Source organism: Mastomys coucha, unplaced genomic scaffold (assembly GCF_008632895.1).
Source record: "Mastomys coucha isolate ucsf_1 unplaced genomic scaffold, UCSF_Mcou_1 pScaffold23, whole genome shotgun sequence".
NCBI lineage: Eukaryota > Metazoa > Chordata > Mammalia > Rodentia > Muridae > Mastomys > Mastomys coucha.
The window spans coordinates 90,465,558-90,585,086 of NW_022196906.1; the positions used below are offsets into that span (position 1 = coordinate 90,465,558).

At 47.7% G+C, this 119,529-nt stretch overlaps 1 protein-coding gene across 3 annotated transcripts; it reads right to left on the reverse strand.

Moving 5' to 3' along the window:
* Nucleotides 1–40,861: 40,861 nt before the first annotated feature.
* Spsb4 (splA/ryanodine receptor domain and SOCS box containing 4) lies at nt 40,862–115,265 on the reverse strand. Of its 3 annotated transcripts, XM_031344712.1 has the most exons (4): nt 115,223–115,265; nt 114,391–114,744; nt 91,878–92,724; nt 40,862–42,092 (listed from the first exon to the last, which is right to left on the reverse strand). In XM_031344712.1, exons 3-4 carry the CDS (start codon nt 92,569–92,571, stop codon nt 41,965–41,967), a joined length of 822 nt encoding a protein of 273 aa, XP_031200572.1. In that variant the 5' UTR covers nt 92,572–92,724; nt 114,391–114,744; nt 115,223–115,265; the 3' UTR covers nt 40,862–41,964. The 3 variants fall into 3 exon arrangements, with proteins under 3 accessions (XP_031200572.1, XP_031200571.1, XP_031200573.1); XM_031344711.1 differs by lacking the exon at nt 115,223–115,265 and having other exon boundaries at nt 114,391–115,203; XM_031344713.1 differs by lacking the exons at nt 114,391–114,744; nt 115,223–115,265 and having other exon boundaries at nt 91,878–92,775.
* Between the last annotated feature and the right edge of the window lie 4,264 nt (nt 115,266–119,529).

The window sequence follows — 119,529 nt, forward strand, 5'->3', positions numbered from 1 at the left end:
AAAAAAAAAAAAAAAAAAAAAAAAAAAAGAAAGAAAGAAAAGAAAAAGAAAGAAAGAAAGAAAGAAAGAAAGAAAGAAAGAAAAACAAACAAACGAAAAGAATGAAGATGTGGGCTGGCGAGATGGCTCAGCAGTTAAGAGCACCGACTGCTCTTCCTGAGGTCCTGAGTTCAAATCCCAGCAACCACATGGTGGTTCACAATCATCCATAATGAGATCTGACGCCCTCTTCTGGTATGTCTGAAGACAGCTACAGTGTACTCACATATAATAAATAAATCTTAAAAAAAAAAAAAAAAAAAAGAATGAAGATGTACCGGGTGGTGGTGGCACAGGCTTTTAGTCCCAGTACTCCGGACACAAGGCAGGCAGATCTCTGAGTTCGAGGCCAGCCTGGTCTACAGAGTTCCAGGACAGCCAGGGCCACACAGAGAAACTCTAACAAACAAACAAACACAACAAAAAAGATGCTTTGATTCAGCCATTTAGCAGGTAAAAAGAGTGTTTTAAGTGATCATCCTTATATACGTATTAGTTTTGATGACAGTTCGAGTAACTCAGGACAGTTCGAGTAACTCAGGACCCTGACTCAAACTAGCAACAAGAAATTATTAATAAGAGCATCCTTAGTAGCGAATTTATCAAAGAAAACTGTGTAAAAACCTACACAATGAAAATCATAAAGTGTGGGAGGAGCTGAAGCAACAGAAGAGTGACTCCACAGGCCAGAGAACCAATATTGTTAGAACATGTAGATTCAAAAACTGCCCAGGAAGTCCTCGAAACCTCACACATTCTTAGGAAGAAAATGTTAGGAACTTAGAAGCTAATTCTAAAAATTCATATGGAAGTGAAAGCATAAAACCCAAAGCCTAGAACAATTGAAATCACTCTAAATAAAGATGAAATTGGAATATTCATGCTGCCCAATCAAGATAGCTGCTGGCCTTGGTCTTGGTAGAACATACCTATAATCCCAGCAGAAGGCTGAGGTAGGAGAATTACCAGTTTAATTAAGTCCAGCACTGGCAACAAGAGAGATTGTTTCTTTTGAAAAGAGGGAAGTTAATTACTTTTTTTTTTTTAAACAAAGGAGAGCCATCAAGCTGCTCAGCAGCTGGATGAGGCCCTTGGTCCAAGCAGCCCTGCATCTCCTGCTCACACAGACTTGCTGAGAAGAGGAGGAAGAACAAGAGAAACAGACATCCACCACAGACTGCAACAACAAGAACCGCTAACGCTGCTGCTGTTCAACCAAATTTGTTTAGACTTATTGCTGCTAATATGAATTTTTCCTGTGTCTCTTATCTATATGCTATATTGTTTGAAAGTTAGGTTAGCTACTAAGTGTCCTAGATCATTCCAAAGAACTAAGGCCCATTTGCAGGGAGTATGGAAAGATACAGATATTTCTCACGATATGCAACAACTGAAGGCAGAAATTTCAAAAATTAGCAAAAGTCATTTAGATACTTGGAACATTGATGAGTTGGCCAGTGAATTAAAAAATAATTTAAGCACATTAAACCCTTTGGATTGGGTTCAGTACATAATCTTGCTTGCTGTTATTACTGGCATTGTCTTAATAGTAATTATTGTGCTTCCATTTGCCTTTAGAGTTCTTCTGAGATCTCTAGCCACGATGAGGCGAGACATTGTGGAGCTCCGTCTGAAAAATAATAAAAAAGGGAGAATTGCCATGCACACTTTGCGTGAAGGCGGTATTTGAGGCGTGAACTTCAAGGAAAGTCAGTCTCCTGCCTCCGCATTGTCACCTGGCACCCCAAACTCAGAGGTGGCCCAGATATATCCTCGTACTAGTGTGCTAGGAACTCACCAAGATATCATTTTCTTACAGCTAGCAAGAGAAAATTCGGACATTGCTTTCTGACCTTCTCCAATGTTCCAACGTCCTAGCCAAACCCTGGCTTGGAATGTTAAGCCATTCAAACTAATAGCCTCCAGCATTGTAGGGCATTAAAGCTTACAGAATGAGAGAACTATCCCAGGACAAGATCAGGTGAAATCCTCATTCTTAGTCAACATAGGCAGGCTATATTAGATTTGCAGCTGAAAGTGTTAGGTCCAGATTCCCCTCTGCCTGCCTCCAGCAAGAACCAGAGAATTAGCATAAGAATACCTCAACACGGAGGGCTCCACCCCTCTTCCTCCTGTTTCACACCTAGCTACCAGACCCTGCGGACCTGGGTGTGGGGGTCGTTTTGCCTACATGACTTCAGTCTAACAGAAGGACTGGGAGAAGAAAGACTTGGACTCACGTGCAGGACTAACACTAGAACTTAGATGGGCTAGGACTCAGATTCATGTATCTCTCGCTGTCCCCCGGGCCCAGAGCACTTGGGCCCAGGGGATGCAGCACCAGTTCAGAGGAGATAGCTGCTGCTTTAGACCCAGTATGTTTCAGATAGCCTTAGATGTACCTCAACTGTTGAGCTGCCAGATTTTTCATTTCTCTTTTACAATGATTGTAAAAGCCTCGTGTCATTTTTAAAGAAATACACTCAGATCTTACACCACTTGTGTGTAGTCTGTTTGTCAAAGCCGAATCTCGTGCCCACCTGGCCAGAACCCCTAGTCCCGTGGAACAAGGGACCCCCGTAAGAAATCCCGGTCCGTGGCACTCCCAAGGCTTAATGGCAAACTGATGTATAGCCAACAATGTTTACATATAATTGATTCTACGACAATTGAAAACAAAATACAAAAGTGGATCTCCACCCTTATCTTATACCTTAAACATAAATTAACTTGAATTTAGACCTAGGGGGTCCACGCAGAATAAGTTGTAATTAACATTATACAACTCCTGGAAAAGGTTAGCACAAGATTTTAGTGGCACATGGCTTAGTAAACATTTCTTCAATGAGCAAAAAATCAAGGACCATAGATACAAAGAATAAGGAAGAGTACGTCATCAAAACTTAAATTTTTTTTCTTTAAAGCACATTAGTGTAAATTAAGATAGAAGCCTCAAGCTTGAAGAATATGTTTTATATCTGACTGACATGGATAAAGATGGAGAAGAAATAAGAACCACTCACATCTCATTAGCATAGCAAATAGTCCAATGAAATTGAAGGCACACTTGAACAGATACCTCATCAAGGAAGATAAACAGATGGCAAAGAAGCACATGAAAAGACACTCCGCTTATTAAGCATTGATGAAATGCAAATTAGAACAATAATGAGATTCTGCCATCTACCTACCAGAATGGCTAAAATTAAAAATGCCAATCATACCAGTGCCAGTGAGAATATAAATAAGAGGAATTCCCACCCATTGATAATGGAATCATAAAGTGGGATAAGCAGTCTGGAAAGAGTCAGTTTCTTAAAAAGATAAATACATTCCTATGGTGACTGTTAATCTGCATTGTCAACCTGACTCAAGCCTAGGAGATGTCATCACCTAGGAGATGTCGACAATGTCACTGCTTAGGGACCGGTCTTCAACATATATGCTTTGTCACATCCTTTCAGGGATCCAGGAATGGACCTTCCTAGGTAATCAAGGGAATTAAGAAAAGATAAACAGACACAGAGAGACACTGAAATCCTGAGATCAGGAGGTCTGTGCTCTCAGACAGGGAAAGCACAGCATCCTGGAACTTCTGTGTGTCTCTCGTATGGGGTTGGTTGAACAGAGAGGTGAGATTACTGCATACAGTGGAACAGGGAATATAGAGGGTAATATAGAGCTATTACCGAGCTATACACAAGGAAGCAGGGTTTATGGTAGACAGCTGGGTCAGGACACAGGTTTAGCTAATCTCCATTGGCGCCATCACCTTGGGAGGGGGTGGGTGGGAAGTCTTTAGGCCCTTGAGCAAGTCTTTTCATCACCGTGACAAACACCCACAGGATGTAATTTTCTATTCTTTACTTATTGGTTTTATGAGCATAGGGCATCACTAAAGTGGACTCTGAGTTTAAAGAAATCTATAAAATCATAAAAGAAGGCTCTGAAGCTGGGAAGCAGCCCTGATGAGTAGTGGCTACAATCAAGATACATTGTAGACATGTATGAAAATTTCAAAGAATAAAGAAATTTAAAAAACAAACAAAAACTCCCTTGGGATTCCCGATGGCTTCTCAAAAAAGCAAACAGCAGATGCCAGAGGGGACATGAAGACAGAACCCTTCCACCCTGTGGGAACGACCCTGTAAATCACTCCAGCCGCTATGGCAATCCATGTGGAAGCTTCCCCAAACTGTAAAAACAGAACTCCTATTTGATCCAGCTATGCTGTAAATACCCAAAGGATTCTAAACCACCATATCACAGAGACCCTTACAAATCTCGTTTGTTATAGCAATATCCTAATTCGCTTTCTGTTGCTGTGACTTTAAAAAAAAAAAAAACCCGACTAAAAGCAATTTGGGCAGGAAAGGGTTTACTTCAGTGACAGTCATGAAGATAAGTCTGGACAGGAACTCAAGGCAGGAACAGAGGCAGAAACCATCAAAGAATCCGGCTTACTGACTAGCTTTTCAAGGTTTGCTCTGCTTTTTACTACTACTTAGAACTACCTGAGGGTCTCATTGCCCACAGTGGGGTGAACCCTCTCATAGCAATCACCAATCCAAAAAAAAAAAAAAATGGTCACTAACAGGACAATCTGATGGCGGCCTTAGCTCAATTGGGGTTCCCCCTTTCCAGATGATTCTAGATTGTGCCAAGTTGACAAAAAACAAGCCAACCCTAGCCGGCACAATAGTTAAATTATGAAATCAGCCTAGATGCCCGACAACAGATGAGAGACAAAGACAGATACATGCAGAGTTTTATTAACCCGTAAAGAAGAATGAAATTATGTCATTTTCAGGAATGGAACTGGAGATCATCAGATTAAATGAATTAAGCTGGATCAGAAAGATAAATATCACATGTGCTCTCAAATATGCAGAGTCCAGATTTAAAAAAAAAAGAAAATGAAAGTAGAAATGGAACTATCTGGGAAGAAGAAGTAGGCGGGGTGGGGCAGCAAGAGGGGCGGGGCAGCACGAGGGACGGGGAGAAAGATGGGGTGATGGGGATGTGAATATGGGCAAAACACATAAATGCTAAAGTATATACTAATTTAAAAGAGAAAGCCAAACGAATATAAAAATGACCGCAGAGAGTTTCCTTGCTTCTTCTGTCATGGAAGAACACAGGGAGAGGACACATGTGAGACATAAGTATAGAGGCCCTGGGGGGGCGGGTCAAGAGAACCCGTTATACACTGTGGGGATATGAATTAGCAGCTCGGTGAATCTGCTAGCCCCTTGATCCTGGACTTCAAGGCATATATTTGCTATTCTTAATGTTCTTTATACCCTTATGCAGATCTGCACTTCCACCTTGTATCATTTCTTCTGCCTAAAGGACTCTTTTGAATATTTCTCCCATTGATTGGTTAAAAGCCTGATAGTATGAGGTCCCTCAATGCTAAGCCTTTCCTAGCCCTTGATTCTCCTTTCTCTTCTCCTCTCTCCTGTCTCCCGCTTAGACCCCATCAGCACAGGACAGTGAGTCATAAGCTCTGCTCCTGTGCTAACCAGGCTATCTCCCACCTCAGAGCACTGGCTGAAATACACATTTCACAACTATACAGAGATTAGCTTTCAGGAGCTAGGCTGGGACACAGGTAGGGCAAGAGAGGAGTTTGGGGTGGAGGTGGGGGGCACAAATAACTTTACTTTCTTAGACACAGAGCCTGAGACTAGGTGACTCCTTGTTTAGGGGAGCATGTACCTTGGTTATTTCAATCTGGTGAGAGGCTGACCCTATTCAAGGTGTATAAGGATGGTTCCATTTGTAATGTAGGTTTAAAAACCATTGCTCCCCAACATAGTGAATGCTCAATGCCAGGAACATACAGTAGATGCTAGCAGAGGTGCCTTGTTCTCAATATGGCAGAAGGAGGTGTTGGGTCATTTGGCTGGGTAGAAAGCTGTAGGAAGCTGGGGAAGAAATGGAGGTGGAGCAGGAATCTGGGACAGAAGGAGAGATAGGGAGCGTGACAGAAGGAAATGAAGAAGAGGAAGCCACAGGCCTGTCCCTGTCAGTATATCTCAATTCCCCATCCTACATCAAGCAATCTTTCTTTGCTTTTAGGTATAAGCAGGAGGTTCAGGGCAATGGAGTGCCCACATGATTGACAGGCTGATGGATGGCTCACAGAACAGCTGTTGTGAGTTTATGTAAGATAACGGATACGGGAGCAGGTCTGGAGCACTGTGGGAAACTTCTCCTGCTCAGCTGGCTTCTCTCCTAAATTCCTTTCCGGAGTTCCTCCAGGCTGGGAAGTCCCTTCAGCTTCCTCCTTCTGCCCAGCACAAGGGAACTCACCTCCAGGACCACTTTCCTTGGTATTGAAAAGGGCCCTATTCTCCCCTCAACTCACAGCTTCATTTTCTGGTTAGGTGTTCTGCAGCACATACCTCCAAATTGAAGCATCAGGTTCTCCAGGGAAACTTCTTAAGGAGGAAGTTAAAGGACTCAAAACAACTTCAGGAAGTCCCTGAAACTGACCTTGTTCCCTGGGCTCCTCCCTTCCAAGAGCAAACAAGAAACAAGAAAGACCTCTGAGTGTGTCTCTCTCTGAAAGAATGTGCGGCAGAGACTGAGAGGAACCCAGCTACCTGGGAGAAGAAGCAGAGACCAGCACAGCTGCCTGGAAGAGGTTCAGACCAACTGAGCTGCTTGGAAAGAAAGCTCTCCAAGCCCTTGAGCTGTCTCAGGCTGTGCAGTGAGCTCCAGGTTCCCAGATTTTGTGAGCTGTCACCCATGCTGGGGTGGTGTCAGGTGATGCAGCTGTCTTTGCATCATTTCCATTCCCATAAATAATCCCTCACTCATATTCCTGCAAGTAACCCCAATAAAATTCATTGCTTCACCAAGTTGGATGTGTTATTCCCTGTTCTTTGGGCTGTTGTGTGCTCTCTCTGGGGTGAGTAGACCTGTTGTTGCTCCCACCCAGGCAAAGTCTTGTCACACAACAAGGAGGGAAACCTCCATGTCATTTCATATAGGGATAACAGTAAAGGCTAAAAAAGTTAAGTGGCATGCCCAAGGTGACCCAGCAATTTGTCGAATGTATGTAAAATTAAAGCCAACTGTGGTTTCTCGATCCTGCTGGAGTGGCTTGTTGGTACAGAATCATGAAGTCTATGCATTATAGGTCACAATTCTTTTACCTAAGACCTTCGTGCAGGCCCTGGGTCCTCTGTGCAGGCTGACTACGTGACTCTTTCTGCTCAGAGCGGCTATGACTTGTGGTAGAGGCTCATCAGTTTCCCAGACTGTGGTGCCCAAGTTCCCAGAGTGCCTCATACATGCAGGGTCAGCTCATGTCTGCGAATCGAGTTTCTGTTAATGAATGGCTACATCGTCATCATAAATATTGATGGATTAAGACTCCAGCTCAGTCTGGACATGAAGCCAGGACTTTTGCCAAGGAAGACAAAGAAGAATAATTTGAACCCCTATGTAGACAAATTTGTGATTGACTCAGGGCATGGGGTACCTCTCTGTTGTCATGGTGACTCTTAGGGGGCAGGGAGAAAAAAAGGTTCTTTAACAGCATTCCAGACATCAGGGCTCTGAAGTAACAGGCCTTTTAAAATTGAATCATATTAATAAGCTCTAGCCAAATGCACAAGCCTCTTTTTTTTCTTTAGATGCATTATTAACTTGGCTACCAATAAGACCTCACAAATGCAAAGTGCCTGTCCAGTAAGAATACCACTTCCAGTGTGGGATAATAAAGATACATGCCACTCACCAACCTGGCAGTCCTGGTGCATACAGAGAAACCAAGGAAAGTAGATATGCATTAATCCTTTCCTCTTCTTCTTCTTTCTCCTCTTCCTCCTCCTCCCCCTCCTCTTCCTATCCCTCCCCACTCTTTTATGTGAATCTTTGAAGTTTTGGTGAGGTCTCACCTCTCCCTGAGATGCTGTGGTGTAATTCTCAGTGAGCACTGCTCAGACATGGGTTTAAACCAATGGGAAGTCACCATACTGGGTGATCAGGATCCCAATGTGGCCCCAGGACTTTCTCAGGGTGAGCTTTTAAGCACAAAGAACATATTCTGGGTTAACATACTTAAGTTAACAAGAACAGTTAGCCAGAAGTGGAACTACAGAAGCCAAAAAGCAAGGTTCATACATTTTTTAGACTTTCTCAGAACTGTGGACTTTGATGGACTAGGCCTTTGTTAGTTTTGGCAGGTGGTTCTGTCTACATGCTGAGTTTTACAGCCTGAACAGTACTTCCATCATGGAGTCAGTTGTGCTAAGGTCTGGGGCCCTGTTGCTGAGGGGCTATCAGCAGCTAATGGTCCCCTGAGGGAAGGGTTATCATTCTCTTCTGTAGTGTAGCCACCTGAGGGAAGGGTTATCATTCTCTTCTGTAGTGTGGCCACTGATAAGAAGCTCGTGTCCTAGTCAATAACTTCCCAGCATGCTCATGCAAGCAGGCCTAACTAAACTCACACACACACACACACACACACACACACACACTCACACACTCACACACACACACAGTGATGAGGGAATGGAAGACGACGGGAAAAAGAGAAGTTTCATCAAGAAAAGGAAGAGGGGATGAGAGGGTAGTGGGATTTGACATGATGATGACTAAAATTCATTGTATGTGTATAAAATTGTCTTCAAACAAAACATACAAATACAGCCTCTGTCTTCATATAGTCTAGCCTTTGTTCTTTACACAAAGTTTGGTTCCTGTAGTAGTCAGTGTTCTCTAGAGAAACAGAACTTATAGAATGAATATATATACATATATACACATATAAACATATACATATATATACACACATATGTATATATACATACACACACACACACAGTTTTTTAGAATGGCTTACAGGCTTTGGTCCAGCTAGTCCAACAAAAGCTGTCTATCAATGGAAGGTTCAAGAGTCCAGGAGTTGTTCTGTTCACAAGGCTGATGTGTCAGTTGGTCTTTAGTATACATCACAAACCCAAAGAAGCAGGCTCTAAGGCCAGTGAAAGAATGGTCATGCCAGCGAGAGCAAGAGCAAGCAAGCGAAGAGAGCCAGCTTTCTTTCATGTCCTTTATAGGTTGCCAGTAGAAAGTGTGGCCAAGATTAAAGGTGGATCTTCTCCCTTCAAAAGGTCCAGATTAAAAAGCTGGTCTTCCTGTTTAGAATGATTTAATTAAGAAAAAAAAAAATCCTTCAGAGGTATACCTAGCTGCTTGGGCTTTAGTTAACTCCAGATGTGGTCACGTTGGGGACCAGGAGTAGCCTTCACAGTCTGTTTAAAAAACCACCTCCCTCACTTCTCATGAGCCTGGTTAAGACAGCTCCACACTTGCAGAGTGCTTGCTCTGTATTCTTAAGTAGAATCCCAAAGGCTTCCTCAAAGCTCAAAGCTCCCCTCTTTTACATGGCTGGCCTTTGCATCTCTGAGATGGACAGCAAATTGGAGCTGATTAGCCGAAATCTCCGTATCTGATCTAAAGTCTCCCCACAGCTGAACGGCCTTTCTACCACTTATACCACAGGAAACTCTCTGAGGTACAGTGATCATAACCCAAAGGCTTCTGGTCAAATCTCAAATGTGCTGAATAATGACTACATACACGCTAGAGGGATTCATGAGTGTGTTACTTTCAGAACCATGTGGCTGGGTCTGGGGAGATGGATCGGCTGGTAAAGTACTTAACACGAGGAGCCGAGTTTGATCCCTAGAGTCCAATCAAAAAGGCGAGTATGATGGCATGTGCTCGAAATCTGAGCGCTGGGGAGGCAGAGGCAAGCAAATCCCTGGAACCCATCGGTTAATCTAACCTACTGGATGAACTCCAGGCCAGTGAGAATCCATGGTTCAAAATTTAAAAAGAAAAAGAAAAAAAATATGGACGGCACCTGAGGACCAACACCCAAGGTTGTCTGCTGGACTCTACATAAACATTCACATACATACACCTGAACGCTCATGCGCGCGACACACACACACACACACACACGCACACGCACACGCACACGCACGCGCACGCGCACGCGCACGCGCACGCGCACACGCACACGCACACGCACACGCACACGCACACACACGTACTCTTTCTAGATCTTGTTCCTCTACTTCTGCCCGCAAATTGTGATGTGCCTATAAGGATGACTCTTTACCCCCAGAGTGTATCTATTTTGCCACCAAATTAGAATCCCGATCCAACTGGATCTCCTCAGAGCTTCATCTTCGCTTTTGTTCTCCTGACGGACTTTAATGTCCCAAAGCGGGTTTGTGTAGACTGAGCACCTGTATCCCTCCAAATACATACGCGGAAGCCGACCCTTGAGAACTGAACAGCCAATGAGGATAGAGCTTACATGAATGCATTAGGATCCTGATTGGAGCTAAAGAGATCAAGCAAAGATACAAGAGAAGGTTGGACCAAGAAGCAGGCTTTCATCATACTTCAAAATATACTGAAGCACCTTGGTTCTGGACTTCCCAATTCCGGAACTGTGAAAAACAGACTTAGTCCTTGTTGTCTGTAAGCCAGGGAGTATACAGAAGTGTGTCATAGCAGCTCCAGACTAAGATCACGAAAAGAAACTCAGTTTTATCTGAAGTCAAACTCTTACGGCAACAACAAGAGCAAGGTCCCCAGAACTCCGTGTTCTGATAGATGAGCCTCACAAAAGATGACTCCTGGTGTGACTGGGGCTATGTGAAGATGGTACAAATTCAGAGACATGAACCCAGACCAAGAAGCACGCAGAGAAGGATAAATGGTCAGTGGAGAGTACTTGGACTTCAGACAGATGTTCGAGGAAGAATGGGCCTGGTCTGAGGGGGGGGTGTCTTTCCACGGCAGAGGTATTTCTGCTATGGGTGGGAAGTCATTTGAGGACTACCTGGTTCTAGGCCTGACTTCCTGAGGGGCTGAACAAACGACAAAGGCTTCTCCTTCTTATGTATTGTCACTCTGGTAGGGGTTATTTGAGAAGGCCAAGAAGGCTTTCTGGTTGTGAGTCAGGACCCTAAGGATGTGCATGGATCTCCTGTGACAGTAGGTAGCATTAGCTACCTACTGAGAGCATCATTCTGAGGGAGCAGAGCTGCCTAACCCTGCTTAGACACTGGCGACTCTGAAAGGCATTGTCCATTTAAAAAAAAAGATATTTTTTTATTTATATGTATGTATGCCTGTTTGAGCATGTACCATATGAGTACAGTTGTTTAAGAAGACCAGAAGAGGGAGCTGGATCCCCTGGAGTTATAGGCTGCTATAAAATCCCCAACATTGGTGCTGGAATTGAACTCATGTCCTCTGTAAGGGCAGCAAGTGCTCTTAACCCCTGAGCCATCCCTCCAATCCCTGGGGGCTGTCCATTTTAGGTAGCTTTAATCGCATCCACTTGGTCTGTATTAACACTAGGTTGGCCAAATCAGTTTCCCTCTGCAGTTTCTGGGTGTGAGTTCTGGCCATTCCCTCACACATTCAGCAATACAAGAAAGTTCACGCCTAAGAGATGTCACTCCCGTAGTGCCGCTAAGGTTCTTAAGCATTATTTACAATTGAATATATATATATATTTTAAAACTGTCAGTACTTATGGAAGTCAAACCGTGCAATTCAGAGATTCCACTTCTAGGTATATAATCAAGAGAAACAAGTATATACATCTGGTAAAAGACTGGTTTGTGATTTCATCAAGATCTTTCCACTGTAGCCCCAAACTGACAGCAACCCAATGTCCAGCATGAACTGATCTTACAGAAATATAATCAGCAAAAAAGGTCAGACTCAAACGTTTGTGTGTGTGTGTGTGTGTGTAAACATACGTGATATGTTTATATATGTAAATATGATACTGTTACCTCCCCTCTTCAGCTCAGCCTTCGGACTCTGGCAGTCTCTGCCTGGAGACTACCACCTGGGGAGCCAAGACAAATGCTCTCTGCAGACTGTGGTTCTTCCTTGGAGCAGCTGCCTGGAAATTCACACTGAGAAACGGACACGCTTACTGCCTGGAGACCTTCCAAATTGCTGGAGACCCTTCTGAGTTGCTGGGGACCTTGGCGCCTGACTTCTTCTGCAGTGTTTATGTTATGCAAATATCATGTTTTCATGTACCTATATATATGCTGAATACCCTAAGTAAAGTCACAAAGCCTTGATTGGGGTGCAGCTTGGTTTTGTGTTTTCTCTTGTACCTCCAACTCTATATTTCAGGTCCTTTGGACCTTCTTCTGCGAGAACCCAAGTTCGTGAAACTGTGGGACAGTTTCAGACATGATACGTACACATAATAATTTACGTATAATACATGTACATATATGTAAACATAACACACATATACACATCATCCCACCCATATGAAGACCAGGCAAAAATATAGCAGGGGCACAGGTCAGATTGCATGTGACTTGACAGTGAATGTGAACTGGGAAGGGGCATTCAGGAAACATCCTGAGGCTGCAGGCAGCCTGTGCCACAATCTGGACAGTCACTCCATAAAGATGGCCATGTGACCGGTAGCTTGTTAGTCCAGTGTTGGGGACTGAATCTATAGCCTTGTACTTGGCGGAAGGTGTCTACCTGTGAGCCCCATCCAAAGGTTCCCATTTAACGCTAATGCACTTTTATTTGTTGTGAGTTACTTACTTACAAGTTATTTGCTGCAAGTTACACCTTTTCAGCATCGAAAGAGAAATTAAATTAGGAAAGAATTTAAAAATGCATCTAACCCTGACCAGGAAATTACTCTAATCCAGGCGATCAAGCATATTTAATTTTTCATATTTAATTTTTCATAGTCTCACTCAGATGGGCCGAATATGAAAGAGCATTCCCCAGTGAAGCCTGCTGAGAAGCACGGATGCCAGGAGATGCTGTGCTTGCCTGCTCAGTACTGATTTCCTGGACCGCAGCCTGAAGTTCTTTGTGCATCTGACCAACCTGAGTTGGTTTCTGGCCCATCTGACTGTACACAGAAGCCATATTAGCTTCTGCACACGGTGTCTGCTCCACATCAGCCTCTACTCAAGGGCTCCCACGGGCTCCTTCCCTTGTAGGCAAAGACCCCGATCCCACCTTTGGTCCAGTTCAGCAGTTCTCAACCTGTGTATTGTGACCCCTTGGGGGGAGGGGGGTGTTGAACAACCCTTTCACAGGGGTTGCATATAAAATGTCCTTCATATCAAATAGTTACACCTTGATTCATAACAGGAGCAAAGTTACAATTATGAAGTAGCAAGAAAAACAATTTTATAGTTAAGCGGTCACCACAACATGAGAAGCCCTTATTAAAGGGTCCCAGCTTAGCATTAGGAAGGTTGAGAAGCAGTACTTCAGCTGGTCTCCAGCAAAGTCCTTCTTCATCCTTCAGATCCCAACCCACTTTAATTAATCCCTCTTCTATGTATGGCGTTCTGATTAGAACTTCCAACCCACAGTCCTGTCTGGTACTGCTAGAACATTTGCCACTATCCATCTACCTGTCCACCCCCCCCACTTACCCACCCACTCACCCACCTACTCATTGATCTATCCAATCATCCACCTAGTTACCTTTTCATTCATAAAACCTACTGATTTGCCCGTCCATCTACCCAACCATTCAGCTACCTGTTCATTAGTCCACCCACGTACCCACTCACCTGCTCATTTAGCCCCTCACCCACCCACTTGGCCCACTTATCCACTCTCCCGTTTATTTCATTCATACCTCCTCCGTCCCAGCAGTCCACCCACTTCTCGGCATACCCATCTCCAGTCCGCTGAGTCCTAACCACAGAAGCAGAAGTCACCCCTGCAGGTCAAGATCAGTTGTAGAATGTTGTCTTAACTCTTCACTGCACTGGGAATAGTTTAAACAATCCCTCTGACTACTCTTCATGCGCTGTGCCCTATTCTACCAAAACCTTTTGTTTTCTCTGAAACTCAGAAATCCAGTTTTGACAACTTAATCGTGGTCTGTTTAATTTTTATCCCGTGAGAAGGAGAGCATCCACTCTTCGAGGTGTTTTAGCTTCGTTATCGTATCTATCATAAAACTTCTTTGAGATGTATATACACCCATTTGCCCAGGAGAAAACTAGCATTTAAAGAAGTAATATGCCCATGGTCATTCAGCTAGTGAATGCTGGAGTGAGGAGTGAGGTCCAGCCATGGCAGTTTCAGTCATTTTCCCAATCCTTTTCTGCTCTGCAAAATGCTAGTAGACGTCACTAGATGGCATCGTGGAGTAACCATGAGCCTGCGGGGATGCAGGTGGAATACAGAGGCTACAATTTCCACATTCATCACCAGGGGGCAGGCGTGGGAAACGAACGGCTCAGTGCCATCAAAGACTGAGAAAGCCTCACTCTGAGCTGAGGAAGATTCTAAACACTACAGACTCCAGAACGGTTGCTGAACTCTTCATTGCATATACTGAAATACCGAACCCCAACCGTAACTTTGGATCTTTCCTTTGATTTTAATTAAAAATATCAGCACGTTTGGTAGAAAACACAGAATTCAGTTTCTACAACTTCCTAGTTTGGGCAACAAAGAGCTCCATCACTTCCCATTGGCCAGGTATTTTTAGCCATTGTCTGATTTCACCCTTAGGTTCTTAAGAGAATCAGACTGTGTAGTAACTCATGCACACTTATGGGCAGATCTATGAATTTAGTCCAATCTGCCTGACTTCAAACTTACATATGACTCTCTGCACTTCAGTAGCCTCTATTGTCAAATGGGCTTAGTCAAGCTCATGGTGGAGGAAGGGATGCTAGCTCCCAGAGGTCTGTCACAGTGAAATGCAATGTGGGTCCCTGAGCAGTGTCCCTTTTGCAGCACCGACAGCATCCTCAGTTCTGGTGGCATGGGTTTTCATGTCTATTTTCCACAGGGAAACATAAAGATCCATAAAGGGCAAAGGATTGGGTTGAGTTCTAAAATCTGCCTAATTCCTGAACTAAACTAACACATTAACTGGTCTGTGACTAGGCACTGTAACACAGGTGGCTAGTATGGTCACTACCTTTAGGTGTGTGCCAATTAGGCAAAGGCTAGTACCTTCGCTTACCAGTGTCATCCCACCCACTCATTAATTCACCCATGAATCCATCTCTCCATCCATCTATCCATCTACCCATCCACCCACCCACCCACATTTGTTTACCTATCTATCTATCCATTCATCCATCCATCCACTCTTCCACCTACCCACCTTCATGTCCATCACCAAGTTGTTCAGGCATCTCCTTCCTGCAGGGTGGTCCTTTCTTGGATTCTCTGTAGGAGGTCTTTTCCCTTGTCACTGTCCTCGTACATTGCTATGCCACATTGCTCATCACTCTTGTCATAGTGGTCAGTCCTGTTTTCTATATCCCCCTCTCAAAAGAGAGCTCCTGTCATGTGACAAGACTTTTCCTGGGGAGATACAACACACACACATACTCACGCTAGACAGGGAAGCCATGACAGATCAAAGTATTGATACTACTGGAATCCAACTTGGTGAACCAATTAGTTTTATTGGGGTTACTTACAGAAGTATGGGTGAAGGGTTACTTACAGGAGCAGAAATGATTCAAAGACAGCTTCATGATCAAGGCCCATCCCAGCATGGCCCACAACTCACAAAACCTAAATATTCGGAGTTTACTGCCCAGCCTAACAGGTTAGGGAGAGTCTCCTTTCCAAGAGACTCAGTTGGTCTAAACCTCTTCCAGAAACTGTGCTGGTTTCTGGTTCCTCAAGGCAGGTGGTCTGGTCTGAGAATTCTCTGCAGCTTTTCTCCTCTGTGAGTCTTCTTCTCAGCTCAGCTTCCTTCAGCCTGAGGGAGACTCTCGGATTTCATTCTTTACTCTGGTAGGGAGGGGCCTGGTGAATCTGGTCAGTTTCAGGAACTTCCTGAAGTTATTTTGAGGTGTTTACCTTCTTGCTTTAAGGAGCTGTCCTTCAGGTTGGCATGTTTAAATTTCTGAGGAAACTGTTACAACAGGTCCCAGAGGAGACCAGTGCATAGGATACACTTAGTAAATGCTTGCTAGATGAAGTATTGGTCCCCACAGTGGGTGCTGGGTGCTTCGGCACTCTCTAAAACAAGTCACCAGGATGCCGGAGAACAATTTGAGAGCTTTCTTTGCACTTAATTTTTAATTCCATAACAAGCACATAATTATCCTATCCTGCTATTTAATATCCAGAATGATAATGATAGTTTATTGTAAATCCTGCATTAGCCTGGCCCCCAAGGGACCCTGAGTAAAGGGTGGAACTCCAGAGTGGATGGACTAACTCCCCCCCACCCCCATTCTTGTCTGTTGACTTCCAGCATCAACTGCAGAATGTCGCTGATGTTAATTTTACAAAAATAAGATTTTCAAGCATCAGGGTTTTTGTGTAACCTTGTTATCAGATACCCAGTGATAAAAGTTGTTACTTAATTGGTGGTGACATATGTTTAGTAATATCATCCTCTGAAATGAATATCACATGGCACAACTGAGTGTGCTATTTAGCAAAACAGGAGGGGTAAAACACCGAGGAAAACAAGGGACTTCAGATACGGGGTACCAGCTGTCTTGAAGGCCAGGAGGCTGCTGGGCATCAGGCCCAGAGGCAGCAACATCAGATGGGCTGATGGAGAGAGGGCTGGGGGAGGGGTGAGGAATGACTTGTAAGCAGGCCTGACATTAGTCAGAATTCATTATTAGTTGAAGTACCTCAGCATTGGCTGGTATGGTGATCTGAACAAGAATGACCCCAAAGGTTCTGCTATTTAATACTTGGTATTAATACTTGGGGAGAGCATCCTTTCCAAGAGACTTGGTTGGTCTAAACCTCTTCCAGGAAGCTGCCCTGGTTTCCGTTGTCTTAAGGCAGCTGGTCTGGTCTGAGTCTTCCCTGCAGCTCAGCTTCCTTCAGTCTGAGGGGAACTCTCAGCTTTTATTCCTTACTCTGCCAGGGAGGGGCCTAGTGAATTTGGCCAGTTTCAGAGATTTCCCTGAAACTGCTTGAATAGCTGAATTCAATAACTTGAATACTTGATCCCCAATTAGTGGAACTGTTTGGGAAGGATTAGGAGGTGTGGCCTCATTGGGTGAAGTCTGTTGCGGGGGGGTGGGGGGTGAGGTTCCAAAAGTCCATGCCATTCCTAGTTAGCTTTCTTTCTCTGCCTTTTAGGATTAGGATGTAAGATCTCAGCTATTGCTGCAGCACCATGCCTGCCTGCCTGCCTGCCTGTTGTCATGCTTCCTGACATGATAGTCATGGACTCACCCTCTGAAATGGTAAGCTCCCAGTAACTCTTTCTTCTATAGCTTGCCTTGGTCATGGTGTCTTGGGCACAGATATAGAAAAGTAATTAAGACAGTTGTTAAATAGCGGCAAATATGGGTCTCCCTTTTTTTGGACCTTGCTCTGATCCAGATTTTGACAAGTCAATGGCTGGTGCAATAGAAGACTTTGGGCATGGCAGTGCTTAGCTGAAGCTAATTGTCATCTACTGTAAATCAGTTTCATATACTGACTCAAGTTAGCTTGGTTGGTGAGTGTTTTTAGTCTTATTGTCTGCTGTTGAGGAGCTATTTCTTCCAGATAGAAACATTTCCTTCTGTAGGAAGATGTGATGCTCACAAGACTCAGGAAGCTCACGAAGTTCGCAAGACTTATGAGTTCCCTCCCTGAAGTTAGATGATCAGCAAACAACTGCTGGAGGAGACTCTTGGGCAGAACTGCCTGCAAGTTGTACAGACAACTCCAGCTATGCAGCACTCATAAGTAATCAGTCACCCATGCTAAGGCAGGCTTCTCATTAATGCTGCCTAAATCATCTACACTCCCGTGAGTAACCCAGATAAGCTCATTGGTCACCAAGTTAGACTTGGGGTAGGATAATTCCTTTGGCCCACTGTCATGAGTTCACTATCTGACGTGTATCTGCTCACATCTTCGCAGGCAAAGTAAGGAATACCTGTTTGGTTCAACTGTTTGATATTATAGAGAGTTAGAAAATGAAAAGATGGTGTGACGTAAGTAAATAGGGTGGGGGTGGCAAATAGAAACTTTTGAAGAAATAAGAAGCTTGCAAGAGAGGCAACTTTATTGTGCCCACAGCATAATAATAAAGTAAGTTGCCATTAATCTCTGCCCAGCCAGAACCACAGCACGCTGTTTCTTGACTATTAGTTTTTTGTTTTTAATTTAGTTCATATATTAATTAATTAATTATGTATACAGTGCTCTGCCTGCATGTATGCTTGCATGCCAGAAGAGGACACGGGATCTCATTATAGAGTGTCATGAGCTACCATGTGGTTGCTGGGATTTGAACTCAGAACCTCTGGAAGAGCAGCCAGTGCTCTTTTCCTCTGAGCCATCTTTCTACCCAGACTTTTAATTTTTATGCCCAGCCTATAAACAAGAAGCAGAACCTGATACTGTGGTAGAGTCATTATTTTGAAAACGTACAGTAAAGCTAACTGGCATTTAGAAGAAGGGAGAGATATAGTATATTTTGACTAAAGAAGTCAAGAGGTGCCATGGAAGGATGGCAGGCCTGAGAGTAGAGCTGACATTGTCATAATGTATGTGATTGTCTGAATTCAGGCTAGGGAGGAAACTGACAGGTAAAAATCATTATGTCTAAGATGTGTTAATGCTTGTTGTTTGGAGCAATGACCGGAGGAACAGAGGGGATGGATCCTGGGTGGTCCTACTGTGGGGAGGGGGTAGCCAGGCGTCTTTCCCATCAGCAGTTCTTCACCCCGACTTTCTAGTCAGCCTTGGGCATGTGCTAAAACCCCCAAAGCAACCATGGCCTACTGGTGATTACAGTGAAGAAGATGGAGAGCCAGGGCAGCATTCCACCTGCAGGCTACTCCTGGGATCTGGTTTAAGACTCGAACACAGATCTCTCTACACTCAGAACCCAAAGGGCAGGGATGGAGACAGATACAGAGGAGGATGAACCACCCAGTGTGCTCCTGCAAGACAGGGCTGGAAGACCAGGGCAGAGTGGGATGGATTCGTCTGTGGGGGAGAAATGCTTGCCTAGAGAGGTGTTGCCTAACCTGAGCGCTGAAGAGGTCAGGCTGGTAGGGAAGGCTGTCCACAATGAAGCGAACAGCATGGGACAGAGGCAGGGAGAGAAGGAAGGGGATTTGCACACCACTAACATGTACAGAGGCTGCAGGAGTAAGGAGAGGTTACTTTCTGCAACACAGAGCGGCCAGGGAAGGGCAGGGCATTGACTGGAGGGCGAATGGGAAGTTTTCCTGCTCCCACTGGGCAGCCTCCTCTTGGCTTTGCCCCGGAATCTCTTGTCTCTCGGGGCTTTCGGGCTTCTGCTCTTCTTAGACACCCCATCCCTCCCCCACTGCTGGGTTCAGAGACCCAGTTTGAATGTTGATGTCTCAGACCTCCATGGTTCTACTTCCTAGCTTTCTTTCTATATCTGACTCTGAGCTTGGGAACAGGGATGGCTCTGAGCCCATGATCTGGGTCAGTGCTTTCTCTCTGGGCAGACAGCATCTGCTGGAATTTGGATAAGTGAGTGCTGGCTGGTCTCCTTCGTTGTGGCCTTTGGGCAGCACTCGGTCTGCACAGTCAGTCATGGTGGCCCTGACGATTTGCTCAGAATGGAGGGTCCTTCAGAGCAAGGAGGCCACCATACTCATCCATAACTGGGTCAGGCTCTCAGTGGGATGGATGGGTCCTTTTCACTCATGACATTTATTCCAACTGAGGAAGAAGACGTAGGAGCTACAAACTTGGCTTACCCTACTGTGCCAGGGACTCAGGCTGTTTCAGACCTGCGTATTCCCCAACAATGGCTCCAGCCACACTGATCTCTCTATCTCTACCCTCAGGAGAGACACAGAATGGTTAAGTCTCTGAGGGATATAGAGGGAGTAGGGCTGTCAGATCCTTCTAGTCAAAGGAAGATTGAGGTGTGTGTGTGTGCGTGTGTGTGTGTGTGTGTGTGTGTGTGTGTTGGGGGTTGTTAATTGGGATTAGACTTACGGAAACAAAAATGAATAATTAAAACTTCAGGGCCACAGTTGAGCTTCCCAAATCCACCATGACTATGCCCACCAAGCTTCTACTGAGGCCCCTGGGAGTCCCGAGGAGCCCCCAGATGCCTGCTTCAAGCTCGAGGGTTCTTTGAAATTACCTACTTCAACTTAAACATTCATGAGGGCTCTGCACTGTACTTCTGGACTCATTTCAACGTAGCATTGATGTGTTAAATTACTTTCTGCTGAGACGCCCCACCCCCGGGGTTGCCTGGCTTCTGCATCCTGCTGGCGGAGGTGAGGGGAGGAGATTTCTACTCTATTCTTTTTCCCTGCCCTACCTCCATACCTTTTCTGGTTCCTGGCCTCAGTTTCCCCTAGGGGAACCAGCTTTCTCCACTCTATCCTCACCGACACTTTAGGTTCTTCTCCTCCAAGCACAGTGGCACCTCTGGGAATGAGCTCATGGTCCAGGCAGAGACCATGAGCATCAGCTGGGATATCTACTGCTCCCGAAACAGAAAAACCTATTCAGCTCAGATGCAGGGAACTGCAAGGCCTTCTGGGAGGGAAAAGCTGCCTGATAATGAACCGACCGGAGAAAGCTGAACTGGGAGACAGAAAGAAAGAGGCAAAACCTCTGGGAACATGGCCTCCGGCTTAGAGCACACACTTAGTGGGAGGGGTTTGGGTTTTGTCCTGGGAGTCGGCAGGCTAGATTGGGGTGTTAGCTTGTTCCGCTAGATGTTCCACATCTCACTGTGTGGTTTTAGGGGTTGGATTAGGTGATCTTCAGGGTCCCTTTCAGCTTTAAGACTCTCTGCCTGAAGTTTTAATAGAGATGTAAGGAAAGTAAAGTTTCCTGTTATTGGAGAGCGAGATTCCGAGCTGCCAGTCCGAAGAGTCCCTGTAGGGCAGGGATGGGAATCTGTATTTTGAACACAGCAGCTTGATGACTTTGATCGACGGCCAGGTTTGGGTGTGCGTTTTCTTCAGTTGTCCTTCCTATATCGGCCACTCAAGGAGCCATGACAGGCATTTACTGAACACCTACTATGAGTCAGTGCCACCTTTGACAAAGACCTCCTTGTAGGGTAGAGAGAGTGACCTCCAGCCCATGCCAGACTTCCTGTCAAGTCCCAACTGCCAGCTCTGAGGAAAAACACACATTCCTGCAACTTCCTCTTACCATTCGATGGCCCCATAAGCGGCATTTCAAACTTTTATTGATGAATAAGCTATTCAGCGTCCAGTTGGTTCCCTTATAAACAGCACGTAGATGAACGCCAGCCTTTATGTGGCGGCTGCTGTTGATGTCTCATTTAAAACCTTAACAAGGCCATGCCATGGCAACCGTAACTCACACATTGCTTGAATTCAAATGGCTTATTATCAAGATAAACATTTATGATATTAAGGTATGCAATATTAGTGTCATATTTTATACGTGCTTACTTGTAGCATAGTTCAGCTCGAGGCCAACACCATATTGAATTATTTAAAGCCATCTCTCCCAGGCTTATTAAAAAGTTCAGTAAAATATATATTAGTATATAAAAGTTTAATACAGGGTTCACATTGCAGTGTTTGCAAGCTCTTGGCCTTTGGAAGGGAAAGCCAGGGCTGCATAGCTCCAAACAGACAATGTCTTGAAGAAGCGAGGTGGGTGGGGAAGATACCCAGCATCCTTTCTCTGGGCCTCAGCAGTGACTTGACCCATTCTATTTGTTAAAGTATACGGAGAAGACTGGTGGGTCCCTCAGCCCAATAATGAGACTGCCGAGCCCAGGGATGGAGTGGCACAATTGCCTCTGCTCTCTAAAATCCTATGTGGATTACTATATTAGTTACTGTTCTCATCCCATCGACAGAAATACTAACAGGAAAAACGTGAGGGAGAAAAGGCTTCTTTTAGTTTAGGAATTCAGAAACTACAGCCCGCCATGGAGGGGGCACGCTTCCACCATTAAAGACGAAGAGTGTCCGAGGCCGTGTGAAAGATGGAGTCCCAGAAGGCAGCACGAAGAGTGTTGAGGAGGCGCCCCCATCATGGCGGGCCAGGGGTCAGAGAGCCCCAGCTAGAATCAAGAGGGGTCTAACCTTCCAAGTCCTAATGCCTACTTCCACAAGCCAGGCCCTGCCTCCTAAGAGCTCCACAGCCTCCTTCCTTCGCACCAATGACTTGGGTGAAATCCTTAAATACATCGGTCCTCTCCGATGTGGGCCAGCTATAGCCAAGTAGCCTCTCTGGTCCCCAGAGCTTCCGCAGTAGGGCAGTAGACCTTGCTGGCTGGTGATTGGTCACACAGAAGTTGGACGGCGTGACCTTAATCTGGAACAAGTTGCGATATTCCTATTTCTCCACCAAGTACCCAAGGCTGTGAATAAGACGTGTGACCCCAACTAGGTTCCCCAGGGACTCATTCCTACGCCCCGAATGCTGACTTCATTTCCTAGGACTTGGATCGACAGCAGTCCCACCCCACCCCACCCCCGGCTTCAACCCTTCCAAGGTTGGGATCAGGCTGGACTTAGAAAAAGTACAGATGCAAAGATGTCTCATGATGCTTATTTTTCTTCTCCTTGTGAGGAGACTCTGGGAAGGAGAAAAGGGCATTTTTTTTTCTGGGTCTGGATTCCTTGGCCTTGAGATATTGATAGTTTGGGAGGTCTCAGCATTGGGGAACGGATGCCTCAGCATTGGGGAATCCTGCTTCACATTCCTCGGTGGAGGTGCTAAGCTAAGCATGTGGGTCCTCTGCGATGTCACTCAGAAGGCTCAGGGAGGAGAGAGAAATGTGATCAGGAGAGAGGAATTTCAAATGCCGTAATACAGACAATGACAGTCTCAGTGACAAGCTGAAGACCTGCGATGCTCTCCCAAGTGCTCAAGACTACAGGACCCACCGGGTGCCAGGAAGACTCCAGGGAAACAAGAGTATCTGTATCGATGAGCTAAACTGAGCACTGCCTCGGCAAGTCAGACTGAACTTGCCCTGGGGAGAAAGTGGGGGCAAGCTTCTTGTGCCTCAGCCTTGTGGAGCAAATGCTAACCCGTTTCTGTAGGTGGAGATCACGGGATAGTTCTGAGCCACGCACAAGGGGAGCCTGAAGTGTGGGTACAATCCTGAAAGTGAGCGGCCCTCGGGAAGTCCTGAGTGGCCAGTCCAGGAATTGGAAAAATAAGAGTTGTCTCTGCAAGGGGAGGAAGGAAGAGGAGGAGAGGGAGCAGATACGTCAGAAGGTGTCTTGTTTGGTTTGGTTTGATTGGGTTTTTGGGTTATTTTGGTTTTCCAAGACAGGATTTCTCTGTGTCACTCTGGCTGTCCTGGAACTTGCTCTCTAGACCAGGCTGGCCTTGAACTCAGAGATCCAAATGCCTCTGCCTCCTAAGTGCTGGGATTAAAGGTATGTACTCCTATCATCTAGCCAGAGGGAGGCTTTAAAAGTCACATTAACAGAAAGAAAGTAAAAGGCATCTTGTCCCCCCCACCCCCACCCCTTAAAGACACAGAGTGTGTGAAATGGAGAAGACGGGGAAACAGACTGGGATCTTGTTACAGGGTCAAGACACACACAGCAACTTTCAAACTCAGAGCCAGAGATCTCCTCCCTTCCAGGACACCTGTAACTTAGAGAACCTAGGCTGGGAACAAGGACCAGCACCAGTCCGTTTAGGATGCCTTCATAATTAGCAAAGGCAGCTGTTACTCCGGGGGGCCACCAGTTTGAGGAGTCCATCTTTGACTGAGGAACATCCTTGCCTTCATAGAAGCGCCCCAGTCTAATGGGACTCTATGAAAGGGAGGACCACTGGATCCAAAGTTAAGTACCCCCAGATGGGCAGGAGGAGCTATGGAAAAACATAATTCAGGCTTCTGCCCTGTGTCTCACCATGGCAGCATGCCTGAAGCTCTTTTTGCTAAGATACACAGGCCACTAGGATAAACGAGGGTATTCATTTACCAGGGAAGGTATTACCAGGTAACTTTCCAGGTAAGATACTATCTGGTAAAAACGAGTCTGTCAGGCTCTCAGGGGCTCTATTTAGTTAGCTTCTTGGACACCTATGTGTGTGTCTCAGCCACTCCTGAGCTACCAACTTAACTCTTGGAAGGCAGAGGTGGTCTGATGCATCTCTATGGAAACAAACTCTTGGTGAGAATGCAGAGGATATAGAATCCTCAGAGACAGGCTAAGATGAAGGGCCATGGGCTTGCTGGGGCCCATTGTCCTGTCGTCTAGTTTTCTTTATTTCACCTATACGCCATGGGTGACAAGTGTGTGTGTTATGATTTTCATGTGAAATGTCCCTCACGAGCTCCTGTATTTGAACACTTAGTCCCCAGCTGGTCATGCTGTTGGGAAGACCATGGAACCTTGGGAATGCAAGGTCTAAGTGGTTCACTGGGGGAGGACCTTGAAGGTGATACTTGTCTGTGCTCCATCCTGGTCAGCCATAATGTAAGGACAGAAGCCCCCAGCTCCCACCACCATGGGTGGAGCCGTTTCCACCTTGCCTTCCCAGCCCTAACGGACTGTGATCCTCTGAACCGGGAGCCAAAAGAAATCTTTCCTAAGTTGCTTCTGCCATGTATTTTTTAACCACAGTGAGAAAAAGCAACCAATACTGGGCAATTCATTTCTTGTAGAGGAAACAATGAAGGACAAGCACCCCCGTCCATTCCCTACCTTCCAGCCCTACACAGAGTTAATCCTATATGCTCAGCTCCAACTTCTAGATGGCTCTGAGCTTCACCAAGTTTCCAAGCCTCTATTTTACTATGTGATAAGACTCAAAGCATCTGACTTTAGAGGTCATGATGAATAGATAAGGCATCTGTATTTAGTGTCCAACTCCTGTTAGATACCAGCTCATGGAAGCAGCTCTCACTGGAGCAGCGGGAGAATATTAGATTTGTAGGGGGTGGGGGGAGAAGCAATAGGCCCTCCTTCCTGATGTCAATGGGACATACCACCTGGAGGCTCCCTCCTGTCCATTTCTCCTTGGTCTCCACAGCTGAGGAGGGTTTGTGGACACCTTGATCCAGGTGCCTGCTAGCAGTGAAGTTATGTCAGAAGCTCGGCTTGCAGTGGCTCTTGGTTCATTATTAAAACATGAAGTGCTGTCTGGCTCCTACCATTTTTTTCAAAGGCTACAGTAATCCACAGGGCTCCAGATGGGCAGGAATTATTAGAAACAAATGCGATTGCTAAGTTTTAAGGAGAGCTACCATCAGTTTGCTCCTGTCTATTCACCTGCAATTCAAGGGAACTGGGTTCTAACCTATGGTAAAAGAGATTTGAGAAGCCTGAGAGTGCAGGATCAAGAAACAACCGGAGCAGTTGTCTACGCAAAGGCCATGACCTCACCTCCTTCCATGATGAGGAAGCCAGGCCCATCCACGTGAGAGCAGAGTCTCCCTAAAACGCAAACTCGAGAAGCACTTGGATATCCTACAGAAACTTTGGCTCAGGCCTAGTTCCTGCATGCTCCAGCCTTTGATTCATATTGCAGTTGCTCTTAAGGGGCAAAGTGGCACGTTGGCTGAAGATAAATCTCAGCTCCCCACTCATTCACCTCGGGCAAGCTCTCTAACCTCTCAAGACTTCTACTTCCCCCTCATCAAAGTGAGGGTGGAGACTATATCTCTGTCATGGAAGTTTTTGTGAGTCAAATAGAAATGAGAGACATTTAGAATTACATTGGGAGCATAGCAAGTGCTCACTGAGTAGCAGCTATCACTGCCACCAGTACTACCGGCACCATTGGCATCACCGTCATCAGCACCAGCACCTTCCCCTGCATCTCTCATCCTGACAACACGGTTGAGTTAGTGATTAACTGAAGGTGATCCCAGAGTAGCTCCAAAGAAGGTTGAGAAGGCCCATGGGTTCTGAAGCCATGGAAGCACTACACCACCAATGTCTGTTGGCTCTGATTGATAGAGGTAGGGCAATTCTATCATTCATTCTTTCGCTCTTCAGCATCTTTGTGGACATGGGCCTCCTGTATCTGTTTCAGCTGACAAATGCCAAGAATTTCCTAATGGGAGAGAAAGGAAATGAAATCTTTTTATGGAGAGGTGAATTAGAGAACCTTCTACATTTTCATCCTACAGTTAGTTTGAGGCATTGGTTAGACATTTGTAATTTTGGGTGCCCATCATCAGAATCTCTTCCTGCCTATATGGAGAATCCTCTACCAAAAATGCTCAGTGGGAGGAGCTTCCTTCAGCTCCAGAACCCTGCAGGGACTAGAACCTCTTGCCTGCCACCCCTGGCTTGCTGGGGCAGAAACCCTGAACAAAGCTCAGTCACTTGGATATTCCTATAAAGAATTTTGACACTTCAGGAAGTAAGGACAAGATACAGGAATGAATTAGGCATCCAAGTGACATTGATATTAGTGGTGACTATGTTAGTGTTAGCTGAGCTCAGCTTCAATAAAGGTCTTCCCTGTAGTAACTGGGGACTCAGTCAGGGATAGAACTCTTTGCTCTAAGGAGAGAGCTGGGCAGGCAGGGAGTGTCAGATTCAACACCGTGTTCGGTTTTGACAGAGCTATACAAATGATGGCAGGGAAGCCCACAGGGTGGCGATCAGAGAAGCAATGCAGGGCTGGGCAGGACATGTGGGCACAAGCACTTCCGGTCATCTGGAGGCATGAGTTCCAAGATCTGGGTGGTGGCACAGGCACACAGATAAGAGTCACCATGGGCCTTACAAGCAGGCTGACACATAAGTTATCACTTGTGTGTTTTCAGTTAAACTGTTTGTTTTGAGATAACTGCAGATTCTTGTGCCGTTGTAAGAAACAATAGAGAGAGCCCATGCTTCCTGGAATCTGCTTGTGATGCTGTAGCCTTCTTTCACCCATCACAGTCAAGAGGCAGAGCAGTCCATCACACACGATCCTAGATGGCCCCCTCTGCATCCGCATCCACACATCCACTACCCATCTTCATCTCCGCATTCACCTTCAACTCACCTCTCTCCTGTGCTTCTTTTACTTCTTACTCACAGTGCTGGAGATTGAGCCAGGGCCTCCAACACCTGAGAAAGTGCTGAGCCACCTCCTAGCTGTGGTTTTTTTGAGACAGGGCTTTGCTATGTGGCTTAGGCATGTCTAGAACGTAGGAGCTTCTTGCTTCTGCCTCTTCCCACCATGCCAAGCCACTCTCTATTTTTATGATTTTTGTCATTTAACAATGTTATATAAATGGAACTATGTATTGCTGGGCATTTAGGACTGCCGTTCCCACAGAGGAAATTCTCTGGAGAGTCATTCAGGTGGCTGCCTGTGGCGTTGCTCATTCCTTCTTTTATTGCCAGGCAGTATTCTAGGAACTTGACACAGTTTGTTAAAACTTTCACCGCCATAGGACCCTGGCTTACCTTCCCAATGAAAGCTAGTCTAAATGTTAATGTACAGGATTTTCCTGAGTGCAGTCACAATGCATGGTGGGAGCTTGAGGCATGGTTTTTGAGAAATTGCCAAACTGCAAAGAACTCTATCAGTTTATGTTCCAGTTCCTTTGCGTTCCTTTTTAAAAGAAGATTTATTTTATGTGTCTGAGTTCTTTTATTTTATGTATATGAGTACACTCTCCTCTCCTCTCCTCTCCTCCAGAAGAGGGCATTAGATCCCAATTCAGATGGTTGTGAGCCACCATGTGGTTGCTGGGAATTGAACTCAGGACCTCTGGAAGAGCAGTCAGTGCTCTTAACCGCTGAACCATCTCTCCAGCCCCCTGTGCCTGAGTTCTTGCCTGCATGTATGTGTATGTGTTACGTGTGTGCTTAGTGCTACAAAGGCCAAAAGAAGGCGTTAGGTCCCCTGGAACTGCAGGAATGGGTAGTTGTGAGCCACCACGGTGAGTGCTGAGAACTGGACCCAAGATGCTCTACAAAAGCTGTGGGTGTGCTCTTCCTGAGCATTCGGCAGTCCCCATTCCTCTGCAGTCTTAACAGCATTTATACTGTTCTTTTTTTTTTTTTTTTTCCCCGAGACAGGGTTTCTCTGTATATACCTGGCTGTCCTGGAACTCACTCTGTAGACCAGGCTGACTTCCAACTCAGAAATCCACCTACCTCTGCCTCCCAAGTGCTGGGATTAAAGGCATGCACCACCACTGCCTGGCTTTTTTTTTTTTTTCTTGCCATCTTGACATCTGTGTGGAGACATCTCATTGTGAATTTAATTTCCCTGTCCCTCCTGGCTGGTGGTGTGAGCATCTCTTTCTGTGTATTCTATCCACTTCAGTAAAATTCCCCTGCCGTGTGTTCATTTCTTGATTGATTTTTGTTACTATTGAATTTTTAGAGCTTTTTATACTTTTCCAAGCACGAATCCTCTGTGTAATCTTCGAATGTTCTCACTCTGTAGCTTGTCCTTTGATCCTTGGAATAGAGTCTTTAATGGAGTAGAAGTTTTGAATGCTGCTGCTATGGACTTTTGTCAGTGGTCCCTTCTACAGACCCAGCTTCTGCCTGCAGATGGCTTGCTTTCCCTGGAGCCAGCCAAGACACCCTGACAACAAATACGAAGAACGGGGACAAGCTGCACTTGACAGTAAATGAAGGCGTGATTATATATCCAGGAGCCACCCTTGCCAGCTTGTGCTGGGGTGTGCGGTAATGGGAAGAAACGGAGGGAGATTTCTGAAACAAAAGGAGGGAGGAGTTCCTACTCAGGAGCTATAGCTCCTCAGGTTACTTATAAAACATTGAGATCTATGCCCTTTGGTGGCCCAGCATGCAGTCAAATTTCCTCTTTGTACACTTGAAACAGACATGAAGAGGCAGGCAGATTTCTGAGTTCGAGGCCAGCCTGGTCTACAGAGTGAGTTCCAGGACAGCCAGGGCTATACAGAGAAACCCTGTCTCGAAAAACAAAAACAAAAACAAAACAAAAAGAAAAAAGAAAAAAGAAAAAAGAGAAAAAGAAACAGAAGTTAAGTTGGCATTTATTCAGTATCAGCTGCTGTGTATGTGCATGTGTGTGCAGATGCAAGCAGAAACCAGAAGAGGGCATCAGATCTCCCAGAGCAAGAATTACAGGCAGTTGTGAGTGGTCCAGTATGAATGCTGGGAACTTGTAAGAGCAAGCAATGGTTCTTAAATGCTGAGCTTTCTCTCCAGCACCCAAGCCTTCCTAGGAGGGAAGGGGAAAAACAAAACAAACCCCCCGCCCCCAGCTACCACTGAGTTTATTTTGTCTTGACCATCTACTGTTGGGCACAGAACCTGCTCTTAAGGGTGGTTGTATACCTGGCCAGCCTCCCTGGGAGAAAAACTAAATTTTTATCTGTAAGAGGTTATCAGTTGGAGATAGCTTTCAGGTTAGGGATGTGCTTGTGTCTACTTCCACTGTCAGCACTAGGACCACATCAGGCCCAGACTGTGCAGGCCCCGTGCATGCTGCCATGGTCTCTGTGAGTTCATATGTGCACGGTCCTGCTGTGTTTAGCAGGCCTTGTTTTCTTGTTCTCCATCCCCTCTGGCTCTTACACTATTCTGGCCTCATCTTCTTCAAGATTCCCTGATAACACTCCTGAATAATAAAAGAATGGTTGGCAGTATGGCCAACCTCAAAATGTACTACAGAGCTATAGTAATAAAACAATATGATATTGGCATAAAAAAGGACACCGTCCACATTCCTACCAACTGGCTTTTCTTCGTGTAACTCAGAGGAGACAGTTGACATCTCTCAAGAGTGATAGCGGATCTGCCTGACCCTCTTTCCAGATCACTGGTGAGCCCTCCTCTCCTCTTGTCATTAGGAATATACACATGTCTTCCTTAGAAATGGTTATTTTACTCTGTGAGATGTTCATGTTTATCTCTGGTCACACACTTTGATCAGAGATTTATTTTGCATAACACTAATATATTCATTTTTTAAAATTTACATTACATTAAATTTTAAATTCATCTGTGTCATGCAGGTGAGTGGGTCAGAAGACGACTTGCAGGAGTCAATTCTCTTCTTCTGCCATGTGGACTCCAGGGATCAAATTCAGGTTTCCAGGCTTGTAGCAAGTACCCACAATGCTCTCTCACCACTCTCAAATCTCAGGTTTTTCTGTGTACGTCGTGTGTGTTCTATTCTTACTTTCAATCTGTCTCTTTAAAGTGTGGATTTGGTTCTAGAAAATCATTAAATTGCTAAAACCTCCTCTCCCATCTCTCTTTCCTTTGAAAGCCCAGTTACATGGCTTTATTCCCATTCCCTTTGTTCCATATGTTCCCTTCTGGCAGGCCCTTTTAATCTTGGCAAGGTTTTTATTATTTATATATAAAACTTTATATACTGTTTGGTTCCATTCCTTATCTGATTTGTGCTGGAGAGTGTATTTCAGGTTTTCCCAGAGTCCTAGATCTTACTTTTTAATTAGTGGATTTGGGTCTTGTGCTTTTTCTATGTCACAGATGAAAATAGAGATCCCAGGAAGATTAGAGTTTTCTTAATTGTCTCTATTTGGGTCTAGTTTACACACAGTCAGGTAGATCCATATGAAGGACACACACAGATTAAGCCAGCACCTGAATCAAGACTCAGCATACACAAACCCCCAGCCCCAGCCCATGTACACTTTCTGGAAATGTGCCCGCCAGTCCCAGGCGATGGCTACACTGCTTTTTTCATTGTGGATTAATATTTTCTGTTAACCTTATGTTGCTGGAACAATACAAAATGACTTTCCTTTGTGAGTGTTTACATGCACGGTCCATGCATATGTGTGTGAATTTATATGGTGTGTGTATGTGTGCATTTTTGCACATGCATGTGATTATGCACATGCCACAGCACGTATGCAGAGTTCAGAGGACATCGTGGATGTTGATCTTCAGCTTCTACCTTGAGACAGGCTCTTTGTTATTCATAGCTGAGTATGTCAGGCTAAACTGGCTCTAAAGCTTCCAGACGTGATCCTGTATTCATGTCCCATCTCAAGCAGAGTGTTGGGGATTATAGACACAGTACTGTCATACCCAGCTTTGTGTGGCTTCTGGGGAACTCAAACTCAGATCCCCACACTTGGACAGGAAGTGCTGTACTGACTGAGTCACTTCCCCATCTTCCAGAATGACTTTCTAAAGTATAATTCTCTTTGTAGAGTAATTTTGAGGTTCATTAATGTTGCTGTGTGTTATGAGTAGTTCGTTCATTTTTATTGCTGAGTAGAAATCCATTCGTTGTATGGATAGATTTTATGTATTCATTAACTGATTAGCTTTTGGGTTATTTCCATTTGAGACAAATTTAAAGTAAAGCTTCTATATTTGTAACATCTTTCTAGGAGCTTTTTTTTTTTTCCCCCCCTTGGGAAAATATCTGGAAGTTTGTATTCATCAGTATTCTCTAGGAACAGAATTGGCCAAATGAATACATCATAGGAAAGGGAATTTACTAGACTGGCTTACACAAGGAGGGCTTGAGAGGTCCAACAGTGGCTGTCTTCACTCTGGAGAGGCTGGGAGTCTACTCATGAGGCTACATGCCCTATCCCCCACGCCCAATGCCCCATGCCCATGCCCCATTCCCCCATGCCCCATGCCCCATGCCCCATGCCCATGCCCCGGGCTGGCAGTGGTGGCCTGGAATGTCCCAGTGGCCTTCAGTCCATGTTGGAAGCTGAAGAGATGGGTTCTGGTGTCAAGGAGGGATGTCAGCAGCAGGCGCGGCAACAACGGGACAGATGAGCATACCAGGAAGGAGTGAAGGCAGGCAGGCAGGCAGGCAGGCAAAACTGCTTCCTCCTTAGCTCTCTTTACATCTCCTCCATGGCTGGACACTGACACCGACACCCACTGACACTGGGAGAGGAGGCCCCATCTCTCTCAGCTAATCCTTCCCGGAAAGGCCTCCACAGATCTACTCAGAGACTTATCTTTCTCCCAATTCCACATCTAGTCAAGTTGACAATTAAGAGTAACAATCCCAGAGTTAAAATAACAGGAATTTCAAATGTTCCACATCCTCCCAACCCCGACAGGCCCTTGTAAGCATTCAGAGTTTTCCTTCCACACAGTGGTTTAATGTACAGTCCCCAGGGACTGAAAACTAAAGTCCCTGTCACTGTCCTGTGGATGTAAAGACAGGAGTGAACTGGCCCCACAAAATTGTCCTTCGACTTCCATGTATACAGCACAGCGTGTGTGCACACGTGCCCTGGCTCCATATCACACGCATGGCGAAATAAGCAGTGAAAAGGTTAACCAAGGGCTTATTATGACTTATGACTTCGGAGGATTCAGCCCATCATAGTGAGGAGTGTAAAGACAGCAGAGACACTCTCATCATGATCGTAGAGGAAGGGGAGGGGGAGGGTGATGGAGAGCTAGGAACCCTGAGAGATGACTACCATGGTAGCCCTCTGGTTTAGAAGGTCTTGCTCACCTCAAACCAAAGGCTCTTTTCTTTCCCTCTGCACATTTTGGGACCCTTGTTGTTTCTGTTTACCTTTTGTGTTTAGGTTTATAGACCATTTCAGTTTAACTTTTGTCTGTGATGTAAGAGTGAAGGTTCATTTCTTCCCTGTATTCAACAAATCTAAGCAACATTTCCTGAGAACATCTTTCCCCAACCCAGTTGCAGTGGTACAAGCCTAGGTCTGCTTTTGGTCTCTGTTCTAGTCTCTGGTCTGTTAATTTTTGCTTAAGCCAATATTGAACTATTTCAATTATCATGCCTTTATTAGCTCACAGTGTCTGGTAATGTGAGCCTTTATTTTGTTCTTATTTTCTAAGATGGCCAGAGCTGTTTTAGGTCTTTTGCATTTCCAAATGAACTGCTAATCAATTTTCACAGCAAAACACTTTCCTGCATTAACATTATTTTTCCATCTTTATGAATGGATAATATACATTTTCACACACACTCGCGCACACACATACGCACACCGCACACACACGCACGCACACGCACACTCACTTACCCACGAGTGAATACATCGGCTGATTTCATTAGGTGACCCTTGTGAACAGTGCTGCAATAAACAAGGATGTGGCCAATGACATTCTGTTTGCCAACCGTCACTATTGTTTCTTGAGCTATGGGGTTGTGTTCAGGAAGTCGTTGTTTCTGCTGGGGCCTGAAGGGCTTCCTCTATGTTTTCCTGTCTGCTCAGTTTCATGTCTGTCCTTGAGGTCTTTGATCCTCTCAGAGTTGATTTTGTTTGTTTTCACAGGTCTAGAGGAGTCTAGCATCAGGCCTTTATAACTCTTTCGTGCATCTCTCTTGCCATACTGCTCTAATCCAAACGTCAGCTATAGCGGAAGTTAATCGTGAGGATGGATATCTTTGTCCCAACTTCTGATTTTCAAAGAAAGAGTTTCAGTTTTTCCTCAATTTAGTCTGATGTTAGCTGTGGGTTCATTGCATTCGGCTTTTCCTGTATTGAAGTATGAGCCTTCTACAGTCACATGATCTTTGTCTTTGATTCTATTTGAGTGTCATGTTGGTTTTACTGAATGGTAAATCTTGATCATCCTTGGATCTCTGGAATGAAACCAAGTTGAGCACATGGTCTATGACCTTCGTAATGAGCTGTTGGAATCAGCTTGCAGGAAGTTTATTAAAAATTATCAACTCTACGTTTATCAAGGAAATTGTTCTTCTTCCTTTGTGTGTGTGTGTGTGTGTGTGTGTGTGTGTGTGTGTGTGTGTGTGAGAGAGAGAGAGAGAGAGAGAGAGAGAGAGAGAGAGAGAGAGAGAGAGAGAGAGAGAGAGAGAGAGAGAGAAAATGCAATAACCAGAACAGGTTGTCAGATCCTCCAGAGCTCCAGTTGTAAGCTGCCTGACGTGATTGCTGGAAACCAAACTCAGGTCTTATGCAAGAATGTGAACTGCTGACTGCTGGCTCTTCCCTCCAACTCCTGTGTGCGTGTGTCCGTGTGGCCACTTGTCTATGTGTTTGTGTGTGTGTCTCTGTGTGTGTCCTCTCTCCAGCTCCTGATAGCAGGGCAGTATGGCTTCATAGAATGATGTCCTTTCTGTTTAGTGGAATTGTTTGAGAAGTATTGGTGTGTGCTCTTCCTTAAAGATCTAGCAGAACTCAGATGTGACTCCATCCAATTCTGGGCCTCTCTTTTCTGGGAGATGGTTTGTTATCACATCATTATTATTTAATGATATCTTCAGGCTGTTCATACCCTTTTGGTTCAACTTTGGTAAGCTGTGTGTTTTAGAGAATGAATTATTTTACATTCCATTTGGTATATAGTGCAGTTTAACACTACAGTTTCTGTTTTTAAAAGATTGGTCCCTCTGTGTATGTGAGTGTGAGTGTGTGTGTCTGTGCGTGTATGAATGTGTGTCTGTATGCCCATATGTCTGTGTGTGTCCATGTGCCCATGTGTATGTCCCTGTGTGTGTGTCCATGTGTTCATGTGTCTATGTTTGTGTGTCTCTCTGTGTGTGCTTGTGTGTGTCTGTATGTCCATGTGTCTCTGTGTATTTATGAGTGTGTTTACATGTGTGTCTGTGTGTGTGTCCCTGTGTGTATGTCCATGTGTCTGTGTGTTTGAATGTGTCTTTGTGTATATGAGTCCATGTGTCTGTGTGTGTCTCTGTGTGTGTCCATGTGTCTGTACATCCATGTGTCTGTGTGTGTCCACATGTCTGGGGGTGTATATATGTGTGTGTGAGAGAGAGAGAGACAGAGACAGAGACAGACAGAGAGAGGCTGGAAGAGGCATGAGGTGTCCTATCACTCTCTACATTTTTCCTTTGGGATAAAATAATCTCTACTGATAATCTGGATTTTAGAGGGGTTTCTCAGAATACCCCATTTCATCTGATTCTATTAAATTGGGTCCTCTCTCTCAAGCTCTCTCTCTCTCTCTTTGTGTGTGTGTGTGTGTGTGTGTGTGTTAGATTAGTTAAGGGTTTGCCAATCTTAGTAATCTTTCCAAGTCACCATCTTTCTGCTTTATCTTGTCCTGTGACCTTTAGGCCTCCATTCCATTGCTTCCCATTCTGATCCTTTGTAACTTCTTTCCTTCTGGCTTTGGGATTTATCTTGATCCTGGTTTGAGATGCACCATTGTTCTTTATGTACAATCTCTTTGATGTTCACAATGCTGGCTCTCATGGTTGCTGGCCATCCCCTTGGTTTTGCTTTGCTGGACCTCCTAGATTCTGATGGCACTTTCATTTGATTATAGGATTTCTTTAACAATGCTCCGATTATTTGTTCTTCAATCCCCACATGTGTAGATATTTTTCTGTTTTCCCCTGTTGTTCATTCTCATTCCGCCTCATCATGATCAGATGGGATGTAAGAAATTCTTTCAGTTTTCTATATTTGCCCAGACTTCTTCACAGCCTAAACCATGACGTACTGTGAAGATTATTCCAAGGGCTGCTGAAAAGAACCTATATTCTGTATTTGTTGGATGGGATGGCCTATAAGTTTGTTAAGTCTGTTTGGTATATAGTGCAGCATAACATTTTTTAAGATCTAACTTACTTATGTTTGTGTCTGTGTGAGTGCCTATGCATGTGAGTGTGTACATTGTGTGTGTCTGCGTGAGTGTATATACACGTGAGCATGTCCATTGTAAGTGTGTATGAGTGTATAAGCATGTAGGTGTGCACATGCACACATGTGGGGGCCAGAAGAGAACATCAGCCCCTCCCTTGTCATGCGCTCTACCTCTTTCCTTTGAGGCAGGGTCTCTCCTGAAAACTAGGGCTCATGTTTTCTTGGTAAGCTCCAGTGATCCTCTGGTTTCTTCCTAACCCCTCCCTGCCCCCCCAGAGCTAGGGTTAGAGACATTTGTGAGGACAGTCGACTTGTCACATAGGTGCTGGGTTCATAACTGCAGTCTTCATGATTTGGAGCAAGTGTTCTTCACCACCGAGCGAGCCATCATCTCTCCAGCCCAACACAGATGTTTGTTCATTGTTGTTTTGCTTGGATGGTGTTGAGCTATTGAAGTCTTTCCAAGTCTGATTTCAATTGCTATTATAAACACTATGATCAAAAACAACTGGAAATGAAAAGGGTTTATTTCATCTGACACTTGGAGGTAGCAACTCATCTCTGAGGGAATTGAGGGCAGGAATGCAAGGCAGGAGCCAAAGTTGAAGACATGGAGGAACGATGCTTAATGATTTGCTTTCCAAGACTTTCACAGCCTGACTTAATACAACCCAGAACCACCTGTCCTGGAATGAGACTCCACACAGAAAGCCTGGCATTAATCAAGAAAATGCCCCAAAGACTTGCCTAGAAGCCAGTCTACTGGAGGTTTCTTCTTAACCAAGATGTCTTCCTTCCAAATGCCTCTAGTTTACACAGAAATTGACAAAAGCTAACCAGCACAAGTCCCTCACTATATTGCATTTGGGCTAGTCGTTTATCTATCTTCTCTGGATTGAAATGTTTCCTCCTGGAGAGAAGAGGGAGGCTCAATAAAATTCAGGACGTTAATAAAACTTAAAAGCCTCAAGAAGCTAATGGAATGTACAAAGAGAGTCCCAAGGCCCCTCTGCAAGGTCATAAAAGCAGGAAACAATTGCTGGGGAGCAGGGGGAACACTCCAATTGGTGAAGCTAAGCACAGCTCTCTCAGGGAGTTCTGTGGATGCAGCTTTCCTGAGTTGTTGTTCATATGGGGAGGGATTGTCAATGATAAAATTGCCTTTAAGTCCCCCAATATTCTTTTAGTAACTCCTCGCCTTGACCTTCTAAATAATTCCAAAAACCTCACTGGGTCATTAAGCTAGATTGGGGTAGAATAATTTGGTCTATTTTCAAGACCCCCCCTCTAGGATGAGTAGATACTTGTTCATGTCTCCCCAGGAAAAGTCACACAACATAATTGGTACCTGAACGGAGACCAGCAGAACCAAAGATAAATTGAGGATGAGCAGCTGTATGACCCTTCAATGGGGAATGAGAGTGGCCTCATCAGACTGGTCTGTGGTAAGTCTCTGGGGCATTGTCTTGATTGCTAATTGATGTAGGAGGTCCTAGCCCACTGTGGGCGGTACCATTCCAAAAAAATTGGGCCTGGATGGCAAAAGAAAATAAACTGAGAGGAAGCCAGTGAGTCAATCAGTAAGCATCATACCACCATGGGTTCTGCTTCAGTTCCTGCTTGAGTTCCTGCCTTGTCCTCCTTCAAAAATGGATTGTGAGAAGTGTAAGGCACGTAGCCATTTCCTCTCCTGAGTTGCTTTTGGCCAGAGTGTTTCAACACAGCAACAGTGAAGCAAAGTTGAACAGGGGTATCTCCATGTGGTATGGGATAGTGAGGTTCTTGCTGTTGTGATGGATGGTAAAGCAGGCTAGAGAGGCTAAGCCATCTGAGAGTGGACAGGGTCTGGGGTAGGTACCTTCCTATATGTAGAATGGGTAGCAGGCCTCCCTAATGACTCAGGTGTACCTCATGAATAAGGCGACACTCTCAAAGGTTGATGGTCTAGATACTATTTTGCAATCCCTTAAAAAAGTGCACACAGGACAGGATCACTAGACAGGCTATGACAACTAACTTCTGGGAAGCTTTTGGTATGAGCAAAAAGATACACAACTGAAGCTCAGCTGTCTGCCCATAAAGAGTTCAGGTATACCATGGCGTAAACGATGTGCAGATGCTGTCCTCTGCCTTAGCCTCTGATTTGGCAGGGAAGGTGGGACCGGCAAGGATGAGATGGATGGAGGACATTCCAGGGTGTTCTTTTATACAGTTGGCAGGATGCAAAGGAAAGAGAGAACACGTTAGATGTATATTAAAGAACTCTTCCAGAGATCTTGGAATCAGTGAGAGGATTCAGATAATGGGGTGGGGCAGAGAGAGAGAGAGAGAAAGAGAGAGAGAGAGAGAGAGGTAATACAAAATATCTCTCAGGTTCAACCTTTAATACAGAAGAAGAGAAAAACCTTGACTTGGCATGCAGAGCGGGCCCTAATAAATGGCCAAGCACCGGAAACTGTGGTCATCAAGGGATACTCCACATCTGAATGACTTGAATCAGGGAAAGCTTTTAAACAAGGAATAAAAGAAGCTTCTCACAGCCTGGCTTGTGCAGCTGTGGGACGAGAGGGCAGATGATATCAGTCTGAGTGCTGTGGAGGCAGGCAGAGAAACTCATAAAGCTACCCCTCCCATCCCCCACTCCCCAAGGCAACACAGCCTGCAGCAATACAAGTGAAATCAGTCCCTGATGGAGCGGTTCATATAAGCCATTAAGAAGACTTGGTTATTGCCAGTCACTGTGCATGTCATGGACTGGAACGGAATAAAAGAATAACAGGCATTTGTGAGGTGACTGAGCGTGAAAGGTGATAGATTTGATGCCCAGTTTACTAGGGCTGACAGGTATGTACTCACAGGAGTTAAGAGACAGATGGATTTAGCAGGGGTCTCAGGACTAGTAGTATGGGGCTTCTCTTAGTTGTTTTTCTATTGCCATGGCAAAACACTATGATAAAGCCAATTTATAGAAGAGAACACTTACTGGGAGGGAGCACGGCAGCAGACAGACAGATGCAGGAACAGCAGCTGAGAACTCACATCTGATCCACAAGCACTGGGCAGAGAGAAGTAATGGGGAATGGCTTTTGAAAGCTCAAAGGCCACCCCCACTGGCATTCCTTCTCTAAGAATGCCACACCTTCTAATCCTTCCCAAACAGTTCCACCAACTGGGAACCACATATTCAAATATATGAGCCTCTGGGGGGCCATTCTCAGGTAGACTACCAGAGTGGTAGTAATGACTTTGCTGAGCTCTATGCTAAGGCATAATCTTTAGGAAGCAGGAAAGGATATGACAGATCTGAGTATTTTAGACCCGGTATATGGATTGTGCTTGTGAAGTACTAAAGATGAAAGAGCAAGGAGGAAAGAGGTCTGTCCAGGGTCACTTGGAGGCAAATGTGGCAAGATTCACGTGGAGCTAGAGTCCTTAGAGTAAAAGTTCACAGAAAGCAAATGCTGTGCCAATGGGGTTTTAATCTCCCAGGTGTGTCCAGCCTGCAGAGTGCAGGCTGCATGTGACCAAAGCAAGCTATGAATGTGGCCCAACACAAAAGTGAAAACATTTGAAAACTAAACATTGTAATTTTACTATATAAAAAACCTCCAATTATATGATTCTGGAGCATGAATTTTGTAGATGATTATATTTCGGACATTCCTTGTAAGTTTAGTGCCTGAGCAACACTTCACCGAAGACTGGAAGAATAATAAAACTGTGCAGTTGAAGGAGGATGCGATTGTCTTAGGCTGGACATTGATCGCCTCGGAGTATGTGTACCTTTCTTCCCTAAAAGAAAACACACTGGAGGTAGAGACTGTTGATCTAGCCTGGGCTCTATTTAGCAGCCATGATGGAAAGGCCAGGGCCACAATGCTGGCCTGGAGCCTGTTAGAGCCAGGGAGCTGCTTCCAGTCCCAGCACAGCAGGCTAGGGTGCTCTTCTCTGGGCCTGAGGTAGGTGGAGCAACACAAGCCTCCCCATTAAGGCCATCATGGGCAGGGAGATGTGGCAGGAGCAGCACCCCAGGATACTTCACACAGGACAGCTCACAGACAATGATTGCAGTTTATGGAAAGATAACTGGACATGGGTTGTGGCTCCTATCCATTGCTGCTATAGCCAACATTTCTTCAAGTTTGTTTGTTTGTTGGTTTTTATTAGACATTTTCTTATTTACAATATCTCCTTTCCCAGGTTCCCCTCCCCACCAAAAAAAGAAAATAAGAGAAATAAAATTAAAAAAAAAACCCCAAAACTAAAACAATCCCCTGTTCCCTCCCCTCTCCCCCTGCTCACCATCTCACCCCCTGGCATTCCCCTACACTGGGGCATAGAACCTTCACTGGGCCAAGGTCCTCTCCTCCCATTGTTGACCGGCTTGGCCATCCTCTACTATACATATGCTACTGGAGCCATGAGTCCCCCCATGTGTACTCTTTGGTTAGAGTTTTAGTCCCTGGGAGCTCTGAGGGTACTAGTTAGTTCATATTGTTGTTTGTCCTAAGGGGCTGTAAACCCTTTCAGCTCCCTGGGTCCTTTCTCTAGCTCCTTCATTGGGGACCCTGTGCTTAGTCCAATGGATGGCTGTGAGCCTCTACTTCTGTATTAGTCGGGTACTGCCAAAGCCTCTCAGGAGACAGCTATCTCAGGCTCCTGTCATCCAGCACTTGTTGGCATCCACAATAGTGTCTGGATCCACAATAGTCTCAGGGTGGGCAGACACTATATGTCTCATATTCACTCTTCCAATCACAAGAAATTGTCTCTTCCCTCCCCTCCTCCTCCCGCTGAGTTTCTCAAGGTCTTGTAACAAACTTGTAAATGTCCCCACTCAGGACAGAGACATCAGTCTGACACTGCCCTAGAGTCCGATATGGTGTGGTATATGAGTGGCTGATGCTGATGAGTGAATCCTGTACCGGTCCTGAACTAGTCCCCTTCCTGTCCCTACTGCTAACCTGCTACCAGCCCCAGTAGAGCTTAGCCCAACGCTGTCTCATTTGCCCTGCAGCAATCTGCACTGCTCCCTGATGGCAACTGCATCCAGCCCCAGAGCCAGGTCTTGGGTTTACCCTGACTGGCTCTGGTCACCTTGAACATCTAAGGCTTCAGCATCGAGGCTTATGGTAGCCTGCAGAAGCTGGGGACAGGGTGTCTTCCAGATTGGGTCTGTACAACATCTCTGGGGTCGGGGTTTGAATGTGGACTATGGACAGTGGGGGTGATGAGTGGAGGTGTGGGTGGGGACATAGAGAGAGAGAGGCACTCCCAGGTTTGATGTCTGTGGGTTTGGGGACAGACCAGCAAGGTTGATGGAAAGAGCACTTTACACACAGCTCAAGGACAGAATGACAAACTTTATTAGAAATGTTCCTTGCTTGTAGGTCACATTCACATTAAAGTGTAGGCTGGGTTGTCTGGCTCTGTGTCCCACTCTGTGACGATTTCCAGTTAAAAGCGAGTCTGGATGGAGGGTATCTTGGAACACACGAAAGATGCCAAATGGTGGTGCTGGCAGCGGCGGTAGCAGCAGCAGCAGCAGCAACAACATTCTGTGAGAGGAAAGGTCTTGGGTCCTGCAGAGACTGCTACATCCACCTTTGCAGTCCCAAGACCACACCACGGGGCCCCAGCTGATAAATAAACAGCGCATCACACACATATATTGGAAACGAGAAACACACTGGAAGTCTCCTACAGTGAAAAAATAATTTGCTCAAAGAAAGCTTTGTGACAGCCAGGCTTCACCCTGAATGACGGCTGCCAGAGCCCTGGGTACTCAGGGTGTCTCAGACTTGGTGTCACGCGGGCCCCATCTTCCTTAGCACCTTTGGGAGAAAGCCACCTTCACTACGCTCCTCTTTCAAAATGCAAACACTACTTACAATGACCATACCAAGAATAAGCCCTGTTCCCCAGGGCAAGTCATCAGATTCATGTCCCTGAATAGAGCGGGGTGGGGGTGGGGTAGCCAAAGAACTTTCTATCTGTGGTGGAAGAGGGCAGGAAGGGATGAGGAAGCCAGCTCAGAGAGGTAAGGCCAGGTGTTTCTGCCCTGCTGTGGGCCCTGGACTCATCTCTCAAAGTGCTACCAAGGCTTAAAATGGAAGGACAATCTCTCTGCCCTGGCCAGGGGCAGGCGTGGAGGAGACCGTCAAGGACTGGCTTCCGTCATTCATTATTCAGAACCTATTTTCTCTCCACTGGCCAATTTTCCTGGGCCTGTCTGCAGTGGGGAACTGGATGCCGAATGTCTCCTGCCGAATGTTTTATTCATTCTCTCGAGGAAGAAAATGGTCTCTGTACTCTGGTTCACTAGGTGGCCTCCTGGTCCCTGTTAGTGGCAGCAATGGCAACAGGCATTCCTTTTCCAAGTCAGTGATGTGTCCTGACGCTCTGGAGCTCTGTGACCACAGATGACAGCAGATCTTCAGCCCTGCTCACTGGTACTGCAGATAGTTTTTAAGAGACTGAGGCAGGGGCAGGGAGCCGATGTCACGCAGGCGCTGTCTGCCCAGGGCTGAGCGGATGGATCGCCGGCACAGGTCCATGAGCGGCAGAGGCTCAGCTGCAAAGACAGAGAAGCAAGTATGAGTGCCCACACCTCCTCACTCCGCCTAGCTTGCCTGCCACCTACCCTTGCCTCTGAGCTGGCTCTGTGCTCCCTGCTACTGAAGAGCCATCCCTGCTTGCAGTTAAGAGGCCCTCAGCGATGATTATGAAAGGCAGATGCAGCTGCTCAGGCTAGAAGATTTAGAACAACTGGCAAATAGTGGCATTTAAAGATGAATAGTGGGAAACAGACTTATCCACCGCCAGGGTAAGTTCTGATGTGGCATGTATGGCTCAAAACGTTTGAAAGGGGAAGCCTTTAAGAGATCGGATGATTTGTCCCAGCTACTCAAGAGGCTGAGGCGGGAGGATCACTTGAGGCCAGAAGTTTAAGGCCAACCTGGGCAACACATCCAGATCTAGTCTCAACACAAGCAAGCAGGCAGGTTAGATTCCACCAGGCTATTGAGATTCTTTCAGACCCACAGGCTTTCTCTCTAGTGTTTATGGTGGGCAGGGGAAGGAAACATTTTCTTACAGCACTCAAGTTCTGGGGGGCAGAGGGGGGTAAGTTAAAATCCACCAGGGGCCCAGAAGGTGACTCAGAGGGTAGAAGTGTTCCCCACACAAGTCTGATAACCTGATGGTGATCCCCAGAAGCCACTTAAAAAGCCAGATGCCGTGGTGGCCATCTGTAAGCTCAGCACTCCAATGGAAGCAGCAGAGCCCTTGACTCAACACGGCAGGAGGGAACCCACTCCCCAAAGTGGCCCTCTGACCTCCATGTGCACGCTGTGGTGCACTGGCACCTCTGGATACAGGACAGTTTACAGGACAGTAATCCTAGGCATACAGAGACAACTCAGCCAGGGCCAGAGCCAGCCCTGGAGGTGAGCTTGTGGTCTGGGATTTCCTCATAACCTAAGATTTTCAAGTAAATGAATGGTTTTGTTTTTGTTTTTAATTTTGTGTGCATGGGTACTCTGCTTGCATGTATATCTGTGTATCTTTTTTTTTTTTTTTTTTTTTTTTTTTTTTTTTTTTTTTTTTTTTTTTTTTTTTTTGGTTTTTCAAGACAGGGTTTCTCCTTGTAGCCCTGGCTGTCCTGGAATTCACTCTGTAGACCAAGCTGGCCTCAAACTCAGAAATCCACCTGCCTCTGCCTCCCAAGTGCTGGGATTAAAGGCGGGCACCACCACTGCCCGGCTCTGTGTATCATTTGTTAGCCTTGAGCCCACAGTGGCCAGAAGAGGGTGTTGTATTCTTTGGAACAGAAGTCACATACAGACGGTTAGAAGCCACCATGCTGGTGCTGGGAGTTGAACCCTAGTCCTTCGGAAGAGCAGCCTCTTAACCCCTGAGCCATCTCTCTAGCCCCAGCAAGTGAATTATTTTAAAAGTGTTAATATAGGAAAAACTAGGCAGCTTCCAGAAAGCTTCGAGGATAGAAATCTGAATAGGGCTTTTGTTTGTTTGTTTTTTTTCGAGACAGAGTTTCTCTGTGTAGCCCTGGCTGTCCTGGAACTCACTCTGTAAACCAGGCTGGCCTCGAACTCAGAAATCCCCCTGCCTCTGTCTTCCAAGTGCCGGGATTAAAGCCGTGTACCACCACCGCCCGGCTTCTGAATAAGGTTTTAAAGGATGGGCAGGAGTGTTCTAAGTACACCAAGGCTGGGTGGTGTAAGAAGCAGAGAAAACAGACAGGGATCAGGGAGGCAGGGAAGCTGAGGATTGGAACAGGCCAGTGGAGAATGAAGAAGACAGTGGTCCCATTCGCCTCCTGTGACTGACATACAGCCTAGACGTTTGTGCTGCAGCTAGGTGTTCTTTTGGTAACTGAGTAGGAAGGATTGTGGTCAAACCCTAAGGAGCAAACACAAATGGTCAGCTGTGTGGGAATGGTATCAGGAGGGATGGGCCAATGGCAGCTGGGGGTTCAAGGGAGCTTCTGCTGGAGTTGCTGTTCTAATGGGCCACCACTGGAATCCAAGCGGGAATCCATGAGGGCCAGGTGATACGTCCAAGGCCACATCTTGCTGTCCTTTGCTGAGGCCAGACCCCAGCCCTGGTAGCTTCACTTTCTCCTCTTATCTTTTGATTCTCATACAAAAGGAGGCTAGCCAGGGGATGCCAGCCATGTATACCAACCTGTCCTGCCCCACATACGATTCCTAGCTCCATTACACACCACCCCCATCTTTCATTCCCCTTGACCCTCACAGTGCCAGTCCACATGCTACCCTGCCTCATCAGTCAAGACCCTACTCTAATCCCTCTGCCTCCAACACCTGGCTGCTCACTAAGCAGGGACTGTGAGGAATAAAATATACTTGTAGCTGCTTTCTCCTGAAGGTTTATTATGTGGCCACACACATACACACACACACACACTAAGTTCTTGGGGGGGGGTGCTCAATTCATGCAAATGCATGTATCAAAACTCATAACAACCCCTGGGGCCAATAAATATTATTGTCATCTTTATGTTAAGGAAGAAAAGACCAAAACAGAGTACACAAGCCATCTAGCTAAGGATGGACAGCTGGTAAGTGGAAAAACCAGGACTCAAACCCCTGGAACCAGAAGCGGGACCTTATCTTCTATCTCATCCACATTTACAGAGCTTCTGCTCGGCCTGTTGTTAGGGTGCATGTGTCTCACTGAGGTCTTAAAGTGACCATCTGAAGTCAATGTGGATACTCACTCCTAGCTGAGAGAAACGGAAGCTGAGGCTGGGGGTAGTGGGGGAAGAGACTTGTCAAGAGTTGTAAAGCTTGCATTTAGAGTGTCATACTGCCCCTCTCAAAAACAATAATAAAAAAGTGAACCCCAAGGCGAGAGTGAAGGTGGAGTCACCTGTCTTCTAGACTCCTGGCAGACTGCGCCACAGCCTCAGGATCTTGTTGTCCCCTCCTCCCACTCTGTGGCCACTTTCCAGATCACAGCTGCCCACCTCCCCCACGATAGTGTAACAGTGGCAATGGAGGCAGCCATGCTGTTGCTCTTCACCAGCTGGGTGCAAAATCAACTCTATCTGTTCACAGAGAAGAAAAAAAAATCAGCTCTGGGCATGAAGGGGCCCCAGGTACATGTGAACGCAGGGACAATCCTCTCAAGCATAATTTTAAGTGAAAGAAAAAGTGTGTCCTGTGTGACTTCCCAAAACCCTGCAAGTGCAAAAGTAGCAGATGACATTGAGGGCGTGGCTGGTGATGCTCAGGGCGTGGCTGGTGATGCTCAGGGCATGGTTGGTCATGTTCAGGGTATGGTGACTGGGGTGGTGGTAATGGGGGAGGGTTACTTTTAGACTTGTGTTAGGCTTCTCTAGTCAGCTTGCCTTGATGCCAGTAGGCAGCAGTTTGTGGCCTAGACACTTTCTTCCCCTAGTATTCTTCAAAAAAAGTTACATCTGAAAAAGAGGAGTTCACTCCCTGAGGCAGGCTTATTCTCCCAGGACAGGCAGCAGGTGTGAACACACAAGCCAGACAAGAGTAAGTGAAGAGGAGAAAGAGGCTGGCTCAGAAGCCCAGCTCGCCCTCAGCCCTCCCGGCCAGAGGCAGCTGGCTCCTCTTCTCCCCGCCACACATCTGTCATCTGTAAAATGGGACGGGATGATGGCATCACATCCTGATAGGTTGTCGATGACATGGCATAGCCTGCCCTCTGCCTTGACAAGGCTCTTGCTGAAGTATGCTTTAAAGCCGTCCAGCATAAGAAGCACCTTTGGAAACAGTTACACATTGTTTCAGTTTGCTACCGGTACAGGCAGCCACTTTCTGCTCTGGACGAAGACTTCCCCCGCAAGCTGCTGCAGAGTGCCTGGTTCTGTGCTACCAGCATCCCAGACCTGTTCAAAGTCCACGGTAAATTTTCCTCAACCATCTGTCCCTAACCCCTGTGTGACCTGTAGCGAACCACAGGATTTCCAGAGACTGTTGCCACTGCAAAGAAACCCGGTAAGTTAGCTCATACGAACCACAGGATTTCCAGAGACTGTTGCCACTGCAAAAAAACCCGGTAAGTTAGCTCATACGGTTAGCTCAAAGAGCACATTGTCAGGGACGTAGGCTGGTGGAGAGTCTGGCACAGAGACCAATGGCTTCAGCTGCCTTTCCAGGCTTCTTATGTCTCCCTACCTGCCATGGGACCCACTAAGATATGAGCCACCAGCCTACCATCGTGTCTGCGTGCATGGTGTAAGTCACGAGGTGAGTGTTAGACAATCGGAGGCAGATGGGAAAGCATTTGAGTGACATCCTTAAAAGCTGACCTTAGAAGACCTGAGCACTGCCTGTTTGGCTTTTTCCATAAAGGAAATGAGGAGATACACAACACACACAGGTGTCTTGCCTGCATGTGTATCTGTATACCACGCGTGCACTCCTGGTGCTCTTGGAGATCAAAAGAAGGCACTGGGCCCCTGGAACTAGAGTTACAAAAACTTGTGAGCCATCATATGGGTACCAAGTCCTCTGGAAGAGCAGCAGTGAGTGTTCTTCCTTGCTGAGCCCTCTTTCACTCCCCAACCACTAGAATTATTCAAGTGTGAGGATGTTGGGTAGACAGTAGCAAGCTCTAGGGGCAGCCTGGGCTCTACGCTGGTGCCCTTCCCAGTTGACATGACAGAAAAGTTGTGCACACTTCCCCTGTGTGTGTATGAAGTACGTCACATCAGAGATGGAAACCAAGGAAGGCACTGGCAGGCTAAGACAGCAGGCTAGACCCTAGGAAGACATAAAGCAAATGTTGACAGGGTGGTGGAGAGGCGAAGCGGGGAACCTGACAGCACTGTCCACTAGGGGTGAGCCAAGGTTCAGAGAAGCCACAAGGTCCACAGACCACATATCCTGAGACTCCACAAAGGATAGCCAGACACTTGAGGTGATGGCATCCCCATCAAAAACCGGAGCCTGCTGACTGTCTCGAGGGAAGCAGCCTTTGGAGGGAAAGCCCTGCTCAGTGTGGAGGGTCAGCAGAATGGGGCATGGGTGAACACTTCAGAGTGGATGGGGGAGGGATGGCTGGTGGGAAGGAGGGTCATTTCCATGTCCGTAAGAATCGAAGGGCCCCACCTCTGCCCCCCAGGTGGCAGAGCCACCTTGATTTTCTTCTCCAGCTCCAGTGTCACTGTCAGAGCAACACATGGCCGGCTGTGACAACCCATGTGCCTTTGCATGGGTGCAGTCTGGCAGGATGGAAAACTCACACTTGATTCCTGACCCCGGAAAGCTTGAGGGTAGGTACCCTATCAAATTAGGTTTCATAGGCACAAATGCACACGGCAAAGTGAGGTGGGAGGTATCGTAAGATAAATGTGGGGTGGGCCTCAGAGACCAGGGTTGTGCTTGCCAAGCCTCTAACCAAGTAGCGGCAGATATCCAGGATATATACAGGGTAGGCCCCAGGGGGAAGTGGGCTCTAAGCGGCACACTTCAAAGGCAAGGCTGCTTGGAGGAAACACTCGGCTTTACCTCAAGGCCAATTCTATCCGCTGGTCTACAGTGGCATCCTCAGAGGAGCAAGGGATCTATCTGCAGACCTGACCCCGTACCTCAGGTCTCTGTTCCCATGTCTTGTCTGCCTCTAGACCAGGCTCTTGGGTGCTTGTCCACTTCTAGCTTTGCGGAACACCCAGCCCTGTTGGAGTCAGACACTGACTGAGCTTCTGCCAGCTGTGAGCAGGAATGGGCTCTGGGGACTGCAGCCATACCCTGCTGGCTGTGATCAGCTCTGATAGGCCTTTTCGATCTCTAAGAGGACGTGATTGAGGTTTGGGTTGGGGTAGAGAGAGATGGGGATGAATAGCCATTGCTTGTCTGGCTTCAGAGAGCTGGGCCAGGGTAGAGAGACTTGGACTAGAGGTAAACCCCAGTTTAGCCTGTCCTTGGTTTACAGTCAAAGCCAGACGCTTTCGACAGCAAATCTGAAATCTCTCTAACAAAACATGTCAGAGATATCTGTGAAGAGACAGAAAACCAGTCTTTGAAGTGAAAGAAATTCTAAACGTGTGTATTTTTCTTTCTACTTTCCTATTCCTAAATTCTGATCAGAACGATCAATGGCGGTATTTTTGTGTTTTTTGTGATGTTTCTGTCCTGAGAGGAATGACATGCCTGGGAAGGTTGTCTAAGTGAAGTCACCATTGCCAAGTCCTAACAAAAATAAATAACAACGCGGGCAGTGGTAAAGAAGGATGTCTTGTACATGTGTGGCTGGTTAACAAGAACTGTGCACAAAAGGAACCCGCCAGAAGTGTCACCTCATACAAAAGCCACCACAGCTTTACCTCAGTTAGGCAAGGATGATTGTCTGAAAACAGCTGTACCACCACTCATGCTTTCCATGGCCTTCCCATGGAGTGACCCGCTATTCTCAACTCAACATCATCATCCTTTGATGAATCTCTCCAACTTCTGTTCATGTTGACATTCCTCATTGCTTTGCTCCCACTCTGATAACATTAGGGCCATTGTTACCCGGGACCTCTACCCTGCCTCTAGGCAGGGACCCTCATTAGCTTTGCCACGTCATCTGTACGGGATTCACATGAGGCCCTAAGATTCAGGATCTGGGGGTTCATGTAGATATGCTGCACCCAGACAGCTCTTACACACTGTTCTGCAGGCCAGGGTGCCTTGCAGATTTCACCACATTCTTTGAGGGAGTCAAATTCCCGTACCCTGTCCCCTGCTTAGAACTGAGTGGCTCCCTATACTTTGAACCCAAATACCAGGGCCCCTGGCCCACACTTTCAGAGATACTCTGCTCATTGTCTTTGAATGGAGTCCACTCCTGAGCCCCTTCCCATCTGCTTTCTATGAACCCACGTTCTCTCTTTAGTTTCTGAGCCCTTTGGTCTCTTTCCGACTCCACCCTGAAGCGGCCTCAGGTGCCCATGCTACCCTTTCAAACAGCTCCAGCTGCCTCTCTGCCCTCCCTATGTCACCCCACAGCAAGGCCAGCATTATCATGATGACCAAGCCCAAGAGTTCTGAGACAAACCACATTTGAAGTACTCTGCCCTACTTGCAGACCTTGTCCTAAGTAGGCGTTTGGGGGAATCTGTCTTTCCCCGTCCCCTGCTCCCATCAAACCCTGAGCTCGGGTCCATACTGAATCATTTTTTGTTATCTCCTGCCCAGTGAACTGTGGCTCCCACAGGCAGGACCAGGTATCACTGCCTAGTCTTACTGGAAACTACAAGGTCGGTAAGGTGGAGAAGTCCAGGTTCTGGGAGGCAGAAGCAGCTTAAGTGAACCTTCACATCTATAAAAGGTACTGAAGCACTTCAAGGCAGGTGATGAGTACTAATAATAGAAAGTAGCCTTTTCCTGGGAGATGCTCAGTGATCACCGTACAAATGTCTAAGTCCAGATGCTCAGAACCTAGGTAAAGCGGGATGATAGCTTGCATCTGCAATCCCAACATTCCTACTAGCAAGTGGAAACAAAGATTGCTGGAAACTCACAGGCTAGTTAGAGATTCTTTTGCATGCAAACAAGATGGAAGATGAATGTATACACACACACACACACACACACACACACACACACACACAGGTTTGGGGGATGGGGGTTTCTGGCAGAGCCTTCCCTCTGGCAAACAGCTGTACTGTGCTGTGCCAATTTTACAAACCCATACGGGGGATGATCTTGACTCAGATGAAACAGTAAAGCTTGGGTCCTGTCCCAGGGCACTGCAGGGTAGCTGGATGTGCTGGCCTTGGGCAAGGACATCCCTAGTCACAGGGAGAAGGACAGTGCCCTCCAGGTTTCCTCTTCTGATACATGCCTGGGGCTACTTGCTGCCCAGCAGGTACTAAGATAAATATGCCCACCATGGGAAAGGGGTCAGGGCTGTGCTCTCAGAGACAGCCATTGCTATGGATGGGGTTGGGGCTCAGGAATGAGAACCTCATTCCCAGGGTGCATCTGTTCCCATGCTAGAAGAGTGAGGCTTGTCGGGCAGCCAGACCTGTCCACTAAATGGGAGATTAGCCAATGCTATAAGCCATGAATCCAGGGTGGTCCTGATGCAGGAAGAGACAAACAGACAAACTGAACAAAGAATCTTGTAGGCATGCACACGGGTGCTGAAAGTCAGCAAGGAAGGAGCGAAGGAAGAAGAAACAGAAAACTCAGCCGCCACCATGCAGCAGGGGAGTGTGGGAAGGAAGGGACAGAAATAGGCACAGAGGCACTCAGTTGTCAACGTTCTGATCTTCCGTATGGGTGGTGGATTCGGGCATGCACATTAAATCTCAAATGAGTTGATAAGCAAATAAATAAGGAAGTTACAACAAAAGAGAGCAGGGCAGTGGACTGGCGGCGGTGACAGCGTGACAGCGTGTTCTAAGTAAGGTCACGGCTGAGTGACAGAAATGACCCTGGGACTCAGTACGTATGAGATGCACTCTGTCGCTACCAGAAGTCCAGTTAAAAATAGCAATGAGGAGAGAGCAAAACTGTACGAGAGAATTAGAGTCCTGCTCTAACTCAAACAAGAGCTTGGCCAGAAGATGAATTGCAGCTAATTCTAGCTAATGAGTAATAATGAAGTCACTCCTGCCAGAACAGAACTCAGCACCACCTAAGAGAGGCATTACTACAATGGAGAAATAGCCCTGACCTGCAACTGAAACCTAAGTTGAGTTCAGGCTTGATAAAACTGGTTGCTTTTTTTTTTTTTTTGGTAAAGTGGGGTCATCCCCTGCTTCACGAGGGGCAGTGGGAGGATCAGGTAAGGGGCAGAGTCCAGGTACTTCCTGAAGGTCCTGGTCTTTGTGGCACTCGATGATAGCTATTAATATTTTAGAGCAGCCAGTGTCCTTGGGACCAAAACAGAAAAGGAGGCAGTTGGCGTAGAAGTTAGGGTATGCCTGGTGGGGTAGAGTCTGTGTTGAAAACCACAGATTGGTTTTCTAAGCCAGCGGTCCTCACCCTTCCAAATGCTGTGACCCTCTAATACAATTGTGGTGACCCCAACCATAAAATTATTTTTGTTGCTACTTCCTAATTTTGCTACTGTTAAGAACTATAATGTAAATATCTAATATGTCACCCCTTGTGAAAATGCCAATCTACCCCCAAAGGGGTTGAGAGTCATGGGCTGAGAAACATTGATCTAAACACATCCAAGCAGGCCAGAATGGCTAGTGTGTGGGAGAACCAAGGCTCAGCCGCTCTGAGACTGGAGCCTCCAACCCTATCCACCAGCCTCCTGTGGTTTTAGGAGCCACATGCCAGTTCTTCCATCAAATGAAGCCTGGAGAATCCCATGACTGTTGACATCCTCAAGTCCGTCTGCTGGGCTCATGAACTCAATTTCAGTTATAATACAGAGAGTGGTAGGAAGGCTCACACAGCACTTCCCATGTCATGGAACGTTTTTTGTGGTTTATATCCCTCATTATATTTAATTTTCACAACAACCCAGTAAAGCAGTGGTTTATGTGGGCCCATTTACAGATGTGGAAAAACTGAGGCAGAGAGAGATCGTGTAACTAGCTCGAGGCCACAGTTGAGTAGTGCTCAGTATCTGATTTGGGAGTGTGTGTGTGTGTGTGTGTGTGTGTGTGTGTGTGTGTGTGTGTATGTGTGTGTGCTTTGCTCATGTGTAAAAGCAATCTGCCTTCCAGCCCTGAGGAGAGTGGCTAGCTGGTCTTAAGAGACCCCTTTGCCTTGTCCCTTCAACGCTGCTTCCTGTGGTGATGTCATCTGGTGTGTTGTGCATTAAAGACCCTTGAAAGCACTGAAGGTGGACCTAACCCAGGCAAGCGCAGCCACAGGCTGGCAGGAGGGCTGACATTCTGACCCAGAGTAAAGGCTTTTGCCCACGATCAGACAGTTAACAAATGGATCCACGTGGGATCTGGACCCCATTGGAGGCATTTTTCCCTGGAGGCCTGGCGACAAGGTGCACATCTTTAGTCCTGGAAGCAGTCTGGGTTGTGCTGCTCACAACTGCTAGGCTAGCTGGCACTGTTTTCAAATGGCCAAGGTCAGACAAGCTTCCTTCCTCTTAGGAAAGCTACCTTGTTAGCCTCTTGCTAATCAGCATAAGCCCCGGGGGCTTAATATGGAGGCCTTCTAATGGATTTATTGTGTTTATTTGACCTTTCCAAGTGTGAACTCAGAACGGACCCAGAGGAAACTAGGAAGCTTGCTTTTCTTAAGTTCTGCAAAAGTGATGAGTAAATTGGATTCTTGGATATGGTCCGATGGTTCTCTCGCCCCTCCCCACTTCAGCCAAAAGATTCAATTATGCTCAGGAGGAACCAGTCTTTCTGGGATAGACAGCTCCAGAAGAGGAAAGCAGTGTCTGTTCGGGAGTGAGCGGTGAGCTCTGTTCATTAGGATGTGCAGCACACCTGCACCATGATGCAGACTAAGGATTGGCAACATCAGAAGCACTGACTCTCTTTCCACTTCTGGCTTCATGGGCAAGCGATGCCTTATGTTAGCCTAATTTCAAAAGCGTTAATGCCCAGTGCGTGAAAGAAAACAAGCTCAAGTGGCACATATATTACAGGCATATTACAGGCCAGGAGCTTCAAATTTCAACCTAGCAGGACCCGAAGTCTCCTAAGGACATCCTAAAGAGCCGGTGTGGAGAGTGGCAGCAACATTCAGCAAACCAGGGGACCAGCGTCTGGTTCCAAGCAGGACTGTGGGCCCCCTGTCACCAGGTTCTCAAGGAAATGCCAGCAGAGAGACCATGTGACTTCCTGGCTTACCTATACTTAGTAAAGGCTCTTACTTATACTTAGTAAGGGCCGACAGAGCCCTTACTAAGGGCTCCAGGACCTGAACTCTACAAGACACCACTCAGTGACAAGAAAACTAATATATTGGATATAAAATACCTACAGTATCTGTTTTCCCACAGATCCAAACATCTTATTTCTTATTTCACTACAGAGAAGGAGGGTATGGCAGACATTAAGGGTTTATGAGCCAAAATATATTGGCAGGAAAAAATATGACAGAGAAAATTAACTTTTAAAAAATATGTTCTAATTAGGTGGTGGCAAAACCAGTTTCCCAGAGTGACCTAGACTGGGAATCCTGTTGATCTTGGTTAGATATTGCCCAGGACCTGCATCAGCTGCCCTGGATGAACCCTGCCAGCATACCCCCTGGCCCGACTTGGTTCAAACTCCACTTCTTGCTGGGTCCTTACTGCCATGCCAGATCCAGGACCACAGTCCTGCTTGACCACACCAGAGGACTGAGGGGAACAGAATCTGACACCCCCAAACCCATGCAAGGTCACTGACAGGATGCTTAGGAGAGTGGGCAGAGGACACATCTGTGAATTTAGTCGCACAGTCCTAGAGACAGACAGGGACACCAGCTGACAGACTCAGACAGTGAGGGCTACAGTAACGGCCAGTTCCTGTGGCATGTCTACTGTGGTAGGAGCTACATTAAGCCGCTAGAAATCAACTCATTCACTCTTCACACGCCCCAGCACCCTCAATTACAGGTAAGGAAGGTTCTGTCCTGCCTACATACCCAAGGAGCCTCTGGACTGGGGAGGGGTCCCTGGGGATGACCATCATACAGGAGAAAGTCTTATCCTGGTGGCCACGCCCTGTGATGTCCTGAACTGTGTGGTTCTCCACCAGTGGAAAGGTTGACGAACCTCTTCCACCAAGGGGGCAAAAGCCTTTTGCGGACGGCATTTTAAGAGAGTCCAGAGCAGCGTAGCATCTAAGGGGGACGTGGCTTCGGACAGGAGAGTCCTAGGTTCCCACCGTAAGGAAAGACCCCAGAGTCTTCCAAGGAACAGGACTTTGGAATCTGTCTTGCTAGCTCTGTGATGTGGGACGTGAATGAAGGTGGCATTGAAGACTTGCAGATGGGAAGAGCTCACTCTTCAGATTTAATCAGGGCGAGGACATATCAATATTTATCCTTACAAAGCACTGTCTCTTTCAAGGACTTTTACAGACTCCCCGTTTACTGTAGGAGCACGGATCATTCCAAAAAAATGTGCTCAAGGACTAATGAGGCCCCAAAGAACCCCTCTACCCGAGGACGGGACATGCAGCAAACGGGGAGAACTGCTGACTTGGTTTTGTACCAGGCAAACTGAAACATTTTCACGCCTTTGTGCTTTGGCTGCAGTTTCTACAAGTCTTTGCTCCTTCCTGATTCATCATGGCCCAAGGAGAACCATGAGTATTCATCGTGCAGAGGACTCGATGGTCAGAAATTCTGACTCGGTATTTCGTAATCTTCCCTTTAAAGAGGAGTCGTGTAAAGACTGAATTGAATAGCACATATATAGTTCCAAAACAGCACATAACTTCTTGACTTCCTGGTCCCAGCCTCAGTTTCTCTAGGCACAGGAAAATATTTAACTTGCCTTGATTTAATGAGTGATCTGTCTAGACTTATGAAGCACTAGTGAGAAGGATTTTAAACACTCATAAAAATGCTAATGCTTCTTCAATATAGTCAATCCTGTATCTCTCATTCTACTCTGGCTTTGATGGTGCATCTGGAGAGGTTGGTGGAGTCTGGAAATTTGATTGTAGACAGCCTGAGAACTCAATTCCTGATAGATGTGTGACAGAGCAGAACAAATAACTCCCAAAGGCTGGGCTGCAGAGAGCCAGTGAATGTCAGGCTAGAAAGGCTGGGGGCCTATTGGCAGCTGCTAGCAAAAAAAAATAAAAAAGGAGGTGTTTCCCATTAAAGAGGGAGATGAGGGAGTGAGGTTGGGGAGGGAGTCTCTGTGATGAAAGCTCGTGATACCATGGGAGCTAGCTTTAAGACCCCATTTAGCAACACCGATTAAGGAGCTAGAAATAGCACCCGGCTTGTCTCGAAGGCCATAAGTAAAACACGATTCCCTGCATTGCTCCTAGCCTTTAGCCTGCTTAATTGAAGCCCAAAATAATATACCTGGAAGGCCTCTTTCTGACGAAAGGCCCTTGTTGTCATAGTGACCAGACAAGGGGACCAAGATGAGCTGAGGCTTGGTGCAGGGCTGCTGGGGAGGTGGAAAGAAGAGGAAGAAGAGGAGGAAGAGGAGGAAGGGGAGGAAGGGGGAGGGGGGGAGAGGGTTGTTAACAAAACAAAACAACCACCAAGGCTGCCTGAAATCACAATTCTACACTGAAGGTTGTTGTGACATCGGCCTATTGCCTCCAATGCTTACTAAAAAAATGGCAGCCTTACCCATCACCTTTCCTCACTCATGGTTTGACGCACTGTGATCAAGGAGACAGGAAACAGACCTGCCAGACCTAGAGCGGATGTAAGAGGCAGAGGTATGAGTTTGAGTCCTAGCTCGGTCCTCGAATAGCCAGGTGACCTTGGCTCTGCACCTACTACTATGTAAGAGCTGACTTTTCCAGTACAAAACAGAGGGCGAACTCAGTATGCTCCCGAGTTCCTGGTGCATAGGCCAGGATTCTAAATGGGAACTGTTGCAGATGGCAATCGAAAGCAGAGATTCTCTATCGGCTGAGTCATCTCTGAGATGTGCCCCTCAGGGTGTGCAGTGTACCCCTGCTGCCTGTGTCTATGGGAAATACCTGAGAGGAAAATACAAAAATCCAATTGCTTCGGTGGCCTCTAGGGAGGTGGCTGAACACAGGAGCCGGCAGACTTACAACTGTCATGTTTAAATTAAACCTTATGGATGTATTTAAATAAGGAAAAAGAAATTAAAAAAAAACCACACATCTCCAAGTCCAGATTCCCAGGTTTTGATGAGTCAAGAGCCAGTTACATTAGGAGTTCCGCTTCCCTGAACTCCAGAGGTCTTGCTGAGCTCTCCCTCCCACTAAGAGCCCTTGCTCAGATCTCTGGCACTCTGCAGTGTCTCTTTAAAGCCTTTGTAAGCCTTTGTGCCTCCATACACTCTGACCCCTCCTCTGACATGCCTTTCATGGCTTTCTCCACCAGGCAATCTCTTCAATGTCCCCTCTAGTATTCCTGCCGCGTGTCCCTCCACAATTCTCTCTCGGGGGAGGGGGGACCCAAAGGGTCATTCTCTCTCCACTGCGCTGCCTACCCTTTATTAATGCTCATGTGACCAATCCTAACTTGGTGGCTGCCCCAGTAAGCTGGGGACTCTTTGAGGCAGGGCTTCTGTATGAGTACTGGTAGCCTTTGAACAGAATGCTATTCTCTACAATCCTCTGTATGGACAGCACATTCATTGTTCGGTTGCTTTTCTTATTGATCATCCACCCCAGGGCTCCTGCGCTCATCCCACCTCTGGCCTCGTCGAGCATGCCAGGCTAGTTGATTATTAACATCTGGAGCAAAGCCCAGGGAAGAAGCGATTCCCCCTTAGCAGGAATTAAACCCGGTAGATGCACGCCTGTGGGTTTTTCACTAGTCTGCCTGCCGCCTGGTGCTAATTCATTCTGTAGAATGCCCATGGAAAGGTGGTGGGTATTCACTTCAGTTGCCTCTCTGCTAACTGCCTGTGGTAACCAGGCATCCATGGGAAAGATCTATCTAGCCTAGATCCCTGATTTCTATAATTTAATCTGTTATGTGACTCAGCTTAGACCCACATCATTTGTAGTCCCCATCTTTAGGACAAGGCTCTGGACCCTGAGTCTCTAAGAACCTAATTACCTAGACACTGTGTAGGGATTTTTCTTTTTCTAGTAGTGGAAGTTGGACTCAGCGCTCCTCTTATGCTAGGCAAGTGCTCTACCACTGAGCTACATTCCCAAACTTCTTTCTTAGCTTTCATTTTGACATGTGGTCTCACTAAGTTATGCAGGCCAGGCTAGCACTCTCTCCATGTCTCTGGCGGGCCTGATACATGTGATTGTCTTGCCTCAGTCTCCTGAGTAGCCAGGATTACAGGCTTGAACAACAGACCCTACTCTATCTGGACTCTTCAACACTAATCTTAGTGGGGTAGAACAGTGAGAGAGGCCACTATGAACAAACACGAATCTTCATTTCCCATCAGGAGACCAAAAGAGGGAATGGAAAGAAGACCATGAGGCTCTAGGATGGGGTTCAGATGTTAGGCACTTCCGGGGGGGGGAGGGGGCTCACAGGCCTGAGGAAATCCCTCCCTCCTAGGTCTCTAAGTGAGGATACCAGTGGGATGTGTCTTCAACTAGACTGTTCAAACCCACAGCCAGGAGAAGAGGAGGCAGGCTACGGAACACAGACAACCTCCTTCACCTCTGAAGCCACTTTCTGGATGAACGAAACGGCACTGCCAAGGCCAGCCTAGATTTTCACTGTGGTTTATATAAAATGCATTTATAAATGTCTATTCTGCTAACCTTTATGTCGGTTACTGATGGCTTTCTGGTAGCATCTCTGCTCTGCCCTCTAGAGGCAGGCCTTTGTGTCTGTGTAGAGGGTTCGGGACTTGTGAAAACCCTCGATGGCCTTCATCACTCGAGCCTCAAAGCCCATCTGAACATTTTCTTCCTATTCACTGCGACATAGGAAGGAAATGAAAAGTCAAGGGAGCTACAGGTTTGAAGGAAGACTCCAGAGAGATCAGTCTACAAAGAGCTGGATAACTAACGATGTGCCACCCAGGAAGCAGAAGGGGAGCCTGCCTCTGCTACAATGGCCAGGGCACAACACTGACCGGAACTCTGGGCTCCAGCTTTCAAACTGGGGTCTCTTCCATTGGCCCCAGGCTGATGTCTAGCTGTCTTTGCTCTTATTTACACCCCTGTTATGCAAAAGTAATGCCACCAGGTGGCAACGAGGAGTTACCTTGAGTGGTGTGTTACTCTAAGTGGACATTTTGGATTTGCTCTCATGGGAATGCATTTTGATTTTAGCTCAAAGAGTAGTTAGAATCCATAACTATGATCCATTTGAGTATCACTTTAGTAGCAAACCACCGAGTTATAATTGGGATTTTATACATGATCCGCCTCATCTCAAATTCACTAACTCTCCTCTCCCATTTCCATGCTGGGGACTGAACTCCAGGCCCCAGGGTGATGCAAACACGAGGTTAAGTGCTCTACCACCATGCTTCATCTTCGGGCCCCCGCCCTATGGCCCTCTTTCTAACCCTGTCAATGAGCGATGACGCTTTGCCAGATACGAGCTGTATGTCTAATGTCTAGTAGGCAAGTCACTCATCTCTGAGCTCCAAGCATGCCTCTGCTACAGTGGGCCCCACGCTCTCTGCATAGGGCTCTCGTGAAGCACACGGGGACATGTTCAGTCAACCTCAGATAAATGAATGCAAATGGGTGCCTAGTGAAATACTCATGTAACATAGGAAGTATCCGACAAAGGACAGGTAAAGACAAAAGGAATGGGAGATGAGGGGAGTCGCTGGGAGGGCAGAAATCACAGTGCTGGGTGGCTGCCCACAGACTCAACTCAGGAAACTAATCCTTTCCAATTGTAAGGCAAAGTCCTCCTGGCCAGCTATTTTAATGCCAAAGCCCTTCTAGAAAGCTTGTTACTTTGTTGCAGGAGCAATCCCCACCAGGTACCCTGTGGATCTCTTAAAAGAAAAAAGGGAAAGACAGCCTTGACAACAAGATCCTGAAGTTCTGCACCTGACACCACACCATCCAGTCTCACTGCCTCTGCCTTGTCTCTGTTCTCCATCAGCTGCCTTGGACAGTAGTATCCCGCCAGGGGTGAAATCCTGAGTCTGCCCCTCCCCCTAGAGCCGCAAGGCCTTGTCAGGGAGCACAGAACTTCTGCAAGGGAGCACTGGTTCACTTCAGACCTCCTCAACTGTAGCAGTACAAATCATGTGATGCTTTATTTTCCTCAGCTTGCATGGGCAGAGCTAGCACCTCATAAAGTGACGGGGAAATATGTGGCTGGTTTCGAAAACCAGGGCTACAAAGGCTCACTTGTGCTGGGCCAGCCATGCAGCCTGTGTAAGCTCCAAAGATGCCTCACAAGCCTGCCCAAGTCTGGGCAGTGAGGTCCACAGACAGCATGGCCTGCCTGACACCGGCCACCTGCGTGCAGTCCACGGGACCTGGCAGCATTTCAACCTTGCCACGCCATCACCTCTAACGGACCTGCGGATCCTCGGCTGCCAAAAGCAATAGCCACCAGGGCCATGCCAAGGGATGCTTGGGCTGTGCCTGGGAGGCCCCAAAGGAGTTTCTGTGGCCAGTCAGAGGAAACCACCGGGGAGCTGTCCACAGAGTGTCAGTGTCCGGGGCACTGGCTGGCTCCAGCAGTCTCCCCTCATGGAATCCACCCACAAGTTCCCTCCTGCCAGACTCTTGTATTCCTTCCCCTCCCCCAAGAAGCGAGGGCTGTCTGGCCTTCCAACCACTGCTCCTGTCTGGTGTGCCTGGAACATCTTTACCCCAGGGCCATTTTTGCCTGCACAAGGGCTGCCCCCTGTCACGCTGCACCCACAGAGACTGGTCCTATCCATAAGCTGACACCCCTCACTGCCTGTACCCCTCATTCAGCAGCTAATCATTCCCTCCTGGGTAAAGCTTATTACTTAATGCCAGTATTATTTATTTCACTGACACCTCACTTACTTAAAGCTGCTGGAGAAAGGGCCCTTTCAACATCCGTGGATTTTCCTGATCGGCTCTTATCTAAAGTGACCAGTGTATTTTTAGCTTGATCTCTTTGGGTGGGGATTTTCTAAAATGCCTGTGCCCTCGTCTTAAAACTACCCCTCTAAATAACCAAATCCATTTTGGACGGCTCAGCACGTGAGATGGGATGAAGGTCACTTTTGGTACCTCGTCTTGTTCTGTGTGGTTTCTGGGGTTGGGGCTGGGTGCTGCTTCTCCAGAGGGCCTTCCATGACTATTCTAAAAGGTCCTGGCTCTCTTCCTGGAGGCGGGTAGTCAGGCTATGGGGCAGCAGTGGACTGGGCCCCCCTCTGGCTTCACTTTCTCATGTTCTTGATGCTGTGTGGGAGGCAGGTAACCATAAGTGTCTACCTAAGCAGCTTGTCTGTGAACTTCAGAGAGCTTCTAGGGAGGCTAAATAGACCACAGTGTAGAAGCGAGCTCCTTCCAAGGCCCCGGGGAACTTTCCCAGCCACTCTAGCGGGCACTGAGTAAGTAAATCTGTTGCTCTGTCCACGCTTCCTTAGTTAGGGCCCCACTGTGGCCACTCGTGCCTGACCTGAGTAGCTCAGGAATCTGTCCTGAGTGACTTGCTCCGGGGGCGTGGCTTCTCTCCAGCCCTCCACTGTGGCATCTGGAAGGGCAGGGTGGATTAAGACCAGATGGGCTCAATGCACACATGCCCTGGCACCATCTGCCAACTGCTGTCTTCAGAAGAGGCTCTTTGACACCTGTGGGGACTCTAAAGCCTTGTAGAAAAGAGTGGTTTGTGATCCCTGATCTTGTGAAGACAGAGATAGCAAAGCGGTTTAAGTAACGCATAGGACAGGCATGACTGCTTGGGGGATATTTCTGGTTTCGCTTTTTGTTTTGTTTTGTTTTGTACATGACCACATCTGTCTGCTATAGGCTGAGATGGCATCCTCCTTCCCTGTCACAGTTGAGGAGCTAGACCAAGGCTGGGGCCAGGGGCATTGAGCACAGACTGACAGAATACAGGGGCTTTGGGCAGGAGAGTTTGGAGAAGCCTGGAGTCCAGATGAGAGTCCTGTGGACAGGGACGAGGATGAGTTGTGGGAATCAAAGCTCTCCTTGGTGTCGCTCTTCTTGTGCAGCCACTCTGACCACAAGGCATTCTGAGGTGCTGTGCCTGGTCCTGAGGAGTAATAATTAATACAATCCCACTCCTCCCCTAAAGTATCCTTGTTGAAAACTCTTCCAAGTTGAAGGTTTTACTTCCTGCACACTGCCTTTGGCGTTTGGAGCAATACTTGTCTCCTTGGCCTTGCTTCCCCCCAGACTCCCTGCATGCCACCCACCAACGCCACAGCCTCTGCTCTGCCATCTTACCTCAGGGCCTTTGCCCAAGTTTATCTTTCTACTGTGAAGAAGTTGTCTCTCCCCCGCCCATTCAACAGACTCTTTTTTATTTTTTTCTGGTTTTTCGAGATAGGGTTTCTCTGTGTAGCCCTGGCTGTCCTGGAACTCACTCTGTAGACCAAGCTGGCCTCGAACTCAGAAATCTGCCTGCCTCTGCCTCCCAAGTGCTGGGATTAAAGGCGTGTGCCACCACAAGAGGGGCTGGATGCTGCTTCTCCAGAGGGACCTTCCATGACTATTCTAAAAGGTCCTGGCTCTCTTCCTGGAGGCAGGTAGTCAGGCGTGTGCCACCACCGGCCCTCAACAGACTCTTACGACTAGCTAAATCTTCCTCTGTCTCACAAGGTCCCTCAGCCTTCTATGACCCTCGGGACAGACCATGCTCCTGTTACACTCCTCTCCTGGACCACGATTTCTCTATATGCAATGCACCATAGAGGTAACTGTGTGATATTTTCTGCAATTTCTTGGGCTATTTGTCCTCTCTGGTAAGTTTCTTCCTTGGGCTGGCATCACTCTCTATCCCATGCATCATCACAGGTGCCAACAGGACCTGGCACGGAGCATACACTAAGTGATGTGTACTTTGCCAGGGAGGGTTTATCTGGAGCTTACTGACCCAGAGGGATAAGACAGGAGCCAAGTACCATCACTGGTGAGGAAGCATGGCAGGAAGCAGGCATGGCAATTAGAAGAGTAAGCTTAAGAGCTCACAAATATTTTAAAATTTTTATTTATTTATTTTATGTATATAGAGCTCTGCTGCATGTATACCTGCATGCCAGAAGAGGGCATCAGATCCCTTTATAGATAGGTGGTCATGAGCTACCATGTGGGTGCTGGGACTTGAACTCAGGACCTCTGGAAGAGCAGCCAGTGCCCTTACCCACCGGAGCTCACAGCTTAAACTTGCAAGCAGGAAGCAGAGACACTGGGCAAAGCCTGCCTCCAGTGACTTACTTCCTCCTAAACCTCTCTAAACAGAGCCACTAACTGAAGACCAAGTATTCAAATGCATGAGACTTGAGGTGTTCGGGGGGTGGGCAATGACATCTCATTTAAACTATTACACATTCCCTATCCAACTCTTGCCGTTTGATGAATCATGTGGAAGCAGGAGTTAGAAAGCCAGATAAGCAACGTGAGAGAGCCCCAGGTGCTCCAGTGCCCCGCTGCCCCGCTGCTCCGTTGACATGTCTAGAGGAGTATCAGTGGATCCCAGGGCTCAGGGGTGAGCCACAACAGACAGTGGGAATGGATAGTCTAGGACCATGAGGACTGATTTGTGACACACAATGCATTATTGGCATAGTTTGTGTTTAGCAAGAGGCTAGCCATTTAGCTTTTTTAGAAAGGTAAAGATATTCATAGAGTGGGAAGAGCTGATATGTCCATCACTTGGGGGAAATAGCAATCAAGTTACTCCAAGAGCCCCAAGCAGGGATCGCCTCTTGAGGGTGCTGGCCCTGTGCTGGTGGTCTATGCCTGTTATTTGCACCAAAGGAGAACTATAGCAAGTATGAGTTGTTATTTCCACATTAGAACTGAGACAGGGGTCTGGGACGGCTGAGGAATTTGTCTGGGGTTCTAGAACTAACGTGGCCCAGATAGACAGTTGGACTCTCAAGCGTCTGTCACAGCTACGGAATGAATGAGGTCAGGCTGGTAGCCCCAAATCCGAAAGTGCATGTGTTGTCATAGAAACTAGGAGGCCAAGCTCTGGTTCTGCTATGCGTGTTCCCTGAATTTTGTTTTTTTGGTCAGATTTTCCCCAATCTCCCAGACTAAGGGCCTAGAGTGCTGAGGAGAAACAAGGAAAGGAGGTCCCTTGGGCTACTTGGCCCTGGGAATTATAGAACATGGGGAACAGCCGGTAAGGGATGTGGCCATCTCCAAGGGACGAGAACTAGCCTATCAGGTCACCTGCCCTTTCATATACTTTTGGGTAGTGTTTCTCTGAGTCAGTGCCCCTGACTTACGGCAAGCCCTTACAGCTACTGGCCTTAGAGGAAGGTACTCCTCACCCCTTGCTTAGCTGCGTAGCATCTCAACAGAGCAGCAGCTCCTGTGTGGGGCCCCAACCACTCCATTGGGACTTCCTGTTGGGTTTACACCACAGCGTTCAGGAGCAGGCTACTACGTGGTTGCTCTCCAAGTGCCATGAGTACCCAGGGTCCTTTCCCCTCATCTCCTAGGCACTAGCCACACCCAAGCCTTTCAGGTCCCAGAACTTGTGGGACTCAGTCCACAGCCTCTCCTTCCGCTCCACCTCTACCCCACGCCGAGTCTCACCTATTCCAGCCATCTTGCTCATTCACCTGACCCCTTTGCTTAGAGAGGTTACCTATGCACCCCACAGGCTGGTTCCCCGATGATGTCAAAATAATGTCACAGGCTGGTGCACAGAAACATTAAACATTAAAAAAAACAGAGATGTGTTGTCATAGCTCTGGAGGCCCAATGGCTAAGGTCAAGGCCCGACCAGGGTCACCATCTTCTGAGGCTGTCCCTAGCTTCTAGTGGCTCACTAACTGTATATGTTTAGTGTAGCTGGTGTATGCAACCTGCTGGCCTCTGGCCTCTGCCTTCATGTTCATATGATTGCCTGTGTGTTTCCCTGTCTCCTAAGAACACCAGTCACAGAAATTAAGGTGCTCTCAAGTGATCTCATCTTGATTCACTACAACTACAATCTAAGTAAGGTTTTTTTTTGTTTTTGTTTTTGTTTTTTTTGAGATACTGGATGTTAGGGGTTCAACATGTGAATTCAGGAAGGACTTCAATTAAACTCACAGCCCCTCTGCTTGTGTGAAGCGAGAGCAGATGAGGGTTATAAGGGAGAAGTCAATCTAGAAGCATGTAGCTAGGTTCATGAGATAGGTACCTTTGGCAAATCATGAAGGGAAGAGGGAGACATGACTACAGCTCAGAGGTGGCCACAGGAGCCACTACATGTGGTCAGCACAGCCGCTGCCACAGATGGTGGCTTCTTGAGCCTGGACTATCTAAGACATTGCTGGGCACACGTCTGACTGCTGTGCAGTTCACACCTGTCCCTGACAGAAGGAGACCCTTGGAAGGAGGCTGACGGGGGCAATGTGTTTTAGACCTCAGCTCAAGTCAAACCAGGGAGATAGACTTGAGCTGGTTCTGATGCCAGGCCTTCTTTTTTTTTAACTAAATCTAAGTTCATAATAAAACCCTGTTCCTACAATACAAACAAGTGAACCTCATGGGTTATAAATTCTCCTCTAAGGAAATGTTCCCCAGTCCTGAGATTCTATAAGAGACTGACTGTCATCAGATGCTCTGAAGTGCATGCTTTAAATTAGAGTGCAGAAAACTCCTTTCTGTAATATCAGGTAGCATTCAGTACTGACAATCTCAAGACAGCTCGCTGTCTTTGGCTTAGTATCTTTTACTTCTAGGGAATTTACCATGCGGGAACAAATTCATTGGATGGAACAGGTGTAAGAAAGCATTCTGTACAATGTTATTTATAAAAGGGGAGTTACAATGACCCCGGTGTACAAAGCACAGGACACTGAAGTTACAGTATAACCAAATAGTGACCTATTATTTAGTCATCAAAACCCAATACGATTTCTACAAACACTACCATTATCTAGTTCTGGTCTATCTAAGCAGTTAGGTAAGAGGAGGGAGACAAACTGTCATTTTCTATAGGCAATACAACAGTATACCTGGATCACCCTAGAGAACCCCAAGACAGCTTGACTAAGAGAGTGAGAACTCAGGCGGCTCATTACAGACTGGTAGGATCTGCTTCCCTCTGAGATAAACAACACTTTAGGAAATATAACAGAAAGTAGGAATCCTTTCGCAATAAAAACACAAAGATGAACCACCTAGGGATAAACAGGACAAGAATTGCCTAAGACTCATAAGAGTAACAGTGTAAACACACTGAAGGCAGAAACTGAGAGCTTGAAGGAGGTGGTGTATTTTATGTTTGGATGGGCATGCTCAATGACTGGATACGTCAACTACCCCCCAGGATAATGTCTAAACACAGTGTGAGCTCAGAATACCAACAGGACTTTTGGAGACCTTAACCATAACCGATTAAAGTTTATCTGGAAAAGTAAACACAGAAGAAGGAATGGAAAACAATGCTCTGAGAAATGAGGTGGGCGTGGTCCTGCCAGCTCTTGAAACTTATAATCATGGCATTACAGTAATTAAAGCCATTTACTTCTGAGCACTGGACAGGACTTGACAGACCCACCAATGAAACTTGGCCTTTCAACACAAATTAGTAAATATCTATTGGCCGACGTGGTAGTTTGCATGAAAATGGCCCCCATGGGCTCATATATGTGAATGTTTGGTTCCCAGTTGGCAGACTGTGTAGGAAGGGTTAGGATGTTGGCCTTGTTAGAGGAGGTGTGTCACCGGGGGTGGGCTCTGAGGTTTCAAAAGCCCAGTCCAGACCCAGTCTGCTGTTGATGAGTCAGATCTAAGCTCTCAGCTACCTCTCCAGTGCCGTGCGTGCCAGCTGTTGTGCTTCCCACCATGACAGATCAGCCCTCTGAAACTATAAGCACGTCTCCAATTAAATGCATCTTTTTAAATACTGCCTTGGTCATAGTGACTCTTCATAGCAATAGTAACTAAGACGGCCGGTAAGAAAACAAGTCTAGTGAGGAAGAACGGACCCGAGGCCAGCTCCCATGACCTGACATCTCTGGTATCTGCCCTGCGTCTGTTTTTGTTTTATGTATTATGAGGATTTCCTAAGGGTCATGTATGTGATGCGCTTGGGAGGGAACATTCACAGATAGTCACTATTAGCGTCTGTGTGATCACTAAGACCACCCCCCCCCAAGTGCATGCCTGAAGCCACAATAGGATAGAAACCATATTAATCACTTTTCTTGTTTCTGTCGAGGAAGAAAGTTCTGTTTCTGTCTTGCAGTCTGAGGGTACAGTCCATCATGGTGAGAAGGCGTGGGGCTCTGGCTGTGGTGGAAGGGATGAGAGGCAGTGGTCATGTTGTGTTTTTAGTCATAGAGGCAGAGAAAGAGGTGGGGGCAGAGGGAAGGGAGACAGAGGGAAAGACGGAAAGAGAGAGAGAGAGAGACAGACACACACACACACACACACACACACACACACACACACATATGAGAGAGAGAGAGAAAGAGAGAGAGAGAGGAATGTTTCACTTGCTTTTTAAACCTTGTCATTCAGCACAGGATCCCAGCCCGTGGGATGACGTCACGCGCTTCTCTTCCTCAGTTGAACCTCTCTGGGAACAATCTTCCTCCAGGCTAGAGTTCTTAGGTGATTCAATACCTTTTTCCCCTCAACTGTCCAATACACCGTGGTTCTAACTTTGGGGGTCTGAGGTGAAGCAGTGAGGCTCACAGCAAATCGCTTTCTTCTCTCTCACAATCCTACAGATTCATTCATACACCTTAACAACCTCACTACATCATTTGTTTTTCCTTCCCTTAGTAAGCTGAGCCCGTTCGCTCAAAAGAACTACTTAACACATTCTCTTTAGGAAGTCCAAGTTGCTAGCATCATTTTCCTGCCACTTTGGAGCCACTCTTCTGGAAAGCAAGCATTCCTTGAACATGCACTATGGCACGTAACAATTGATTTGACAGTTCCCGAGAGGCCAGCAGGCAGGGAGGTACATGGCATGGAGATAGCAGACAAAGGTTTCCTCAGGTCCTGGGCCGGTTAGAGTGGACTGTGAGAGATTTCATCTTGCTACTCAGAATGGCATACAATTTAAAGCTCATGAATAATTTATTTCTTGAATTGTGCATTAAACACTTAGGTTCCATGGGTTGTTTTGGTTTTTGTTTGTTTTTTTTCCACAGTTATTTTAATTATTGAATATGACAGAAGTTAGGGGTCTAGTTCTTTCTCCCACCCCCCATGCTCTCAAAAGTAAGACTCAGACTTATACATTTATAAATACCTTGGCCATATAGCTAGGCTCTTCTCTGACTAGAATCATAACTTAAGAAACTCATTTATTTTAATCTACATTTTGCCATGTGTCTGAGGTACACCATGCATTTATCTTGTCTCCTTACACCTTCTGGGTGGATGGATCTTCCCGTGACTGGCTCTATCCCAGAATTCTTTCTCCTCCTGGATGTCCCACCTTCTATTTCCTGACTAAGCCATAGGGCATAGGCTTTTTAATTGACATGTGATGCATCCATACAATACACAGAACATGATCATTTTGCCACCTGGTTGGAAGCTTACTGACCTGCTCTATGGTATTAGCCATGTGTCAACTGCTTGTCTGGTCCTTCCCCTCAGGTGCAGGAAACCTGAATATCCCAGACCCTACTGTCTGTCCTGTGTCAGGGGGAAGTTAATCTGTCTCCTATGGACAAACAACAGAATCCGCTGTCCCTCGTGTAACAGGAGGAAGTCAATCTGTTCTCTATGCCCAAAGTCAGAGAGGAGAGAGGATAAGAACCTGGGGAGCCTGAGCCTTTGTTCAGAAAGGTCATCTACAGGAAGATCATTTGTGAGGTTTCAGGGCCATCAACGTGAGTCTAAGGTGGTAGTGTAGTCTAGTCTACAGTTCAGTTCCTTCTACCCCGGGCTCGTTAAAGAATAGAACACCAGTGAGAACGGAAGCCTTTGCATAACGGGTCCCGGGGTCAACGGAGGCCAAGGCTGACTGCAATGCTAGCCTCTGTGAGAAGAGAAGGACACTGGCTCACACAGGAGCTGAGAGCTGGCATGGAAAGAGCCCTGCAGGTAGCCTGGCTCCTGTCACCACCACAGACATCAAGGGAGGCGGGAACAAAGAGAAATGATATTTCAGGGCGACCAATTGGGAAGCCACTCACAGAAGACAAAAGGCATGGGAGAAGTAGTCACACAAAGATCAGTGGGGTGCATTCAGCTGACCAGGAGTCAGGGGAAAGTGCTGCCCACCTTAGCTACGAGCCACTCCGTGTAGACACAAGCCCTAAGTGACACTTTCCCAGGACAATGAAACCTGGGGGGGGGGGGCACTGGTGGGTTCAAAGCTACAGAAAAAAAGTTGCAAAGTTAAAATGAATATACATTTAATGTAATTATCTGCCCCCAAAGAGCTTATGTAGGGCAGTTCGGCCTGACTCCACATGACTGGATCCAGTGAGCTCACACCCACTGTGGCTAGATTTATATATTGTAACACACTTATTATGCTGTCCCCGAATGTGTGACATGTGACGGGAAGTGTCAGTCTCTGTCTGGCCTCCGCCTTCATGCTCACATGTAGTCTACATGTTTGTCCAAGTTTCCCATCTCCTAATGACATCAGTCAGAGAGATTAAGGCCCACCCAAGTGACCTCATCTTAACTCACCATATAACTACAATGACTTCATTTTTAAGTAAGGTCACTTTTTTGAGATACTGGATATTAGGGCGTCAACATATGAATTCAGCGCAAGCTAGAATAGACAGAGGACACAGGAACAGAGAATCAGAGCCCCGGTGATCTCTGAACTGACCCTGGATAAAATCTATTAGGGATTTCCAGACCTTGACTCGGAGCAGGCTGGAGCAGTCCCCTGGCTTTCAACCAAGCAGACCCCAGATTTACACTAGGGTCACATCCTGGCCCCTCCCTCAGCGTGGAAGAGTGGTTCTCTGTCCTTAGGACTGTCCAGCCTCCATACCCTTCCGACCTCCTAGAAAGCCTTGCATTCTAGGTCCTAGCTGCTCTCAGGAAACTGATGGGGAGGCCCTCCTGGCACTGTTCATCCACCACCACCAAGCAGCCTACCCACACAGGGTCTCTCCCAACTGGCGACAGAGCCAGCAGACACAGTAACACAGGGGTTGATGGTATGCGCTCTAATGGAGCTGGGGGTGGGGGCGGCGCAGGGAGCAGGTGGGCAGGCAGGCCTGTGTGAGTTCACTGGAGGCCCACCCCCCAACCCCCCAGGCCAGGCTCAGACATTATGCGTTTGTATTCACTGTCTCCATGGCACTCCAGGCAGGGGTCCAAACAATACAGAGGACACAGCTGCTCGGGAGCTTCACATTTTCCCCTCAGAGCAGCCCGGAAATCCCTTCCTGAACATGCCAGTGGGAAGACTCCCTCCCGGGGTGCAGTGCAGGTCTGATGGCATCCTCGTGATGAGCAGCGGGCACGTGCTTCTCCCTCCCACCCCTGCAGTGGCCCTAGGAGGATCTCTGCTTCATTCAAATAGAAACCATGTAGAGTCCAACCTGCCAAGGGATAGAACCCATCCTAGCTGGCCAGGCCTCGCTCGGCTCCATACCATCCCTTCCCTGTGACTAAACTCTTCTTTGTCTTCCCAGGCCAGGGCGAGACCCTTCAAAAGCTCCATATTTTCTATAGGACCTCATATGAAGGCAGAAAGACAGACAAGCCCAGGCAGGGACACTCTCGGGCTAGCTCATGCAAAGAGACATGGAAAGGCCTGGGCTAGAAGCCACTTAGGGCAATGCTCTGAGGAGTAGAAGCTGGGGGGTGTTTAGTCCTAACAGTGAACAAGGGCTGCTCTCAGGGACAATTAATTGGCGATAAGGGAGAACCTGGAAAATCCTAGTCTGAGAAGTATGGCTACTGGTGTCTAGACTCTGGTCACTGGCCAAGGAGGGGACACTGAAGTCAGCGTCAAGGGCCCCAAGGATAAAAGGACCTCATCTAGCCTGTATCCCAGCTTGACAGGTAACTAGCTTCCTCCTGGAGTAGAATCAGATGGTTGCTACTAAAAGCCTTTCCTTCTAGCCCTTGGAGGGCAATTAAAAATCAAAAAGGCCTTGTAGCAAGCACAAGCTAAAACCTGCCCTCATCAAAGCCATCTCAAGGATTGTCTTCCGTCAGCCTACCCGCTCACCAGCTGCCCTCCAAACGGGGATGGCTCTCCCAAGGAGATCGTGGGAGCCAGCGCGGAGATGGAGACGGCCAAGTTCATATTCAACGATGCATTCATTCCCAGCTTCCCACATGCTTGCTCTGCTTACCTAGGGCTGGAGCTCACAGGGGCAGCTCAACAAGGCTCACAGTCAAGGCAGGGTAGTAACAGAACAGCGGTGGCCCAGGGCAAGGAGGAAGAGGACACTGGTGGTGCCAGCCTCCCAGGGTGACCGTGCCAACTGCTCCCAGGTGGTGAGGCTGCGGCAGGCACTGCTATGGAAGTACAGAGAACACATCCAGTTTCCAGCCGAGGGCTGGGCAAGCCAGGATGACAGGGTCACTTTTAACTGCCTGCTAAGTAAGTTCTGCCTGTGTCTTTTACTGACACCGCAGGGTAGTGGTCTTGCTCATCTCTACTGTATAGAAAAGAAACGGAGGTACAAAACAGGGCTATGATCAGAAAGAGGAGCGGTCAGGAGACAATCATTTGGCCCAGGTTCAGCAAGGCGTGGCTTGGGCTCTGGCTGGCAGGGGAAATGGGTATATATATACTCTCTGTGTCAATTGACAAAGACATCCTGACTTCTGGTTTGAGCCCCTTCTCGTGAAGCTACAGTAAGGTCTGAGGAGACACTGGCTCTGTCACTAGTGAAGGTTTCCACATAGCATGTTCTGACCAGTCCTTCTCGACTGGTTACCTGTTGCTGGTAGAGAGTAATAGGCAGGTGAGTGGAGGAAACGGGCTACAGCAGATCTCAGACTGATTTCTCCCTGGAAGAATCTCTTCCCCATGCTAATAACGTTAAGACTGATGGCACTGGTGATATCCACTATTTATCAGGTTCTGTCACTTTCTTTACGTGGGTCACTTCCAGGTCTCGAGCTGTACAAAAGAACCCAGTGTCACCCTGGCGTGTGCATAAGAGGATGCCAAAGTGGATAGGGATACAATAACTTGTACTGGGTCCCTGACCGGGCGAGAAGGGACACTGAGTTTTGAATGCCAACTCCATCTAGTTCAAAACTAATGTTCAACTTCCTGCAATCCCAGGCCTTACCTAACCCCAAGCTGCTGGCTCTGGCTCCCTCAAGAATTCCAGAGTTCATGGTCCTTAACGTTTGGTGCTCCATAGACTGAGCAGCTGTGCGGGATGGAGCAGCCTGCAGGTCCGCGTTGGAAGAGGAACGTGATGCAGAAGTCACAAGTGACGCACTGTCACCTTATCAGTGAGCCTCAGACTGGGTCCCTCAGCCACGGAGAATGACGTCAGCTCCTGCGCCATCTATGGTATTGCCGTAGGGCATAATTGTAAACAAAGCTCAAATCCACCCTTTTGCTGCTAAGTGCCACTTGTTATTCTTTAATGAAGCCGCCGGTCACTGTTAACAGGCAGTGCAAGAACCAGAGGGGTAGAAGACCCCACTGATACTATTATGGAGTGAATACTCTGCACCTCCCACTGTCTCTCTGATGCTAACCTGATTTGATGTGGGAGACCTTTAAGTCTTATTGCTCCAGCAGTTTCGATGGTTACCAGTATGGCAAGTGGGTCTCAAAGCCGGAGAACTCAAAGGAGGTCAAAGGAGGCAGCGTCATGCTTTTGAGACGGTAATTCCTCCTAACCAGCTCCAAGCACTCACTAAAACACACGTACAGTTGCACAGGGTTACGGTGACACTGAGAGGGGGTGATGGGGTCTGACCCTGTTTTTGCAGAAGAAGAAACTTGAGGCTTGAGCTTATAGCAACTTCACTCCTACCTAGGAATTTCAGCAGAGCTATGAAGCATCTTACATTGACCCAGTGCTTAAGCAGCTCTGCTTGGGATGCCTGATGGCCTGAGCCTTCTGTGTCGATGCCCAGCTCCAACAGCCACCCCCACCTGCACTCCTCCAATGCAACTCCATCGTGTGGGTTGCTGGGATACAAGGTCTTGTGGTCAGCCTTGATTCTTCTCTCCCCACCGCCAATCTTATGGCCCCAGTTTCATATCAAGTCCAGCATCGACATCCAGCCGTTTCCCCGGGTCTCTTGACTAGCTACCACGATGCTTACTGTATGAGTGTAGTCTTCGGATGCCGCCTCTCTGCTTCTATAGTGATCTTGCACCATATAAGTTAAAGTGATTTCCTACACCCCACCCCTGGAAATTTAAAGCATATTATGTTATTTTGTATCCTCAAAGTTTGTGGAGACCTTGAATCCTACTCACAGACACTGCACTTAACCTTCCCGTGTCTGTGCCTGGTTCCTCTCTGGCCCCATACCTCATCTCCTCCACACCTAGACATGTGCCTCAGATCCTTTGCACATCCAGCTTCTTCTGCCATGACAGCCTTTTACTGAGAAAACCATATGACTTGTTTCCTCTCTCCATCTTGGGTTCTTCACTCAATGTTACTTTCTCAGTGAGGCCTTCCTTAACCACTGACTTACACGGTCAGTTCCGACAGTCCCCAGTACTCATCTTCTCCCGACCTTTTGTCTCGAACGCTTAACGCTAGCCAAAGTTTTGTTGTGTGTTTACATCGAATGCCCCTGACACAGAAGCTTCCGGAGGGCAGGTAGCTGTGGCTGGTCTACATCCTCAGTGCCCGTCCTACGCAGAAAGCACCCAGCAAATATCTGCAGAACAAGCAGGCATTAATTCTGTCTTAATTTACAGAGTTAAATGTGATACCTATCAAAATTGCAACGTTGTATTTTACTGATTTAGATAAAACAAGAATTCACATGGAACCACAAGAGACCAGGGGTAGCCAGAACAATCCTAAGGAGTAAGAACACTGTGGTAGGGTTTACAAGGCCCAACATCAAATTACACTACGGAACTATATTGATAAAGACACCCTAGTAATGGCAGACAATAGACCAATGGGACATACATAATACAGGACCCAGAAATAACATAGCAGGCAAAGCTACACCCAGTTAACTGTTGACAAAGGAAGCAAAAACATACACTGGGAAGAAGAGCCGATTCAACAAAGCTGCTGTCAAAACGGCATTTCTACCTGCAGAGGAATAAAATCAGATCCATATCTTTCACCTTGTGCAAAAGTCCATTCAGAATGGAAAAGATTTTAATTTGAAACTGAAAATACTGAAACATAGAAAACATAGGGGGTACCCTCCCAAGATACTGGAGTAAAGAACACCAGTGGCACAGCGACTAGCCTCGAGCAGCACAGCGACTAGGCTCGAGCAATCGACAGATGGAGCGCAGGAAGATAAAAAGTTTCTGCAAAGCAAAGGAAACTATCAGCACACAGAGAGCCCACAGGATGGGAGAAAATCCCTACCAGCTACACACCAGACAAGGGGTACAGAGCCAGAGTTTACAAAGAACTGCAGACATTAAACACCAAAGAAATAAAGCTGCCAATCAACAAATGGGCAAGTGAAGTAAATAGACAGTTTTGAAAAACAAAGAAACACAAATGGCCAATAACTGTTTTTACAAGTACTCAATATCCCTAGTCATCAGGGACATGCAAATTAAAACTACTTGGAGATGCTTCAGTCAGATGGCTTTCGTCAACAAATCTGACAACAAATGGTGGAGAGGATGTGGAAAGAAAGGGGCCCACAGTTAGTGAGGGTTAGAAATTAATATAGCCACTGTGGAAATCAGTTTGGAGATTTAAAAAAAAAATTGAAACAGAATTATGATATGTCTCAACTATTTGACTCCTGGGCATCTACCCCAAGAAACTTACACCCTACCACAGAGCTATTTGCCTCCCGTGCTTATTGGGGTTTTATTTACTAAAGAATCGATCAACTTAGTTGTCCACCAATAGATGGGTGACTAATGAAAATTTAGCACAAATGTAAGTGGAATACTAGTTAGAGCTAAAGAAAAACAAAATTTGCAGAAAAACTGATGGGCGTATAATGTTTAATATTGAGAGACGTAACACAATCTCAGAAAGAAAGAAACCGTCATGTTCCCCTTCATTCATCAGTGGAATGTAGCCAATACTACCTACAGAGACATAAACAAATGGACACATGAACATGGTACGTGTATAAAGAGAACAGGAAAGGCTAAAAGTAAAGAGGAGAGCGAAGACTGCAAGTAGGTATTGTAAACCAGTGTGAAAGGGGACATAAAGTGAATTGTTTTGGTACGTGGTGTTTATTTGCAATTTTTTTCAATACATAAAAAAGTTTGTAAAATTAAAAAAAAAAATGGGTAAAACCCAAGCACACAACGGAACCAAATAGTGGGGATAAGAGCTGGGGAGGGGTTAATTCTGGAAGATACACATACACACACACACACACACACACACACACACACACACACACACACAGGCGCGCACCATGAGAGGCAGGGCAGCAGAGTAGGATGGGAATTCCTGCTCAGCTTCTTCAATTAGAAGCACTTGGCAGGAGGGCAGTTCCAGTGGCCAGTATCACTCACCCTCCAGGGCGCATGCTCTGACCAGCCTGTGGCTTTGTAAGAAGCAAGAAGAGTGATCCCACCACAGGCCTTGAAGGGACTCTCCCAAGGTCACAGAGCTGATTAACAGCGGAGCTGTCAACACCCACAGATTTTGGACTGATTCCCGTGAAATCCCTGAAGATTGGTTTTTTCAAAGATAACAAGCTTTTGACAAATTCCCCTGAAAATAAGGGAACGCTTGGTCCGAAAGCATCCATCCCTCATCTGGCTGCTGACCCTGAGGCTACTGGCAGCCATCAGCCTGCAGGCAAGCTATGACTATGAGACTTTACTACAGGGCTGAGGTGTTAGAGAGGCCGCGGCCTGGGTTACTGGCAGATTGCCTGGGTAACATGTGAGTTCCATCCCTCCATCCCGAGCGCTGGGAAAGGGAAGGTGACATCACTGTGGTCCAGGAAACGATAAGCAAAGGAGCCTTCAGACCTGCTCAGACTCACTCCGTTCCCACCTAGACCCCAGAGCTTTCTGGGGCTGCCCCATTCTCCTGCCAATCCAGGACCCTCCTGACTCGGCCCTGCTTGGCAGGACAGACAGCATTACCACCTCTGCCCACCCCAAGCCTTCTCTCCTTTCTAAGGTCAGTGGCACCTGGGATCCCTCTGGACTCTTGCTGGACATGTGGGTTGGACCAGGTCTGGGGCATGGGGGGCTGGCACACTCTGTCCAGCCTTCATAAAGGTGGGGGAAACGATCAATGTTTGGGATCTGATACTGACCTGTCCCCCCTTGAAGGTCACCATTTAGCTGGACTGATCTCAACCATGGTGTGGGAGGCTGAGGCTGTCAGAAAGGCCTGAGCCCCAGCCTCCCAAACTCCTCCTACAGAGTCTCATTCAGCCACCAGGGAAGCAAGCTGTCGATGGGTGAGTCCAGCCTCCCATGTGCCCTGAATACCAAGCATGGGTATGGGGACTGCCTCTGTGCAGCTCCAAGGGAAACTGTTCCACAGGGCCAATCTTAGCTTGGATGACATCAACAAGGATCTAGGAAAAGGTAGTTTGGGGAGAGAACCTTTGGAAATAAAACTGAGTTGGGAAGAACTAGGCAGGTAAGCAAGAGTGCAGCGAATGAGGTGGCCCACAGTGGGCAGCGGGCCCTCCCTTACCCTTACAGTCCCCTTTGAGCCCTAATATAGAATGTCCCTCAGAGCTGCCTTACAGGCAGCTTGCCTTGTGTCCTGGGTTGGAACAACACAGAGTGTTAACTTCTACAAATCTAGGCTTCACCTTGTTTGCTAGGCACTGTCTGCGGAAGCCGGAAGGCACAGCGGGGCTGCGGCCACTGGGGTGAGGGCACACCAAGCATGCAGGGGGCATTAGACTTTTTGTCTTTATATTCCTTTGTACACATGGATTTGCATTCAGAATACATGGGAAGATGGCTCAGCCATTCAGCTTTCATATGTATGTGAACACACACACACACACACACACACACACACACACACACACACATGAACAGACAAGGGAAAAAAGCAGGAAAAGTCAACTTTCTTCTTGCTGCCAGAGACAACTTTGACTAAACTGGTTGAAGTCAAATACACACCCTTACTCAGGGATTCATCTTCTGCAGTGCCATGTCCTCTTTGGGTGAAAATATTCCATGGAAAATCCCAGCAGTAAACCATTCATACATTCTCACTAGCTCGGACATTTTCAGCATTTTCTATGGTACATCACCACTTATTTTGATCTACATCTTGTTGTTTTTGTCATCTTTAGACTTAAACCATAACCCAAGCCAGACTGGAACTTTGTGGTAATCCCACTGCCTCAGTCTCCGGAGTGTTGGAATTAACAGGTGTGGACCCCCACACCTGGGTCTGTTGTGTTGTTAATTTCTCATGGTAACTATGTTATAAATTAAATTCTGTCATGAGCTTGTCGGCCTGGGAAAAGAACACAGGACACACAGGGCCTGGTGTGGTCTGCAGATGTACAGATTCATCAATCTTGGGATGCAGCACCCCGTAAACAAGGGGGTTCCTAGATGGCCTGGTGAGCAGGATTTTCCATGATGTATGCTTTTGTAGTGCCTGCCACTCTGGGCTCTTTTGTGTCCCCTAATGACCAGATGACAGCTTTCCTGGAAGCTGGCGCTAATAACAGGTCATACCAGTGTGAGAGCCCCTCCCCCGCATCCATGTCCAAGAAAGGCCTCCGGGAGGGGTTTGGGTCCATAGGACCTGCCGGGGTGGGGCATCCCTGGCTACCCCCACCCCACAGCAGCAATCAGATTCAGCGCCCCGCCCCATCCTTGCTGTAGCTCTGGCTCTTTGTCAGCAGACAGCACAGCTTTAAATCTCAGCTCTGGGGTCACTTCCATTTTCCTGCTCACTGAGCAGAACCAAACTTTTGCTTCTAAAGAAAAACCCATCATTCAGGGTTGTATGTACAAAAGTGTCCTGCCCCATGCCAGCCATAGACACAGCCAGAACCACTGTCCCAGTCAGTCTAAGCAGGTGCTGGATGGAGACTGCCTGCCTCCAGACTTCTCTTACATGAAAGAAAAGCAAACAGCCAGTTTTGTTTAAACCTATGTATTAGTGGTTTGGATCACCAGCAACCAGACTTAGTAGCCACCGGCACTCTTCAAAACTCCCACTGTAGGACGTGTTTCCTGACTAGCTGATCCTGAACCGCACCAAGCTGCCTCCCCTGTGCCTGCACCCCTCTCCCGCCCCCATGCTGTTTCTGCTGTCCGAATTCCTCATCTCCTTAGCAAACCCCAGTTTATCCACCCAGGCCAGCTCCTGCAGATAAGTGGTTAGCCCTGTTGCGCCCACGCTAGGGAGGGTGAAGTAGAAGGACGGCTTAGAGATCTAGGGTAAACTGGACAGCCTGGGATTTAACCCTGTCACAAAACAAAATCTAACCAGTCTCAGGAAGGCTGCCCTGGAGACAAAGGCTGTGGTACACCTTCAGAGCTCCCATATGCCCTGGGTCTTCAGGTACCCCCATCCCCATTCCTAAGGTTATCCAATGTGGAGACCTCTCCAGGACCCTGGCAGAAAGTAGAAAGTAAATCTTTATAGAAAGAATGAAGCATAAATGAAGACACACAAAGGAACCAGGAGGGTGTGTGGCCAAGGAGGGCTTCCAGAAAGAGGAGGGTGGCCTGAACATGGACCATGCCAGTTTGGGCAATGAGCCAGGCTGCTAACTATGGCATAGAAAGCACACATTGCAGACCCTCAGGAGATCTTTGTGTGACTTAATGAAGCATAGCCACAATGCCTTGGAGAACACAAGAGTGGTCACAGCCCCCAGCTACTATCAGTGATTGACAGGGCAGCTGCTTACAAGAGCCCTAAACCCAGGGCAGGGAGGGGGGGGGAGGGTTGGTGGCGAGCACTGTGGGCTGCTGAACGCAGCTTAAAGGATTGCCATCTGGCTTAGGTCAAAGGTCTCCAGGGACTGTTTTGATTTATAGGCTGGGGCAGCCACCTAGGCGGCATGAGGGACATGTGGAGAGAGCCTGTACAAGGGAGGGGGAGGGAGAAGGGACTGTGAGGAAATGGGGGTGGGGGAGACATAAGCTCCAAGCTGAGCAACCACCTGCTTCTGGGCCCAGCTTCTAGATGTTTTCAATACAGAATATGGCAAAAGAAAGTGTGGAGCTGAAAGAGCAGAGAGGCATTTATCTAGTTCATATTTGAATGTGCGGAGTGCCAGTAGTTGGGAAAGCCTCTACCTCCTCTCTCTATTGGCTTCCTGATGAATGTGGCCACTCAAAAGATGGGAAGTTCTGATGTGAAGGCAACACACGCAAACAGACTAAGAGCTGCCTGTGCCACCTGCTTGACAAGTGTCCAATGAACATGAACATGGATGTTGAAGCATCCCAGGGTTTCAACAATGGGCCCTGAGTCTGGAACCTCATCACCACAGGGAGCATGGGAGGGTGGGAATCTCTGGGGAGGGTGTAAGCACCGCCTCATTCTGAGGCTCAGCTACAGCTTAGGGAATGCTGCCCAGTTCCACAGCCAAGCCCTGCTGGTGTAGCCAGCCCTTCAACACATCAAGAAGAAAGACCACCTTCAGCAAGGCCTGTCTCACTCAGCCTTGGGAGGGCAACAGTGAAACCTGATTCCAGACTGCTTTTCACCAAGACGTCCAGGGGGAAATGCTGTGGAGGCCCAGCTCTGGCCTCTGGCCTCTGCCCTGGATTTGTTTATACAAGGAAGAGATGGAGGGGGTTGAGGGTGGGATCAGAGCTGAGGTGAGCCGGGGGTTCAGAGAATGACATCCAGACCCGGCCAGATGCTCAAATGTGTCGCAGACAAGGAAAGTGTTCAGCAAGTCTCAAGCATGAATCTGAGGCTGAAAGGCCACAGGGTCAGAGGGAAAGAAGAAAGGCGATATTCACCTCCCGGAGCGACAGCCAGCAGTGCCATCTGTTACAGAGGGACTGCATGGACTCGGAGAGGCTGCTGGGTGTTCAGGGCTGTGGGGACAGAGGAGGAATGTACGGTCTCCTTCTCCAAATACTCGTTGGCCCTATTGAAAAAGTCAGGACCAATACCCTAAAGTCACAGAGGAGCATGTATCTGTATGTGTGTGCACACACGCTCATGCACATGACTGTATGATCACAGAATGAAGTATGGTGCTGTGTGGGTGGCCTACCCATGTACACAGAACTCTTGGGTCTTGTTTTACTTTATCCCCAGTACCCATCATGCCTACTCTTCACCTCTCGCCTACCAAGAGAGGCTCAATGGGCTTATGGGTTTGAGGAAATTTCAGAGCTAGGTGCTGAGAAACTCAGCCTGGCTTCTGGGCAGTGGCAGACATTGCAGCTGGGGCCTCACTGCCCAGGACCGCCTTGGAATTCCTGGCATTCCTCCCCACCTAGTCTACTCTCTAAGGTTTCCTGTCCTGACTGAACAAGCTTCTTACTCCCCGCCTCCCTGACTGGCTCCCGAGGCCTGAGAGAACACACGAGTCTGCCTCAAATCTACACTATGCCTAGTAGTCGTGAGGGAAACCATATCCTTGCTCTGTCCATGAACCCCCCGCAGTTGTCCTTGAGAGCCTCAACTCCTAGATGATGGGAATGGTCCACTTCTCCACTGTCGACGATGGTGGCTACTATCCATGCATGTTGGAGGACATCTGAGTGTGGGCAGGACGGCCCAGGAACTGAAGACCTGCTTTATTTCACTGTAGAAGCCACCTGTGGCCAGCTCGTCACAGCATGGGCATGAAAACTATCTCTTAAACAAGTCAGATGGTGCAGACAATCAACAACAGAGATAACGGAATGGTAGAGACCCCTGAGATTTTTCTTGTCCAAACTTCTTTCCCCGTGATGGGGAAACCAAGGCACACACAGAGAGACCATTTGCCCTAGCTGGAGCCAGCTGTCCAGTCTCCTGGATCCCAATCCAGGATGCTTCCCCAAGACCTCTCTTATTACTCTTTTTCACATCCAGCACAGACTCAGGGGATGTCAAGTTAGTTCAACTCAAGAGCGCATTTTAACTTCCTTTCACACATCTGAACAATCCATTTTGGCTCGGTATCTTCAGCAGTCAAGGAGGGTTGCCTATATCAGCCAAAAAGGAAACAGAAGCTTTCAATCCACCATACCCCTCTGGGTAGTTTGAGGTGAAAGCCACTCAAGCTGTCTGTGGGGCTCTCTCATCTTGGGAGACAGAAAGTATAGGTAGAACATACCTGGCGGAGCCTTGAAGTGGCACTGCCTCCCCTGGAACTCTCCAAGGATAGAATGGCTTATGCCCTGCATCCCCTGCCCACGGCTCCAGACGGAAGGAACGGAAATGCAAACACCCAGTCAGAGATGAGCTGGCTGAGTCTCGTACTGGGGATCCTCACTCCACAGAGGCATCTGTGGGATGGACCTCCAGATGGTTCTGAGCAAACCTAATGAACTCTGTTCAAACCAAACCGAACTCTGAATCTGGCTCGCTCGGAGCAGAAGCAAGATGAGAGAACGCTCAGCAGGGTCCCAGCTCTGCTCTGCAGCTCACGATAACCCGGACGGGTCTCTGGGCCACTGATTTCTCAACCAACATGTGGGTAGAACAGAAAATAATAAGGACTTTGACCACGGTGCCTCTTCAACAGCGTTACCACAGGCCATTCTGTAGAATCAGGAGGCAAGTGCCGGTGGAAGAGAGAAGGGTGGCCCCGCTCTCAAATGAGGTTCAGAACAGCCTTTCTTCAAACAGTGGACTAGAAGGAGCCTGACTGGCAATTATGACCCTGTGTCTCATGCTGCCCTTCTCAGTGTGTCCAGTGCTGTTGGCAAGAGGCTCGTCCCCACCGAACTACTCTCCCTGCGACCTTCACAGCCCTCCACTGGTGTCACCATCTGGTCCCTCTCCCCAAGGAGTTCCCAGATAACAGTTGTCAGTCACCCCTTCTCGATCTATTCTCTTAATCACACTTATCAATATCCAGATTGATCATAAACATAAATTTCTTTAAGCTCTGTTCGGTTTCTTGCTCAAACTGTCATCAAGCGTTCCCAATGCTGAACATAGCACAGATAGTGAAAACGAGTGATGGAGTAGTCCGCTGATAAAAACGACGGGAACAAAACCCGTGCTAATCTTGAGGGCAGGCTGGACAGTGGAAACCAGACCTTCAGAGCTCATTGCAGCAGCCTGGCTCTGGCTTGTGTCAGTACAAACACCAGCACAGACTACGGGGGTGGCAATGACTGCCCGGATCATGTCTTTGTATACAGAGCAAGAAAGCAGCCAGGCTCATGGGGGCACAACTATTGTAAATTTAGAATTCTTCACTAACTGGCACCCTCTCCAGCTTCCTCCCCAGAAGCGTCGGTGAGGAGTGTGTGTATGTGTTCCTGCTTCCTACAGGTGCAGTGGAAAGGGAGTGTTTTCCCATGACCAAGGGCCAGAAGCTGGGACACAGGGCAATGGATGGCAAGGAGATGCAGAGACCTGAGGGCCTCAGAATATCTCCACTGACCTGGAGGGTATAAAAGAATGGGACACACAAGAATGGGACTGTTTCTGGGGACCTGGCTTTAGGCAGGGCTTCTATATACTGCCCTTCAACCTAGAGGTCTTAAGGATATCCTGAGGAGACATGTGTGGAGTATGATCACCTTTCCAAACAGTGGTACCCAACACATCACAGATGAACTCTGCTAAGCATGTCTTTGGTCTCAGAGCCAAGGGGAATGCTTTGGAAGCTAGACCTTCACTTCTGCCTTGGATAACATTCCCCAACCTGTTTCTAGAAACTCAGAATACCACTCCTTGCTCTGCCCTGTCCACATTCTCCCCAGCAGGGCATCTCACATGGCTAGCTTCTGGGCTTGTGACATAAACCGACTGGGAAGCTTGTAGCCACTGTGGATTCCTGATTTAGCAGGTGATAGGTAGTATAGTATTTCAGCGGCTCCAAGAGAGCAGAGGTGGGTGGCAAGTGAGCAAATTGAGGATGCCCACATACTTCCACAGGTGACAAGCTAGCTCAGAGACCCTCCCAGAGGGAGACAGTCAGAGGGCTACAGGGCCAGGACCAAGAACTTAAGATCAAGACCTGAGAAACAGGGTGTCACCTAGGACATATTCAAGCTCTCAGGATACAAAGGAAGGGACAGAACAATGAGCAGCCAAGTGGCTCCCAAAATGATGAGAAAAGACATTGGCAAGCTTGGCAGTGGTTTGGGGGGGGGGGGGGGGGGGGGGGGGGGGGGGGATAGTCTGAGGCCAGTGTGTAGCAAAGGCACAGATAGGAAGTCAGAGCCCCTTCCAATCCTGTGCCTACCACCGCCACCTGCAATTCTAACGTGATCTTACGCTCACATCCCTCCTAAGGTAACCAGGCTCTTCTAGGTTCTAGATTTCCAAAGAAGCGTTAACATAAACATCCCATCTGACACTCAGCAGATGGCCTAAGTGTCGACTCTAGCATTTTACTTCTGGAGGCAGCCATCCGCACAGCCCTGCTGGCAAGGCCCCCTGCCTCAGGCAGAGGTCTGCCGTCTACCTCACTAAACACCACAGGCAAAAGTGGTTGTGCCCCTGGGGCACCCCGCTGAAGTAATGGGGGGGGGCAGGGCATCAACAGAGGGCAAGTACTGAAAGAAACTCAGTCTGGGTCCACACGGAGATACTCAAAAGCAGGTAGGTGCTGGAGAGATGGCTCAGAGCTTAGGAGCGTTTGTTACTTTTACAGAGGTCCCAGCACCCACATGGCAGCTCACAACCCTCTATAACTCCAATTCCAGGGGATCAGATGCACTCTTTTGAACTCTGTAGGCACTTAGACACGCAAACAATGCATATACATACGTGCAGGCAGAATGCGCAGATAAAAACAATCTTTTTTGTTTTTTTAAGCATGTCCTAAAAGGACTTTGAAACTGGGACAAAGATAAGTCTTTGCTAGCACCTCTGTCCCCTGCTGTAACCCAGTGGCTTGGTTAGTGGAAGACAGGGACCACGTGCAGGCCAGGTGTGGTGGTCTCAGGGGCCCGAGGTGGGGCAGCCCTTGTCTGTCAGGGCTCCCAGCAGGCAGGTCACACAGCAGGTCTCACAGCTCTATTTATAGAAGATGGCCTCTGAACAGGATGGACTGGGAAAGCCAGAGAGGCAGTATTTTCCAAGCTCACACTGCCTTGGCTTAATTTCATCCTAGGCAAATAAATCATTAAAGAGGCCCGAGTCCCGGAAGATCTGACGAAGAAGGCCATTACACGGCACAGCCTTCCCTTGAATTATGGAAGGCCTCAGACAGCGGCCTTATTAGTGTCTGGGCCAGACTGTAACTCACGCTAACCACCCCCCTTGCCTTAACCAAAGGACAAGACAGGACGAATCAGCTGGCTCCCTGATGGAAGGCAGATAAATGCTGCTGCCGCCAGCCTTCCAGGCTGCAGCTCTCTCCACTGATTGAAACAGCCCAGGAAATATGCTTGCTCATTCATTGCTTTCTGGGCACCTCCTACTCTGATTGGTCACCAGGGGCGTGGGATGAGAATGGGTGCAGTGGGCTGGCCCGGGATTAAGAGTACCCAGGAGCTGTGGCAGTGCAGGTTACTAACGCCAACTTCAGCATCATCATAAAGTATATATTACAGCAATGACCTAGCTGTCGCCACAGAAAACTCTGACACGACCCTCGGTGATCTAGTTTGTGAATTACCAGGTAGGTACTAGACAGCCTCTAGCTTTTCATCCTCCTAAGTTCCCAACATCCCACACGCAAAATATGTTCCTGGGTGGGAAGGGGGCTTTCATGGAGATTCAATGAGCCACCAAGCAGAAAGCCCTGAGCAGCCATGGAGGTGTCGGTAGCCAAGCAGCTTCATTTGCAATCCTTTCCCAGTCACCTAAGAGCAAAACTCTGCCACAATCATGTGGATTCTCCATGTGGCAGATGGGGAAAGGGAACACAAGATGGAAGTGAGCTGGAAAGGAGAGAAGGAGATGCTGAGAACCTACAGGGACATGGGGCAAAGCCAAAGACCTGCCCTGGCGTCAGGTGGCAGGAGGGACAATGGGTACAGGCAGACTGGGCAGCACCAGGCTTTGCTGTCATGGGCAAGCATGCCATTTCTGGAAGACCAAACTATGAGGAACTGTATAGACCAGCCTAGCTGCAGGGTCACCTGGCAAGGAAGGGGTAGATGGGAGGGTTTCTGGGCCATGATGTGATGGCGAGGACTCCTGCTCTTTTCCACACCTTCAACCATTGGCAACATCAGCCCAGTTTGTTAGAAATGCAGAATCTTGAACTTCCACAGACCTACGGGGTCACACATAATCTGCACTGTGGAAGGATTCCCCAGGACAATTGCCATCCCCACAGTCACTCCCCTGATGAGGGTTCTGAGAAACACAGCAGTCAGAAAAGCTATACCTATGTGGCCTACACAGTACATAGTAGGGTTCTTTTCTCTACTGTTCCATCATTGGTTCCAATATCCAAGTACCTGGTTCCAGTGTCTGCAGAGGATCTGGGCAGCATCTCTGACTGGAAGAGTCACCAGGAACCCAGCACGGATCTCTCCCTGTGTGTATTTGTAGTCAGAAGAGCAGGAAGGGAGAGATGTAGGTCGAATCCCTGTGCTAAAAGGCTTCCCTGCAAATGCCTCCTGGTCCTTCTAGTCCTCACCGACCTTGGCATTCCAGTCACCCATATCCACATTCTGCATGGTACACCAGGTTTCCGGTACAGAGCCATCAACCACTGGTGATTCAGTTGCTCAGTTCTTGCCAGGAACATCTTCAAAGGCTTTGGAGCCTGGGCCTTGACTGTGGTTCTGCTGCTCACTGGTGAGCGACCTTGGCAAGTCCTCCTATTCTCTGGGCCATTCCATAACCACCCTGTACAATGTGGCTACCAACTGGTTACAGGACCCCACATTGTCTCACTCTACTGCTTGGAGACCCCATGTCTCCTCCCTTTTCCCCCATCAATGTCCAACAGTACATTGGCCTTTCTCCCCATCACCTCCTCCTGATAGGTACGCACATGGGCCACAGCAGGAGTGGGACCACTTGTCTGCATGTCCTTGCACCAGGCAAGTCACCACCAGGAACTATACCTGACAGAGGAAACACTTGAACAAGACACTCGGGGGAAACTTTTGAAACAGTTCCTGGAGAAGGTCGAATACATCCAACTCCTCTGTGATGGCCTCTGAACTGCTGGCACAATTTCTACCATATAACCTAAACCCTCGAAACACCAGTATAGTCCCTTATGTGAAATCCCTCCGATTTCAGTGTGGACCAGACTTTACCAACAGCAATCGTCCACCACGATCTTCCAAGCCATGGAACACTAACAGGCCGAATTAATAGTTTTGTGTCTCCTATTTTGTGAGTCCCTACTGTGTGCCTGGAACTAGATGGGTCACTTTCGATACATCACCGATGGTTCTGACACCTCAAGGCAAAATAAATTTCTCTTTCTCAGAGGAACAAACTGAGCTCAGAGTTAAAATGACTTCCTCAGGTAACAGCTAGGTAGAGAGAGACGGGGACCCCAGGGTGCCAGGGGATCCTGAGGCCAGATCTACCTCCAGGCCATACTAGCCCAGAGTGACATTTAGAGTAGCAGCAGTCCCTCCCACACCTGATTTCAGATGATGGCATCTACATGTCAAAGCCCTTGGTGATGGCAGGGCTGTGTGGGACTGTTCCTGGTGATTAAGTGTGGAAATGCCCTCAAAGCAGGGCTGTGGCAGCTGAGTAAGGCTTTCTCAGCTGAAAATCTGTTCCTTTGATAAAGGAATAAAAAGTAGGGGTCCAGTTTCTGAATGGTAGAGTCCTGAATGGATGTGCCTGGCCTATCACACAACCTAGAGCTGGCTTGAATGTGGGGACAGATGTGCTAGGCAAAGCACACAATGAGAAGCGGGGACAGGTCATGCACGGGTCACACTGCAAGAGGGCGGGCAGTGACCACAGGCAGCTCCTTCGACTCTGGCCAACTGTGACTTTCACAGTCCCTGCTACAAAAGGAAAAAGGAAAACTATTAAGGCGGTGAGAAGCCAAAGCCTTCATGAGCGTTTACTGTGTACCTACTAGGCAGTCTGTGAATGGGTGCTGTGAGAGAGGTAGCTATAAAGACTAAGACTCGGGCTGGTGAGATGGCTCAGTGGGGAAGAGCACCGACTGCTCTTCAGAAGGTCATGAGTTCAAATCCCAGCAACCACATGGTGGCTCACAACCACCCATAATGAGATCTGACGCCCTCATCTGGTGCGTCTGAAGACAGCTACAGTGTACTTACATATAATAAATAAATAAATCTTTAAAAAAAAAATACAAAAAAAAAAAAAAAGACTAAGACTCAGTTATGAAGTACCTACTGTGTGCTTTTCCATGGGGTGCTAATAAGAGGAGTAGACAAGAAGGCTAGATTAGATGGAGTCTCCATTTCAGAGTCAGCTCATTCGGCAGCAGCCACTACCACAAAATACACAAATCATGGCCTATTCTGCGCTGGCAAGGATGCCAGGTTCTTATGGTGCCAATGTACATCTTACATCCGGATTGGCTGGACTGGACAGCTGCTGTTATCTCAGTGCAGTAAGATGTCCACAGCCTTCTCAGCATCACAGCCACAAACTCTACTGCCCTGTCCACTCGTAACCAAGTCATCCAGAGGAGCCCAGTGGGATGATGGGAAATGCAAAAGTGTGGTGGCAGTTCTCGTGGGGACACCTGCAGTGGGTCACCTGTGTGCCAGGCCAGGCTTCACTTCTACAGCCCTTGGCGTGGCCTTCTAACTATCCCACTGCATAGATGGCAAAACTGAGACTCTGAGAACCTTAAACAGTGGGAGGGGGGAATAAGTGAAATTTGAATGAAGATTAAAAAGTTTATTCTTACAGGAAACTGCCTGGCTGTACAAAAATAGGGATCTGAATAATTAAATTGTGAGACAACCATACTATAAAAATACATGCAACTGTTAATAAGAAATGAGCCCACTCTACCGTAACTGATACTTAAACAATTGCCAAGATCCATTAAGGTGGGGGAGGGAACCATGAAACAGAACCCTGCTTACAGTGTGATCTAAAAATTCCCTGTTGTAAATATGTCTAGAAGGATATGCTAGAAACTGCTGATGGTGGCTGGTGGCAAGGATGAGAGGGGGCTGGGGACTAGAGAAGGTGGTGGCAGTGCTTCAGTGCACGACTGTGTGAACTGTTAATGGCGACTAAGCAACCTCTACCTATACCTATTAAAGGAACCACGCATGCATTAATTCCTGACTTTTTCCACTCGTCACAAAGGTCTCCCTGGTTATCATCCTTGCCTGAATACTTCTCCATCACTTGAGTGAGCCAAGAGAGCAATCCCACTGAGTGGAATCTGGGGTCCTCACAGAGGACAGGGTCTGGTTGGCAACGAACTGGGATGACTAACTAACTGATAGAGGATGAGGAGGTCAGACACGGACCTTGTTGGAGGAGCCACATCCGGTCATTAGGGAAGTTGGGAGAACCTCACTGCCCACACAAGATGCACAGGAAGGCGGTAGGCTCAGCACGGAGCAGGAACACAATCTGACAAGGGGAGGGTGTCCTTGCAGTCATCCTGTGGAAAAGCTCTCTGGCCCCCATCAATACCAAAAGGTCTGGCCAGCTTCCAGCCTCCTCTGCTACACTGTTGCACCAATAAATACTTGTTGGCAGATCGAGTAAACCATCTAGGAATGGCGTCTGGAAATATAGCTCCTCCTGGCACAGGTGGACGAGGCCTCGCAGCCAGCTAGTCCCGGGATACCATACCCGAGCTCCTACTCTGCAGTCAAAACTCAGTCCCGAGCACCAAGGGGCCCTCTGCGCAGAACTCCCCCGAACCAGTACCAACCAAACACCCGAGTAAAATGTTCATCTATTAGCAGTCAGCGGCCAGCATGTGGAAAGAGGAGTCTTCAGGCTAGGGAGCAATTCCAGACAGTAGCCAGAGCACATCACAAGGCCATTCTATCCCAAAGCTGGACGTCAGAATAGCTGGGGCACCTTCCATGACACTGCCTGCTCAGTGTTGATCCCAGCAGCGGCTGAGCCATCCTCTGCATCCAGCCTAGCTTTGCAGAGCTTTACACTCTGCAGAGCTCTTTGAGGACTGGGAAGGAAGCAACTGGAGAGAATGTACCAGACAGGATGGCAGGATGGCAGCTAAGTTCACCAGAGGGCCACCCAGTCAGGTGGAGCCGACTCTCCTGAGCTGTCACCCCCTGCCTTGTCTGCTAGGGTCCCCACAAGCATCTCATGTAATTTGCTTGAGCTTGCATCCAGGTTCCTCAGCTATGCGCTGTGTGATTTTAAGCAACATGCCTAAGCTCTCTGCTTAAAGAGAATTTTGGGGATTAATTTTATAAAGGGCTTAGAAAAGAGCCCAGAAGAATGAGGTATTTCTAGCTAGTACTATTATTGTTAGACATATATTTAACTACAAATATATATGCTTAAATTAAATAAATATTTAAATATATATAATAGCTAGTATTATTATTGCTATTATTAGGCTGGCTCTAGACAACTGAGACAGACAGCTTGGTCATGTACCTGGCTTTGGCTGTATTTATCTCATCAGCTACAGCCCTTAGGCATCCTGAAGGTCTTTGCAGTAAACTCCCACATGCTAGGCTGTACAGCCCATAGTGTAGCTAAAGAACAATTCTATTCATCAGGGGTACCAGGGCATCAAGCATTTGCAAGAGGAAATTGCATGGGCAGGACGCTCTTCCTATCAGGACACATATCAAACATGTGCTTCAGAGTTCAGTGTGGTAAGGCCTTTTAGGGCTTACTTTTATAGTCATAAAGAATCATAAATTGAAAAACAGTTATCTATTAACAACTTCCACTGCTATGAGAGGAAAATGCTTTACAAAGGACACTCTTTGTTGTCTTCATGACCCCCAGATCCTCCCTCAGCTCAACTGGTTAACTGAAGCAATGGGCTTTAACAACTGGGTGTCTGTTCAATGCTGGTGTGCCTGATTACCCCAAGCACAAGAGGGGGCCCTGAGGCTTTGAGGAAGGAGGTCTTTCAGGGCTGTAACTCCAAGGGGCAGGGTTTTTTTATTCCCAATGATGCTTTCAGTCCAATCCCCCAACCTAAGTCAAGTTACCATGTCCACAATCAACAAAGGCTTGGAATTCATTCAGCCCACAGATCTTCACTTTGGGCCACCTATCCTACCCAGGGACTCTCTGGGGCCAAACTATTTCCCTCCCTGGAATCCACAGTGGAATTTGTCCCAGGTCACCTTCTACATACTACACAGCCCTTTTCCTATCACCACCCAGTCCCCAGGCTCCACCTGATGGCGCTATGTCCTACCTCTATGTCCTACCCCTATGTCCTGTGTGACTATGTCCTCCCACAGTCAGAGCTGGTCCCAAGCTGAGCTAGCCCTCTCTGCCATCATACCTCTGCCTACCCTAGATGACGCATGCCACTCTTGTCTGGAGAGCAGGCCAGCACTGGATCAGACAAATTGACCCTGTCACCAAATAGGAGATGCCACAGGCTTGCATCATGCTATCTTATTCCACCATCACAGTCACTCCTCCCACTCTCCTCCACCTCCTGAATCCTGCTCCAGATTCTACCAACCCCAGCCATTCCAATGGGGACCCTGCACTGTTGAAGTGCAGGAGATCCCTGACTCTGGCAGCCACAGGACATGAGAGAGCCTTAGTTTTTGTTGTTGAAGACCAAGCAGTTAGATTGGAGTGGATCAATAACCAAAAGGAAGTGTTCTTTCTTTAGGCTTCCACATCTCCCCCAGGTTGTCAATGTCAAACATTTAATCCTGGCTACCATGTCGATGTTAACATTCAAACTAAGAAAGGAAGCTGAAGTCCCACTTTACGGAGTGTGGATCTTAGGGAATTAGAATGACTCTCTGGAGACAGAGACCTGTTGTGCTGGTGATGTACAGAGGTGCGGGACACACCCTCCTGAGCTTTGGTCCAAGCCCAAATTAATTCCAGCAGTAGACGTCGTGGCTGGACCAGAGTGCTCACTGATGCCTTTGTTTGCTCATCCCTAGGGTTTGTCTTACCATGTCTATCTAAGAGGATTCCAGACATTTCCCACAAGGCACCATGATGATGGAATCACCCTGCTCAGGGCAGACTCATCCTCTTCAGGGTTTTCCAGTTAAACAGAAAATGGAGCACCATTCCACCATCAATCTGAGTCAAACAACCACAGAAACAAATACCAGTAAAAATGCCACCAATTATACACCCCTGTTGGGAGCTCCAGCCATTTTTGTGTTTACTTGGCACTCTTGAAAACCATCGGCCCACATTTTGCTCAGACAAACACAAATTTTGCCTGCAGTTCTTTTTTTGGGGGGGGGGTGTTATTCTTGGGCTCTCAACTGAAGAGAGGGGAACATGGAAAAAGGTTTGGTCTCAGAGACAAGTAGACCTGGACAGGGGTGGGGGGTGGACAGTGGGGGTGTGTGGGGGGACTGCTTATGCTTCTGGGACGTCATGCCCTAGGTTTTTTGTTTGTTTGTTTCTGTTTTCTCTCTCTCAAAAGAAAAAATGGCCTGGAATCAGCCACACTGGCTGGCAATTATATCTCTCATTTAAAATGAACCCTGGAATTGGGGCTGCAAACTCTCTGTAGGTTTTAGGTGGTGTGTGGGAGGAACTCTGAAAGTGGGGGCTGGTGGACAGGGAACTAGTTATTTTTTTCACTGCTGTGACCAAATACCTGGTCAGTCAAAAGGCATAATGGTGGGCTTGCCTTGGCTTAGGTTTGAGAAGGGATAGAAGGGATATTGTCTCCATGACAAGGAATGTAAAATTAACAGCCAAAGTGGGAAGCAGCTGGTCACATGATATCTGCAGCCAGAAAGCAGAGAAATAGCTGGCATAAAGTGAAGCCAGGCTATCAAAACTCAGGATCCTGGCTGGGCGGTGGTGACGCACGCCTTTAATCCCAGCACTTGGGAGGCAGAGGCAGGCGGATTTCTGAGTTCGAGGCCAGCCTGGTCTACAGAGTGAGTTCCAGGACAGCCAGGGCTACATAGAGAAATCCTGTCTCGAAAACCAAAAAAAAAAAAAAAAAAAAAAAACCAAAAAAACCCTCAGGATCCATCTAGCCAATAATCCATTTCCCCCTACAAGACTCAGCTTCCTGAAGGTTCTATAACCTTGCATATCAGCACCATCAACTGGGGACCAAGTGTTCAAACATGGGGGACGTTTCCTGTTCAAACCACAATATGTGTGCCATGGGGCCATGTGTGTCTTTCCTGGAGGCTACTGTTCCTTCTCCAGCAACCGTTTGTCACTACTATGACTTTTTAAACTGCCTCAGAGGTTATGCATTTTGAATAAAGAAGGACTTCATGTTGCTGGGGAAACACAAGAGCCCACTGAGGAGTTTTGACTTAACCACACAGTCTTTAGTAGCTGCTGGGACAGTTCACACAATCTAGATTTCTGGTTCTCTGGGAAAAAATGGCAAAATTCCATAGCCCTGGGCTTCATTTCCACGCGGTTACAGTAAGCTAGAGATGAGAAGTAGTCTACCTCTTTTGACAGCTTCTGGAAGGAGCTGGGATTTGGGTGTTCAGACCTGCATGGAGTAGGTGGCAATAAATGACAATTGCTCACACTACTTCTTGTTTGATAGCTGGTCTCCCTCCCAAGGACTGGGCAATGGGGACACTCTCCAGTTGTGACCAGGTTGGGTCGTTTCACAAATCTCTTTAGCACTCACAGCTGTTATCAAGTGCCCTTCCTGTCCTAAGCACACATATTACCCTACATGACCCTTCTGCGTGCCCTAAGTTAGGTTATGACCACCAATGCCACTTGTAGCTGGGAAAACTGAGGTACAGCCCCCTAAATGTCAAGCCTTCAAAGAAGTCAGAATTCAAAACCACACCCTGACCCCTGCTGTAAACTTCAGGATTCTCCAACTGTTAATTGTTTTACATGCTCTGCTTCCCCTCTTCCCAACTCCACACCCCCCGCCCCCGGCGGGACACTTTTGCCCCCTTGCCACCTAGGCTAAGAAACTTACGGTCAAGGCCATTGATGTAGCGCATGGTGACTTCGCAGTGACCCCACACGGCACTCACCACCGGGTATAGCTTCTTGCCCTTGAGGCCACGGAAGGCTACGCCCAGGTACTGGCCGTCCACGATAAAGCTGAGCGTGCCCTCGTCCATGTCCAGTACGACCAATAAGGAATCTGGCAGAGCAAAGGCTTCATCTGGCCCCAGAAAGGCAGGGTATGCCACCCCAGGCCGGTTCTTGCCGTCGTGGTAGAGGCGGCTGCGACCCAGGTCCCAGCCCCACGACTCGGAGTCACTGCCCACCAGTGCGGTATAACCCACAGAGTGCAAAGGGGCACGGGCCGTGGCCACGCCCACCACAGCGTGAGTGCCCCGCTGCCTAGCGGGCCAATGGATCTGCCATGCGTGTAGACCCCGGGCATGGCCCACCTTGCCACGGATGCCATCTGTGCTCTGGGCTACCGGGTGCCGGTGGAAGGTGAGACGGTCGTCATCCTTGACGAAGACATTGAGGGAGCGGTCCTCGGGGTTCCACGCATGTCTCAGCTGTACGGCCAACCCTGCCGCAGGCATGTCCAGCAGTTGGTCTAGCCGTGCTGGTCGCCCAGGCTCTAAGCCTCGGAGCTCCCGCTTGGCTGGTCGAAGCGCTGGCTCTCGCACCTCCACAGACTTGAGGCTCCCAGAGAGCTTCTGACCCATGGTTCACTATGGGGAGGGGACTGCTGCTGGCCACTGCTACCTCGCAGAAGCCTCCACTCCTGGTATCCAAGGATGGACCTTGGGACTGGGAACCAGGCTTCCTGATGGTTGACCTCCACAGCCTCTGCTGGGCTGTGGCCGGGGCCCAAGCTCCTAGAAGGAAGCAGAGGGCACAGGTTATGATAGAAGGATAAACAGCCAGCTTCTCATCCCTTCAGTTTTGCCCAGGCCTTGGTAGGGCTCTTTTGCAAGTATGGTAATGAATGTGCATAATAATTAATGATACTTCGGATCTCGTACTTTCCAAGTATATGAGATATGGCAGACACTGTCCTCAATGATTAAGGTTTCCCCGTTCATCTAAATCTTACGGTGGCCAGTGATTAGCTAGTCTCACAGGTAATAAGCGTGACTGAGCCACAGTCAAACCAAGGTCCTCCGCTCTCAGTCTGTCCTTGGCACCAGAGCAACCACTGGAAATCACTGTTAAAAAAGGAACTGACCCCCAAGCAATGGCAGTGCTGAGGCATGATGCCATACGCATTAAGGTGTGGCTCGTGGGCCTGGAGCTCCAGTTGCCTTGAGCTTAAAAATGTAACCGGGTTTGGGAAACAAGACACAGCACAAGTATCCAGCAGGGTCACCCAGGGACAAAGATGCCAGCATCCATGTTGCTGCCATGGAAAAATAAATGGCAAAGAGAGAGGAAACAAGAACTGGAACTAGCCATTCCAGACTATGGAGCCAGACAGCACCGTTCCAAAACCCTCGCTACTTTAAGCCTCGCATGGACTCCACTTTCCTCCTCTGTAAGATGGGATAAATCAGCTCCCTCCAGGAGGTATGAGAATCTGAAAGGTGATCTGATAAAAACTCAGATCCGGGAAGCTGGAGGCAGGTGTTCTCTTGGCTTTGTTCTCTGGGTATCCCACAGGAAATTATTTCTCTTGGCTACACAGTGTTTTCCCTAGGTATAGAAACATCATTGATAACATTTATCCAGTGAGCATCCTTTAATGCAGGATGACAGTTTTCCAGGAGGGGGAGGAAGGCTACTGGAAGGTCAGTCAGACGCCAGGTGCGTCTTGGTGCTGAGATGGCCCTCAGGATGGGGAAAGGAAGGCCGAGCTTTGCCTTGAATCCCACTGCTTGGCAGAGAACAGGTGTGTGACTTCCCCTTCCCTGGCCGGAGAGTTGATTGGCTCAGAACCACTTCCCCAAGACAAATGAGGAGACGGGACACTGCCCTGCTTTGTCCTGCCAGTCCATGACTTCCTGTTGATGATGGCTAATCTTGTCAATTTAAGAAGCACCTATGAGCCAGGCAGTGGTGGTGCATGCCTTTAATCCCAGCACTTGGGAGGCAGAGGTGGGTGGATTTCTGAGTTCCAGGCCAGCCTGATCTACAGAGTGAGTTCCAGGACAGCCAGGACTATACAGAGAAACCCTAACATCTCCACACCCCCCAAAAAAGAGTTGATGATCATGGTGTCTGTTCACAGCAGTAAAACCCTAACTAAGACAAGTAGGCATGTCCCCCCCCCCCCCCCCCCCCAGACCTATCTGGCCACCGTCACCATGATGTGAGCTGCTATGCTGGGCCACGCTCTCTTTGACAGGATGGTCAGGAATCTCTGCAAGGAAAATAAATTCTTTTTTCTTCAGGTCATTTTGCCAGGCTTTTTGTCACAGCACAAAAGGCACAAACACAGCAACTGACGCCCGGATGCAGCTTGTGCTGTGACTACCTGAGCACACAGTACAGAAGAAGCTCGTGGAACTAGCTTGTAAGAGGAATTCAGAAAAGCTCGGAGAAGCCAGCTGGGGAAATTCTAGAACACTGTAAGCACAGCTCAATGGGTGATTCTGAGGAGACCACAGGAGACTAGGGTACTCGTAGCAATGCCAACAAGCAGTCCAGGCAGAAGCAATGTCTCATGGGAACGCAACCAAGGCCATTTGTGCTCATCTCTGGAAAAGAAGCTGTTCACATTTTGTCCGTGTCCCGAGACTCTACAGAGCCAGAATTTAAAGGTGAAGAAAGAATTAATTTAAGGGAGGGCTTTTCAGGCAGCCCAGTGTTAAGGCTGTGGCTAAGTTTGGATCTTTCAGCCATATTTACGGTGAATTCTGGAGGCAAAATCCACAGTGGGATAATTCAAACACTTCGAGTTTGTCCATAAAAGGAACTTCCAGAGACCACCTCCTGTAGCCAGGCAGGACTCCCAGTAGAAGGATAAGGATATCAACCCACCCATAAAACTCTTGACCCAAAATTTGTCCTAAAAGAAATGCAGGGACAAAGATGGAGCAGAGACTGAAGGGATGGCCAACCAATAACCAGACCAATTTGAAACCCATTCCATGGGCAAGCACCAATCCCTGACACTATTAATCATACTCTGTTATGTCTGCAGACAGAAGCCTAGCAGGACTGTCCTCTGAGAGGCTCCATCCAGCAGCTGACCGAAACAGATGTAGATACTTAATGCCAAACACTGAACAGAGTGGAGGGACCCTTATGGAAGAGTTGGAGAGAAGGATTGAAGGCCCTGAAGGGGACAGAACCCCACAGGAAGACCAACAGTGTCAACTAACCTGGACCCCTGGGAGCTCCCAGAGACTGAATCACCAAAGAACATACACGGGTTGAACCAAGACCCCCAGCACATCTGTAACAGAGGACTGCCTTGCCCTGCCTCAGTAGGAAAGGATGCGCCTATCCTGGAGAGACTTGATGTGCCAGGATTGGAGGATACCCAGCGGGACACCACCTTCTCAAAGACAAAAGGTGGGGGGAAGGACTCTGTGTGTGTGGAGGACCTGGAGAGTGGACAGCATTTGGGATGTAAATTAATTTTTAAAAAAGAAGCTTCCACGGTTAATACTGATTGTCAACTTGGCAAGATCTAGAATTGCCTATGAGACAAACCTGTTGAAACTGGAAGAGGGAATTTCTGGGCTGGCCTCTGGTAGAAAGACTCAAGTCTAAAATGTGAGCAGTGCTGTTTCATGAGCTGGAGCCTGGGACTGACTAAAGAGGAGAAGGTGAGCTGGGCTGGCGCTCATCCCTCATTCATCTCTCACGGTGACTGCGATGGGGCCATCCCTCACTCATCTCTCACAGTGACTGCGACGGGGCCACCTGCCTCACAGTTCTGCCTTGGGCTTTCTCCATCGAGATGAACAGGATCTTGCTTCCTTGAGTTGCTTTTCTCATGGTTGCCACAGCAATGAGAAAAGTATCAAATATAGACACCATAGAAATATGGCCTCCATCCACTTGGGAGGCCGAGGCAGGTGGATTTCTGAGTTCTGAGTTTGAGGCCAGCCTGGTCTACAGAGTGAGTTCCAGGACAGCCAGGGCTACACAGAGAAATCCTGTCTCGAAAAACCAAAAGAGTGTGAAGGTTTTCACTTATTTGAACACCTCTGTCTTAAGAGGGTAACTCCAGGATGGCCTGCCTGCATCAGGCACCTAGGAAATATCCCCTACTTTCAACCATCAAGGCACTCAGAGACCATTTCATCCATGGTCCAGAATGTTCTAGCCGTTGCTTAAGGAGTTGGCAAATACTGGCATTATCCATTATGCTGGTTTTGCTGGCATGCAGAATGCAAGAACTGTTGGATCGTGAAGGCTTAAACCTAGATCACAAAGGAAGGCCTAGGTGGCTAGACAGCCTGTGACAGATGTGGCTTCCCCGCGGGCAAGGGATTCCTAGGAGAAGCCAAGTGATTCCTCCCAACGGGGTGATGCATAAAATCATGAAGGTGAAATCAAAGATGGTGGGAAGGTGGGATGTCTGCTAAAGAAGACAGGAGGCGTGAGCACAGACAGGCAACAGAGAAGCGAGGTGATCTGCAAACGACGTGTTCATAGGGGCCTCTCAGAGCTGACGCCTTGTGCCCTGTGTCCCGTGCCTTCCCTAAGAGGTTTCAGTCTTGTTTTGGTTCCATTTTTTCTATCCCCCCCCCCCCACACACACACCGTGGGAGATGTTTAGTCCTGTGTCATCTTATCTTCAAAGCATGCGACTCGCTTTTGAGTTTGCAGAGGCTCATGGCTCAATGTGTGAATGGAGGTTCAATGGATATTTTGGATTTGCACAGTGCTGCTGCTGTTGAGAATTTGAGGATACACAAGATGGACTAAAGCACATTTTAAGACATTACAAGAGAGCCTTTTGGGCACCAGAGATGAAAATGGTGTCGCTTGAGATATTAATTGATAAGAGGTGAACTTTTGATAGTTAATTTCTTTTTCGGGTCTGTGTGTAGGTACAGGAACACATATGTAAGTAAGCCAGAGGTCAACTTTGACTATGTTCCTCATATGCTGTCATCTTTTTTTTTTTTTTTTTTTTTTTTTTTTGATAAGGGTCTCTCACTGACCTGGAACTCGCTAATTAGGCTAAGCTAGCTAACCAGCAAACCCCAGGCATCCTTCATCTGTTCTCACTTCAGAAATACAAACCACCCTTCAGGGGATCAAGCTCAGGTCCGTATTTGTACAGCAAACACCTTGCCACCTGAACCATCTCCCCAGCCCCACGATAATCTTGAGCGTCATCTTAATTGGATTGAGAAATGCCTGGGAGGATGGTCAGGTGCACATTCCGTGCTACTGCAGGCGTTCCCAGGGTGCCTCTGGCCTTTGGAGATCAGATCTGATCCGCCCTCCTCTAGCACATCCTCCCTGCCAGAACTGAAACTCTTGAGACTGTGAGCCTAAACAAACCCTTCTCTCCTTTGGTTGTTTTCTCAGGTGTTTTGTCAGACAGGAAAGTCTTAACAATACGCTATCCTAACAGGAGCACACCCCAACCAAAGTCCAGAAGACAAGGAAGGACCCCCACTGCCATGCAGCACGGATACATTCTTTTATGCCCTCCAGTCCTTAACTCCCCCGTTCTCCGTTCTCCGGTTTCTGTTGTCAAAACTCTGCTTCAGCAGAGAGTTTTGGGTGATGTTTGATCTGAGAGAATATTAGATCACAAAAATCCCCCGCGCTAGACAGTTTAAAGGTGGTAAAGTTACTCGCGTTTTTATTTGAAAAATCACCCAAAATCAAGGAGAAAGAGAACTAGAAATGCAAATGCCCTCTTCAGCTAAACCGGAGACATTTGTAACCCAAACCACACAGCTTACGGGGAAATCTGCCAAACACAACCTGAGGCAGCCCAGAGCGGCAAAGATCAAAGCCAGTCCAAAAACACCTCGAGAAGGCACCTAGCAGCTCAGGGCTTGGGGAAAGCCTGCAGAGCGGGGAGTGGGGAGTTCAGCCGCTGGGATTCCTGAAGGAAGACTCCAATAGTCTGTCTAATCAAGAGCATTGGGCAGAGGAAATGCAGTGTGGTGTCAGGACCTGCCTTTGGCTTCTCAGGGAATGGGAAGGCAGGGTAACAGGAGAGCAAAGCCAGCCTTCTTCACAGTCAGCAGAGTGTCCAGGAGACCAGGGAGGAGGAGGCCCATGGAGGATAGAGGGAGAGAAGGAGACGGGGGTGGGGGGGTTGTGGGGGGAGGAGGAGAGAGAAAAGCCTATAGCTACAGCTCTCTGTTGACTGAAAAGAAGCAACTGCTAAAAGAAATTACTACCCAAGTCCCCGGAACCTCGTTTCTGTGAGCCACAGAGCAATCCTGTGCTCCCCGCATAATTCCCAGCACTCCTTGCACATACTGTCTGCAAAATCTGGGTGCTGGAGGGCCGGTAGGGGCGGCTCAGCTAGTCAGGTACCTGTCAAGTCTGCAGACACGAGTTTGATTCCGAGGTGCACAAGGTGGAAGGAGGGAACCAATTCCCAAGTTCTCTGACCTCTACAAGCACACCACAGCATACTCTCATCCTCCCCCCACCCGCCCCACAAACACAAAATAAGTAAATGTCATTTAAAATTTTTTAAAGATGCTATCAAAGAAACAAAGGAAAAAAAAAGAAGGAAAAAAAAAGGCAAATCAAGAAAAGCTGCCATGCAAAGCAGCTAGAAACTGTGATGGAATCAGTAAACTATCTTTGCAGTTAGTCATTTTAGAAGGCAGACAGTCTAAACAAAAGATTAAATTCATTCTACATAGTTATTCTAAAGATAACTTCCACAACTAACAATAAAACACAAACCTTCTAAACTGTCAGAAGGAAGGCAGTTCTAAGTAAAACAGACCCTGTCCCCGGGGCTTTGTTTTAAGAAGTGATTGAAGCAAGAAGACATAAAGACCTAAGACGGGGATAGTAAAACCAAGACCGAAGTAGTAGCCATAACAATGTGCTCATAAGCAAAGACTAAAAGAAAAACGACGAACAAGACAAGATCCCAGCCACATACAACACGTGAGAGCTATCCCAAAGCAAAGTGAGCCAGAGCCGGGAACAATGAAGGACAGACACACAGCCAAAGCTGTGTGTAAATTCACACCGAACAACCTTAGCATGAGGCAAGTAAAGTGGATTTCAAAGCAGAAGTCTTAAATGAAGCAAAGGAGGACTACTCTGCAATAATAAAAAAACATGATCCACAGCTGAAGATGAAACGCATTAGATGGAGCCCATGATTGAGAGTGGAAAAAGCTGGAGGGGGAGGGGTCTGCAGGACAGGTGATTGTAATTCTCAGCTTCCAGCTCAAGAGGGATCAGCTGACCAAGTAGAATCCAGACAATGAAAAGGCAAAGTGTATGTAATTAATATGCCAGATCTAACTGATATGTGTACTGGGGTCTGTGCCTCAACGGCAAAAATGTCGTTGTTCTTTCTGGTGTTCACGGAACCACCAAGAACCTTTCCTGCATATTAGGCTACAAATAAAGGCCCAGAGTGAATATAACACAGGATCTGGTAATGGGGGTGGAGGAGGAAATCACTAAAATAGACATCACAAAATCTAATCGCTGAGCAGTTATTACATTTTCTTTAAACAACTCAGATTTTAAATGTTCATAGACAAGTGCTTGATATCCAGAAAATAAATAACAAGAGTCCATCTACTAAATTTGTGGGCTTAGAGGAAGCCATAGGTAATGTGCTTATGTGGACAATTTTTTTAAACATTTGCTCATTTATTTTGAGGTGAGGGGCATGCACGCCAAGGAGCACAGATCAGAGAACAACTTATGGGGATCAATTCTCTTCTTCTACCACATGAGTCCTGGGATTGAACTCAGGTCGTCAGGCATGGTGGCATGCACCTCTCTCTCCCTCCTGGGTAAGCTATCTCACTAGATCCATATTGATAAACTTCTTAAAATGAAAATACATAAACTAAGCATAATTAGGCAGAAAACCAGCATAAATAAGAGAAAAATCAAAGCCCTGGTTCTTTTTTTTTTTTTTTTTTTTTTTGTGAAGAGGGTGACTAGCTGTCGCAAAACTACATATAACTAACCCAACTTAATCAATCCTACACTTTCTAGTAGCTATTAACAACACACAAGCCTATCACCGTGGCCTCCATACGCGTAATGAAGTGGCACTTTCGCTGTGGCTCCTTCTTTCCTAGGCACAGAAGAAGCACATTCTAGTCCTAAGGGTAACGGAGCAAGTTCCAGTTGGGAGGCTGGAGGACCAGAAATACCAACCCAGCACTCCTTCCAACTGTCAAGGTCACTAACAACAAGAAAATGTCAAGAGACTGTGTCAGTTCCAAGGAGCCCAAGGGGATATAAGGACCAAAGAGAGCATGGGTTCCCTGGCTGAGATACTGGAACAAAAAAAAGGGCTGCAGGCAAAAACATTTGAACAATAGTGTAGCAATATTGAATGGTTAATGGTCACAAACATGTAATATTAGTGCACGAGTGAACCGTAGAGGAGGGGTATGTATGTGGGGTCAATAAATGAGACCTGTCTAGATAGATGTTGGTTTGGTCCTCTTCCCACCCTCCCACTTTCTTTCTCCTTCCCTCCCATACTGGAGATTGAGCCCAGGGCCTCATATATGCTACATAAGTGCTGAGTTTTTCTGTAAGTCTAAAATTATTCAAAACATAAAACTTGTAATTAAATCTTAAATCAGTTTCTTGGTTTGAGGAAATACCAAAAAGTGTATACTAACCAAACGTTACCACTCACTTCGTGAATTCCTAATCTACTACATTTATATGCATTTCATTTTCTTTATTGTCTGTAAAATATTAAAATATAGTTTGTAAGATTTCTTTTTAAAACCTTCCCAGACCTTTATTCAGATCATTTTACCTAACACTAATTAACATTTTCATGTTTTACAAGGTATACTTTAGGTGAACGTCTTCAATGACCAATTTTTAAAATGAACAATAAAACATATAAACCATTCAATCTAACTTTAAATTCAAGAAATAGAAATACAGAAAACAAGAAACAAAGGTGAGAAGCTGGGTGTGGTGGCACGTGCCTTTAGTCCCAGCACTGAGAAGGCGGAGGCAGGTGAATCTCTGTGTGTTCAAGGAGGCCAGCCTGGTCTACCTAAGGAGTTCCATGACAGCCAGGGCTATGTAGAGAGATCCTGTCTCAAGAGAGAAAGAGGGGGTGGGGGAAGAAGCAGAAGTGAAAATAACAGCTAGGAATGGGGGTGCAGGTGTGTTAACTCAGAACTCAGGAGGCTGAGGTCACAGGACCAAAGATGTGAGGCAAGGCAGGGCTACAGAGAGAGACCCTAGTTCAATAAAAAAGGGAGGGGGCAGTTAACAAATTGGCCTTGCAAAAAACACTCACTCATAAAAGAAGTTAGACTGTTTTAATATGGGGAAATATCTGCCACACAAGTTATTAATAAATTAATGATAAACTCCAACAAATGAATATGAAAAGACCTTCCCAAAATCAGAATGTGGAATGATATCAACAATCTATGTTAGTGCACACACACACACAAATATGTTCATGCACACAAAATGACCTGAAACCAGAAGCAGGTCTCAGAGACCAGAGGGGACCAGTGAGAGTTGGGGAGAAAGAATAAGGGAGGGTGAGAGGGAGGGGACTAGGAGAAACATACAATGATACATGTGTATGAAGATGGTTATGAAAGACACTATTCTGAATTCTAACCAAAAATAAATAAGCAAATAGAAAGAAATGTTCTCTGTGCAAGACACACTGGAGAAGAAACAACTTGTAACTGCACTGGAGTGGGTTTTCTTTCTTTCTTTTTGTCTTTCAGATTAGTCAAGATCCAAAAAGTTGAGTTTTTTCCCCCCCAAGAGGCATAGAAAAGCTGCCAGCCAGCCGGGCGGTGGTGGTGCACGCCTTTAATCCCAGCACTTGGGAGGCAGAGGCAGGCGGATTTCTGAGTTCGAGGCCAGCCTGGTCTACAGAGTGAGTTCCAAGACAGCCAGAGCTACACAGAGAAACCCTGTCTCAAAAAAACCAAAAAAAAAAAAAAAAAAAAAAAAAAAAAAAAAAAAAAAAAAAAAAAAAAAAAAAGCTGCCAGCCTTGTCCACCATGGAACGGAAGGCATTCTGATCAACTCAGTGGATGGTAAATTAACTCCATCTTTCAAAATGACAAATGCACTTCATCTAGCAAGTCCACTTCCCCCATTTTTTATTTTTTTTTACTTACATCCTCAGGTGTGCACAGCATTCTACAGACTGTGCACACTCAGCCCTGTTTCAATAGTAAAATGTTGAGGAAAAGCAAACAGGAGACAGATTGAGATAACGATCAACTTACCTGCTGTGGTTTGAATGCGGGCCATGTGTGTGAATGCTTGGTCCCCAGGTGGTAGCAGTGTTTGGGAAGGCTAAGGAATCTTTAGGGGAAGAACCCTTTGGAGGAAATGGGTCTACGGGGAGCGGAGCGGGTCTTGAAGGTTTACAGCCCAGCTCCTCTTCCTATTCACTCCTTCCTGACTGCAGATGCAATGTGACCTGCTGGCTTCCTGTTCCTGTCACCATGCCTTCTCCAGTGTGTGGACTGTGTCCTTTTGGACTCTGAGCCAAAATGAACTTTTCCTCCCTTTAGTCACCACCGCAACAACGAAGAATAACTAATACAGAATAACTAATACAGAACTAGTAATGAGAAGTGAGGCCATTGATAAATCTGGCTATGGGGTTCTTAGGCATTTGGAATTTGTCCAAAGGAGAAATGTGGAAGAGTTTGGAACAGTGTGTAGCAAGTCTTTTGGCTCCTTTAAAAACTCAGTTATGCCAGGCAGTGGTGGCGCACGCCTTTAATCCCAGCACTTGGGAGGCAGAGGCAGGCGAATTTCTGAGTTCAAGGCCAGCCTGGTCTGCAGAGTGAGTTCCAGGACAGCCAGGGATACACAGAGAAACCCTGTGTCGAAAAACCAAAAAAATAAAAAAATAAAAATAAATAAAAATAAAAACCCAGTTATGTTATGTTATGTGAAGATGTTTTTAATCCCAGGTGTGGGATACGGGGCTGCTTCAGATCGTCCACAGGCGCTAAGTATGATTGTCTCACGTCCTAGGAGGGGTGTGGTGTTTGCCAGTTCCAGATAGTTTATGTTTGGAATTCTGGGAACTCTTGAGAGGGTATAAATGTGACAGCCCTAAGAGGGCCTGTGGTGGTGGCTGCTCTCCTGCTGCTGCTTCTGCTGGATTGTTGGATTGCTGGTTGGAGATATCCTGACAACCGGCAGACTGGATTTGCCCCAAGGAAACTGACTCTCCTAATCAGGAAATAGTCTAAGAAGTCTATACCTCCCTTCCCTTATAATCTCTCTTTTCTACCTAGTGTTGGGGGGGGGGGATTGGAAGGAATTGGGGTAAAATAAGGGTTGGATGACAATAGAACCCAATAAAATAGCTCAAACAGTATGCCAACAACACCGGATTACAAAAACTTAACAAAGAATTTAACTCTGATGAGGGTCTGGAAGACCAGAATCCTGAGAGAAATGTGGGCAATGGAGGCCACAGCTCACAAGGTTTCAGGGCAGAACAAGGACCCTATAGGATCTGAGCTAGAGGCCACATGTGTGCTATCATAGCTAAGAATATGGTTTCATCCTGCCCGTCTTGAGAACTTGAGTGAGGCTGAATTAAAAAGTAACAGACTAACGTGTTTAACAGAGGAAATTTTGAGGAAAGGTAACATCTGGGTTGTGGAACCATCACTACCAACCAGTCTTACCCAGGTCTACAGTGAAAATTAGCAACAATGGGGCAGAAAGACACATTTTATAAATATGTAATTTGGCAAGAAGGTGAATGAGTATGCTGGTTTGAATGAGAATGGGTCTCATAGGTCCATATATAGGAATGCTTTGCCCTTCAGTTGGTGGAACTGTTTGGGAAGGATTAGGAGGTATGGCCTTGTTGGAGAAAGTGTGTCACTGGGAGAGGGTTTTGAGGTTCCAAAAGCTCATGCTATTCCCAGTCTCCCCCACCCCTCTGCCTGCTACTTATGGATCAGATGCAAGCTTTCATTCACTGCTCCAGTGCCATGCCTGCCTGCCTGTTGCTATGTCCCCTGACATAATTAGCATGGGCTCTAATCTGGAACCATGAAACCCCAAATTAAATACTTTCTTTTATAAGTTGCTTTGGTCATGGTGTTTGGTCACTGCAATTGAAAAGAAACTAAGACAATGAACAAGTTTAAAGTTGCAGACCAGAACAACTGCAGATAGAGAAGGAACGTCTCTAATGCTTATGACTCCCCTTTAGAGAGACATCTCCTGCTCCATACTAGGACAATAGGCAAGGTCCATGCAGATGAGGCACCACTTATCAAACACCCCAACTTTAATTGAAAGGAAAGAACCTGGACCAAGAAAGCATTTAAAGTGATTCCCTGATCCAAAACAACTTCCTAGAAAAGAACTAGCAACAAAACATTACAGAGGCCACTACAGCTGGGACCAAGGTAAGCAAGCTATATCTCAAGTTGAAAGTCTTATTTTATTCATAAGGTACTAGTTGTATAGGCATTAAAGATGATAGAGGCTTCCTCCATGGTTCTAGAGAGCCACTGAACCCGGGCAATGCATGGCAATGCCAGAGTTTCCTGAAAGGCCACTGCCATGAAGCTTTGAAAGTAAAAAAAAAAATGCTGCAATGGAGAAACCAGAAAGCTATATGTATAGAATAGATATGACCTAAGAGAGAGGCTATGCGTCTTGAAGATCTGGTGGGCTGGGCTACCTAAGCTCTTTGGAGCCCAGATGATTTCAACAGGAGTCCCAGGTGCTGCATATGGAGCTCCAGGATCTGATGTTTTCCTTGCTCTTCCCTTGATATTTCTCTCTGTTGCCTCTACTTCCTGCCTGCTGAAACAAAGTATCAGCCTGTTTCGTTCCTGCAGCCTACTCTTTCCCACCAGGACACACTGTGTCCTTTTGAACTCTAACCTCACATACACTCTTCCTCAAGTTTCTTGTCAAGTACTCTGTCAGAGCACTGGAAAAAAAAGTACCTAATATACATTTTACAGAAAACTATGAGGAAGAGAATGTACTGATAACAGAAGACTCAAGAGGCTGACAAAATCTAACAAACAAGGATCAGAGTGACCTGTGTGTTACCATGCTATTATTATGGAGGGAAGAGTTCAAGGAGGGAGAATGGGATAAAAGCTGGGCCCCAAAAGTGGCAAAAGTTGATGTTCCAGTACAGTTTTAGAAGACAACTTGGTATTGTCCTCCTGCTCTTCCTATTGATTTTGCCCAACCCCTGAGGCTCAACCTTGTTGGAAAAGATTCACAGATTTTTGTGTGTGAAGCACAGCACCTGAATATGGGAAGTAATTGCTAAACCCGACATGGGTCTAGGACACACCTGTGAGTCTATATAGACTGCCCAAGGGTGTAAGCTGGGAGGCAAGAGAGCCGCAATCTAGCATTTTTACAATTCATTAGAAGATACCTTATGCTCCTATCATAGTATTCTGGAAACAGAAGTGGTGAGGGTGCCATCCAGTCAAAGTTAAAGGATGTCAGAGCTGGTCCTGTCCTAAACCCAAAGGCTCTTCCACTTCCAATCTCTCTTGCTTCTCCATCACTAACTTCAAATATCAGCATTAGGAAAGCCATCCCGGAGCCAGCCACCATGGCATACAGAGGCCACTACAGCTGTGCCCAAGGCTGCTAGGCTGTATCTCAAGCTGGCAGCAATGCCTATGAGGTACTAGATTTCAGGCATGAAAGACAGATTAAGTGGGTCATAGAAGTTTGCTGCATGACCCCAGAGAGCCACTGAAACCAGGCAGTGTGTAGAAGGGTCAGAGTTCCCACAATGAGGCCCCGAGAAGCCACTGAATGAAGCCATGAAGGTAAAGCCTATGAATGCAGCAAAAACAAAACAAAACAAAACAAAACCCCAGGATGTTAGAGATGCCAGTCAGCCTGCCAGCTTTCCCACAGGCACTGTGAGGCAGACCGCATGCTCCTTCATTCAACGGACACAGCTTCAGAGACACTGCATAACGTGACCCAAAGTCACACAAATAGTTAAAGAGCAGACCTTGAATAGCTGGGTGGGCAATCCTGGACTCTTATCTTCCTCTATACTGTTTAAAACAGGTCCCTTCAGGGCACTGTCTCCACGCTGCGTGACTCCCGTCCCCCACACTACCTACTTTATCCATTTCCATAGCAGGACATCTTTGCAGGTGCTGTGGTCTGGGGAGTCCCTGGGGTAACTCCCGACCAGCTCTTGACTGTCCCATGCTGGGTCATCTTGTCAGTCTCCCACCGAGTCTTCGGGGCTCCTGAACGATGTTCTGCATATGTTCTGCATATGACAAGGTGGGCATATGACTAGACTGTTCCTTCACTGCTGATCCCCAGGGTAGAGTCTGTATGTGTGTTAGTGCTGAGTCACTATGGAAAACCAGCATCAGTACTACAAGTAACACAAGCCAGGGGACCTAGGTTGGTCTGTGGGCCCTGGGAGGACTTGACCCCTGAGACTCAGCACTAAGACGCAGTTGACTCCCTGCTTGCCTTTTGTGCTTTCACACTGGGTGGAGTGGTTATCAGTAGCATCCTCATCAGGCATCCTGGGAAGGGCATCCCTTGAGGTATGTGTGTCTTCAGCCATTACAGTAGGTAGCATTCTGCTGTGAAGGGCGTATCCGTGCTCAATGCCCAGAGCTCACCAAGTGGAGGTATTTGGAGGCAGGGTCCCTGGGTGGTAACGTCTTCCACCTCTTTTAGAAAACCTGCCTTGGTCCCCCGAGTCTCTAGAGACCTACTCCCAACTTTAGTACACCCCAGAGTAGTCAGGAGGGACATCTTTCTGGACCTGGTCTCCAGCTCTTTGCTGAGGCCCCCTATCCAGAAACAAAAATTCTATACTTCTGTCTTCCTGTCTTCAGGAATGCCCACAGGGACTGCACACAAGGCAGGCACACAGGCAGGCACACAAGGCAAGCCCACAGGGACTGCACACAAGGCAGGCACACAAGGCAAGCCCACAGGGACTGCACACAAGGTAGACACACAGGCAGGAACACAGGCAGGCCCACAGGCAGGCCCACAGGGACTGCACACAAGGTAGGCACACAGGGACTGCACACAGGCAGGCACACAGCCAGCCAGTCAGCCACACAGGCAGGCCTACAAGTAGGCCCACAAGGACTGCACACAAGGCAGGCACACAGGGACTGCACACAAGGCAGGCACCCAGGGACTGCAAACAGGCAGGAACACAGGCAGGAACACAGGGACTGCACACAAGGCAGGCCCACAGGGACTGCACACAAGGCAGGCACCCAGGGACTACACACAGGCAGGCCCACAGGGACTGCACACAAGGCAGGCACACAGGGACTACACACAAGGCAGGCACACAGGCAGGCTGTTGAAAGGAGGCACCCAGCTCAGGGAGGCTCTCTGCGGGCTCTTTCAGAGAACAGAGCAAGGAAAGAACCAGGACTTTTGTGAGGCAGGGAGGACACAGTGCACACTGCACATGCCATACTCTCTCAGCAGCTGGCCCTTGACCGTAACCTGCTGGTCTCTTCCACACAGACTGCTCTGCACCTCCTCCGCTTCATTTATTCATTCCACAAACACTTAGGAAATGTCCAGTGTGTGCCAAGCAATATGTAGGCGAGAGCTAAGGACACAGCAATGACACTACCAGCCTTAGTCCCTACCTCCTTCCTCTATCTAACTAGCCACATTTCTTCTCTGGTTTCTACTGCAGCGTGTGGCACACAGCCAGGCACACAAGGGCGCGCACAATAGAATCTAACTTCCAGATGGGAATAAACCCAATAAGCAGCAGTCACACTGAAGCACGCACGCCAAAGAGTTCCCAATCCATTTCCCAAACCCAACTGAACGTTTATGCCATGCTCTGATGGCGATGCTTAATGACATTATCCTGAAGCATCCGCTTCATTCTGAGGCTTCAATCATGACGGGACGACTCAGCGGGGCAGAGGCAGCATGGAGCAGCCTTGCCACAGTGTAAAAGCCCCAGTGCTGTCTTTGTACATTTTAACCCACAGTCAAACAGTCTCGGAGGTCTCTGGCTGGCTGGGCTCAACAGGGGAGGGGGGTCTGTCTGCCTCCGGCCTGACTTAGGCATTTAGTGATGGCTAAGTGACACACCCTCCCTTCAGTGTAGCCTCAGGGTGTAGCCTTGCTGGGGTCAGGGACCAGGGCAAGTTTCATACCTTTTTTTAACTAGCGGTAATGATGAACCCCTGGGGATCCACAGCTACAGGAAAAGTATGAAATCCAATTACTCCCCTCTAGGGAAGTGCACCGCAGAGGGGTCAGAACTGGTGATAACTGTGAATAATGACAAGGACTGCCAACAGCAAGGGGTCTGGCACCAGTGAACTTCCTTTAGGAGATGGTCAGGTATTTTTACAAGAACACAAACCTGGCCCACCATGCTCTCTGCTTGCACCCACCTACACATTTGTTTGGATTATTTTTTGTTTTTTTGGTTTTTTTTGAAAACGGTTTTTTTTTTTCTTCCGGTGTAGCACTGGAAATCACTCCATAGACCAGGCTTGCCTCTGCCTTCCAAGTGCTGGGATCAAAGGCATGTGGCAGGTTCACTTCTAAGTTAAACTTGAACCCTCCCAGGATGTTCAACAATGCCTCCCCAGCCCGTTACCCTCAGTGAAGCCCTTCTTTGTCTCCATCTCCCCAGTGGGCTGCCACTGTCCCCTCGCCTCCCCTCCCCATCCCTGGACACCTTCCCACTTGTGTAATTCCACTCAGCTTGGCCATGAGACGCCTCCCCTGCCTGACTCCAGACTCTCAGAGGCCCGTGCTTGTCCTCCCTGCAGCACCTATCCTGAAGAGCCGACTGGGCCTCCTCCAGAACAGGAGATGAGCTTCCCTGGTTGAGTTCCCAGGACCTCATCCACAACGTCTGGTATAGAGAGAATGGTGGGTAAATATCTTGGGAACTGCAGTGTGAATTCATGAGTAAAGTACCATGCTATCTCTGGCTTTTCCAGATAGCTACCTTAGGGCTAACAAGTCTGGTCTGAAAGCTGATGGACTGTTTGTAAGCATTTTTTTGCTACAAACACTAAATTGGATGGGTATTTTATTAAAAGATGATCACTCAGAATGAACCTACCTACAGTGAATAAACTATGGAACCCCCAGGGCTTTAATCACAGATGTCCATTAGATTTTTCTCATAAATACACACAGGGAGCTCATGCTACAACTGGCTAGGTTGGCCTTTCTCTCCCAGCACTCATAAAAGCAGCCATCTGTCCAGCCCAGGTGGGGCCCGACTCCTGCCTCCTGCCGGTCCCATCTTCCTAGAGCTCAATCAATGAGGCTTCCCCATCTCGCCTCCTCCTGGGGTTTCCATGGGAATCCTCCTCCCACACAGAGTCCAAGGCTCTTGGGATGAAAGCTCAGCTGTCAGCCAGAAAGAGCAGGAGATGGGAGGGAGGAGGCTTGCTGGGTGGTAACCAGGCCGGCACACACTCCAAGGTCATTTGAAAGAGACATAGGACAGATCCAGTGGGGCAATGAGCAGTCCTGGTCAATGGTGTGGCTGCCCCAGGTGCCTGTGGCTCGTTTCCTTGTAGGACAGCTGTCCTCTGTGAGGCCCAGCATTGCTTCAAGCTGAGGCGAAGCGTGGCAACACAGTCTGAGGCGTGGACTGCCAGTGGGACCCTCTAAGAAAATGTCTATTAAAAGAACCCACTAGTCTGCATGTCCAACCTGTCTTTTATCTCCCCAAATGAGCATAACTCACTGGTCGTAATGGCTTGTTTGAAAACAGGTTTTCTGAAAGCAGGACTATTCAAGCATCATGGTTAATCCAGAGGACTGCAATGGGGACTCAAATACCTCTGGTAAACTTTGTGGGTGTGTGTTGAATACTAGACTTGGAAAGAGGGAGGAGAAAGGCAGATGCAGGCAGAGAGGGAGGGGTCCCGCTTGTGAGGGAGGAGGGGCCGAATTCGGGGAGGGGGGAGTGCTCCCCCCACGTGCCAGGGGAAGTGCTCCATCCTTAGGACTCAATCACAATCACTCCCTTACTTACAGACCATGGCTCACAGGTGGGATGTCTTTATGGGCCAGCAAACTGGGCCAAGCTCCCTCATTTCTGGAAAAGGCAGAGATTGCAGTTCACCATAAACACAGTTCACTGGATCACAACCCAGATAGACGGCCCTGACGCTGCTCTGCCCTTGGGAAAGTAGAGTGTCCACTCCAATTTTCCTGCTGGTACCATTAGGACAACACCACAAGGCAACATCCTGGGCTCTGCCTCTTCCTCTCTGTGAATCCTTTCTTGCCCTTCCAGCCCTCTGAGGATGTCTCCAGTCAGGCCTGCCCTCCCTCAGCTAACCTCTGGCCATTCTAGATGTTCCTTAAATGACTTTGTAGTGTTTTCTTTCCATCCTAAGCTTCCCACTGAGCACTTGTCTACCTTCTCAACGCTGCGGCACATCTGGGGTCCACTAGAACCTGAGAATCCTGTGTCCTGGGCTGAGCTCAGCCTCTTCCATCTCTTGTAACCCAGGTTCCTCTCTATCTGTGGCTCCTACTCAGTAACTGCTACTTTCTCTCCGTTTACACCTTAGCACGGTGATTCTCAACCTGTGGGTTGTGACCTCTTTGGTGGGGGGGTTTCATGTCCCTTTCACGGGGGTCTCATATCAGCAACCCTACATATCAGATATTTACATTATGATTCCTAACAGTAGCAAAATTAGTTATGAGGTAGCAACTCAAATAATTTCACGGTTGGAAGTCACCATAACACGAGGAGCCGTGGCAAAGCTCCTAAGGCGGCATTAGGAAGGTTGACAGCTACCGCCTTAGCAGGATTACTAAAGCAGTCTCCTTGTGAGGGCCTGTGATTCTCTAACCCACCCACCTTGCTGCCAAAAGCCCAAATCCAATCAAGCTGCCCATCACCTGCTCAAACAAGCACCCTTTGAGCTGACACCCAAGGGTGTCACAGTCAAGCTTCCCTTGTAGTCTTTCTCCAACCGGTGACTCTAGACTCTCAAGTCAGCTCACCCCCTTCCTATCCCAAGCTTCTGGGACTTGCTCACCTTCACTGCCCACTGACATTCTCTCCTCTGTGCCCACCGTATAATCCTCCCTCCATCTTTCTGCCCCATGATGTCATCCTAAAAGTCTGGTCCCACTGATGTCTCCTGCATCAGGTGGTATTCCTAGAAGGCAAGCCTGTGCCCAGCTAATTGCCACCCCTCTTCTAAACCAGTCCTGCATGCACTACCTGTCTACAGTAAGGTACTTGCCAGAGCCGGTCGCTACAATCCTAGCGCTTGGGAGGAGGGTTTGGAAGATTAAGGGTTTGGGGCCAGCCTGGGCTACACTGTGAGTTTTAGTCCAGCATGTGCTGCAAAATGAGAGCCATCTCAGAAAAATGCTTGTTGGACTGAATAATTTGTGTTTTTACCAACAAGTATTTTTTTTTTCACAATTGAAGTGTACATTTGAAACGTGGATTAAGTTCTGAATTCAGTGTGTGGAGCAAGAATCCCATGCAATCAACACTCCACAAAGTTTATGACAGCTCAGCTGGGGTCTTTCCCAAAGGATGGGCCAAACTGCTGCTTTCTGCAACTCCAGAGCAGATGCCTGTGTCTGAGCAGCAGCAGGAGAGAAAGGCAGTTAGTCCCCTCATGGAGGGACCATGTTTTATTTAAATGTGCTGCTAGATTTTTAATTTTTTATTATTGATCTTTTTGCCAAGTATGAGTGATCACATTCACACAAGTTAAGTGCAGACATTAAGTCCTTTTTTTTTTTTTAATGATCACCAGGAAAGACTTCTAATGGACCTAGCTAGGTTCCCTCTAACCTCCTGATTTTTCCACATCCAGTTTCTTGTTCTGTCTAGGGAGCTCCTGGAGATCTTTTGTTACTGTGCCAACAGAGGAGGGCCCTTTCAGGAGCACCGGTGTGTGGCCCTGAGCCAGCCGGCTTAGAACAAAATTAACAAACTGGAACATGGGGTGTTGCTGCACTGGCCTTTCTCTCAAAGGGCAAAGACCTCTCGCCTCAGGCCTGAGCCTGAGCCACATCCCGGGACATGCTTCCATGAAGGACAAGGTTCCGATCCTGTGACCAACTGGGGGGTGGGAGTGGAAGTCAGGAAAGGAACAAGCCCTGGGGTGTTGGAGCAAAACCAAAATCTTAGGCCAGGGTTTCAGGGGTGGGGAAGGGAGAAGTGATGGAAAAGAAGGTGGTGTCAGGGATAGCCAGGCCTAGAGGGCAGACCCAGCCTTTACTCCTAGCAGTCTTGAGGAAGTTCTAGCTTTAGTAAGGAATTAGGTCTATTTACATTTTTGAGGATAAACTTCTTGCTAGTGAATGGTTATTACTATTTGCTGATCTGATGTCTGAAAAGCTGAATCTTATGGGTTTAACACAAGTTTTTCTTATTGAGTGAGGTAAAGCACGTAGGTTTCCATGTTACTCCTGTTTCACTTTCTCTGGGTGGTCTGTAATCTTTGTCCTTGGGGGGCTCTTCCTTGTCTTGACTCTTAACACATTTTAGACTGAGGCTAAAGAGCTCAGGGGTAGAGCACTTGCCTTGCACGCACAGAGCCCTGGGTTCCACTCCCAGCATACACACACACACATACACACACACACACACACACACACACACACCAAGTCTGTTCCAAACTGGGTGCTACAAAGCCACTGCAGTGAGTATCATTTCTTTCCCAGGGCTGCCATGCCTTTTGATTGCTTCTGGCAAGTTTTCTTCCTTGCAGATTTTATGTCTATGTCACTGAATGCATCGTTCTTTAAAGCTGAAGAGAAATGAAAACTGAAGAGATATTTGCGTGGCATGGATGGCGAGTCTAATTTTGTTTGCAGCTTGCCAAAAGTGGCTTAAATTCTTTTTACCACCCTTGCTGTGGAAATCTGAAACATGGATTCAGGGTGTGTGTCTCGAAAACAGAGGCCGCCGCCTGTAAGGGATGCCTATACCACACTTTTGACATTTTGTTGTTCTGCAAAGAGGGCTTATCGGCAGCCCCAAACCAATATTGTATGGTGTGGGAGAGCGAGTGGAAGGAAGAGTGTGAAGGATCCTCCATCACCCTGAGTAATAGAAACTGCAGGCTTCTATTCTATTCTGTTCTAAGACAGAGGTACCAAAGTGAGGAAACAGGAAGCGGTGTGTGTGAGTGTGTGTGTGTGTGTGTGTGTGTGTGTGTGTGTGTGTGTGTGTAGTGTGGTGCTAGTTGCTTTCCACAGGGCACAGTGGGAAGAGCGAACTTTCATCCTAAGTCTTATCCGTGTCATCTTTTCTAGATCTGGATAGGCTCAACTACTGTTTGGGGCAGATGAATGGGAGGATAAGAGAAGGGACGTTCACACCCAATTCCTGGAGTAGTGGGAGGGAGAGGAACGAGGAGAAGGGGAAGAAAGGGGGAGGGGAAGCACAGCGGAGCAGCGGACCTGACAAGAACCGCTCAAGGTCACACCGCGGGATGGTGCTGAAGGTAGAATTCGAATCCAAGCCCAGGTCTGCAGGACTGAAAGTTCTAGAGAGAGCCACACAAACGTGCCCTCTTCTCTCTTCTGGACTCAGCAGCCTTCGCCTGGCCACAGGGCGATGGGAACCACACTTCCTGGGTCTCTAGGGCCAGGGGTCTGGGGTGTCTTGTTTTTCCTGGCTCAACAGGAGTGGACTTATTTGCCGCACTCCGGGCTTTGGCTTCCTCCCCGCTTCCCAGAGCCCCGAGCCACCCCATTCTCTCCAAGTTTGTCTCGCAGCCAGGCTGGGGACCGTCCGCGAGCCGAGCGGCTCCTGGACCGGGCCATCAGTCTCCCCTGCCCCAGCGTCGGAGATGAACACATCACCACCAGCGGCCGCTGAGTGCTTGGCGCTTTAGTCCCACAGCTCCAAAAGCTACAGATGAGCAGACCCCCAGAAATGAGTCCTCGCCACACAGATGAGGCAGCTCTGGGAAACTGGAGGATGTGCTTGGACTCACAAGGCTAATAACGCTAGTTCGTGTCTAAATGCTTTCTGAATGCCAGACGCGGGTCTCCGCACCACCCCAGCAGTTCCTCCAACACTCTCTAGTAAAAAGGGCACAATTATCATCCCCATCTTATGGATGAGGAAACCGAGGTTGTGGCGCCTGGCCCAAGGTCACCCCAGAGAGTGACGGATGTACGACCGGAACATAGTCGGGTGAATCTGGGTTCAATTTTTGTGTATGTGTGTTGTCTCCACTACACGGAGAGCAGCGGTTTCAAACCTACAGTATCAGAGGCTGGTCTCAACGCAACGCCCGAGGCTGGGCGCAAACCAACCAGTTCGGAATGCCACAATTCGCGGAGACTTCTCTCACGGACCGGGACCAGAGAGTCCCCAAGAGCACCGGGTGTGACCGGTACTGATCACCCCTTAGCAGGAGCTGGAGAACACTTACCATAAAAGAGAGGGCGAGCGCCTGCCTGGGAGGAATCCCCAGCGCTGGCAGGTCCGGGACTCCCGGGAGAGAGGTCTGCTGCCACTGCCGCCCACTCAGGGGCGCCCGAGCGACCCCGCGGATGCTGGCTGCAGCTTCTCGACCAGCGGCGCGTCCTCTCGGCTTGTACCCGGCGGCAGCGCCCTCTCTCTCCGCACGGTGCCCTGGAGTTAGGGACGTTCTTGGAGAAGTTGACGCTCAGGAGAGGCGAGAGGCCGCCGAGGTCCGGTCCCGAGTGGTGAAGTGCCCCACTGCGCTGATCTCAGCAGGACGCGGAAGCCCTTGCCCTGGTGGCCCTAAAGCTTGGCGCCTGACCTGGAGAGCAATGAGTCCCGCGCTCAGGGCACACGGGCCGCACCTCGGCCGCCCGTCCCCGGAGCACCCGGTTTCTTCCCTAGAGACCCGAGCACACGCGGCGAGGGCTGCAGCGGTGGCCAGGGCCCGGGCTGCTGTACGCTCATTGCCTTCCCCAGAGGCTGGGCGCCTTTGTGCGCCGGGCGCGCCGACCGCCAGGGCCAGCTCTGGATGCTGCAGCCGCCGCCTCCCCCTCCTCCTCTACGGCCGCTCGCTCCCCGCCTTCCCGGCCGGCCCGGAGGCTGCAGCTGAAAGCCGATCCGGCTGAGCTCATCCCTGAAGGCCACTAATCCAATAGCCGGGGAAGGCGCGGCCGCCGGGAACGCCCCTTCCCCCACCATCCCGCGCCCCGGCCGTCCCAGCTCGGGCCGCTGCCGGCTCTGCCACCTTCTGGAGGCCACCAGCTGGCGGGAAAGGGAAGTGGAACCCGCGCCCGCACCCCTGGGCCGAAGTGGCGCGGACGCCATTCACTCATCTGCCGGCTGACTGGCCTAGACACTTCGCTCACACACGCGCTCATTCATGCGCACGGGTCCTCCCCCATTCATTCAAGCGTGCCTAGAGAGCCACGGTGGGTGTCCCCGGGGGGCGGGGATGAAGAGAGGAGACACCACGGTCGCCCTGATAGCTTTTGGAGCCTGTATTCAAGGCCTGAGGGAAACAGCGACTGGGAAAGAGAATGCTTTAATATACCCCCTTGCCTGAGGCCAGACTCCAACTCATCTTTCAGAATCCAATTTCACGCAGCACCTGCTCCAAGGTGCTTTTCCCCGCCCACCTGAGGCCGGAGAGAAGGATCAGTGATCAGAAGGCTACAGGCGCTGATGGTGGGCAGCTCCCGAGTTAAGCAGAGCACAACGATAAGAGGGCGTGGCCAGAACTAGGGATGCTCTGTACCTCTCCAAGTTGGCTTCCTTCCAGGCCAGGGCACCCTGTTTGCAATGCCAGAGTTGACATTAGGTCCATTCCATAATCTTAACTGACCTCACTTCTCACAAAGTGTCTTTTTTTTTTTTTCCATGTACACAGAAGACAAGCACCTGTAACTCAGCCCTGAGAGGGAAAGGTGTTGACCCAGGCTCCGGAGTCCAGACTGGGGAGGGCAATTTGAGAATGTTTCCTTGTGGAAACGTCTGCATGAATGAGCTGCTGGATGCAGAGACATCATAGTCTTATGGTAGGTACCTGTAACAGCCTGTGGTACGACTGGAGCCAAAACAGGAGGTAAGATGAAACGGGAGTGGATACTTAGGGTCTTGGAGAGCATCCAGAGGGCTTGGCTTTTCCCCAAGATCAGTTTGGCAGGTCTCTTGACCTTCACAGATTTGCTGTCCAGAAAGATAACCAGTGGCAGAGTGGAGAGATGGATGAATAGCTGCTACAGCGATCCAAGCAATAAACGATGCCAGTTAGGACAGCTCAGTGGTGTGGCAAAGGGGTATCCCGAGCAATTATTTATGGCGCTCTTGATTTTATTTGTGCTCCTTCATCTATGTCTGCGTGTCTGTGTCTCTGTATCTGTGTGTCTCTGCCTTTGGAACTGCACAGAAGAGCTGCTGAAGGAATGTGACCCATGCGCATGCCCCCCTCGAGTCCCCTTCCACCTAAGGACATTTCTGGAGTAGGTGCTCTCTCTGACCTCGGCTGGGGTGCTGACAGAGCTGGACAGCGTGAAATGAGAACCCAGGAAAACTCAGAGCAAAGGGGAACTTAAGCAAGACTGTCCAAGGACTAGAGAGATGATTGAGGAGATTAAAGAGTGCTTTCAGTTCAGCTGGGCAGTGGTGGCACACGCCTTTAACCCCAGCATTCAGGAGTTCAAGGCCAGCCTAGTCTACAGAGTGAGTTCAAGGACATCCATGACTACCCAGAGAAACTCTGTCTCAAACAAACAAGCAAAAAAAAAGAGTATTTGCTGCTCTCGCAGAGGACCAGCACTCACATGGTGGTTCACAGCTATCCAGAATATCAATTCCAGGGGATCAGATGCCTTCCTCTGACTTCCATCGGCACCAGGCATGTACACGATGCACATACATTCATGCAGGCAAAACACTCATACACTTAAAATAAACCTGAAGAAAAATATACCCAAGACTCTCTGGCTGATGGCTTTTCCACCTGGACCCCAATACAACCTCCAACACTCATTTCTTCCTTCTTTCTTGGAAGGCTTCGCAAATAGCTTAAGAACAAGGTGAGGAAGGGTCGATGGCCACAATTTGAGAAACTGCTTCCCCAAACACATACCTGTCTGCCAGATAGGTTCTCTACACAGGCCTTTACAAGTGTGACTTGCCTCAGGTATCAAGAAACAGGCATAATGGCACCTCCATAGACTTTAGTTGAAATATAACTAAAGTTCCTCAAATCTTCCACACCCTAAATAGCATAGGTACGGTGTGTGCCCAAGTTTGAAATGTGAACAAGTATCTGTTCATTCCAGATAGATTATCCATGGCAGAGCTGAGACATAACTCCAACGGAGCCTGCTTTGGTGATCCATTAGTGTTACTTATAGAAGCATGGAAGGCACAAAGACATAACTAAAAAGCCCATCCCAGTATGGATTCGAGTTGAGCTCTGTGCACAGCTAGCAATCAGAAGAGTCTCCGTGCCCCAGCTTTTACGACCTTGAGAAGGAGCCTTGTGAATCTTGTAACTTTCATGAGCTTTCCGAGCCTTCTAAGTTTTATTAGTTTCCTGAGTCTTAGTTTAAAAAAAAAAAAAAAGTCTTGGTAAACCTCTCTCTTCCCTCTCTCTGAGAGAATGTTTCACTTCAGAGGAAACAACCACACGTGAAGAAGGGACAATTGCCACTTGAAGAATAGCCTGTATAACCAGGTTAAATGGTCTTTAAACCAAAGTTTGAAGCTTATAAACTGGCTTCTGATAGTCCCTGACCCTGGATTGCCACATTCTGTCTCCCTTCCTCTGAAGTGTAGACTAGACTGTCTTGCTTTTCACAAATAGAACACAGTAGGACAGACTGGCAGTCCCTCCTGTGATTAGATAAGGAAAAGGCCAGACAGAGGCTCTGGGCATACATCATCTCTCTTGCTCTTTTGGCTTTTGCCCCTGTATTAGTCAGGGTTCTCTAGAGTCACAGAACTTATGGTAGTCTCTATGTAGTAAAGGAATTTATTGATGACTTACAGTCTGTAGTCTAATTCCCAACAATCAACTCCCAACAATGGTTGGCAGCAGCTGGGAATGGAAGTCCAAGGATCCAGCAGTTGTTCTGTCCCACAAGGCAAGCAGATGAAGCAGAGCACCTTCCTTCTTCCAATGTCCTTATATAGGTCTCCAGCAAAAGGTGTGGCCCGCCTGGATTAAAGGTGTGTGCCACCACACCTTTAATCCCAGATGACCTTGCTTGAATTTGTAATCTTCCAGTCTTAATCTTCTAGGATTCATAGCCACTATGCCACCACACCTCTAATCCCAGATGATCTTGAACTCAGATCTTTCTATCTTAATCCTCTGGGATTCGTTAGCCACTATACCTCAAGATCTCCATGCCAAGATTCAGGTTGGAAACTTGTATCTCTCAGCCTCCAGATTAGGGCCAGGTGAGCCTTCTAATTCTGGATTGTAGTTCATTTCAGATAGAGTCAAGTTGACAACCAGGAATAGCCACTACAGCCCCCTACAAAGGAAGCCAGGGGGACTGAGGCCTGCCACCATAGGACTAACCTAGGTAGCACATCACTCCTTTACTGAGCGTTCCCATCAGGCTTTGGTCCTTTTGATGTCTTGACTGCACTCAAGACACCTGCATCAGAGGCCCAAACTGAGCCACACTGATTCATGACTGTGGAGATGTTAAGAAAACGATTGTGTTTTTTAAGCTTCTGAATCTTGGGGTTGTTTGCTAATCAGCATAATATAACTAATACAAGATATTCTTAACCGCCAAGGAGTGGATCTAAAATAAATCCTTGATGAACTCAGTATAGTCTCATTCTAAAGAACACACAATATTTCACGGACATATAGCTGTTGCTTGGCTCTAGCTTTAAATCTCAGCTTAGACGTGTTTGCTCTTAGCCTTCTCCGTCTTAATTTGGATTTCTATTGCTGTGAAGAGACACCATGACTAGAGCCACTCTTATAAAGGAAAACACTTAACTAGAGCTCCCTTACAGTTCAGTCCATTATTGTCGTGGCAACATGCAGGCAGGCATGGTTCGGAGGACAGCTGAGAGCTTTACGGCCAGATCAGCAGGCAGCGGGAAGTGAACACTAGATCCAGCTTGCGACCTCAAAGCCCACCCCTTGTGATGCACCTCCTAATAGTGCCACTCCCTATGAACCTATTGGGGCCATTTTCAACCAAACTACCACAACGGGAAAGAAGAGATTCTTCTGAGTGTGGTTTTATGTTGTAGCATATTACAAAGTTGATATTCAGTAAGTGTTTTCCTTATGCTGTTTATCAGGAGACCAAAATCTATAATATTAGAATTTTGGAATGAGGAAGAGTCACGCCTGAGGTAGAAGGTCTACAAGATTGTGTCTAAAATCTCTCTCTTAGGTTTTTCATCCATACAGATTTATGTAGCACAATGTAACAGGTGGACATATGAGAACCATGAACTAGCCTTCTCTGGCCTCTGCTTCTCCAGGTCTTGGCTTGCTGTCTACTGCCCAGGTGTCAGCTGTCAATCAAACCTTGGACTCTTTCTTCTTCTTCTTCTTCTTCTTCTTCTTCTTCTTCTTCTTCTTCTTCTTCTTCTTCTTCTT

Excerpts from the sequence above, each read along its gene's own strand:
- Spsb4 (XM_031344712.1), bottom strand. The coding sequence starts at position 92,571 with ATGGGTCAGAAGCTCTCTGGGAGCCTCAAGTCTGTGGAGGTGCGAGAG. Across the intron at positions 42,093-91,877 it reads CTACATCAATGGCCTTGACC|CTGAGCCTCTGCCGCTCATG; the intron begins GTAAGTTTCTTA and ends CTGTCTTTGCAG.